Source organism: Oncorhynchus gorbuscha, linkage group LG21 (genome assembly GCF_021184085.1).
Source record: "Oncorhynchus gorbuscha isolate QuinsamMale2020 ecotype Even-year linkage group LG21, OgorEven_v1.0, whole genome shotgun sequence".
Lineage (NCBI taxonomy): Eukaryota > Metazoa > Chordata > Actinopteri > Salmoniformes > Salmonidae > Oncorhynchus > Oncorhynchus gorbuscha.
Genome location: NC_060193.1, coordinates 60405200 through 60527699, shown reverse-complemented (window position 1 = coordinate 60527699; position 122500 = coordinate 60405200). Strand labels below are relative to the sequence as shown.

The window sequence follows — 122500 nt, the reverse complement described above, 5'->3', positions numbered from 1 at the left end:
CAGTAGGAAGGAGTATTTAGGGGAGTTAGAGGTATTACTGTAGAAAGGCAGTAGGAAGGAGTATTTAGGGGAGTTAGAGGTATTACTGTAGAAAGGCAGTAGGAAGGAGTATTTAGGGGAGTTAGAGGTATTACTGTAGAAAGGCAGTACGGAGGAGTATTTAGGGGAGTTAGAGGTATTACTGTAGAAAGGCAGTAGGAAGGAGTATTTAGGGGAGTTAGAGGTATTACTGTAGAAAGGCAGTAGGAAGGAGTATTTAGGGGAGTTAGAGGTATTACTGTAGAAAGGCAGTACGGAGGAGTATTTAGGGAGTTAGAGGTATTACTGTAGAAAGGCAGTAGGAAGGAGTATTTAGGGGAGTTAGAGGTATTACTGTAGAAAGGCAGTAGGAAGCAGCTCTGAGAAGACAACAGATACATCTGAATTGTACAGATCCGAGGCAAAACCCATTTGCGAGTATTTTTTAATGTATTTTTTTATTTATTTAACCAGGTAGGCCAGTTGAGAACAAGTTGTCCTTTACAACTAAGACATAGTCACATACATGTCCCCTTACCTTTGTTATGTAAATACAAAGACAAGCTATATATTATGAGATTTACACATACAGGGCCTTCAGAAAGTATTCAGACCCCTTGACTTATTCCACATTTTGTTACGTTACAGCCTTATTCTAAAATATATTAAATGGATATGTTACTCCTTCAGTCTACACACAATACCCCATAATGACAAAGCAAAAAACTGTTTTAAGAAATTTATTAAAAACAGAAATATCACATTTTCACAAGTATTCAGACCCTTTACTCTGTACTTTGCTGAAGCACCTTTGGCAGCGATTACAGCATCGAGTCTTCTTGGGTATGAAGCTACAAGCTTGGCCCATCTGTATTTGGGGAGTTTCTCCCATTCTTCTCGGCAGATCCTGTCAAGCTCTGTCAGGCTGGATGGGGAGCGTCGCTGTACAGCTATTTTCAGGTCTCTTTAGAGATGTTCGATTGGGTTCAAATCCGGGCTCTGGCTGGGCCACTGAGGAACATTCAGAGACTTGTCCTGAAGCCACTCCTGCGTTGTCTTGGCTGTGTGCTTAGGGTCGTTGTCCTGTTGGAAGGTGAACCTTCACCCCAGTCTGAGGACCTGAGCACTTTCCACCGTTCATCTTCCCCTCGATCCGGACTAGTCTCCCAGTCCATGCCGCTGAAAAACATCCCCACAGCATGATGCTGCCACCGCTGTGCTTCATCGTATAGGGATGGTGCCAAGTTTCCTCCAGACTTGACACTTGGCATTCAGGCCAAAGATTCCATCCTGGTTTTCATCAGACCAGAGAATCTGGCCACTCTACCATAAAGCCTTGATTGGTGGAGTGCTGCAGAGATGGTTGTCCTTCTGGAAGGTTTTCCAATCTCCACAGAGGAACTCTAGAGCTCTGTCAGAGTGACTATCGAGTTCTTGGTCACCTCCCTAACCAAGGCCCTTCTCCAGATCTGTGCTTCGACACAATCCTGTCTGGGAGCTCTATGGACAACTCCTGTGCCTCTGATATGCACTGTCAACATTGGGACCTTATATAGACAGGTGCGTGCCTTTCCAAATCATTGCCAATCAATTGAATTTACCACAGGTGGACTCCAATCAAGTTGAAGAAACGTCTCAAGGATGATCAATGGAAACAGGATGCAGCTGAGCCTCATAGCAAAGGGTCTGAATATGTATGTATATGTATGTAAATAAAGTATTTGTTTTTAATACTTTTGCAAACATTTCTAAAAAACAGTTTTTGCTTTGTCATTATGGGGTATTCTGTGTAGATTGCTGAGGATAAAAATAAAAAATGTCATCGATTTTAGAATAAGGCTGTAACGTAACAAAATGTGGAAAAAGTCAGGGGGTCTGAATACTTTCTGAATGCACCATACATGCATAAATTAATTATTTCATTCACACTGACTGCATACATACAGTCCTTAAATTAGCCAGCCAGTGGAGAGCGTAGGCTGAGGAGAGTGTGTGTGTTGACAGCATGTGATTTGAGTGCAGCAGCAGGTGAGGTCTCTTTGTACTGCGAGAGAGAGAGAAAGAAAGAGAATCAGAGAGAGCGAGAGACAGAAAGAATCAGAGAGAGAGAGATCACAGCGAGAGAGATCCCAGAGCGAGAGAGAGATCATAGAGAAAGAGAGATCAGAGTGAATCAGAGAGAGAGAGAGAGAGAGAGAGATCAGAGTGAATCAGAGAGAGAGAGAGAGAGAGATCAGAGTGAATCAGAGAGAGAGAGAGAGATCACAGAGAGAGAGAGATCATAGAGAGAGAGAAGAGGGAATGTGCGGGCCATGCATTCCTCTGGCTGTCAGAGGTAACAGAGGATGAGTTCTACCTCATTACTTCAGCCTTATACAGAGAGGAGAGGAGCGTAGCGCACAGAGTTTAGAGCTCACCGAGTAAAGTTTACACTACTAGAGAGCTCACACAGAGGCTAGCGGAGAGTGAAGCTTACGGAGTAGTTTACACACTACTAGAGAGCTCACAGTGGCTAATTAAGAGCTTATGGAGTTCACACAGAGTTTAGAGTTCACAGGGTATAGAGCTCACAGAGTTTACACACTAGACTAGAGAGCTAGTTCAGAGATTATGGAGTTCACACTTAGTTTATAGAGCACACAGAGTTTAGAGCTCACAGGGCAGAGAGCTATAGAGCTCACAGAGTATAGAGATCACAGAGTTTAGAGCTCACAAGATATAGAGCTCACAGGGTACAGAGCTATAGAGCTCACAGAGTATAGAGATCACAGAGTTTAGAGCTCACAAGATATAGAGCTCACAGAGTACAGAGCTATAGAGCTCACAGGGTACAGAGGTATATGGGATGCGGCCACAGTGTCTACCGACCCCTCCCGTCTCAGCCTCCAGTATTTATGCTGCAGTAGTTTGTGTCAGGAGGCTAGGGTCAGTTTGTTATATCTGAAGTACTTCTCCTGTCTTATCCGGTGTCCTGTGTGAATTTAAGTATGCTCTCTCTAATTCTCTCTCTTTCTTTCTCTCTTTCGGAGGACCTGAGCCCTAGGACCATGCCTCAGGACTACCTGGCCTGATGACTCCTTGCTGTCCCCAGTCCACCTGGTCGTGCTGCTGCTCCAGTTTCAACTGTTCTGCCTGCGGCTATGGAACCCTGACCTGTTCACCGGACGTGCTACCTGTCCCAGACATGCTGTTTTCAACTCTCTAGAGACAGCAGGAGTGGTAGAGATACTCTTAATGATCGGCTATGAAAAGCCAACTGACATTTACTCCTGAGGTGCTGACCTGTTGCACCATCGACAACTACTGTGATCATTATTATTTGACCCTGCTGGTCATCTATAAACATTTGAACATCTTGGCCATGTTCTGTTATAATCTCCACCCGGCACAGCCAGAAGAGGACTGGCCACCCCTCATAGCCTGGTTCCTCTCTAGGTTTCTTCCTAGATTCTGGCCTTTCTAGGGAGTTTTTCCTAGCCACCGTGCTTCTACACCTGCATTGCTTGCTGTTTGGGGTTTTAGGCTGAGTTTCTGTACAGCACTTTGAGATATCAGCTGATGTAAGAAGGGCTTTATAAATCAATTTGATTTGAGGTATAGAGCTCACAGGGTAGAGAGCTCACAGGGTAGAGAGGTATAGAGCTCACAGGGTAGAGAGCTCACAGGGTAGAGAGGTATAGAGCTCACAGGGTAGAGAGCTCACAGGGTAGAGCGGTATAGAGCTCACAGGGTAGAGAGCTCACAGGGTAGAGCGGTATAGAGCTCACAGGGTAGAGAGGTATAGAGCTCACAGGGTAGAGAGGTATAGAGCTCACAGGGTAGAGAGCTCACAGGGTAGAGAGGTATAGAGCTCACAGGGTAGAGAGGTATAGAGCTCACAGGGTAGAGAGCTCACAGGGTAGAGCGGTATAGAGCTCACAGGGTAGAGAGGTATAGAGCTCACAGGGTAGAGAGGTATAGAGCTCACAGGGTAGAGAGCTCACAGGGTAGAGAGGTATAGAGCTCACAGGGTAGAGAGGTATAGAGCTCACAGGGTAGAGAGCTCACAGGGTAGAGCGGTATAGAGCTCACAGGGTAGAGAGCTCACAGGGTAGAGCGGTAGAGAGGTATAGAGCTCACAGGGTAGAGAGGTATAGAGCTCACAGGGTAGAGAGCTCACAGGGTAGAGCGGTATAGAGCTCACAGGGTAGAGAGCTCACAGGATAGAGCGGTATAGAGCTCACAGGGTAGAGAGCTCACAAGGTAGAGCGGTATAGAGCTCACAGGGTAGAGAGCTCACAAGGTAGAGCGGTATAGAGCTCACAGGGTAGAGCGGTATAGAGCGGTATAGAGCTCACAGGGTAGAGAGCTCACAGGGTAGAGCGGTATAGAGCTCACAGGGTATAGAGCTCAGGGTAGAGCGGTATAGAGCTCACAGGGTATAGAGCTCACAGGGTAGAGCGGTATAGAGCTCACAGGGTAGAGAGCTCACAGGGTAGAGCGGTATAGAGCTCACAGGGTAGAGAGCTCACAGGGTAGAGAGCTCACAGGGTAGAGCGGTATAGAGCTCACAGGGTAGAGAGCTCACAGGGTAGAGCGGTATAGAGCTCACAGGGTAGAGAGCTCACAGGGTAGAGCGGTATAGAGCTCACAGGGTAGAGAGCTCACAGGGTAGAGCGGTATAGAGCTCACAGGGTAGAGAGCTCACAGGGTAGAGCGGTATAGAGCTCACAGGGTAGAGAGCTCACAGGGTAGAGCGGTATAGAGCTCACAGGGTAGAGAGCTCACAGGGTAGAGCGGTATAGAGCTCACAGGGTAGAGCGGTATAGAGCTCACAGGGTAGAGAGCTCACAGGGTAGAGCGGTATAGAGCTCACAGGGTAGAGAGCTCACAGGGTAGAGAGCTCACAGGGTAGAGCGGTATAGAGCTCACAGGGTAGAGAGCTCACAGGGTAGAGAGCTCACAGGGTAGAGAGCTCACAGGGTAGAGAGCTGAGTATACTGCCCACAGAGCTCATCGTGGTTAAAAGAGCCCACAAAATGCAGATATGATGGAAATAAAGTTCAATGAAATAGAAATGAAGTGGCTAATGTTTGAATATGCATTCAGTTTTATAGAACAGACAGCGAGTGCTGATCAGTATGAAAGGCTACTTTACTTATGAACGGAAAAGGGCAAGACTGAAATAAAAACCATATGGCAATGGGAGATAAAATGATAACTAGTGTAAATTAGATACTATTGCCGAGCAACAGGATGGGAGAGCGAGAGGGAGGGTGGGGAGTGTGAGAGAGATGATAATGAGGGGATATTTTCAGAATATTTAGCCCTCTGCCTAGAGGGGTGTGTCCAGCCGTTTGTCAGCGTGAATGTGAATGTCTGCCCGTCTGTCTGTCCGTTACCTTGGCAGCGTCTTTGGGCAGGTCGAAGGGGATGCGCTGGCGTATTTTGGGGGGTAGCTGGGGGAGGACCTGGACCTTCAGCCTCCGGATCATGATCTCACTGAGACGCTGGTGGAGTTCCTCAAGATGAGAGGCACCACGACGGTCCCACTGTCTCCTGTTACCAAAGAACCTGAGAGGGACAGACAATAACAGTCCCACTGTCTCCTGTTACCAAAGACCCTGAGAGGGACAGACAATAACAGTCCCACTGTCTCCTGTTACCAAAGAACCTGAGAGGGACAGACAATAACAGTCCCACTGTCTCCTGTTACCAAAGACCCTGAGAGGGACAGACAATAACAGTCCCACTGTCTCCTGTTACCAAAGACCCTGAGAGGGACAGACAATAACAGTCCCACTGTCTCCTGTTACCAAAGACCCTGAGAGGGACAGACAATAACAGTCCCACTGTCTCCTGTTACCAAAGACCCTGAGAGGGACAGACAATAACAGTCCCACTGTCTCCTGTTACCAAACAACCTGAGAGGGACAGACAATAACAGTCCCACTGTCTCCTGTTACCAAAGACCCTGAGAGGGACAGACAATAACAGTCCCACTGTCTCCTGTTACCAAAGACCCTGAGAGGGACAGACAATAACAGTCCCACTGTCTCCTGTTACCAAAGACCCTGAGAGGGACAGACAATAACAGTCCCACTGTCTCCTGTTACCAAAGACCCTGAGAGGGACAGACAATAACAGTCCCACTGTCTCCTGTTACCAAAGACCCTGAGAGGGACAGACAATAACAGTCCCACTGTCTCCTGTTACCAGAGACCCTGAGAGGGACAGACAATAACAGTCCCACTGTCTCCTGTTACCAAAGACCCTGAGAGGGACAGACAATAACAGTCCCACTGTCTCCTGTTACCAAAGAACCTGAGAGGGACAGACAATAACAGTCCCACTGTCTCCTGTTACCAGAGACCCTGAGAGGGACAGACAATAACAGTCCCACTGTCTCCTGTTACCAGAGACCCTGAGAGGGACAGACAATAACAGTCCCACTGTCTCCTGTTACCAAAGACCCTGAGAGGGACAGACAATAACAGTCCCACTGTCTCCTGTTACCAAAGACCCTGAGAGGGACAGACAATAACAGTCCCACTGTCTCCTGTTACCAAAGAACCTGAGAGGGACAGACAATAACAGTCCCACTGTCTCCTGTTACCAGAGACCCTGAGAGGGACAGACAATAACAGTCCCACTGTCTCCTGTTACCAGAGACCCTGAGAGGGACAGACAATAACAGTCCCACTGTCTCCTGTTACCAAAGACCCTGAGAGGGACAGACAATAACAGTCCCACTGTCTCCTGTTACCAGAGACCCTGAGAGGGACAGACAATAACAGTCCCACTGTCTCCTGTTACCAAAGACCCTGAGAGGGACAGACAATAACAGTCCCACTGTCTCCTGTTACCAAAGACCCTGAGAGGGACAGACAATAACAGTCCCACTGTCTCCTGTTACCAAAGACCCTGAGAGGGACAGACAATAACAGTCCCACTGTCTCCTGTTACCAAAGACCCTGAGAGGGACAGACAATAACAGTCCCACTGTCTCCTGTTACCAAACAACCTGAGAGGGACAGACAATAACAGTCCCACTGTCTCCTGTTACCAAAGACCCTGAGAGGGACAGACAATAACAGTCCCACTGTCTCCTGTTACCAAAGACCCTGAGAGGGACAGACAATAACAGTCCCACTGTCTCCTGTTACCAAAGACCCTGAGAGGGACAGACAATAACAGTCCCACTGTCTCCTGTTACCAAAGACCCTGAGAGGGACAGACACCAGGGTTTGGTCAGTGTGTCTGTCTGCTGCAGTGTCATTATGCGACTGCCCAGTATGTACACACAGCTGTTTGTCATGTTGGAAGGAAAGTGGGAGATGTAGCATTTTCACAATGCCAATGGTCATTATTACTGTGTGTGTGTGTGTAAGGCATTACCTGTAGTGGGCGTTACAGTATTGTTTGGCGTAGTCACTCCACGTTCCAAACATCCTCGGATAGAGAGCCTCTATCTGCATAAAGAGCTGTGGAAACATAATAAATGTAATGTGTGTGTGTGTGTGTGTGTGTGTGTGTGTGTGAGAGAGAGAGGTGTGTGTGTGTGAGAGAGAGAGGTGTGTGTGTGAGTGTGTGTGAGAGGTGTGTGTGTGTGAGAGAGGTGTGTGTGAGTGTGTGTGAGAGGTGTGGCAGATGTGTTCTGCCCCCTCCATTCTAACCATCATCACTCTTCAAGGCACTAAACGGAACATTTCTACCATGATGATAATAATGGACAATTATTCAAATGGATCTTTTCAGGCAGCAGCCATGTGAATAACTACAGCCACTGTGAATGTCCTCATCAAAGCACTGCAGCAGCACAGTGGAGCCAAGAATACTCTGTTACACAGGGAAATGGAAGGTTTGGTGTCGTGAACAATAGTAACGTGTGGGTGGAAGGAAGGGAGGGATGCTGGTTCTCTGGCACGGGCTCTGTGGCTGGTGTGTGTGTGTGTGTGTGTGTGTGTGTGTGTGTGTGTGTGTGTGTGTGTGTGTGTGTGTGTGTGTGTGTGTGTGTGTGTGTGTGTGTGTGTGTGTGTGTGTGTGTGTGTGTGTGTGTGTGTGTGTGTGTGTGTGTGTGTGTGTGTCATTTTAAAGTTATAAATACTACAGAAAGAACAGAGCTGCAATGGTTTCTAGAGCCTTTAAATCCCAGACCATCTGTACTCAACCAGCCCTTCATGCTTCCTCTAGGTACAGACAGGTTCAATGCAGATCTGTGAAGTACTGAAGGAATGATAGGATCCCAGCGGGCCAAGCTGGTTCAAATGTCAGAATGGGACAGAAATGTGTGATCGGGGGATGGCGTGTGTTCGGACGTTTGGACGTTCGGGGGTACCGTACCTCCTCTGGCCGTCCCAGGGCCGGGGTGCCCGTCAGTAGGATGGCCCGCTTGGCGTTCTGGATGAGTGGTACCAGTATCTTAGACCTGGCTGCGTTCCTGGACTTGAGGTAGTGGGATTCATCCACCACCACCACATTAAACCTCTGTCTGGTCAGAGCCTCCACCAGGGGGCGTGCATCTGTGGTGAGCAGCCCATAACCCAACACTGTTACCTTACTGCTACTGATCCCCCTATATAAACACACAGAGAGGGTTATAATGGGTTATAGAGTGTTATAATGGGTCTGTAGTGAGCAGCCCGTAACCCAACACTGTTACCTTACTGCTACTGATCCCCCTATATAACACACAGAGAGGGTTATAGAGTGTTATAATGGGTTATAGAGTGTTATAATGTGTTATGTATGGGTTATAGAGTGTTATAATGGGTTATAGTGTGTTATAATGTGTTATGTATGGGTTATAGAGTGTTATAATGTGTTATGTATGGGTTATAGAGTGTTATAATGTGTTATGTATGGGTTATAGAGTGTTATAATGGGTTATGTATGGGTTATAGAGTGTTATAATGGGTTATAGAGTGTTATAATGGGTCTGTGGTGAGCAGCCCATAACCCAACACTGTTACCTTACTGCTACTGATCCCCCTATATAACACAGAGGGTTATAATGTGTTATAATGGGTTATAGAGTGTTATGTTATGTATGGTTTATAGTGTGTTATAATGTGTTATAATGGGTTATAGAAATGTTATAATGGGTTATAGAGTTATAATGTTTATAATGGGTTATAGAGTGTTATAATGGGTCTGTGGTGAGCAGCCCGTAACCTAACACTGTTACTGTACTGCCTCTGTAGAGTGGACAGAGACACACCGATTATCAATAATCTCTAACAGTGAAAACATTGACTGCTGCTGTACTGATACTGTCAACTTGAACTAAATTGATTGAGAAAATAGACGTTCATTTAGCAGGAATGAAAATATCAATTTCCACATTTACAATTTTAGTAGCTCAGTTGGTAGAGCATGGCGCTTGTAACGCCAGGGTAGTGGGTTCGATCCCCGGGACCACCCATACGTAGAATGTATGCACACATGACTGTAAGTCGCTTTGGATAAAAGCGTCTGCTAAATGGCATATATTATATATTATAAACTGCAGGTTAATATTTATTGTCATGAGTCTTGTCCAGGAGGCAGAACTGAAAGATCTCCCTTAGATAGACCAGCTGCAAAGTCAACATGTACTATGTTGTAAAAATCATGAAAACAAAAATGAGCTTTTTGGTCTTAATTGAAGGCTATAGTTAGACATTAGGGTTAGCAGTGTGGTTAAGGTTAGACATTGGGGTTAGCAGTGTGGTTAAGGTTAGACATTGGGGTTAGCAGTGTGGTTAAGGTTAGACATTAGGGTTAGCAGTGTGGTTAAGGTTAGACATTAGGGTTAGCAGTGTGGTTAAGGTTAGGGTTAACATTACGGTTAAGGTTAGGGTTAGACATTGGGGTTAGCAGTGTGGTTAAGGTTAGACATTGGGGTTAGCAGTGTGGTTAGGGTTAGACATTAGGGTTAGCAGTGTGGTTAGGGTTAGCCATTGGAGTTAGCAGTGTGGTTAGGGTTAGACATTAGGGTTAGCAGTGTGGTTAGGGTTAGTGTTAGAGGAAATTATAGTTGAAATGATTAATTATGTATACATTATTGATTAGAACCATTAATTCTAATACTATTATGTTATAATATGAAAAGTATGAGTTTTTGGTTGAGCTGTTACTGAAAATGTAAGCAGAACGAATTAATTGTCTGTGCCTCTTGGGCGGTTTAAGGAGGAGAGATAAGATAGCTTTTCAGACAGATAAGAATGTTTTGGTTGGATTCCATTAGTGGAGAGAAGTATATCTTTTAGACAGGTTGGAATGTAGTTTTATGAGGGGAGTAAAAAATCTCTAGGACTGAATACTACGCTATTGTAAGGATGGGAGAGGGTGTGAAACTGATGACGTCATTTTATGTTCTCTTTCTTTAAAATGTAATGTTCTTTGTATTTTGGGTCAGTACTCATCAAGAACAAATGCTGAACTTGTTTTTAAGACTGGTTTCTTGCTAATTCATGCAAATGATAAACTTACAACTTATCATGAATTAGAAATGAGTGCGAATTGAATTGTTTTTGGCAATAAAACATAAAGGAATTTAGAATTCCTCTATCAGTTAGACATTAGGGTTAGCTGTGTGGTTAGTGTGGTTAAGGTTAGGGTTAACATTAGGGTTAGCAGTGTTAAGGTTAAACATTAGGGTTAAGGTTAGGGTTAACATTAGGGTTAGCAGTGTTAAGGTTAAGGTTAGGGTTAACATTAGGGTTAAGGTTAGGGTTAAAGGTTAGGGTTAACATTAGGGTTAAGGTTAGGGTTAACATTAGGGTTAGCAGTGTGGTTAAGGTTAGGGTTAAGGTTAGGGTTAACGTTAGGGTTAAGGTTAGGGTTAACATTAGGGTTAAGGTTAGGGTTAACATTAGGGTTAGCAGTGTGGTTAAGGTTAGGGTTAACATTAGGGTTAGCAGTGTGGTTAAGGTTAGGGTTAACATTAGGGTTAGCAGTGTGGTTAAGGTTAGGGTTAACATTAGGGTTAGCAGTGTGGTTAAGGTTAGGGTTAACATTAGGGTTAAGGTTAGGGTTAAGGTTAGGGTTAACATTAGGGTTAACATTAGGGTTAAGGTTAGGGTTAACATTAGGGTTAGCAGTGTGGTTAAATGGGGTTAGGTGTTAACATTAGGGTTAGCAGTGTGGTTAAGGTTAGGGTTAACATTAGGGTTAAGGTTAGGGTTAAGGTTAGGGTTAACATTAGGGTTAACATTAGGGTTAAGGTTAGGGTTAACATTAGGGTTAAGGTTAGGGTTAACATTAGGGTTAGCAGTGTGGTTAGGGTTAACATTAGGGTTAGCAGTGTGGTTAAGGTTAGGGTTAGCAGTGTGGTTAAGGTTAGGTTTAAGAGTTGACTTTGTGGCTGTGCTAGTTCGTGACCACTCCGCAGAGGTGCCTCTAGAACAAACTAAAAACATGAACCTGCATTTGAACAGGTGGAGAACTTCAGTAGGGAAACCAGGACCACAACCAAGCAGCGCAGGAAAAGCAGACCTGAGTCCAGGTGAAGTTAACATGGGGTAACGTACAGCGTGTCACTCTTGGTCTCCACCAGGTTGATATCTCCAGGGTTGAGCTCAGGGATCCACCTCTCCATCTCCTCGATCCAGGGGTACTTTAGAGAGGAGGGCACCACGATGAGCAGAGGCCACTCCTGTCTGTAGGCGTAGGCCACAGAGATAGCCTGCACCGTCTTCCCTAGACCCATCTGGAGGAGAGGATTAACAGTACAATGTGGAGGATGAAAACAATGATGTATGTATATAATCCAGGAAAACTCATTTCAAAAACAAAACAACCAGAACCCAATCATTGCCTGGCTCAAAGTAAGCATGTGATGGAGTGTTCCTGACATTCTGAGACACCAATACATTCTAGAATGACTTTATGTCAAAAATGATTACATGGCTAGGAAGGTTTCTTAAACTTGACGAATTAATTCAGAGGGAAGCATAGCATATATTATTAGAGGAAAATAGATTTGATAGGACTGGGGAGTTGGGTTGTGTGTGTGTGCCTCAGGGCTTACCTCATCTGCAATCATACACCTGAAACAGAGAAGAGAACGACGGGGGTTGATAGTGGAGGACATAGAATACAGGGGTGGAGGACATAGAATACAGGGGTGGAGGACATAGAATACAGGGGTGGAGGACATAGAATACAGGGGTGGAGGACATAGAATACTTCATGTATTCACACAATATTGCACTAGCAACCAAATTAAAATGGATTGGTCACATGCACCGAATACAACAGGTGGAGACTTTACCGTGTGCTGCTCGTTTACCAGCCCCTTTCTCAACAACGCAGTTTAAAAATAATAATACTAATTTAAAATTGTAACAAGAGAAATACAATTAAATACAGAAGAATGGAGTTATACAGGAAGTACCAGATCAATGTGCAGCTATATACAGGAAGTACCAGATCAATGTGCAGCTATATACAGGAAGTACCAGATCAATGTGCAGCTATATACAGGAAGTACCAGATCAATGTGCAGCTATATACAGGAAGTACCAGATCAATGTGCAGCTATATACAGGAAGTACCAGATCAATGTGCAGCTATATACAGGAAGTACCAGATCAATGTGCAGCTATATACAGGAAGTACCAGATCAATGTGCAGCTATATACAGGAAGTACCAGTACCAGATCAATGTGCAGAGGTATGAGGTAATTGAGGTAGATATGTACATGAAGGCAGGGTAAAGTGACTAGGCATCAGGATAGATAATAATAAGGTATTTGAGGTAGATATGTACATGAAGGCAGGAAGTAAAGTGTGCATGAAGGCAGGATGAGATAATAATAAGGTATTTGAGGTAGATATGTACATGAAGACAGGGTAAAGTGACTAGGCATCAGGATAGATAATAAGGTATTTGAGGTAGATATGTACATGAAGGCAGGGTAAAGTGACTAGACATCAGGATAGATAATAATAAGGTATTTGAGGTAGATATGTACATGAAGGCAGGGTAAAGTGACTAGGCATCAGGATTTATTTACTTTTCTGCTCTTTTGCACACCAATATCTCTACCTGTACATGATCATCTGATCATTTATCACTCCAGTGTTAATCTGCAATATTGTAATTATTCGCCTACCTCCTCATGCCTTTTGCACACATTGTATATAGACTCCCCTTTTTTCTCTGTGTTATTGACTTGTTAGAAACTCCCCAAATACAGATGTGCCAAGCTTGTAGCGTCATACCCAAGAAGACTCGATGTTGTAATCGCTGCCAAAGGTGCTTCAACAAAGTACTGAATGCTTATGTACATTTGATATTTCCGTTTTTAAAATATTTTTAATACATTTGCAAACATTTCAAAAAATCTGTTTTTGCTTTGTCATTAGGGGGTATTGTGATGTCATTATGGGGTATTGTGGGTAGATTGATGAGGGGGGGAAAACTATGTAATCAATTTGAGAATTAGTCAAGGGGTCTGAATACTTCCAGAATGCACTGTATATTGAAATAGGTTTTAGGCTTCTACTAATTATCATGGCTGTTCGTGGTCGTTTGGGCTTCTTTAGTATAATGGACTGATTGTAAGTCTCTGTGGATAAGAGAGTCTGTTAAATTACTTGAATGTCAAATTTAACACAGGTAGGCAACACCAGTCTGCAATGATCGTGACATGTTGTATTCAAAATGTAGCCCAGGTAGGTAGAGCTAGTCTGCAATGATCGTGACATGTTGTATTCAAAATGTAGCCCAGGTAGGTAGAGCTAGTCTGCAATGATCGTGAGATGTTGTATTCAAAATGTAGCCCAGGTAGGTAGACCTAGTCTGCAATGATCGTGACATGTTGTATTCAAAATGTAGCCCAGGTAGGTAGACCTAGTCTGCAATGATCGTGACATGTTGTATTCAAAATGTAGCCCAGGTAGGTAGAGCTAGTCTGCAATGATCGTGACATGTTGTATTCAAAATGTAGCCCAGGTAGGTAGAGCTAGTCTGCAATGATCGTGACATGTTTTATTCAAAATGTAGCCCAGGTAGGTAGAGCTAGTCTGCAATGATCGTGAGATGTTGTATTCAAAATGTAGCCCAGGTAGGTAGAGCTAGTCTGCAATGATCGTGACATGTTTTATTCAAAATGTAGCCTAGGTAGGTAGAGCTAGTCTGCAGTGATCGTGACATGTTTTATTCAAAATGTAGCCTAGGTAGGTAGAGCTAGTGAGATGTTTGTATTGAAAATGTAGCCTAGGTAGGTAGAGCTAGTCTGCAATGATCGTGAGATGTTGTATTCAAAATGTAGCCCAGGTAGGTAGAGCTAGTCTGCAATGATCGTGACATGTTTTATTCAAAATGTAGCCCAGGTAGGTAGAGCTAGTCTGCAATGATCTGACATGTTTTATTCAAAATGCAGGTATGAGCTAGTCTGCAATGATCGACATGTTTTATTCAAAATGTAGCCCAGGTAGGTAGAGCTAGTCTGCAATGATCGTGACATGTTTTATTCAAAATGTAGCCCAGGTAGGTAGAGCTAGTCTGCAATGATTGTGAGATGTTGTATTCAAAATGTAGCCCAGGTAGGTAGAGCTAGTCTGCAATGATCGTGACATGTTTTATTCAAAATGTAGCCCAGGTAGGTAGAGCTAGTCTGCAATGATCGTGACATGTTTTATTCAAAATGTAGCCCAGGTAGGTTGAGCTAGTCTGCAATGATCGTGACATGTTTTATTCAAAATGTAGCCCAGGTAGGTTGAGCTAGTCTACCCATGAGAAAAGCAGTTGTGATCCCCCTCCCTCCCCTTCAGTTGAACCGCATGATTAATGAGCACCTTCCACTGGTGTTTCTTCTAATTGCCAGCCCACTCTGCTCAACCAGCATAATGCACACACACAATGGGAGTAGAGAGATGGAGAGAAGGAGGGAGGGAGAGATCGAGAGAGAGATCGAGAGAAAACAGAGGGAGAAAGACAGCGAGAGAGGCTCCTTTCAGCCAGGTGCTTTCCATTTCTCCACGCATTAATCATTCTTCTTTCAATAACCTGGGTGCATCCCAAAAGCCACCCTGTTCCCTATGTAGTGCACTCCTTTTTATCCCAGGCTGTTGTGAAAAGTAATGCACTATACAGGGAATAGGAGGCCCGTTCAGCAGCTGGTTTCATGGAGGATGCTCTGACTGCCACCGTTGCTTGACAACAGCACGTTGAACAACGTTTTCATGTTATCTGTGAAACCCACCAGCACCAAGATGTCTGTAAACGTAGCTCCTCCTCCCGGGATGGAGGCGGGGTCTTTGACCTTCCACACAATCATTTAAGTCTTTTGTCTTGTCTTCAATGAATGGAGCATAGACTAGACTACTTACACTGAGGCTCATACATTACCATACATTCATATTATTCATGCTTTCTTATCAACGGGCAGGTAAGCTATTTAAGCAGCGGGATGATTTTTCTGGGACCTGTACCCATCTTTTAATATCAACAACCTATGTTATTTTTAGTATTACACAGTTATTGATGACTGTATTGTTGGCTTTAGAGTTAGCAAAACATTCATTTCACTGTACTTGTGCATGTGAAAACAATAAAACTTAAACGTTTTTAAAATGGGAACACACCTCACTAATCCTATCAGATCTACAAGATCTAGGATCATGAAGCGAAGTCATTCACCAGGCCTCTGTCAGCATGAAAATAAAGCTATTTTACATACTTGTCACATTTTCCTCATCACTGCATCGTGATGAATCAGCATTTTCTAATGAATTCAATGATAAGCCTTTATAATTGATGTAGAGCTGTTTCTGCTTAGTCTGGCTCAGCAAAGCAAACGCCTGGCTGACAATTACACCCCCCATCTCAAATGAAACACTGTTCATATCATACAATAAGGAGGGGGGTAGTTTAAACTTATTTTAAAGTCATATCTTTAAATCTATTGGCTAAGGATGTGACGAATCACACATGACATCCAAACTGAGAATATCATCGGGGACCAGTTGTGTGTTGGGGATCTGTGTTGGGGTCCGGTGATTTGATGCACACATCAATATCGGCTGTGGTATTGAATTTCACAGTGATTTTGAAGCTCAGGCAAGAGAAGCAACAACACAGTCTGTCTGTCTATTGATCTGTTGTAACACCAGCGTCGGCGTGGCAACCCTTACAAGTGGCCCCGGCAGACACTTACAATAACGCTTTAGTTCGATGGCATGTGATGTACTTCGCACAACCTCATTCAAATAGAATGTTTAAGCCAACTGACATTATGCCAAAGTGGAATGCAATGGAACTGACATTATGCCTAAGTGGAATGCAATGGAACGGACATTATGCCCAAGTGGAATGCAATGGAACGGACATTATGCCCAAGTGGAATGCAATGGAACTGACATTATGCCCAAGTGGAATGCAATGTAACTGACATTATGCCCAAGTGGAATGCAATGGAACGGACATTATGCCCAAGTGGAATGCAATGGAACTGACATTATGCCCAAGTGGAATGCAATGGAACTGACATTATGCCCAAGTGGAATGCAATGGAACTGACATTATGCCCAAGTGGAATGCAATGGAACTGACATTATGTCCAAGTGGAATGCAATGGAACTGACATTATGCCCAAGTGGAATGCAATGGAACTGACATTATGCCCAAGTGGAATGCAATGGAACTGACATTATGCCCAAGTGGAATGCAATGGAACTGACATTATGCCCAAGTGGAATGCAACGGAACTGACATTATGTCCAAGTGGAATGCAACGGAACTGACATTATGTCCAAGTGGAATGCAATGGAACTGACATTATGTCCAAGTGGAATGCAATGGAACTGACATTATGCCCAAGTGGAATGCAATGGAACTGACATTATGTCCAAGTGGAATGCAATGGAACTGACATTATGCCCAAGTGGAATGCAATGGAACTGACATTATGCCCAAGTGGAATGCAATGGAACTGACATTATGCCCAAGTGGAATGCAATGGAACTGACATTATGCCCAAGTGGAATGCAATGGAACTGACATTATGCCCAAGTGGAATGCAACGGAACTGACATTATGCCCAAGTGGAATGCAACGGAACTGACATTATGCCCAAGTGGAATGCAACGGAACTGACATTATGTCCAAGTGGAATGCAACGGAACTGACATTATGTCCAAGTGGAATGCAATGGAACTGACATTATGTCCAAGTGGAATGCAATGGAACTGACATTATGCCCAAGTGGAATGCAATGGAACTGACATTATGTCCAAGTGGAATGCAACGGAACTGACATTATGCCCAAGTGGAATGCAATGGAACTGACATTATGCCCAAGTGGAATGCAATGTAACTGACATTATGTCCAAGTGGAATGCAATGGAACTGACATTATGCCCAAGTGGAATGCAATGGAACTGACATTATGCCCAAGTGGAATGCAACGGAACTGACACTACATTACCATAAGAAGATTAGTGTCAGGCTCCCAGATACTATCAGGCTCCCAGATACTATCAGGCTCCCAGATACTATCAGGCTCCCAGATACTATCAGGCTCCCAGATACTATCAGGCTCCCAGATACTATCAGGCTCCCAGATACTATCAGGCTCCCAGCCCTTCTAAATTGCATTACAAATAATAAAATAAATAAATACAAATAATAAATCAAATCAATTGGCATCAACTTCATTCCAAACCAGGCTACATATTGATGCGAGGTGGGCAGTCAAACAACCTGATTCTCTATTAGAAGAGTCTGTATAATTTATAACTATTAGCTAGAGTTCTTCAATACAAACATGTCAAACTCTGTCCACGGAGGGTGTCCTAAAAGATTAACCAAACTCTGTCCACGGAGGGTGTCCTAAAAGATTAACCAAACTCTGTCCACGGAGGGTGTCCTAAAAGATTAACCAAACTCTGTCCACGGAGGGTGTCCTAAAAGATTAACCAAACTCTGTCCACGGAGGGTGTCCTAAAAGATTAACCAAACTCTGTCCACCGAGGGTGTCCTAAAAGATTAACCAAACTCTGTCCACGGAGGGTGTCCTAAAAGATTAACCAAACTTGGCAGTCAATGTGTGTGTTGCTCTGATCCGCCTCAGCCTCTGGTCCCACTACAATAACGCCAACACAGGACCTGGCTCTCCTGATCGCTAACAGCTTGCATCACTCGTCTCCATGGAGAGGCCGTACACAGAACCCTACAAAGCCCAGATAGTGTTTACGGTCACATTGATGTCTCCAACATATTGACTGGATGACTCATCCTCACAGTACAGCACTTCTACTATCCCTGTATTGATCTACTGCTCAGGCTGACTACTCTGACCGGACTGTCCCTGACTGCCTGTCTCCTGGGATTCTTACATCCACTGATCGACTGACTGGCTGACTGACTGGGACGGACTGACGAGTAGTCTGGCTCTGGCTGACTGACTGGGACGGACTGACGAGTAGTCTGGCTCTGGCTGACTGACTGACTGGGACAGACTGACGAGTAGTCTGGCTCTGGCTGACTGACTGACTGGGACAGACTGACGAGTAGTCTGGCTCTGACTGACTGGGACAGACTGACGACAGTCTGGCTCTGACTGACTGGGACAGACTGACGAGTAGTCTGGCTCTGGCTGACTGACTGACTGGGACAGACTGACGAGTAGTCTGGCTCTGGCTGACTGACTGACTGGGACAGACTGACGAGTAGTCTGGCTCTGGCTGACTGACTGACTGGGACAGACTGACGAGTAGTCTGGCTCTGGCTGACTGACTGACTGGGACAGACTGACGAGTAGTCTGGCTCTGGCTGACTGACTGACTGGGACAGACTGACGAGTAGTCTGGCTCTGGCTGACTGACTGACTGGGACAGACTGACGAGTAGTCTGGCTCTGGCTGACTGACTGACTGGGACAGACTGACGAGTAGTCTGGCTCTGGCTGACTGACTGACTGGGACAGACTGACGAGTAGTCTGGCTCTGGCTGACTGACTGACTGGGACAGACTGACGAGTAGTCTGGCTCTGGCTGACTGACTGACTGGGACAGACTGACGAGTAGTCTGGCTCTGGCTGACTGACTGACTGGGACAGACTGACGAGTAGTCTGGCTCTGGCTGACTGACTGACTGGGACAGACTGACGAGTAGTCTGGCTCTGGCTGACTGACTGACTGACTGACTGGGACAGACTGACGAGTAGTCTGGCTCTGGCTGACTGACTGGGACAGACTGACGAGTAGTCTGGCTCTGGCTGACTGACTGACTGACTGGGACAGACTGACGAGTAGTCTGGCTCTGGCTGACTAACTGACTGACGAGTAGTCTGGCTCTGGCTGACTGACTGACTGACGAGTAGTCTGGCTCTGGCTGGCTTTTTCTTCTGCTGCTCACATAGTGTGAGGCTGAGGTGATTCAGGCTACAGGCTTAATACACATTTTAACTAATGTTTTGCTTTTAAAGTAACAATGACTTGGTGAATAAAGTGAGCACAAACTGTGCTCCTGCTTACTATTTGGAGCCTTGCCTAGGTTACTGTAAAGTACTTTGTGACAAAGCTGTTTCTGTAAAAAGGCTTGATTCACTAACAACCACCTACCTTCCATTCTTTGATAGGGCAAATTTGACTCCCTCCTTTTGGAATGGCATCAGTCTCTGTTGTAGCTTGTCTGGGAGGACTGACAACTGACTGTCCCATCTCCTGTCAACATGGGAGTTCTGGGGATCACAATCCCTATCATTTACCTCACTCATGGCCCGTCTTGACATTTAGATGCCTTTGCAGAGAATGAAGAGAGAGAGAGCAAAAAAACAACAGTAAGAAGAAAGACCAACCAATGGCTGACAATTAATCAATTATTAAAATGCTTTGGCATTTTGCAAAAAAATTGAGGCACTACTCAAATTTGGCTCCATGTTGGTTCGATTCCCACGGGAGCCAGTATGAAAATGTATGCACCAACTAATGTAAGATGCTATGGATAAGAGCGTCTGCTAAATGACTAAAATGCCTATTTAAAATTCCTTCATGGTGATGCACCATGTCTCAGCTCAACTGTCATCTCAAGGCATGGATTTACCTGCGACAATATCAGGAACAGGCAGCTGAACTGCCACGAGATGACCGCTCCTCTGCTCTTATTGGTAAGCTGCTAAGAGACTGCTGGGTTACCCAGTGCAGGGATATCTGTTAAGGTAAGACAAAGAACGAGAAGACTATTGATGCTAGTAAGAATAGGGATACAGGAGGATGGTTACAAAGATACGCTGACAAATACGGTTACATTAACTTCCACGGTAACGTTAGCTAACTAGCTAGCTATGCACAGCAAATTCCCATCCACGTTTTTAGCTACAGCTCAACCCACTTCAAATGTACAAGAAAGTATACACGCTAAGGCTTTGCACTTGTTAGTTTGAAAAAAAAAATACATTAGTAAGAGGATACAGACCACCAGTGTAGAACTGTTTTGATATAGATTTGCATGTGCAGTAGTTTCGCGGGAAACTTTGACAGCAACTACGTAGTTTGCGTAGCGGATTCCATAGGAGTTGCGTTCAAGATAAGAAGCCTGCAACTTTCTAGAATCTTGACTAAAAAGCTGTTAAAAATAATAATAATAATTCCAACGATACTTTTCTAAGTGATTTCAAATTCATATAAACTTTTCTATCAGACTCAAAAGCATGCTCAATACATCTAATTTTAGTCGTACATGACCCCTACAGTAGAACTGGACGCTCATCCGGATTTGCTGGGCAGACTGTCAGTCCCGGTGCTTCCTGCTGTACTCTCCAATTTCCCGGATTTGCTGGGCAGACTGTCAGTCCCGGTGCTTCCTGCTGTACTCTCCAATTTCCCGGATTTGCTGGGCAGACTGTCAGTCCCGGTGCTTCCTGCTGTACTCTCCAATTTCCTGGATTTGCTGGGCAGACTGTCAGTCCCGGTGCTTCCTGCTGTACTCTCCAATTTCCCGGGCAGACTGTCAGTCCCGGTGCTTCCTGCTGTACTCTCCAATTTCCCGGATTTGCAGGGCAGACTGTCAGTCCCGGTGCTTCCTGCTGTACTCTCCAATTTCCCGGGCAGACTGTCAGTCCCGGTGCTTCCTGCTGTACTCTCCAATTTCCCGGATTTCCCGTTTCGTCTTGTGCCTCGGTCTGTTGCCGCTACACACTGATCTTTTCCGTGGCCACACGCAGCTGTTTTTATAAATCATTCTGTTTTTGTCAACGTTTCTGGTAAGACAACATGTGTTTGTTTCTTCGCACACGTTCTTTGTGGGGATTAACGGTGAATTTGTGTAGTTAGGTTATCAAATGACCATTTTAGTGGCACATTTAGCTAGCTTAGTTAGCTAACTAGCTACGGTCGGAGTAATTTGTCGAGCTGAAGGGCTACGTTAGCTAATTAGCTTGTTGGCTAGCTAGCTAAACTCAAACGAATTCAAATATCAACTTGGCACAGGTAAGAGTTGCGTTTAGATGGCTTGATTTTAATACAAACAAGTCATTGGTAACGAGCTAGTTAGCTAAAATAGTTATAATTTATCGTGGTTGGCTAACGTACCTAGCTTCCCCCGAAGCAAGGCCTGCTCGTTTGCCTCATCAACAACTAGCTAGCTTTGCAAACTCGCTGTTGGCTAGTTAACAATAGTAACTAGCTAGTTAGCTATGCATTTTTAGACATGCAGGAATGATACCTCTGTACAAACTAAATATACATGTTTGAAATAACACTGTTCTAGTTGGTAGAACTAAGGAACACTAATGTTATGCCCTGCAGTTCGTGCCTTTTGAAGTAACTTTGTTTTCGTGTTAACTGTCCGCTAATGGCAATGGTTCACGTTCACCAGCCTGTATATGTCAGTGTGAGAATAAATAACATGCTAAAATGGTGGAGAGAACAACGTTGCTCCCCAGTCCGAGGTACCTGTTGAGAAAATCCACAAGAGGTGTCCGTTCACAATACACAAACAAGACACTCCTTCACATAGTCCTCGAGCTCTGGTGCAGTTCATAATTGGAGCGTGGACAACATCTTATTTCAAGGCATGTCATGACGCTAAAGCCCCACTAACTAGTTGGGCTAATTGTGTTTGACATATTCTGCATGACACTTCTCATCATGTTCAGCTGTTTTCATATCGCTTGCTATTCCTCTTGACAGAGGGATGGAGTGCTGAAAGAACGGTCACTGACAGGGCTTGTCTTCAGACTTTCATTCTAAACTAGGGAATGTATTAATGTTCAATCACTATCGTGCCACCAATAACGTGTAATTTGATTGCCAATTTGCTGGGATCTCTCTATGCAGGTATACCTGGGCTCCCGAGTGGTGCAGCAGTCTAAGGCACTGCATCTCAGTGCTTTAGGCGTCACTACAGACACCCTGGGTCGAATCCAGGCTGTATCACAACTGGCTGGAGTCCCATAGGGCGGCGCACAATTGGCCTAGCTTCATACGGGTTTTGCTGGTGGAGGCCATCATTGTAAAAAATAATTAGCTCTTAACTGACTTTCCTAGTTAAATAAAGGTAAAAACATAAAAGTACCTACAGTAATTATGGTGCCTACCATTGGCTTGGCTGGTGTGATGAAGTGTTTTATTCTACTAAAGTAAATGGGTGACATGTCAGCTCAGTGTCCTTCCTACCGCTTCTATAATGAGGATGCAGAGTCTACTACAGGAGTGTTTCCCTGCTGTCTGTTCAACCCAAGGGAGGCTCATTAGGATAGTATTATGCTATTGCCATAAATGGAGAACTCGGTGAAGAAATATAGCCTAACTAAGCACATCCGTCACTTCTCGCAGCAAATTAAAACGCAACGCCTAATAGGCCAATGTATGAAGCGTTGCCGAGACACCGCAGTTTTGTTGAAATAGTGGTCCCTTTTTTGTCTGGCTTTGTAGTTGGCTAATCAAAGAGGAAAGGCTCCAGTTAGCTGATAGATGCAGAACCCCACTGTGGGCTTGTTTGATGAGTAGTTCTATTGTTTTGTAAACAGGACTATAGCTGGGTTTGACAGTGACTTCTGCTAGGCTACAGTTTTATACATTTCACTGCCGTATTGTATTTAATGTCTAGTTATAAAGTCAAGGAGGCACACTTCCTGTCTGAGTTATGAACTATCTATCCTGGTTGTCTAGTGCTGCCATTAGTCATTCTGAGACGAGGCTCACCGATTTGCCTTTCATTGCTGGAGGCTCTGCCGTTAGGACTGCAGTGACACAACTCTTGATTTATGTCCAAATTTAAATAGTAAATTCAGAATATTGAATAGACTGATGCTGTGTCATTTCTTCTTTAATTACTCAGGTGTGTGTGCTCATGTGCAAGCGTGGGGGGGGGGTGTCATGATGAAATTGTACACTAAATGCTTTATGTTCTTAGCCAACTTCCTCCTCGTGATATTGTCAGGCAGACCGTCAGTAACATAGGTAGGCCCATCCGGTTTCACAGCTTGACACAGTGAACATTGCAACGTGATTGATTCCTCTTTGTTTATCGATTGGCTGCCTCAAAGGAGACTACTGGCAGTTTGCGTGGCTATTGGGGTTTATGAGATTCAGTGACCGTGTTGGTGGCGTAGCTACTTCAGTTGGTGGACTTGTAACTGTAGTGAAAAATGTGATCAGATCAGTTGTCACCAGCGTCTGTTGCTAAGGGACAGGGAGAGCTTTCCTCCTACCCTGACAGCATCTATTATTTACTTCAGTTTTTAAGGGATTGGAACAAATAACACCTGATTTCCCCTATAACTACGTTTTATGATCACTCTGAACGTCTCCATTAATTAGTAGCGCTTTAACATAGTACAATTGACTTGAGCATATTTTCTGTGGTTAGTTGTAGAGATGTGTGGTATTATACGATATACTGGTATTGATGCAGGGACCGGTTTGGGTTTTTACTTTTCCTTCTATAACGGTAGTTTAATGTTTGGTTTGTTAAATGTGATACACCGTGTGTAAAGTCGTCCCCTCTCTGCTCTCAATCTATCCATGCTGCTTTCCACACAGACCAAGCCCCATCTAGCCCCATTTGTTGTTGCTTGACCACGAGACACTTGCGTTCAGTTTGCATGGTCAATGTAGCACATGCAAAAATGTTAATGACAACGATGCTCTTTTCATTTAGCTCCTTAATGTAAATCCCCTTAGCGTTCTATAATTACACTATTAGCTTGTGTTTCTTACATCTGCCAACCGCTAGTTTGTCTTGGCAAGTTTGGCCTAAATCTTGTTTGCCACTCATTGCTAGCTAGCTAACTAGTTCAAATCCAAATCAAAGTGTATTTGGTCACATACACATGGTTAGCGGATGTTAATGCGAGTGTAGCGAAATGCTTGTGCTTCTAGTTCTGACAGTGCAGGAGTGTCTAACAAGTAATCTAACAATTTCACAACTACCTTATACATACAAATGTGAAGGGATGGAGTAACAATATGTCCATATAAATATATGGATGATTGATGGCCGAGCGGTATAGGCGAGATGCAATAGATGGTATAAAATACAGTATATACATATGAGATGAGTAATGTAAGATATGTAAACATTATTTAAAGTGACTTGTGATCCATTTATTAAAGTGGACAATGTTTTGAGTCCGTATATAGTAGAGGTCGACCGATTATGATTTTTCAATACCGATTATTGGAGGGCCAAAAAAAAAGAAGCCGATACTGATTAATCGACCGATTTTCTTTAAAAAAAATGTTTTATATATATGTAATAATGACAATTACAACAATACTGAATGAACACTTATTTTAACTTAATTAATACGTCAATAAAATCAATTTATTCTCAAATAAATAATTAAACATGTTCAATTTGGTTTAAATAATGAAAAAACAAAGTGTTGGAGAAAGTAAAAGTGCAATATGTGCCGTGTGAAAAAGCTAACGTTTAAGTTCCTTGCTCAGAACAGGAGAACATATGAAAGCTGGTGGTTCCTTTTAACATGAGACTTCAATATTCCCAGGAAAGAAGTTTTAGGTTGTAGTTAATATAGTATTTATAGGACTATTTCTCTCTACCATTTGTATTTCATATACCTTTGACTATTGGATGTTCTAATGGGTACTTTAGTATTGCCAGCCTAATCTCGGGAGTTGAAAGGCTTGAAGTCATAAACAGCTCAATGCTTGAAGCAAAGCGAAGAGCTGCTATCAAATGCACGAAAGTGCTGTTTGAATGAACGCTTACGAGCCTGCTGCTGCCTACCACCACTCAGACTGCTCTATCAAATCATAGACTTATTTATAATATAACAACACACAGAAATACGAGCCTTAGGTCATTAATATGGTCAAATCCGGAAGCTATAATTTCGAAAACAAAATGTTTATTCTTTCAGTGAAATACAGAACCGTTCCGTTTGATCTAACGGGTGGCATCCATGAGTCTAAATATTCATGTTACGTTGCACAACCTTCAATGTTATGTCATAATTGCATAAAATACTGGCAAATTAGTTCGCAACGAGCCAGGCAGCCCAAACTGTTGCATATACCCTGACTCTGCGTGCAATGAACGCAAGAGAATTGACACAATTTCACCTGGTTAATATTGCCTGCTAACCTGGATTTATTTTAGCTAAGTATGCAGGTTTAAAAATATATACTTGTGTATTGATTTTAAGAAAGGCGTTGATGTTTATGGTTAAGTACACATTGGAGCAACGAGTCGTTGATTGTTTTTTATAAGATAGGTTTAATGCTAGCTAGCAACTTACCTTGGCTTACTGCATTCGCTTAACAGGCAGACTCCTCATGAGACAGGTGGTTAGAGCGTTGGACCAGTTAACTGTAATGGGATCCCCCGAGCTGACAAGGTAAAAATCTGTCATTCTGCCTCATTCCTAGGCCGTCATTGAAAATAAGAATGTTCTTAACTGACTTGCCTAATTAAATAAAGATTAAATAATGGTGTAAAAAATATATATATAAAAATCGGCGCCCAAAAATACGGATTTCCGATTGCTATGAAAACTTAAAATCGGCCATTCCGATTTAATCGGTCGACCTCTAGTTTAGACCTAAATCAGCATGTTTGTGCAACAGTGTCTTCTAACTCAAAGGGGAATACGCAAAGCATGAATATGTTCGCTACAGGAAGTAACTAAGAGAACATTCAATGTAGCCAAAGGTTATAGAGTCCCCTTGGAAACACTGAACACTTTTGGTTCCTACTTTGTCACAATAACTCCTCCCTGGCATTTTCACTCGTTGTCATGTATTCAAAGTGCCCACTATTATATTCTAACTATAGAATTAGAATAATCATTCTATTTTCAGGGTTCCAACAGGTCACAAGTGTTTTACTCTGAAGTCAAGTCAAATTCCAATTGCAACGTTTGGTTAAAAATAAGGCCTGTATTGTTTGTCCACATCATGCAGCCATATGTGGCAGTGTGGAAATGATTTGAACAGTATAAAACTATCAGAATGTAGAAAGACCCATTTTGAAATCACGTCGTATCAATGTGTTGCCACCCTAGGATCACTCACTACTCATAAAGAACATGTCAACTTTTATTATTCAAAAACCTCAAATAGTGGCAAATACCATCAATTTTTTGTTTTATTCAGTAATATGATATTTGGGGCATATTGCCCGGCGCTAGTTGGTTGGAGCAGTCTTGTGCTTTGTCTCAGTCTAGTTGAAATATACCCAACTGTATTGAGCAAGGTACACTTTGAACAGCTTGTCCTCTCATTGGACATCCATCCCCTCCCATGGTGTGTCCTGTTCTCTCATTGGACATCCATCCCCTCCCATGGTGTGTCCTGTTCTCTCATTGGACATCCATCCCCTCCCATGGTGTGTCCTGTTCTCTCATTGGACATCCATCCCCTCCCATGGTGTGTCCTGTTCTCTCATTGGACATCCATCCCATGGAGCGTGGTTTGTTCTTTTCTCTCATTGCTGTATATGGGGAGACTGATGCCCCTCCTGTCTCTCTCGTCTGTCGCTCTCCTCTCTGTCCCCCTACTCTCTCTCTCTCTCCTCTGTCCCCCTACTCTCTCTCTCTCTCCTCTGTCCCCCTACACTCTCTCTCTCCTCTCTGTCCCCCTACTCTCTCTCTCCTCCGTCCCCCTACTCTCTCTCTCTCTCTCTCTGTCCCCCTACACTCTCTCTCTCCTCTGTCCCCCTACTCTCTCTCTCTCTCTCCTCTGTCCCCCTACTCTCTCTCTCTCCTCTGTCCCCCTACTCTCTCTCTCCTCTCTGTCCCCCTACTCTCTCTCTCTCTCCTCTCTGTCTCCCTCCTGCTTTCCTTTGTCCCTCACCTCCCTCCTATGGTGTAAGCGCATGGCAGGGCAGCAGAATCGGTAATGAAGAAAGTGCCCAATTTAGCCTCCTCAGCCGCACGCTCCTCTGAGATGTGCTTCCTGCCTGCCTCTCTGCCTGGGTGCAGCGAGGCGGGATGCTGTGAGTGGCTGAGCTAGAGCTGACATCACAGGGGCCAGCTGTTGATTTGGTGCTGTCTCTGAGGCTGGGGCGAGTCACTGACTCTGTCAGGCGCCTACTGAGGGGCTCTGGCAGGTAGACACACACACACACACACACGAACCCACGACGATAGGAGGCTGTGTGAGACTGCTGCAGGGAGCGAGTCGCTCCGAGCAGCCACGTCCTCCTCAACCAATGCTGCCTTGCGTACTACGGACTCCTCCAACAGCTTGCAATGAACATAAGGAGGGCTACTATGTGGCAGGTAGGTCTTGGTTTCTGTCCTTACCAAAGAGTTTGTATTTGGTGAAGGAAGGAGCCCATTGGAGAATCAGGAGTAATGGTTTAAGTGCCAGATAATAGCTACTAAGGCTTTTGGTAGCCTTTTCAGACTTGAATCATTCAGACATTGTGCTGGGTTCTCAATCATCTGTCTGTTACTATCTTAGACATGGAGCTTCATTTTTGAAAGCCGTGATTTATTGTTGAGGTTCCGTTTTGGTGGCTATGTTTTCAATATGATCCTATTGAGACGCAGTTAAACATCACAGCAGTCTTCTACAATATGATCTAAGCTACAGTTGTGAATTTCTTTGACCATTTAAGCTGCAAGGTTTATCTGGTGGCCGATAAGGGCTCGGTTTCCAAAGGATGCACAGCAAAGCTGCATTCAGTGAACAGGGGATCTGTAGACTGTGTTGGGGAACGGGGATCCGTAGACTGTGTTGGGGAACGGGGATCTGTAGACTGTGTTGGGGAACGGGGGATCTGTAGACTGTGTTGGGGAACGGGGGATCTGTAGACTGTGTTGGGGAACGGGGGATCTGTAGACTGTGTTGGGGAACGGGGATCTGTAGACTGTGTTGGGGAACGGGGGATCTGTAGACTGTGTTGGGGAACGGGGGATCTGTAGACTGTGTTGGGGAACGGGGGATCTGTAGACTGTGTTGGGGAACGGGGGATCCGTAGACTGTGTTGGGGAACGGGGGATCCGTAGACTGTGTTGGGGAACGGGGGATCCGTAGACTGTGTTGGGGAACGGGGGATCTGTAGACTGTGTTGGGGAACGGGGGATCTGTAGACTGTGTTGGGGAACGGGGGATCTGTAGACTGTGTTGGGGGATCTGTAGACTGTGTTGGGGGATCTGTAGACTGTGTTGGGGGATCTGTAGACTGTGTTGGGGGATCTGTAGACTGTGTTGGGGGATCTGTAGACTGTGTTGGGGAACGGGGGATCTGTAGACTGTTGGTGATCTGTAGACTGTGTTCAGTGTGTTGGATCTGTAGACTGTTGGGGAACAGGGGATCTGTAGACTGTGTTCAGTGTGTTGGGGAACAGGGGATCTGTAGACTGTGTTCAGTGTGTTGGGGAACTCTGTAGACTGTGTTCAGTGTGTTGGGGAACTGGGGATCTGTAGACTGTGTTCAGTGTGTTGGGGAACTGGGGATCTGTAGACTGTGTTCAGTGTGTTGGGGAACTGGGGATCTGTAGACTGTGTTCAGTGTGTTGGGGAACTGGGGATCTGTAGACTGTGTTCAGTGTGTTGGGGAACTGGGGATCTGTAGACTGTGTTCAGTATGTTGGGGATCAGTAGACTGTGTTCAGTATGTTGGGGATCAGTAGACTGTGTTCAGTGTGTTGGGGAACAGGGGATCTGTAGACTGTGTTCAGTGTGTTGGGGATCTGTAGACTGTATTGGGGAACAGGGGATCTGTAGACTGTGTTCAGTGAATCCCCAATATGAATTTAGCAGCAACGCACCTACACTGCTAAATCGTGGCCTTCACTACAAAAAAATAAAATATATACACTTTTCGGGATAGGAAAACGTTTTCAGTTTAAACCTAAACAACTAAAACCAGATATAAAGTATGTAGAAAATATAATGGAGCAATAAATTATCGATAAGATCATATTTGAGAACTAACAATCAGGGAGAATCTAAAATTCCCAAAATGTCTTCACACTTTGCCACCGCTGCTGAAAAAAATCCTAGGGGAAACACTGCAATGTGTTGGTGAACAGGGGCTGTGTTCTGCTTACCGTTGTGTCTTGGCTTTCTTTCATCAGCGCACTAATGACCATAGATAAGCCATTAAGAGGCTTGTGTTGCGTTGTCTCTGCACAGCTTGCATTTCTGCTCCTCGGTATATTGTTTCTGCAGGTGTTTGTGTTATTCCAAATGGGTTTTTAATGACTGACTCCACTAGTGTGATGTACAGAGCCTTCAGAAAGTATTCATACCCCTTGACTTATTCCACATTTTGTTCCAGACGGAATTCAAAATGGATAAAATATTATTCTTTTTTTTTTTCACCCATCTACACTATACCCCCATAATGACAGTGAAAATGTTTTTAGGAATGTTAGCTAATTTATTTTAAATATAATACTGAAATATTTCATTTACGTAAGTATTCACACACCCTGAGGCATTACTTTGTAGAAGTACCTTTGGTAGCGATTACGGCTGTGTGTCTTTCTGGGTCTCCAAGAGCTTTCCACACCTGGATTGTGCAACATTTGCCCATTTTTAAATAAATAGATATATTTTCATAATTCTTCAAGCTCTGTCAAATGAGTTGTTCATCATTGCTAGACAACCATTTTCAGGTCTTGCCATAGATTTGAGTCAACTTGTTTTAGGTTATTGTCCTGCTGAAAGGTGAATTCATCTCCACTGAGAGAAACCAGACTAAACCAGGTTTTCCTCTAGGATTTTTCCTGTGCTTAGCTCTTTAAAAAAAATCCTAAATAACTCCTCAGTCCTTAACGATTACAAGCATACCCATGACATGATGCAGCCACCACTATTTGCCCTAAACATAACACTTTGTATTCAGGACAGATAATTGCTTTGTCAGTTTTTTGTTGCAGTGCTATTTTAGTGCGTTGTTGCAAATAGGATGCATGTTTAGTATTTGTTTTTTTGAAATAAGATTTTGCATGATTTTCTTTCACTTTATCATTTAGGTTAGTATTGTAGAGTAACTATAATGTTGTTGATTCATCCTCAGTCTTCTCCTGTCACAGCCATTAAACTCTGTACTTGTTTTAAAGTAGCCATTGTCCTCATGGTGAAATCCCAGAGCGGTGTCCTTCCTCTCCGGCAATTGGCTTATAGGGAAGGACGCCTGTGTCTTTGTCGTGACGGGGTGTGTTGATACATCATCCAAAGTGTAATTAATAACCTCAACGTGCTCAAAGGGATTTGCCATGTCTGCTTTTATTTGCCCTGGTTTGTGAGGCATTGGAAAATCTCCTTGGTTTTTGTGGTTGAATCTGTTTGAAATTCACTGTTCGACTGAGGGACCTTACAGTTATTGGTGTGTGTGGGGGTACAGAGATGAGACGGTCATTCAACAAATCATGTTAAACACTTATTTCACGCACAGTGAGTCCATGCAAGTTATGAGACTTCCGGCGCCGACTGAGATGGCCGCCTCGCTTCGCGTTCCTAGGAAACTATGCAGTTTTTTTTTTTTTTTTACGTGTTATTTCTTACATTAGTACCCCAGGTCATCTTAGGTTTCATTACATACAGTCGAGAAGAACTACTGAATATAAGATCAGCGTCAACTCACCATCAGTACGACCAAGAATATGTTTTCCGCGACGCGGATCCTGTGTTCTGCCTTACAAACAGGACAACGGAATGGATCGCATGCAGCGACCCAAGGAAACGACTCCGAAAAAGAGGGAAACGCGGCGGTGTTCTGGTCAGACTCCGAAAAAGGGCACATCGCGCACCACTTCCCAGTATTCTTCTTGCCAATGTCCAGTCTCTCGACAACAAGGTTGATGAAATCCGAGCAAGGGTGGCATTCCAGAGGGACATCAGAGACTGCAACGTTCTCTGCTTTACGGAGACATGGCTTACTAGGAAAACGCTATCCAGGCGGTACAGCCAACGGGTTTCTCCACGCATCGCGCCGACAGAAACAAACATCTCTCTGGTAAGAAGAGTGGAGGGGGCGTATGCCTCATGACTAACGGGACATGGTGTGATGAAGAAAACATACAGGAACTCAAATCCTTCTGTTCACCTGATTTAGAATTCCTCACAATCAAATGTAGACCGCATTATCTTCCAAGAGAATTCTCTTCGATTATAATCACAGCCGTATATATCCCCCCCAAGCAGACACATCGATGGCTCTGAACGAACTTTATTTAACTCTTTGCAAACTGGAAAACATTTATCCGGAGGCTGCATTCATTGTAGCTGGGGATTTTAACAAAGCCAATCTGAAAACAAGACTCCCTAAATTTTATCAGCATATCGATTGCGCAACCAGGGGTGGTAAAACCTTGGATCATTGTTACTCTAACTTCCGCGACGCATATAAGGCCCTGCCCCGCCCCCTTTCGGAAAAGCTGACCACGACTCCATTTTGCTGATCCCTGCCTACAGACAGAAATTAAAACAAGAGGCTCCCACGCTGAGGTCTGTCCAACGCTGGTCAGAACAAGCTGACTCTACACTCCAAGACTGCTTCCATCACGTGGACTGGGACATGTTTCGTATTGCGTCAGATGGGAATATTGACGAATACGCTGATTCGGTGTGCGAGTTCATTAGAACGTGCGTCGAAGATGTCGTTCCCATAGCAACGATAAAAACATTCCCTAACCAGAAACCGTGGATTGATGGCAGCATTCGCGTGAAACTGAAAGCGCGAACCACTGCTTTTAATCAGGGCAAGGTGTCTGGCAACATGACTGAATACAAACAGTGCAGCTATTCCCTCCGTAAGGCTATCAAACAAGCTAAGCGTCAGTACAGAGACAAAGTGGAATCTCAATTCAATGGCTCAGACACGAGAGGCATGTGGCAGGGTCTACAGTCAATCACGGACTACAAGATGAAATCCAGCCCAGTCACGGACCAGGATGTCTTGCTCCCAGGCAGACTAAATAACTTTTTGCCCGCTTTGAGGACAATACAGTGCCACTGACACGGCCTGCAACGGAAACATGCAGTCTCTCCTTCACTGCAGCCGAGGTGAGTAAGACATTTAAACGTGTTAACCCTCGCAAGGCTGCAGGCCCAGACGGCATCCCCAGCCGCGCCCTCCGAGCATGCGCAGACCAGCTGGCCGGTGTGTTTACGGACATATTCAATCAATCCCTATACCAGTCTGCTGTTCCCACATGCTTCAAGAGGGCCACCATTGTTCCTGTTCCCAAGAAAGCTAAGGTAACTGAGCTAAACGACTACCGCCCTGTAGCACTCACTTCTGTCATCATGAAGTGCTTTGAGAGACTAGTCAAGGACCATATCACCTCCACCCTACCTGACACCCTAGACCCACTCCAATTTGCTTACCGCCCAAATAGGTCCACAGACGATGCAATCTCAACCACACTGCACACTGCCCTAACCCACCTGGACAAGAGGAATACCTATGTGAGAATGCTGTTCATCGACTACAGCTCGGCATTCAACACCATAGTACCCTCCAAGCTCGTCATCAAGCTCGAGACCCTGGGTCTCGACCCCGCCCTGTGCAACTGGGTACTGGACTTCCTGACGGGCCGCCCCCAGGTGGTGAGGGTAGGCAACAACATCTCCTCCCCGCTGATCCTCAACACGGGGGCCCCACAAGGGTGCGTTCTGAGCCCTCTCCTGTACTCCCTGTTCACCCACGACTGCGTGGCCACGCACGCCTCCAACTCAATCATCAAGTTTGCGGACGACACAACAGTGGTAGGCTTGATTACCAACAACGACGAGACGGCCTACAGGGAGGAGGTGAGGGCCCTCGGAGTGTGGTGTCAGGAAAATAACCTCACACTCAACGTCAACAAAACTAAGGAGATGATTGTGGACTTCAGGAAACAGCAGAGGGAACACCCCCTATCCACATCGATGGAACAGTAGTGGAGAGGGTAGCTAGTTTTAAGTTCCTCGGCATACACATCACAGACAAACTGAATTGGTCCACTCACACTGACAGCGTCGTGAAGAAGCGCAGCAGCGCCTATTCAACCTCAGGAGGCTGAAGAAATTCGGCTTGTCACCAAAAGCACTCACAAACTTCTACAGATGCACAATCGAGAGCATCCTGGCGGGCTGTATCACCGCCTGGTACGGCAACTGCTCCGCCCTCAACCGTAAGGCACTCCAGAGGGTAGTGAGGACTGCACAACGCATCACCGGGGGCAAACTACCTGCCCTCCAGGACACCTACACCACCCGTTGTTACAGGAAGGCCATAAAGATCATCAAGGACATCAACCACCCGAACCACTGCCTGTTCACCCCGCTATCATCCAGAAGGCGAGGTCAGTACAGGTGCATCAAAGCTGGGACCGAGAGACTGAAAAACAGCTTCTATCTCAAGGCCATCAGACTGTTAAATAGCCACCACTAACATTGAGTGGCTGCTGCCAACACACTGTCATTGACACTGACCCAACTCCAGCCATTTTAATAATGGGAATTGATGGAAATGATGTAAATATATCACTAGCCACTTTAAACAATGCTACCTTATATAATGTTACTTACCCTACATTATTCATCTCATATGCATATGTATATACTGTACTCTACAACATCGACTGCATCCTTATGTAACACATGTATCACTAGCCACTTTAACTATGCCACTTTGTTTACTTTGTCTACACACTCATCTCATATGTATATACTGTACTCGATACCATCTACTGTATGCTGCTCTGTACCATCACTCATTCATATATCCTTATGTACATGTTCCTTATCCCCTTACACTGTGTATAAGACAGTAGTTTTTTTTGGAATTGTTAGTTAGATTACTTGTTGGTTATCACTGCATTGTCGGAACTAGAAGCACAAGCATTTCGCTACACTCGCATTAACATCTGCTAACCATGTGTATGTGATAAATAAAATTTGATTTGATTTGATTTTTGACTTGTTAAGCACATTTACCTGTAATTTGAGGCTGAGCGATGACATCTGCACTTTATACCCCCGAGGGCTTAAGTCTCAATTATCATCAGCTCTCTCTAATCAATAACTCTCCTTATTATGAGACGTGGCTCTGACCCGGGATATGGGCTTATTTACCCTGTTCAACACACTGATTATCAATGTCTTTTATTAGGCTTAAAGTCAACGGTATTACTATTCCTATTGATGGTTGGTTACCCAATGCATTAGATCTCTCTATGCTTTTCCACTGTTTTCTGTGTGACTGTGGAGCTGGAGAAGACCGTCTCATGGATGTGTCTGTCTGTCAGCTACACAGTATGTTGGATGGCTGGATGGATGGATGGTTGGTTGGATGGATGGATGGCTATGGCTGCTTTTCTCTGCTCTTGTATTGTTCCATCCTCCTACACACAGGCTGGGAGGAGAGAGCCTCTCCTCTCGCTTGCTCCCCCAGCACTTGGGCGGCGGGGGGGTGTACCGCCCAAGCCTAGTGTGTACCGCTCTGTCTGTGCGTGCAATCAGAATGGCCTCTTGTGCATTCCACAGGAGCAATTTCCTATTCGCTGTGCTAACATAATTGTCATTGAGTGGCCCATTTATAGCCGGCATATGATTAGTTAGCTCCCCTTCCCCTGTCTGGCAGAGTGGCTGTGCCCTTTTGACCTCATTGTAGGTTTTTGAGAATACATTTTCATGGGCAGAAAAGTGTAGCGTGGAAAAAGGCTTAGGCACTTATTCACCACTTCTACAGGCAGGCAGTAGGGGTGTGTTTGTACCGTGGGGAAGGGAGTTAAAGGGACTGTGGAGAGGCTCTTTACGGTTCAACCACTCAGATCAACTCAGAGCTTCAGATTCTGTTGTCAAATACAGAGCTGCTCGGCAACAGGAGACCCAGAGGATTCTACTGGGCTGTGTGTGTTTCCCTGGGTACGTGAAGACTTCTGGTCTGTTTGTGCCTGCCAGTGTTTATTCATGTGTGTGTCACACTGCGTTCCATCTGCATGCATTAAGCCCCCTGTCCCTGACACCCCCTCCCCCGTGTGTCACACAGACTGTCCCTGACACCCCCTCCCCCGTGTGTCACACAGACTGTCCCTGACACCCCCTCCCCCGTGTGTCACACAGACTGTCCCTGACACAGCTCTGACACTGGCGTAGTGATCTCCTGAACTCAGCGGCTAGCTCAGCCCTGCTGTTCCTCCCTGTCCGTGCAGCACAGCTCTGACTCCTAATGCAGCTTGTGTCTGAGGCCAGAATCTCTCTTGCTGTCTGTCTGGTTGGTTGAGTTCTACTGGTGTCACCAGCTAGTAGGGCTGCCTGTAGTCTGTAGTCATGTGAGTTCCACACCTCTCTTTGTGTTGCTGCTGACTGCCAGACTGGAGGTTACCTTTGGTCTAGTAGTGCCTATAGTTTACTGTCAAACCAGGATCTGCATACACAGCAGGGTATGGTGAGGGTAGGGTATAGTATGGTGAGGGTAGGGTATAGTATGGTGAGGGTAGGGTATAGTATGGTGAGGGTAGGGTATAGTATGGTGAGGGTAGGGTATAGTATGGTGAGGGTAGGGTATAGTATGGTGAGGGTAGGGTATAGTATGGTGAGGGTAGGGTATAGTATGGTGAGGGTAGGTTAGGGTATGGTGAGGGTATGGTGAGGGTAGGGTATGGTGAGGGTAGGGTATGGTGAGGGTAGGCTGTGGTGAGGGTAGGGTAGGCTGTGGTGAGGGTAGGGTAGGCTGTGGTGAGGGTAGTGTATAGTATGGTGAGGGTAGGGTATGGTGAGGGTAGGGTATAGTATGGTTAGGGTAGGTTAGGGTATGGTGAGGGTAGGGTATAGTAGGGTGAGGGTATAGTAGGGTATGGGTAGGGTATGGTGAGGGTAGGCTGTGGTGAGGGTAGGCTGTGGTGAGGTGAAAAGGGATTATAAAGTGAGCAGGAATCCACCACTTGACCTTTTATCTGGCAGCATGCATGAGTCTGCTTCCCACTGGCCCGGCGGGACTGTGTGTGGTGGGATCAGGAGGCGGGACTGTGTGGGATCAGGAGGCGGGACTGTGTGGGATCAGGAGGCGGGACTGTGTGGGATCAGGAGGCGGGACTGTGTGGGATCAGGAGGCGGGACTGTGTGGGATCAGGAGGCGGGACTGTGTGGGATCAGGAGGCGGGACTGTGTGGGATCAGGAGGCGGGACTGCGTAGTTGGTAATGGGCTCTGGGACCAGGAGTAGGTGTGCCAGAGAGAGCTTACTGTGGCGGGCGCTCTGCCCGGTAGATGGCACTGGGCTCTGGGTCCAGGAGGAAGGTTGGAGTAGAAGAACATGGGGGAAGATGTAGAGCCCTTCTGACTGAAGATGGAGAATCTGTTACAGCCCTTCTGACTGAAGATGGAGAATCTGTCACAGCCCTTCTGACTGAAGATGGAGAATCTGTCACAGCCCTTCTGACTGAAGATGGAGAATCTGTTACAGCCCTTCTGACTGAAGATGGAGAATCTGTCACAGCCCTTCTGACTGAAGATGGAGAATCTGACTGAAGATGGGGTATCTGTTACAGCCCTTCTGACTGAAGATGGGGAATCTGTCACAGCCCTTCTGACTGAAGATGGAGAATCTGTTACAGCCCCTCTGACTGAAGATGGAGAATCTGACTGAAGATGGAGAATCTGTTACAGCCCCTCTGACTGAAGATGGGGAATCTGTTACAGCCCTTCTGACTGAAGATGGAGAATCTGACTGAAGATGGAGAATCTGTTACAGCCCCTCTGACTGAAGATGGGAATCTGTTACAGCCCCTCTGACTGAAGATGGGGTATCTGTTACAGCCCGTCTGTTACCTTCCATGTGAAGCGTCCATGTGGGAAATGACATGTCTGTCAGTGTCCACTCCAACATTGGTATTCTAAATATCATAGCGTTTTGATAGTGTTATCTTCTGTTTTTTCACGGCTGTTATTCCTGAATATGTAACGCTGCTCTGTTTTACATAACTGGCACGACAGAGTGGGTTTAACACGACCCTCCATGCACCCAATGGCTCTGATGGATGAAGGGTTTTATACATAGGCATGCACAGCCACAATATCGCTTTCTGTCTCTTTCCCTGTCTCTCTCTCTCTCTCCCCCATTTCTCTCTCCCACTCACACATGTGATATCCCCTGGACTCTGTCTGTCCATGTCAGCCCTGTCACTGTCAGCGACCTATAACCCCATTCCATCAGTGTTCTCTAAGGGTCCTGACCCCTGACCTCTTTCTTCTCTCCCTGTGACAGGTCTGTGATGGCCATGAGCAGCTTGGAGGGCAGTGCCACCGAGGCCGTTCAGATCTGGACACCAGAGACTCTGAGCTGGTGCTAAGGACATGGGACTCTCCCTCAGAGTTAGAGACAGGCTCAGCAGCACGAGACGTTACAGTGACAAACCAGCAGTGGTGCAGGACTGCTGCCCTCAGTCTCCTCACCCCCTGCAGGACGTCCCCCACCACAGGCCCAGCAGCTCCCAGTAAGTAGCTACCCGTAAGGTGCATTGGCCACAAAGTACATTGGGGGGCCGGGGGGGAATTAAAAACAGCGTTGACATCACTCCAGTCGAGAGACTGACAGATATTACAAATCAGCAATGCTGCACTTGAGTAGAAAAGATTCCATTTGTGTTCTGGAATAACTTAATAGATGTAGACCAAATCAAATTTTATTTGTCACATACACATGGTTAGCAGATGTTAATGCGAGTGTAGCGAAATGCTTGTGCTTCTAGTTCTGACAATGCAGTAATAACCAACGAGTAATCTAGCTAACAATTCCAAAACTACTACCTTATACACACAAGTGTAAAGGGATAAAGAATATGTACATAAATATATATGAATGAGTGATGGTACAGAACGGCATAGGCAAGATGCAGTAGATGGTATAGAGTACAGTATATACATATGAGATGAGTAATGTAGGGTATATAAACATAAAGTGGCATAGTTTAAAGTGGCTAGTGATACATGTGTTACATAAAGATGCAGTAGATGATATAGAGTACAGTATATACCTTACATTATTTATCTCATATGTATACGTATGTAAACATTATATTAAGTAGCATTGTTTAAAGTGGCTAGTGATATATTTTCCATCAATTTCCATTATTAAAGTGGCTGGAGTTGAGTCAGTGTGTTGGCAGCAGCCACGCAATGTTAGTGGTGGCTGTTTAACAGTCTGATGGCCTTGAGATAGAAGCTGTTTTTCAGTCGAATTTCTTCAGCCTCCTGAGGTTGAAGAGGCGCTGCTGCGCCTTCTTCACGATGCTGTCTGTGTGGGTGGACCAATTCAGTTTGTCTGTACTACCCTCTCCACTACTGTTCCATTGATGTGGTCCACAATCATCTCCTTAGTTTTGTTGACGTTGAGTGTGAGGTTATTTTCCTGACACCACACTCCGAGGACCCTCACCTCCTCCCTGTAGGCCGTCTCGTCGTTGTTGGTAATCAAGTCTACCACTGTTGTGTCGTCCGCAAACTTGATGATTGAGTTGGAGGCGTGCGTGGCCACGCAGTCGTGGGTGAACAGGGAGTACAGGAGAGGGCTCAGAACGCACCCTTGTGGGGCCCCCGTGTTGAGGATCAGCGGACCAGCCTGGTGTTTTTAGTTATATCTTCAAGATGAACATTTTTAATCTGCCTCTCAGACAGTTTCCACTCAGTATTCAGTAAAATAACTAAAATAGCACTGCAGAACAAAAGAACAACACATTTTGTTATTGAAGTGCGAGTTTAAAGATGGGTGTGAGAGGAGCAGGTTTTGGGGAGTAACTGAGTACATGTAATCTGATTTTTTTTAAATTAATCAATTACAATACCAGCTAAAATATTGTAATCAGATTACATACTTTTGAAAAACTAGATTACTTTAAAATTCAGAAAGGATGTTTGTGAGAGAAAGAAATGCATTTTGACACCTTTCGGTTTCTCAGTGACATTCAATTCACCATTGAAAAAAGGTGTTTCAATTTGTTTCACCTGAGAGCGTCTGATCACCAGTCAGAGACCACGATGATGACACAACAGATAATGACCACCAATCAGAGACCACTATGATGACACAACAGATAATGACCACCAATCAGAGACCACTAATGATGACACAACAGATAATGACCACCAATCAGAGACCACTATGATGACACACCAGATAATGACCACCAATCAGAGACCACTATGATGACACACCAGATAATGACCACCAATCAGAGACCACTATGATGACACAACAGATAATGACCACCAATCAGAGACCACTATGATGACACAACAGATAATGACCACCAATCAGAGACCACTATGATGACAACAGATAATGACCACCAATCAGAGACCACTATGATGACACACCAGATGTGTTTGATGGATCCTTTTCTAAAAGTCGGTGTGACGCGATTTACATCATTCCTGCTATATTTCTGTATTTTGGAACTTCGGTATCTTGAAAATTGTAATGCTTATATACAAAACATTTAGTCAACAATGGACAAATGAAACAAATGAAGGAGAAGTAATCCAAAAATAACAGCAAATTATCAGATGACGTTACGGAGTTTGTCCAAAACCTACGTTACTGATTACAATTGTGGACAGGTAAGTTGCCGTTTTCAAGGGATTGTTAAATATATGAACTATTTGGTTGTCTGTACTACAAAACCTATGTTACTGATTACGATTGTTAAATATATGAACTATTTGGTTGTCTGTACTACAAAACCTATGTTACTGATTACAATTGTGGACAGGTAAGTTGCCGTTTTCAAGGGATTGTTAAATATATGAACTATATGGTTGTAATATCAGCACCTCTTAAAGAGCAGAGTCAGAACAGCACATCCCATTATTCCATGTTTATCTCTATCAGAGTTCTACAGCAAGGAACGGCATGCTTTTCATCAGTAAACATCAACTGGTCATTTAACTCACAATATCGCTCAATATTGGCCACCATTAATTGGATTTGAGTGATCTAAAATAAGTTTAATATACTTGTCTAGTATGGGTGGTTTTAGGTTCATTTCCCATCCTTTGTGGGTTCTGCCTGTCAAGCAGCAGGAGGACCAATTCGCCGATGTACTGTTATCTGATATTTACTTTGCTAGCTACCTGATGATAGCGTTTACTTTGCTAGCTACCTGATGATAGCGTTTACTTTGCTAGCTACCTGATGATAGCGTTTACTTTGCTAGCTACCTGATGATAGCGTTTACTTTGCTAGCTACCTGATGATAATGTTTACTTTGCTGGCTACCTGATGATAATGTTTACTTTGCTGGCTACCTGATGATAATGTTTACTTTGCTGGCTACCTGATGATAATGTTTACTTTGCTAGCTACCTGATGATAGTGTTTACTTTGCTAGCTACCTGATGATAGCGTTTACTTTGCTAGCTACCTGATGATAGCGTTTACTTTGCTAGCTACCTGATGATAGCGTTTACTTTGCTAGCTACCTGATGATAGTGTTTACTTTGCTAGCTACCTGATGATAATGTTTACTTTGCTGGCTACCTGATGATAATGTTTACTTTGCTGGCTACCTGATGATAATGTTTACTTTGCTAGCTACCTGATGATAGCGTTTACTTTGCTAGCTACCTGATGATAGCGTTTACTTTGCTAGCTACCTGATGATAGCGTTTACTTTGCTAGCCACCTGATGATAATGTTTACTTTGCTGGCCACCTGATGATAATGTTTACTTTGCTGGCTACCTGATGATAATGTTTACTTTGCTAGCCACCTGATGATAATGTTTACTTTGCTGGCCACCTGATGATAATGTTTACTTTGCTGGCCACCTGACGATAATGTTTACTTTGCTGGCCACCTGATGATAATGTTTACTTTGCTGGCTACCTGATGATAATGTTTACTTTGCTGGCTACCTGATGATAATGTTTACTTTGCTGGCTACCTGATGATAATGTTTACTTTGCTGGCTACCCGATGATAATGTTTACTTTGCTGGCTACCTGATGATAATGTTTACTTTGCTGGCTACCTGATGATAACGTTTACTTTGCTAGCTACCTGATGATAACGTTTACTTTGCTGGCCACCTGATGATAATGTTTACTTTGCTGGCCACCTGACGATAATGTTTACTTTGCTGGCCACCTGACGATAATGTTTACTTTGCTGGCCACCTGATGATAATGTTTACTTTGCTGGCTACCTGATGATAATGTTTACTTTGCTGGCCACCTGACGATAATGTTTACTTTGCTGGCCACCTGATGATAATGTTTACTTTGCTGGCTACCTGACGATAATGTTTACTTTGCTGGCCACCTGATGATAATGTTTACTTTGCTGGCCACCTGATGATAATGTTTACTTTGCTGGCTACCTGATGATAATGTTTACTTTGCTGGCTACCTGATGATAACGTTTACTTTGCTGGCTACCTGATGATAATGTTTACTTTGCTGGCTACCTGATGATAATGTTTACTTTGCTAGCTACCTGATGATAATGTTTACTTTGCTAGCTACCTGATGATAATGTTTACTTTGCTAGCTACCGGTAGACCTAATGTATTTTTTCTCCCACCAACCCAGGCCTCTCTAGTGAAGTTGGCTAACATTATCCCCTTTCAACAGTGTTAATAAGGGTTTAATCAGGATTGCTGCTGATAGACGACATTGACTGAGGGACCACGTCAATATGGCGAGTTAACAAGTTACCATTCAGGGGATTATCTAGATGGCTGTATTGGAATATCTATACTAGGGTTGGGCGGTTTCCAGATTGTCATCCTCATACCGTCCTTCTCTAACTCCGGGATTTAGGGTACTACTGGCTTAGTACACAAAAATGCCAAGAAGCCCATTGGGCGTCTATTTGCAGAATGACAACAAAATTAGCACAAGTAACAGCAAAATATGCTAACGAGTGCAAACGAAAATAAACAAATTGCGAAGGCAGGCAATGCAGCTCATAAAGTTATAGGTAGGAGCTACCGAAATGATATGAGTTTAGACATTTTACAAACGAATATGAGCGAGAGACATTATTCATTTGCACAAAGTTTTGACGCCATGTTTGTCTGAAGGACACGGTCTGTTTGGCGTCGCTAAGGCAACGGGCTCGCGCTGTTCTGGGGAGATGCAGACGGCCCGGAACGGAGAGGAAATCAAGCTGCAGCGGCAGCTGTACAGATAACTCATTCAACGGGCTTTGACACCTCAAACACAGCAGAAAGCTCACGCAATATGATGCACCGTGACGTTATTCATTCAGTCACGTACTTAGATAACGAGCAAGTTAATCTTCGGTGTCGCCCTAATGCAGAAAGATAAAACTTTCTGTGTTGTGTAATGTCTGCTCGGCATCAGACTAATTTCGTTCTTCAGTTGCACTTCTTCACTCAGAATTGCCCTTTGTGAATTCTCATCTATCAGCAGATCAGCCTACTGTTCTCCAGTACTTTTCTCTGGGTAGCCAGCCTACTGCTCTCCAGTACTTTTCTCTGGGTAGCCAGCCTACTGCTCTCCAGTACTTTTCTCTGGGTAGCCAGCCTACTGCTCTCCAGTACTTTTCTCTGGGTAGCCAGCCTACTGTTCTCCAGTACTTTTCTCTGGGTAGCCAGCCTACTGTTCTCCAGTACTTTTCTCTGGGTAGCCAGCCTACTGTTCTCCAGTACTTTTCTCTGGGTAGCCAGCCTACTGCTCTCCAGTACTTTTCTCTGGGTAGCCAGCCTACTGCTCTCCAGTACTTTTCTCTGGGTAGCCAGCCTACTGTTCTCCAGTACTTTTCTCTGGGTAGCCAGCCTACTGTTCTCCAGTACTTTTCTCTGGGTAGCCAGCCTACTGCTCTCCAGTACTTTTCTCTGGGTAGCCAGCCTACTGTTCTCCAGTACTTTTCTCTGGGTAGCCAGCCTACTGCTCTCCAGTACTTTTCTCTGGGTAGCCAGCCTACTGCTCTCCAGTACTTTTCTCTGGGTAGCCAGCCTACTGCTCTCCAGTACTTTTCTCTGGGTAGCCAGCCTACTGTTCTCCAGTACTTTTCTCTGGGTAGCCAGCCTACTGTTCTCCAGTACTTTTCTCTGGGTAGCCAGCCTACTGTTCTCCAGTACTTTTCTCTGGGTAGCCAGCCTACTGTTCTCCAGTACTTTTCTCTGGGTAGCCAGCCTACTGCTCTCCAGTACTTTTCTCTGGGTAGCCAGCCTACTGCTCTCCAGTACTTTTCTGTGGGTAGCCAGCCTACTGCTCTCCAGTACTTTTCTCTGGGTAGCCAGCCTACTGTTCTCCAGTACTTTTCTCTGGGTAGCCAGCCTACTGCTCTCCAGTACTTTTCTCTGGGTAGCCAGCCTACTGCTCTCCAGTACTTTTCTCTGGGTAGCCAGCCTACTGCTCTCCAGTACTTTTCTCTGGGTAGCCAGCCTACTGTTCTCCAGTACTTTTCTCTGGGTAGCCAGCCTACTGTTCTCCAGTACTTTTCTCTGGGTAGCCAGCCTACTGCTCTCCAGTACTTTTCTCTGGGTAGCCAGCCTACTGCTCTCCAGTACTTTTCTCTGGGTAGCCAGCCTACTGTTCTCTGGTAAAATGCTACCTTCACCTATCTGAAATTACATGATCAATTGCTAAACTTACGGATAATGAAAAGCATGCAGTTCCTTGCTGTGTAACTCTGAAGCTAAATGTGGAATTTTGGGAGATGTGTAGTCCTGACTGCTCTTCAAGAGGTGATGATATTCAAACCAAATCGTTAGATTTATTTAACAAGCCCTTAAAGGCACATAGTTGTCAATGGTTTAGAGGAGCTGGTGGTCTCCTTGCCCATCAGCAGTCAAATGGAACGTTGTACACTGCATTGGGGCGTTGTATTGATAACTGCCTATAGAGAGGGCCGTAGAGTCACGGAGGCACTCTGAACATTCTGGGATCCACGGTGTCAGTGGTATTTTTCTATAGCCACAAGCTCTGTCCTCCAATAGTACTGGCTGTCTCACAGGCTCTTTCTCAATGTGTCTTTCTGGGATTCTTCTATCCTCAAAATGAGTTGGTCACTCCCCTCTGACCTTCTCCGTCATGGGGTTTGAGAAGGAATCAAGGAAAGTTCAATTGAGACAGAGGCACAGAGCCACAGTGTTAATGTCAGGGACTGAATCAGATGGGGCCTCTCAACCTCTTAATTAAAATCATTAATCACAGCTCTCATAAACCAGATGTCTCCTTCCCTAACCCTCTTCTCTCTATGATGTCTCCTTCCCTCTTCTCCTCTCTATGATGTCTCCTTCCCTAACCCTCCCCATCCCTCTTCTCTATGCTACTGCTACTGCAAGAGACACTTGCTGCATAATTAGGCCACATTATTACCAAAAACCACTGCCCTGTGACTGTCCCTGCATTAGCCCCATTACAGTAGTCATTAGATTTCAGATGTTCTAACTAATAGAGACGTTTACAATATGTCTCTTTAGCCCGTGTTTTCTGTCTGTTCTCTGTAAATGCATGATATTTCACTGCCCATGTTTTCTCTCTGTAAATGCATGGTATTTCAATGCCCATGTTTTCTCTCTGTAAATGCATGGTATTTCAATGCCCATGTTTTCTCTCTGTAAATGCATGGTATTTCAATGCCCATATTTTCTCTGACTGTAGGTGTAAGATGTCTTTTGATGTAGCTCTAATGGAAATGATTAGCATTTTGATGAGTAAAATCCCAGTGTCTCTCTGTCGTCTGTCTCTTTCTCCATCTCCAGGACCCCAGTAACAGCAGTGTGGTATAGAGACTCTCTGTAAGCTGTGCGTCTGATGAGGATGTCTGATCCTGCTACTGTGAAGGACATCAGTAGGACTGAGAGCATGAAGGTTTGTGAGGCTGGAGTGGAGCTGCAGGCAGCAGACTGGACCGACACCACAACATTAGGAGCAGACAGCAGACGGAACGGTGTGAAGGACAAACCCAAACAGGCTGGGAGCCTGGTGCCGGAACACAATGCCACCGGTCACCAAGACGGAAGCTGCTGTGACAACGAGAGGGAAACGTCACAGGTAAACACGCCGGTGTAAACATAAACAGCCTTTTAGTGTGGACCAATGAGAAGATCAGTTTTCCATTATATCACAGCCACGATTTGAACATGTTTTACCAGTACCAGCAATGTAAATATGGTCATATTATTTAACTATGGTAATGTGATTGAGCTCAGGATCAGTCATTAAAACACTTTAATGTAACAGCTAAAACAAGTTGGTGGAAGATGTGCTGATGCAGTGCAGCAAAACATTCCTTTGTCTCTGGGTTGGAGGTAATGTTGACAGGCAGCAACACATTCCTTTGTCTCTGGGTTGGAGGTAATGTTGACAGGCAGCAGAGGGTATTGTCTCTGGGTTGGAGGTAATGTTGACAGGCAGCAGAGAGGGTATTGTGTCTGGGTTGGAGGTAATGTTGACAGGCAGCAGAGAGGGTATTGTCTCTGGGTTGGAGGTAATGTTGACAGGCAGCCGAGAGGGTATTGTCTCTGGGTTGGAGGTAATGTTGACGGGCAGCAGAGAGGGTATTGTCTCTGGGTTGGAGGTAATGTTGACAGGCAGAAGTATAAATGGGAAGTAAAAGTGGTCGGTGGCTGGCGCCCCAGCCAGACTGAAGAAGACAGATAATCTGGATCTCAAATCCTGGCTTATCTACAAACTTCCTGTGTGTCACCCTGAGAGAGAGACTGAATGGGTGCCGGATGGGGGGAGAGAGGGAGGGGTGTGCACTTCTCTGTGTGTCACCCTGAGAGAGAGACTGAATGGGTGCCGGATGGGGGGGAGAGAGGGAGGGGTGTGCACTTCTCTGTGTGTCACCCTGAGAGAGAGACTGAATGGGTGCCGGATGGGGGGAGAGAGGGAGGGGTGTGCACTTACATTTTACATTTACATTTAAGTCATTTAGGTGGTGATTGACTCCGCTGTCCTGGCTTCGTGAGGGAGTTTGTTCCACCATTGGGGGGCCAGAGCAGCGAACAGTTTTGACTGGGCTTGAGCGGGAACTGTACTTCCTCAGTGGTAGGGAGGCGAGCAGGCCAGAGGTGGATGAACGCAGTGCCCTTGTTTGGGTGTAGGGCCTGATCAGAGCCTGGAGGTACTGAGGTGCCGTTCCCCTCACAGCTCCGTAGGCAAGCACCATGGTTTTGTAGCGGATGCGAGCTTCAACTGGAAGCCAGTGGAGAGAGCGGAGGAGCGGGGTGACGTGAGAGAACTTGGGAAGGTTGAACACCAGACGGGCTGCGGCGTTCTGGATGAGTTGTAGGGGTTTAATGGCACAGGCAGGGAGCCCAGCCAACAGCGAGTTGCAGTAATCCAGACGGGAGATGACAAGTGCCTGGATTAGGACCTGCGCCGCTTCCTGTGTGAGGCAGGGTCGTACTCTGCGGATGTTGTAGAGCATGAACCTACAGGAACGGGCCACCGCCTTGATGTTAGTTGAGAACGACAGGGTGTTGTCCAGGATCACGCCAAGGTTCTTAGCGCTCTGGGAGGAGGACACAATGGAGTTGTCAACCGTGATGGCGAGATCATGGAACGGGCAGTCCTTCCCCGGGAGGAAGAGCAGCTCTGTCTTGCCGAGGTTCAGCTTGAGGTGGTGATCCGTCATCCACACTGATATGTCTGCCAGACATGCAGAGATGCGATTCGCCACCTGGTCATCAGAAGGGGGAAAGGAGAAGATTAATTGTGTGTCGTCTGCATAGCAATGATAGGAGAGACCATGTGAGGTTATGACAGAGCCAAGTGACTTGGTGTATAGCGAGAATAGGAGAGGGCCTAGAACAGAGCCCTGGGGGACACCAGTGGTGAGAGCGCGTGGTGAGGAGACAGATTCTCGCCACGCCACCTGGTAGGAGCGACCTGTCAGGTAGGACGCAATCCAAGCGTGGGCCGCGCCGGAGATGCCCAACTCTGAGAGGGTGGAGAGGAGGATCTGATGGTTCACAGTATCGAAGGCAGCCGATAGGTCTAGAAGGATGAGAGCAGAGGAGAGAGAGTTAGCTTTAGCGGTGCGGAGCGCCTCCGTGATACAGAGAAGAGCAGTCTCAGTTGAATGACTAGTCTTGAAACCTGACTGATTTGGATCAAGGAGGTCATTCTGAGAGAGATAGCGGGAGAGCTGGCCAAGGACGGCACGTTCAAGAGTTTTGGAGAGAAAAGAAAGAAGTGATACTGGTCTGTAGTTGTTGACATCGGAGGGATCGAGTGTAGGTTTTTTCAGAAGGGGTGCAACTCTCGCTCTCTTGAAGACGGAAGGGACGTAGCCAGCGGTCAGGGATGAGTTGATGACGGTGAGGTAAGGGAGAAGGTCTCCGGAAATGGTCTGGAGAAGAGAGGAGGGGATAGGGTCAAGCGGGCAGGTTGTTGGGCGGCCGGCCGTCACAAGACGCGAGATTTCATCTGGAGAGAGGGGAGAAAGAGGTCAGAGCACAGGGTAGGGCAGTGTGAGCAGAACCAGCGGTGTTGTTTGACTTAGCAAACGAGGATCGGATGTCCTCGACAAAAGTCCTCAACTTTTCAAAATGGTTGACGAAGTCATCTGCAGAGCGGGAGGAGGAGGGGGGGGAGGAGGATTCAGGAGGGAGGAGAAGGTGGCAAAGAGCTTCCTAGGGTTAGAGGCAGAAGCTTGGAATTTAGTGGTAGAAAATGGCTTTAGCAGCAGAGACAGAGGAGGAAAATGTAGAGAGGAGGGAGTGAAAGGATGCCAGGTCCGCAGGGAGGCGAGTTTTCCTCCATTTCCGCTCGGCTGCCCGGAGCCCTGTTCTGTGAGCTCGCAATGAGTCGTCGAGCCACGGAGCGGGAGGGGAGGACCGAGCCGGCCTGGAGGATAGGGGGCATAGAGAGTCAAAGGATGCAGAAAGGGAGGAGAGGAGGGTTGAGGAGGCAGAATCAGGACATAGGTTGGAGAAGGTTTGAGCAGAGGGAAGAGATGATAGGATGGAAGAGGAGAGAGTAGCGGGGGAGAGAGAGCGAAGGTTGGGACGGCGCGATACCATCCGAGTAGGGGCAGTGTGGGAAGTGTTGGATGAGAGCGAGAGGGAAAAGGATACAAGGTAGTGGTCACACTTCTCTGTGTGTCACCCTGAGAGAGAGACTGAATGGGTGCCGGATGGCGGGAGAGAGGGAGGGGTGTGCACTTCTGTGTGTCACCCTGAGAGAGAGACAGAATGGGTGCCGGGTGGGGGGAGAGAGGGAGGGGTGTGCACTTCTCTGTGTGTCACCCTGAGAGAGAGACCGAATGGGTGCCGGATGGGGGAGAGAGGGAGGGGTGTGCACTTCTCTGTGTCACCCTGAGAGAGAGACCGAATGGGTGCCGGATGGGGGGTGAGAGGGAGGGGTGTGCACTTCTCTGTGTGTCACCCTGAGAGAGAGACCGAATGGGTGCCGGATGGGGGGAGAGAGGGAGGGGTGTGCACTTCTCTGTGTGTCACCCTGAGAGAGAGACTGAATGGGTGCCGGATGGCGGGAGAGAGGGAGGGGTGTGCACTTCTCTGTGTGTCACCCTGAGAGAGAGACCGAATGGGTGCCGGATGGGGGGAGAGAGGGAGGGGTGTGCACTTCTCTGTGTCTCTCCTCTGTGACTTTGCCACCATCTGCCCCTGCCACGTTCTCTCTCTCAGGCCAGGTACCTTGTAGTGCAGACGTCAGCGTTTCCTTCTCTCCTCTCTCTTTGTCCCTTTCTGCCCTGTTCAATTATCTGATCTACTGGTGCGTTCACACCTACTGTCTCACACACTCACTGTCTCTAAGGGTCATACACATGCCTGGAAATGGTCCATTTCCATCTTTATTTCATTAATGTTATCTGACCCTCCAGCGCAGCGGGGAAATGAACTGTCCTCTGGTTGGTTTTAGAGGACGGGGCCAGGAGAAGAGGGAGAGTCTGTGTGTGTGTGTGTGTGTGTGTACAGACGGTGTCTCAGCAGCAGCCCGAGTGGAGCATGGAGCCTGCCAGCCGTTCTGTCTAAATCAGACTCCGCTTTCGTCTCTGACTCTCTAGGACCTCTCCCTGTACACGCACGCACACGCACACGCACGCGAAGAGCAGAGGCATTGAGATGTCATCCCCCACTGCTTCCTGCTCCTCTTCAAACTCAGAACACTTCTCTTTGCTCTAGTCTACATGACAGGAAAATGGTCTGAGAGAGAGATGTGAAACTGGGTCTGAGAGAGAGCTGTGAAACTGGGTCTGAGAGAGAGCTGTGAAACTGGGTCTGAGAGAGAGCTGTGAAACTGGGTCTGAGGGACAGCTGTGAAACTGGGTCTGAGAGAGAGATGTGAAACTGGGTCTGAGAGAGAGATGTGAAACTGGGTCTGAGAGAGAGATGTGAAACTGGGTCTGAGAGAGAGATGTGAAACTGGGTCTGAGAGAGAGATGTGAAACTGGGTCTGAGAGAGAGATGTGAAACTGGGTCTGAGAGAGAGATGTGAAACTGGGTCTGAGAGAGAGATGTGAAACTGGGTCTGAGAGAGAGATGTGAAACTGGGTCTGAGAGAGAGGTGTGAAACTGGGTCTGAGAGCGCGATGTGAAACTGGGTCTGAGAGAGATGTGTGGCACTGGGATGAGAGAGATGTGACACTGGGATGAGAGAGATGTGAAACTAGGTCTGAGAGAGAGAGAGATGTGAAAATGAGCTGAGAGAAAATACATTTTAATGTACATAGTAGTTTAGACACAACTCTGGGTCTAATTTCTCAGACAGGGAGATGTTTGAATCACGAGGGTGAGAATTCATCTTGGCCCAAAAAGGGCTGCTCCTCGTGTTTTGTCAATAGCTTTTATTGATTGTCTGAGCTCTTTAGTAGGATGCACGTTGACATCCAACATGTGTGACGTATGTATTCATCCTTCCTGTTGTTCTGGACCACAATATTCATTAACCTTGTAGTCTTGTTAGCTAAACTCCTCCTTTTTGTGGTCCGTTTGGGCCAGCAGCAGTCTCCTGTATCAGCTGGCCAGTTGGTGAGGGGCTCTAAGGTACAGTCGGTGGATTAGCATGATGCCTGGCATGTCTGCCTGGCAACTACCACGTACATTATCATTTTATCTCCGGTGTTTCTGCTGAGAAGATGGATTATTATATATTTGCCTGCTGTTGACTTGGTTCTTGTGATGTAGTGAACAGGGGGGTTCATACTCATTCCGTGGAGGCCATAGTGGCAGAGGGTTTGGGGGTTGTCCTTTCAGTTAAGACTTAGACAACCAGGTGAGTGCAGTTATTAATTAGTAACCTTCATTTATCAATCGAGTACAAGGGACCTGCAGAGACACTGCCCTCCGTGGAATGAGTCTGACATGTGATTTAAGTCATCCCTTTAAAAACATCCAGTGGAATGAGTTTGACATGTGATTTAAGTCATCCCTTTAAAAACATCCAGTGGAATGAGTCTGACACGTGATTTAAGTCATCCCTTTAAAAACATCCAGTGGAATGAGTCTGACACGTGATTTAAGTCATCCCTTTAAAAACATCCCGTGGAATGAGTTTGACATGTGATTTAAGTCATCCCTTTAAAAACATCCAGTGGAATGAGTCTGACACGTGATTTAAGTCATCCCTTTAAAAACATCCAGTGGAATGAGTCTGACACGTGATTTAAGTCATCCCTTTAAACACATCTGGTGGAATGAGTCTGACACGTGATTTAAGTCATCCCTTTAAAAACATCCAGTGGAATGAGTCTGACACGTGATTTAAGTCATCCCTTTAAACACATCTGGTGGAATGAGTCTGACATGTGATTTAAGTCATCCCTTTAAAAACATCCAGTGGAATGAGTCTGACATGTGATTTAAGTCATCCCTTTAAAAACATCCAGTGGAATGAGTCTGACACGTGATTTAAGTCATCCCTTTAAACACATCCGGTGGAATGAGTCTGACACGTGATTTAAGTCATCCCTTTAAAAACATCCGGTGGAATGAGTCTGACACGTGATTTAAGTCATCCCTTTAAAAACATCTGGTGGAATGAGTCTGACACGTGATTTAAGTCATCCCTTTAAAAACATCCGGTGGAATGAGTCTGACACGTGATTTAAGTCATCCCTTTAAAAACATCTGGTGGAATGAGTCTGACATGTAGACTTGTGGTGGTGCGTTAGTATTATTTATCTTCATTTGCATGATGTTCAGATGTTTAAACTGACTTATTTACGTGTTTGCTAACCACCATCGTTACATGCATGGATTGGATTTGATTCACCCAACTCATTTTGAGGTCTGAACATATTCTGTTGGTCGTGATTGGTGATTGGTGCCCTTTACGTCTTGGTTTGTATTTTTACTTGGTCGGTTCGCGTTTTGAAATGATCAACGCACGTCATCTACAGGAATATATTTTTAACCGTTGTCAATACACTGTACTCTCCCTCAGTCCAGGGTAAAGTTAGTACGGAGCCTGGCTGTCTGTGAAGAGTCCTCTCCTCCCTTTCTAACTGCACACCAGCTGACACCAGATCCTCAGGTAAACCTTTAGACACACACACACACACACACACACACACACACACACACACACACACACACACACACACACACACACACACACACACACACACACACACACACACACACACACACACACACACACACACACACACACACACACACACACACACACACACACACACACACACACACACACCTCTGAATAAACCCCCAGACGACTCCTTCTACCCCATTAGTTTGGCTCATTTCACAAATGTCACTCTGCCTTCTCACCGGACACACACACGAGCCAGAAGCTAGAGGGCCATGCGTTTCATCCAGTCAGCACTAACTTCATCAAAACCACGAGGGTGTTCTCCACCACCAGCCGGTGTGTGTGTGTGTGTGTGTGTGTGTGTGTGTGTGTGTGTGTGTGTGTGTGTGTGTGTGTGTGTGTGTGTGTGTGTGTGTGTGTGTGTGTGTGTGTGTGTGTGTGTGTGTGTGTGTGTCCTGTATTACTCACATCCATTCTAGAGAAGATTGTATTTTCATGTGTCAGAACATGGAGCCCTGTGGATTGATATAATTGAATAGTACGGTTGTCACTATGATGTTAGGCTTCCTCCAACCCATTCCTTTGTCTGTCAGCACCACTCAAACATGTCCTTGGCTAATGGTGTTTGAAGTGATACAGGTTATTTCTGGGGGGTGTCTTTCTATGTTAAGTTGCAATTTTTTATGCCAATTATTTCTCCTTGAGTGGAAATGTTTCCTTATTGAATAGACGAGAACTAAAGGATTCTACTTCTCTGTAAAGATGCATTGTCCTTGCTGTGAAACCGGTTACTAGGAAACCCTGACTGTGTGTTTAAATGGATAGACTTCCTTGAACTAGTGTGTGAGATGTAACCCTCTCCTTCTCCGACTTCTATTCAGTCCTCTTTCACTCTTATCTATCTCTTCTTCCTCACATCTCTTTTTCTCCTCTTTCTGTCTTCTGCTTCTCTCATTCGTCCTCTCTCCTCTTACGCTCCCTTCCTCCCTCTCCCTTTTTTTTTCTCCTCTTTCTGTCTTCTGCTCTCTCATTCACCCTTCCTCTCCTCTTACGCTCCCTTCCTCCCTCTCTTTTTCTCCTCTTTCTGTCTTCTGCTCTCTCATTCGTCCTCTCTCCTCTTACGCTCCCTTCCTCCCTCTCTTTTTCTCCTCTTTCTGTCTTCTGCTCTCTCATTCGTCCTCTCTCCTCTTACTCTCCCTTCCTCCCTCTCTTTTCTCTCCTCTTTCTGTCTTCTGCTCTCTCATTCGTCCCTCTCTCTCCTCTTACGCTCCCTTCCTCCCTCTCTTTTTCTCCTCTTTCTGTCTTCTGCTCTCTCATTCGTCCTCTCTCCTCTTACGCTCCCTTCCTCCCTCTCTTTTTCTCCTCTTTCTGTCTTCTGCTCTCTCATTCGTCCTCTCTCCTCTTACGCTCCCCTTCCTCCCCTCCCTCTCTTTTTCTCCTCTTTCTGTCTTCTGCTCTCTCATTCGCCCTTCCTCTCCTCCCTTCCTCCCTCTCTTTTTCTCCTCTTTCTGTCTTCTGCTCTCTCACGTCCCTTGTCTTTTTTTCTCCTCTTTCTGTCTTCTGCTCTCTCATTCACCCTTTCTCCTCTTCTTTCTGTCTTCTGCTCTCTCATTCGCTCCCTTTACCTCCCTTCTCCCTTTTTTTCCTCTTTCTGTCTTCTGCTCTCTCATTCGTCCTCTCTCCTCTTACGCTCCCTTCCTCCCTCTCTTTTTCTCCTCTTTCTGTCTTCTGCTCTCTCATTCGTCCTCCCTCCTCTTACGTTCCCTTCCTCCCTCTCTTTTTTCTCCTCTTTCTGTCTTCTGCTCTCTCATTCGTCGCTCCCTTCCTCCCTCTCTTTTCTCCTCTTTCTGTCTTCTGCTCTCTCATTCGTCCTTTCTCCTCTTACGCTCCCTTCCTCCCTCTCTTTTTCTCCTCTTTCTGTCTTCTGCTCTCTCATTCGTCCTCTCTCCTCTTACGCTTCCTCCCTCTCCCTTTCTTTCTTCTCCATTCTCTTTCTGTCTTCTGCTCTCTCATTCGTCCTCTCTCCTCTTACGCTCCCTTCCTCCCTCTCTTTTTCTCCTCTTTCTGTCTTCTGCTCTCTCATTCTGCTCCCTTCCTCCCTCTCTTTTTCTCCTCTTTCTGTCTTCTGCTCTCTCATTCGCCTCCCTCTTACGCTCCCTCCTCTCTCTTTTTCTCCTCTTTCTGTCTTCTGCTCTCTCATTCACCCTTTCTCCTTACGCTCCCTTCCTCCCTCTCTTTTTCTCCTCTTTCTGTCTTCTGCTCTCTCATTCGCCCTCTCTCCTCTTACCTCCCTTCCCTCTCTTTTTCTCCTCTTTCTGTCTTCTGCTCTCTCATTCACCTCCCTTTCCCTCCTTTTTCTCCTCTTTCTGTCTTCTGCTCTCTCATTCGCCCTCCTCCTCTTACCTCCCTTCCTCTTTTTCTCCTCTTTCTGTCTTCTGCTCTCTCATTCGTCCTCTCTCCTCTTACGCTCCCTTCCTCCCTCTCTTTTTTCTCCTCTTTCTGTCTTCTGCTCTCTCATTCGTCCTCTCTCCTCTTACGCTCCCTTCCTCCCTCTCTTTTTCTCCTCTTTCTGTCTTCTGCTCTCTCATTCGTCCTCTCTCCTCTTACGTCTCCTTCCTCCCTCATTTTCTCTCCATCTTACTCCCTTCCTCCCTCTCTTTTTCTCCTTTTCTGTCTTCTGCTCTTTAACCTCTCTCCTCTTATCCCTTCCCTCTTTCTCCTCTTTCTCTTCTTTCTGTCTTCTTACGCTCCCTTCCTCATTCGTCCTCTCTCCTCTTACGCTCCCTTCCTCCCTCTCTTTTTCCTCTTTCTCTGCTCTTTCTGTCTTCTGCTGCTCTCATTCGTCCTCTCTCCTCTTACGCTCCTGTTCCTCCCTCTCTTTTTCTCCTCTTTCTGTCTTCTGCTCTCTCATTCGTCCTCTCTCCTCTTACGCTCCCTTCCTCCCTCTCTTTTTCTCCTCTTTCTGTCTTCTGCTCTTCATTCCCTCTCTTCTTACGCTCTTCCTCTCTCTTTTTCTCCTCTTTCTGTCTTCTGCTCTCTCATTCGTCCTCTCTCCTCTTACGCTCCCTTCCTCCCTCTCTTTTTCTCCTCTTTCTGTCTTCTGCTCTCTCATTCACCCTTTCTCCTCTTACGCTCCCTTCCTCCCTCTCTTTTTCTCCTCTTTCTGTCTTCTGCTCTCTCATTCACCCTTTCTCTCCCTTCCTCCCTCTCTTTTTTCTCCTCTTTCTGTCTTCTGCTCTCTCACGCTCCCTTCCTCCCTCTCTTTTTTCTCCTCTTTCTGTCTTCTGCTGTCTCATTCACCCTTTCTCCTCTTACGCTCCCTTCCTCCCTTCTCTTTTTTCTCCTCTTTCTGTCTTCTGCTCTCTCATTCGTCCTCTCTCCTCTTATTCGCTCCCTTCCTCCCTTCCTCCCTCTTTTTTCTCCTTTTCTGTCTCTGCTCTCATTCGTCCTGTCTTCCTGCTCTCTCATTCGTCCTCTCTCCTCTTACGCTCCCTTCCTCCCTCTCTTTTTCTCCTCTTTCTGTCTTCTGCTCTCTCATTCGTCCTCTCTCCTCTTACGCTCCCTTCCTCCCTCTCTTTTTCTCCTCTTTCTGTCTTCTGCTCTCTCATTCACCCTTTCTCTCCCTTACGCTCCCTTCCTCCTCTCTTTTTCTCCTCTTTCTGTCTTCTGCTCTCTCATTCGCCCTTTCTCCTCTTACGCTCCCTTCCTCCCTCTCTTTTTCTCCTCTTTCTGTCTTCTGCTCTCTCATTCGCCCTTTCTCCTCTTACGCTCCTTCCTCCCTCCCTCTTTTTTCTCCTCTGCTTCTGTCTTCTGCTCTCTCATTCGGCCCTTTCTCCTCTTACGCTCCCTTCCTCCCTCTCTTTTTCTCCTCTTTCTGTCTTCTGCTCTCTCATTCGTCCTCTCTCCTCTTACGTCCCTTCCTCCCTCTCTTTTTTCTCCTCTTTCTGTCTTCTGCTCTCTCATTCGTCCTCTCTCCTCTTACGCTCCCTTCCTCCCTCTCTTTTTCTCCTCTTTCTGTCTTCTGCTCTCTCATTCGTCCTCTCTCCTCTTACGCTCCCTTCCTCCCTCTCTTTTTTTCTCCTCTTTCTGTCTTCTGCTCTCTCATTCGTCCTCTCTCCTCTTACGCTCCCTTCCTCTCCTCTTGGATGTCCTCCCTCTTTTTCTCCTCTTTCTGTCTTCTGCTCTCTCATTCGTCCTCTCTCCTCTTAGGTGAGACTCCCCTCCCCCTCTCTTTTTCTCCTCTTTCTGTCTTCTGCTCTCTCATTCGTCCTCTCTCCTCTTACGCTCCCTTCCTCCCTCTCTTTTTCTCCTCTTTCTGTCTTCTGCTCTCTCATTGATGGTCCTCTCTCCTCTTACGCTCCCTTCCTCCCTCTCTTTTTCTCCTCTTTCTGTCTTCTGCTCTCTCATTCGTCCTCTCTCCTCTTACGCTCCCTTCCTCCCTCTCTTTTTCTCCTCTTTCTGTCTTCTGCTCTCTCATTCGTCCTCTCTCCTCTTACGCTCCCTTCCTCCCTCTCTTTTTCTCCTCTTTCTGTCTTCTGCTCTCTCATTCGTCCTCTCTCCTCTTACGCTCCCTTCCTCCCTCTCTTTTTCTCCTCTTTCTGTCTTCTGCTCTCTCATTCGTCCTCTCTCCTCTTACGCTCCCTTCCTCCCTCTCTTTTTCTCCTCTTTCTGTCTTCTGCTCTCTCATTCGTCCTCTCTCCTCTTACGCTCCCTTCCTCACATCTCTTTCTTTGTTTCTTTCCTGTAGTAATATTAGTTATTTTGTTAACCAGTTGTGCTGAATAACTACAGCAAAGCCTCCCTGAGAGGCAGAGGATATCTTCTTTTTCTTAACTTTTTATTTAACTAGGTAAGTCAGTTGAGAACAAATTCTTATTTTCAATGACGGCCTAGAAACAGCGGGTTAACTGCCTTGTTCAGGGGCAGGACAGATTAGTACCTTGTCAGCTGGGGGATTTGATCTACCAACCTTTTGGTTACTGGCCCAATGCTCTAACCGCTAGGCTACCATTATATCACTAATGTAAACATCTACCTTCCAGAAACCACTGGCTCCTAACTTCTTTACCCAGTTGCCTCTATCCTGAAGTGGTATTTAATTTAAGCTTCTTGCAGCCAGCACTCTGAATCTGTGTTCCAAATGGCACCCTATTCCCTATGGGCCCTGGTCAAAAGTAGTGCCCTATATAGGGTATCATTTAGGTCGCAGGCTGAGTTTCAGTGTGCTGTTCAGCTTTTAGCTCCTCTCTGCCTTTTGTACCAGTGTTGAATAGTGAATCAGAGCAGGAGATGAAGCACAGCAGAGATTAAGATGAGTAGTGGGGTTAAACCAAGGTCAAGGCTGGGATGCTGAGAAGGCCTTGAAACACACAACTGGAATGATAGGAATGTACATTATCATTCAAGTCAGTACTGTCAAATGGTGAGCAAGGCTTTCTATTGGATGGATGTGAAGGTGTGGAAGGTGAGACAGGCTTTCTATTGGATTTATTCTCTTCCCCCAACATAAAGCAGATCTATATTTGACTCAGTATTCACTCCTCTGTAGGTCCATGTACTGTTAGTGTTTGTTTAGTCACATCATTGTAATGTCAAAATGATGTATGATTTTCGGGTGTTTAAAGATGAAATAAAACCATGTTAATCGTTGTGATGTAATTGACGAGGTTGTGATTATCGTACGTAGAGGTGGAAGGTCTATCACTCTGTGCAGCACAGGGTTTTAGCTGAGCTGTTATTTGAAATGAAAACGCTGCTCTCGTAGTAAATAAGATGTTTTTTTTAAATGAGGTCGGTCGGCATGTACTTGTTTTCACAAGCTAAACATGTAAAACCCTTAAATATGTTTTCATTAACTTCCAACCAAGTGTGCGATTGTGTGGATAATTAGATGCAAATTCTTAATGTGACATGCTAATTAATTCTGTCTATTTTAATTTTAGTGTAGTTCTGATATGGCACCCTATTCCCTACAGCGAGGGGGGAAAGTATTTGATCCCCTGCTGATTTTGTACGTGTGCCCACTGACAAAGAAATGATCTGTCTATAATTATAATGGTAGGTTTATTTGAACAGTGAGAGACAGACTAACAACAAAAAATCCAGAAAAACGCATGTCAAAAAAGTTAGAAATTGATTTGCAATTTAATGAGGGAAATAAGTATTTGTAATCTGAAATCTGATTGATTGATTGCTTCTGTGGACAGGTGTCTTTCATACAGGTAAAGAGCTGAGATTAGGAGCACACTCTCTTAAAGGGAGTATAAACTCTTAAAGGGGATGCTCCTAATCTTATTTTGTTACCTGTATAAAAGACACCTGTCCACAGAAGCAATCAATCAATCAGATTCCAAACTCTCCACCATGGCCAAGACCAAAGAGCTCTCCAAGGATGTCAGGGACAAGATTGTAGACGTACACAAGGCTGGAATGGGCTACAAGACCATTGCCAAGCAGCTTGGTGAGAAGGTGACAACAGTTGGTGCGATTATTCGCAAATGGAAGAAACACAAAAGAACTGTCAATCTCCCTCCGGCCTGGGGCTCCATGCAAGATCTCACCTCGTGGAGTTGCAATGATCATGAGAACAGTGAGGAATCAGCCCAGAACTACACAGGAGGATCTTGTCAATGATCTCCAGGCAGCTGGAACCAGTCACCAAGAAAACAATTGGTAACACACTACGCTGTGAAGGACTGAAATCCTGCATCCCCCTGCTCAAGAAAGCACATATACATGCCCGTCTGAAGTTTGCCAATGAACATCTGAATGATTCAGAGGACAACTGGGGGAAAGTGTTGTGGTCAGATGAGACTAAAATGGAGCTCTTTGGCATCAACTCAACTCGCCGTGTTTGGAGGAGGAGGAATGCTGCCTGTGACCCCAAGATCACCATCCCCACCGTCAAACATGGAGGTGGAAAAATTATGCTTTGAGGGTGTTTTTCTGCTAAGGGGACAGGACAACTTCACCGCATCAAAGGGACGATGGACGGGGCCATGTACAGTCAAATCTTGGGTGAGAACCTCCTTCCCTCAGCCAGGGCATTGAAAGTGGGTCGTGGATGGGTATTCCAGCATGACAATAACCCAAAACACACGGCCATGGCAACAAAGGAGTGGCTCAAGAAGAAGCACATTAAGGCCCTGGAGTGGCCTAGCCAGTCTCCAGACCCTAATCCCATAGAAAATCTGTGGAGGGGGCTGAAGGTTCGAGTTGCCAAACGTCAGCCTCGAAACCTTAATGACTTGGAAAAGATCTGCAAAGAGGAGTGGGACAAAATCCCTCCTGAGATGTGTGCAAACCTGGTGGCCAACTACAAGAAACATCTGACCTCTGTGATTGCCAACAAGGGTTTTGCCACAAGTACTAAGTCATGTTTTGCAGAGGGGTCAAATACTTATTTCCCTCATTAAAATGCAAATCATTTTATAACATTTTTGACATGCGTTTTTCTGGATTTTTGTTGTTGTTATTCTCTCTCACTGTTCAAATAAACCTTCCATTAAAATTATAGACTGATCATTTCTTTGTCAGTGGGCAAACGTACAAAATCAGCAGGGGATCAAATACTTTTTTCCCCCTCACTGTATGTAGTGCACTACTTTTGACCAGTGCCCATAGGGAATAGGCTGTCATTTAGGATACAGACTTAATCATTGGGGATATTGCTAGTAGCTACCACTGAAGCTTTTATTTTTTTACCCTTCAAATTCACATCCAGATATCCCAGTCCTTTGATAAGGAGGAGCTGTCTGCCAAGGAGGAGAAAGAGAAGGTGGAGAAACCAGAGAAGATGTCCCGGAAAATGCTGTCAAGAGGTGTGTGGGAGAGTTGGCGGAGAGGTTGATTATCTTTGTGTTGAAAATAGTGAGAGAAAATATAATGGCCATCGCTGCCTTCAGACAGACAGGGTTGTGTGTTACAATACAGGACCTTGGAGACGTGAGCTTTAGTCTAGAGAATTAAATGAACTGATTCCGGAACATGGAGCTCTCTGAGAAATCTAATATAGAATCCTAGGAGACTATGCGTGCGTTCGTAAATTCACTCTAACCATTTTTTTTATTTTTACTAATGCACAACACCCGTTGAATATGAATATATTATATGTGACCAGTGTAAACGTAAGTCCAGTTACAGTGCATTCGGAAAGTATTCAGACCCCTTGACTTTTTCCCACTTTTGTTACAACCTTATTCTAAAATGAATTAAATTGTTTTTTTCCCCTCATCAATCTCACACTATCTGGTCCTCTTGTGTCTAGATTCCAGCCAGGACTACACAGACTCTACTGGAATAGACCTGCATGAGTTCCTGGTCAACACTCTAAAGAACAACCCCAGAGACAGAATGATGCTGTTGAAGTTGGAGCAGGACATTCTGGATTTTATCAGTAATAATGAGTAAGTTATTTAATAAATACAACTTATTGATTGATTTGATGTATTTTATTAATTTATAGTTAATGCAATTTTAATCGAATTCAATTCTATAGTTGTATTATTTTAGCCTTTCAGTAAAGCTCATTCAGCTCTTGTGTTTCCTAGAAGCCAGAAGAGGAAATTCCCTCCCATGACTTCGTACCATAGAATGCTGCTACATCGAGTGGCTGCCTACTTCGGCATGGATCACAATGTTGACCCCACTGGGAAGTCTGTCATCATCAACAAAACTAGCAATACAAGAATGTATGTTTTTCATTTGATACCAGTCAGTTTTAAAACATTTTAAAATACACTATTACTAAACCACAATAATACATTCTATGACGCTTAAATACATCAAATTTCTTTGAAAGTAGAAAGTATGTATTTGGTGTAGGTTTGTTATTCCCACTCCTTTTTTTTTTCTCCACAGACCAGATCAAAAATTCTCCGAACACATAAAAGACGACAAAACGGATGATTTCCAAAAACGCTACATTCTCAAAAGAGACAACGCCAGCTTCGACCGGGAAGACGGCATGGTAGGCCGTTTCTGTGTTCCAATCAAATGTCACCCTGTGTCCCAAATGACACCCTATTCTCTATATAGTGCCCTATGGGCCCTGGTCAACAGAAGTAAAGTATGTAGGGAATAGTGTGCCATTTGGGATGCATCCTCAGCGATATGTCTTTGAGAGGGTGACAATCTGGTGCTGCTGTTCCAGCTGCTGGCTAGGCTAAGCTGTGCGGAAGCTGCTGGCTAGGCTAAGCTGTGCGGAAGCTGCTGGCTAGGCTAAGCTGTGCGGAAGCTGCTGGCTAGGCTAAGCTGTGCCGAAGCTGCTGGCTAGGCTAAGTTGTGCATGTGCTTGCAGATACGAATGCGCCTGAAAGACGACAGGAGAAGCAAATCTATCGAGGAGAGGGAGGAAGACTATCAGAGAGCCAGGGACAGGATATTTGCACCAGATGTGAGATTTTGGCTAATCAATTTAGATTAATGATGCATTTGTGTTTATTATGAAGTAAAATATGGATAGGCTTTATGGACTGCAAATGACATGTAAGTAAGACATTCAAATAGATGTATTTTTTCCCACAGGGAGATAATTTCCACCTAGATGGAAGGTAAATATCATTCACATATCAGTCTAATTTGACACTTACAACATTTGACTGGGTGGTCCAACGTGGACGGCTCGTCTGGTTGGTCCAACGTGGACGGCTCGTCTGGTTGGTCCAACGTGGATTTGATACCCTTTGATAATGTTGCATGGTCATCTCCCCATGCAGGAGCCCTGATGAAGAGGCTTGTATCAGCACTCAACAGAGGCGGCAACTCTTCAGGTACTTCCTTTCTGTCACAGATCTCTCTCTCACTCACACACACACACACATATCCATCCATTCCTTGTTTCCTCAGACTAGGGGACGGGCGGTCAGCCAGCAGTAGACAGAGCAGCTCTGAGAATGACCCCAAGAACTGTGATGCCCGGCCGTGGAGCAGCACTGATTCAGACAGCTCCAACCGTAACCTGAGGCCGACCATGACCAAGGCCAGCAGCTTCAGCAGCATCTCTGTCCTCATCAGAGGAGACAGCTCAGCCAGCAGCAAGAGCACCGGACGCCTCTCCAAAACAGGCAAGTCATGGGGGGAGGGACACTGGCTCATGCACACTGGCTCATGCACACATAGTCAAATGCACGTGCGACGTATGGTGTCCAGTCTGCTCTGTTCCACAGCATAGTGAAGCACCTGTTTTAATAACAGATAAAATGCTCTGTTTCCATGACTACTGATTGACCCCAAGTGTGGTCAGTCACCCTTAGACAATGTGATACAGTAGTTTCTGACTGACATGAGTTGGAATTGGTCCTTCACTGTGTGTCTGTGTGCACCATCCCTGTTTAATACAGGCAGACTGGGGGAATGGAGACCCTGTTTTCTTTGTTTATGCTGTTTTGGTTCTTCCTCGTTCCTTGCCTTTTTTGTTGTTGCTGCCTCTGTTCTGGAGGCTTTTCCTCTTGGTTTCGTGTGATTCCATTTCCACACTGACTGCGCCCGACAGACAGATTTTCCTCTTGGTTTCGTGTGATTCCATTTCCACACTGACTGCGCCCGACAGACAGATTTTCCTTTTGGTTTCGTGTGATTCCATTTCCACACTGACTGCGCCCGACAGACAGATTTTCCTCTTGGTTTCGTGTGATTCCATTTCCACACTGACTGCGCCCGACAGACAGATTTTCCTCTTGGTTTCGTGTGATTCCATTTCCACACTGACTGCGCCCGACAGACAGATTTTCCTTTTGGTTTCGTGTGATTCCATTTCCACACTGTTTCAGATTTTCCTCTTGGTTCCATTTCCACACTGACTGCGCCCGACAGACAGATTTTCCTCTTGGTTTCGTGTGATTCCATTTCCACACTGACTGCGCCCGACAGACAGATTTTCCTCTTGGTTTCGTGTGATTCCATTTCCACACTGACTGCGCCCGACAGACAGATTTTCCTTTTGGTTTCGTGTGATTCCATTTCCACACTGACTGCGCCCGACAGACAGATTTTCCTCTTGGTTTCGTGTGATTCCATTTCCACACTGACTGCGCCCGACAGACAGATTTTCCTCTTGGTTTCGTGTGATTCCATTTCCACACTGACTGCGCCCGACAGACAGATTTTCCTCTTGGTTTCGTGTGATTCCATTTCCACACTGACTGCGCCCGACAGACAGATTTTCCTCTTGGTTTCGTGTGATTCCATTTCCACACTGACTGCGCCCGACAGACAGATTTTCCTCTTGGTTTCGTGTGATTCCATTTCCACACTGACTGCGCCCGACAGACAGATTTTCCTCTTGGTTTCGTGTGATTCCATTTCCACACTGACTGCGCCCGACAGACAGATTTTCCTCTTGGTTTCGTGTAATTCCATTTCCACACTGACTGCGCCCGACAGACAGATTTTCCTCTTGGTTTCATGTGATTCCATTTCCACACTGACTGCGCCCGACAGACAGATTTTCCTCTTGGTTTCGTGTGATTCCATTTCCACACTGACTGCGCCCGACAGACAGATTTTCCTCTTGGTTTCGTGTGATTCCATTTCCACACTTTTTCCTCTTGGTTTCGTGTGATTCCATTTCCACACTGACTTGACAGATTTTCCTCTTGGTTTCGTGATTCCATTTCCACACTGACTGCGCCCGACAGACAGATTTTCCTCTTGGTTTCGTGTGATTCCATTTCCACACTGACTGCGCCCGACAGACAGATTTTCCTCTTGGTTTCGTGTGATTCCATTTCCACACTGACTGACTGCGCCCGACAGACAGATTTTCCTCTTGGTTTCGTGTGATTCCATTTCCACACTGACTGCGCCCGACAGACAGATTTTCCTCTTGGTTTCGTGTGATTCCATTTCCACACTGACTGCGCCCGACAGACAGATTTTCCTCTTGGTTTCGTGTGATTCCATTTCCACACTGACTGCGCCCGACAGACAGATTTTCCTCTTGGTTTCGTGTGATTCCATTTCCACACTGACTGCGCCCGACAGACAGATTTTCCTCTTGGTTTCGTGTGATTCCATTTCCACACTGACTGCGCCCGACAGACAGATTTTCCTCTTGGTTTCGTGTGATTCCATTTCCACACTGACTGCGCCCGACAGACAGATTTTCCTCTTGGTTTCGTGTGATTCCATTTCCACACTGACTGCGCCCGACAGACAGATTTTCCTCTTGGTTTTGACTGCGCCCGACAGACAGATTTTCCATTCCATTTCCACACTGACTGCGCCCGACAGACAGATTTTCCTCTTGGTTTCGTGTGATTCCATTTCCACACTGACTGCGCCCGACAGACAGATTTTCCTCTTGGTTTCGTGTGATTCCATTTCCACACTGACTGCGCCCGACAGACAGATTTTCCTCTTGGTTTCGTGTGATTCCATTTCCACACTGACTGCGCCCGACAGACAGATTTTCCTCTTGGTTTCGTGTGATTCCATTTCCACACTGACTGCGCCCGACAGACAGATTTTCCTCTTGGTTTCGTGTGATTCCATTTCCACACTGACTGCGCCCGACAGACAGATTTTCCTCTTGGTTTCGTGTGATTCCATTTCCACACTGACTGCGCCCGACAGACAGATTTTCCTCTTGGTTTCGTGTGATTCCATTTCCACACTGACTGCGCCCGACAGACAGATTTTCCTCTTGGTTTCGTGTGATTCCATTTCCACACTGACTGCGCCCGACAGACAGATTTTCCTCTTGGTTTCGTGTGATTCCATTTCCACACTGACTGCGCCCGACAGACAGATTTTCCTCTTGGTTTCGTGTGATTCCATTTCCACACTGACTGCGCCCGACAGACAGATTTTCCTCTTGGTCGTGTGATTCCATTTCCACACTGACTGCGCCCGACAGACAGATTTTCCTCTTGGTTTCGTGTGATTCCATTTCCACACTGACTGCGCCCGACAGACAGATTTTCCTCTTGGTTTCGTGTGATTCCATTTCCACACTGACTGCGCCCGACAGACAGATTTTCCTCTTGGTTTCGTGTGATTCCATTTCCACACTGACTGCGCCCGACAGACAGATTTTCCTCTTGGTTTCGTGTGATTCCATTTCCACACTGACTGCGCCCGACAGACAGATTTTCCTCTTGGTTTCGTGTGATTCCATTTCCACACTGACTGCGCCCGACAGACAGATTTTCCTCTTGGTTTCGTGTGATTCCATTTCCACACTGACTGCGCCCGACAGACAGATTTTCCTCTTGGTTTCGTGTGATTCCATTTCCACACTGACTGCGCCCGACAGACAGATTTTCCTCTTGGTTTCGTGTGATTCCATTTCCACACTGACTGCCCGACAGACAGATTTTCCTCTTGGTTTCGTGATTCCATTTCCACACTGACAGATTTTCCTCTTGGTTTCGTGTGATTCCATTTCCACACTGACTGCGCCCGACAGACAGATTTTCCTCTTGGTTTCTGTGATTCCATTTCCACACTGACTGCGCCCGACAGACAGATTTTCCTCTTGGTTTTCGTGTGATTCCATTTCCACACTGACTGCGCCCGACAGACAGATTTTCCTCTTGGTTTCGTGTGATTCCATTTCCACACTGACTGCGCCCGACAGACAGATTTTCCTCTTGGTTTCGTGTGATTCCATTTCCACACTGACTGCGCCCGACAGACAGATTTTCCTCTTGGTTTCGTGTGATTCCATTTCCACACTGACTGCGCCCGACAGACAGATTTTCCTCTTGGTTTCGTGTGATTCCATTTCCACACTGACTGCGCCCGACAGACAGATTTTCCTCTTGGTTTCGTGTGATTCCATTTCCACACTGACTGCGCCCGACAGACAGATTTGTTTGCTTGAGTTTTTTTTTTTTTAACGTTGTTTACGAAGACGGGGCTCACTTTGTGCAGCACAACATCAGCTCTGCTGCTACTGGGAGGCCATGTTGTGTTCCTGTTCGCTCTGTCCTGTGACTCATCTCCTCTGCATGCAGTGCATGGCATCTTTTTGGTTCTTTGGCATCATTTAGCATCTGTCGTTTTAGCATTTTTGATTTTTTAGCTTTCTCATTTTGTTACGGTATCCCCAATTTCTTTATGTGCTTGGTTGTTTTAGTTTGTGTAGAAAACATGAAGAATGATGGCTATCACAATTCTGAATTCATTGGCTTTTACTGTTGGCAAGACAGAGAGACATGTTTCTCTCCTCTCCAGTAATATGTCCAGAGACCAAACTGGAGCCCAGATTTCCTCTTTTGTCTGTCCAGATTTCAAAGCTCCTGGTGGCTTTTGCTTTTGACATCAACTATTAGAGGTTTGTGTACGTGCCAGAAGACCAACTTTGACGTTCTACACCAGGAAAAGTTGTCTGGTTGCATTACTGATAAACTAATAATAATATGTTTTGTGGTTATACTCTTTAAGATGTGGACCACTTAAAATTACACTTGATACGGGCTCATGCAAGATGCCCACAGAGGGACAAATATCACCTATAGCCAATGAATTCACTCACCGTGTGTCCCACTTTTGAATGGACCAATGGCTATGCTGCTTCTACCCCTGTTACCGCAGAAGTGACCAATAGCGGTCGTCCTTGTACCCCTGCCCAGAGGCTGGCTGTGCATGTGTTACAAGCCACTGCCTCTATTTTTACTTTTTATTTAACTAGGCAAGTCAGTTAAGAACTGATTGTAATTTACAATGAGGGTTACACCTATAGGACGCCTTTCTTGATCCTCTCTGTAGGACGTTTAGTGATCTTTTCATCCCTCCCTCCTCTAGGTTCTGAGTCTTCTAATAGTGTAGGGTCTTCTACGAGTTCCATCTCTCGCCCCCAAGTACTCCACCTGCCTCTCCCTGTCCCAGCTGCTCTAACCCAGGCAGCCGGCCCTGTCGGGGGCCCCAGCACGGTGCTACCTACACCCTCCTCCTCCTCTGCGTCCTCCGCTGCCATGGCCCCCAGCAGTAGTAGAGCTTCTGTACACTGTGATCGGGGCAGCAGGAACGGCCCGGCGCCTGCATCCGGCCCAGCGCCAACCCAGGCCACTGCTAATGCTACTAGTTACTATTTGCTTCCCCCGGAAGCCACAGGGATACCGCCTGGCAGTATACTGGTCAACCCACACACAGGTTGGTATCTTCTGATCAGGGTTAGTCCTCATCCTCAGTTCATATCGGCTGGATTGGCTCGTGTCTGTGTGCTGTTTTTATTTTGGGTTTGATGTAATGTTTTATTCCTGGTTGGTTTTGATCATAGTTCTTGTAAAACAAAACTTCTTATTCAGTCTATAAGTCTGTCTGCTCTTCTCTTAGACTGTTGCTGAAATTTTCACAAACTACATATTTTGTTTTGGGTCACATTTTTATCAAAGCCTTTCCAGATTGAATGGACTAAGGGAGTTGGTAAACTGTATATATTCATGGTTTAGTCATTATTCAGGATACATGTTACTATAGCATAACTCCTATTGACTAAATTATACTCAAATGTCCTATAGCCTCTACTGCAGGGCTGTCCAACCCTCTTCATGGGGATTTACTGTCCTGTAGGTTTTCAGTCCAACCCTCTTCCTGGAGATCTACTGAAAACCCACAGGACGGTAGATCTCCAGGAAGAGGGTTGGGCAGCCCTGGTCTACAGTGTATCTAAGTTTGTTGTTCCCCACCTGCAGGCCAACCCTTTGTGAACCCTGACGGCAGTGCTGTGGTCTACAACCCCTCGATGACCTCACAGCAAGGTGGGAGGAGCCAGCAGCCCTTGGCCCCTCCCCTACCACCCCCAGCCCCGCACCAGCCAGCCAATCACGTCCTCTCCCAGGTCAGTCAATGAGTCGACAGCTCATGTATCCCTTCTTTCTCCAGAAAGCCCATTCACTCCCCGCATGCAGTCATTTCTTTACTCTACCTGTTCTCAATTAATATGGTAGATTAGAATCCATCATTTTTAATTCATGCCTCCTAAATTTCCCAGAGAACATTCATCATCTACGAGCTAGGGCTGAGTGAATTATCCAGATATCAATCACGTTCAATTAATTGTGATATTAATCAGCCAGCTCTAGTTCCTCCTATTCAATCACCTCTGACTTCTTAACTTAATGGAGGTCATTCTCCTCTCTTTCCCTCTGTTCTGTCCTTTTCTCCTCCTTCAGCCGGTTCGGCATCTCCAGCCCTCTGCTCCACAGCCGATCCAGTACTCAACCATCTCTTACCCTCCTCCTCAGTTCCTGCCACTCTCCTCTAACCAACAATACACTTTGGTACCTATCAATCCTCTCTATCTCCCACCTGTCTGTTTCTGTCCAGTTCCCTCTTCAGCACCTTGTCACGTAATTAGCTGGTCTTTTATAAGACATGGTCGTTACGTGTGTTAATTCCAGACGTGTATATTTTTATGAGGAATCTTTGATAAGATGGAAAGCAATCTTTATCTGGGAAGACTTTGTGATTGAAGAAGTGTTCAGCAGGATCCTGGATCATGTTCATTAGGCAGAAGACATTTTAAACCTGGAGTTTGCCCAATGGGAACCCAGGACCTTGTTTTCTGTTGCAAAATGTCTTGCAACTGAGTGCTTGTTGAACATGACCCTGTTTGCCCTGTAACCCTGTTAGGTGTAACATGACCCTTTTAGGTGGAACATGACCCGGTTAGGTGGAACATGACCCGGTTAGGTGGAACATGACCCGGTTAGGTGGAACACGGACCCGGTTAGGTGGAACACGGACCCGGTTAGGTGGAACACGGACCCGGTTAGGTGGAACACGGACCCGTTACCCGGTTAGGTGGAACACGGACCCGTTACCCGGTTAGGTTGAACACGGACCCGTTACTCGGTTAGGTTGAACATGACCCAGTGAGTTTGAACATGGCCCCGTTACCCAGTTAGTCCTGTGACCCTGTTAGCCCTTTCATCCAGGTTAGGGGAGGGTTGGCCGTCATTGTAAAATAAGAATTTGTTCTTAACTGACATGCTTAGTAAAATAAAGGTTAGATAAAACAGCCCTATTACCCAGTTAGGTAGACTGGATCGGGCCGCGTTCTGTCAGGTGGACTGGATCGGGCCGCGTTCTGTCAGGTGGACTGGATCGGGCCGCGTTCTGTTAGGTGGACTGGATCGGGCCGCGTTCTGTTAGGTGGACTGGATCGGGCCGCGTTCTGTTAGGTGGACTGGATCGGGCCGCGTTCTGTCAGGTGGACTGGATCGGGCCGCGTTCTGTCAGGTGGACTGGATCGGGCCGCGTTCTGTCAGGTGGACTGGATCGGGCCGCTGTCAGGTGGACTGGATCAGGTGGGTGGACTGGATCGGGCCGTTCTGTCAGGTGGACTGGATCAGGTGGTGGACTGGATCGGGACGCGTTCTGTCAGGTGGACTGGATCGGGACGCGTTCTGTCAGGTGGACTGGATCGGGACGCGTTCTGTCAGGTGGACTGGATCGGGACGCGTTCTGTCACGTGACTGGATCGGGACGCGTGGTCACTGGGATCGGGACGCGTTCTGTCACGTGGACTGGATCGGGACGCGTTCTGTCACGTGGACTGGATCGGGACGCGTTCTGTCACGTGGACTGGATCGGGACGCGTTCTGTCACGTGGACTGGATCGGGACGCGTTCTGTCACGTGGACTGGATCGGGACGCGTTCTGTCACGCGTTCTGTCACGTAGACTGGATCGGGACGCGTTCTGTCACGTAGACTGGATCGGGACGCGTTCTGTCACGTAGACTGGATCGGGACGCGTTCTGTCAGGTAGACTGGATCGGGACGCGTTCTGTCACGTAGACTGGATCGGGACGCGTTCTGTTGTCCTCCTTTCCTGACCTGCTTTCACCCAACACATTCCTCTATGGCTGATTATTCAAACTAACGGTTTGTAATCATTAATTCAATACCAGATGTTGAATAATCCATGAGTAGATACGCTAAACTTCCAATTTCCTGCCACTGAACAGCTTGTCATAGATGACTTAGACTGAGGTAGCCGACTCTGGTGCTATAAATACCCAGTTTGGGTTCCCTGGGTGGTGTTCGGCATCAAACGGTAGAAAACTGACTGAAACGGGGAGAGACGACTAGAACTTGGCTCCAATAAGACACATTCATTTTCTGTATCAAAATGTTTTGCTACGGTGTGCCCTAATAAATATGACCCTAATGATTTGGTCCCTGGTCTTGATGCACGTTGCCTCTGGCCCGGTCTGTTGATTGGATCATTATAAAGGACATGTCCAGACAGTACACATGTTGTTTTCAGCATTGTTCTCTCCCCACAGCAAGAAGGGCTGGCTGCCCAGTTCAGCCACATGAGTGTGGTGCGCCAGGCGTCCAGCGACGTCACTAACGGCGGCCCCCACCCTGCCATGTACCCCTCGGGCCCTGTGGTGCTCCAGGCCCCCCTGCAGCACCAGCAGACTGGCTACATGGTGGCCCCTCCAGGGCCCCCTGTGGTGGGGCCAACCCAGGCCTACCCCGGCCCTGCACACCCTATGAGCCAGCCGGTCATGCAGCAGCAGCAGGGCTACATGCCACAGCAGGTACAACAGTTAGTCACTCACATGGTCAGTCAACACACCATCTCATGGCATTGTCTACTTCCTACCTACATGTTGGTCTCAGTCTCCTTCAGTAATATCAGTGATATTATCCAGAGATGATCACAATTTTAGATTTTTCTCAGAGCGGATCTGAGGTCAGTGTTTAGATTCCAAGGTGACCTCTTGTCTACTCGTTGTCCTTCCTCTCCTGTAGATGCACACATGTTACTGTGCTCCAGCCCAGGACCCCCACTCCCACTGCAACCAGCACTATCGCCCTGTCAGCCCCGTGCACTACACCAGCCCCCAGACCCAGCCTCTTCCCCAGCAGCCAGGTAAACACACACACTGCTCTCTCTCTCTGTGTTTGTCTTGATTAACTGAGCTGTCTCCCAGTGAGCTGCAGTATTCTGTTTCTCTGCACCCTGGGGGGGACACAGTTGTTATCTACAGCCTCCTGCCTCAACACAGCTCTGTTTTACTGGTTGTTAGCTACAGCCTCCTGCCTCAACACAGCTCTGTTTTACTGGTTGTTAGCTACAGCCTCCTGCCTCAACACAGCTCTGTTTTACTGGTTGTTAGCTACAGCCTCCTGCCTCAACACAGCTCTGTTTTACTGGTTGTTAGCTACAGCCTCCTGCCTCAACACAGCTGTTTTACTGGTTGTTAGCTACAGCCTTCTGCCTCAACACAGTTCTGTTTTACTGGTTGTTAGCTACAGCCTCCTGCCTCAACACAGCTATGTTTTACTGGTTGTTAGCTACAGCCTCCTGCCTCAACACAACTCTGTTTTACTGGTTGTTAGCTACAGCCTCCTGCCTCAACACAGCTATGTTTTACTGGTTGTTAGCTACAGCCTCCTGCCTCAACACAGCTTTGTTTTACTGGTCGTTAGCTACAGCCTCCTGCCTCAACACAGCTCTGTTTTACTGGTTGTTAGCTACAGCCTCCTGCCTCAACACAGCTCTGTTTTACTGGTTGTTAGCTACAGCCTCCTGCCTCAACACAGCTCTGTTTTACTGGTTGTTAGCTACAGCCTCCTGCCTCAACACACCACAGCTCCTTTTTACTGGTTGCCTCCTGCTGAACGCAGCACTGTGGCCATTTACTGGCTTTAATGTGGAGGAATGCTACGCTATCGTCTGTCGGGAATTAGGAGGAGTCTCTTGGGGCTGAGCAGAGGGACAAATTAGGCTATATACTGTTAGTCTACTAGTGCATAAACAGTGGAATATCCAGACACAGTGAAAATAATGACTGTTTACAAACCACTTGCATAAGGAAGTTGCTTCTGCAATTAAACAGTTTTGCTGAAGGCTTCAGTATAAATGATGCTTGTGGGAATTGAACCTACAACCTCACCACACTCTTAACTCAGCCACACTGGACCACAGGGGTGTTGGTGATGGGAAAGTCTGGAGTCTGGACTGGAACACAGAGGTGTTGATGATGAAGACCAGGAGTCTGGACTGGAACACAGAGGTGTTGGTGATGAAGACCAGGAGTCTGGACTGGAACACAGAGGTGTTGATGATGAAGACCAGGAGTCTGGACTGGAACACAGAGGTGTTGATGATGTCTGGACTGGAACACAGGGGTGTTGGTGATGAAGACCAGGAGTCTGGACTGGAACACAGGGGTGTTGGTGATGAAGACCAGGAGTCTGGACTGGAACACAGAGGTGTTGGTGATGAAGACCAGGAGTCTGGACTGGAACACAGAGGTGTTGGTGATGAAGACCAGGAGTCTGGACTGGAACACAGAGGTGTTGGTGATGAAGACCAGGAGTCTGGACTGGAACACAGAGGTGTTGATGATGAAGACCTGGAGTCTGGACTGGAACACAGAGGTGTTGGTGATGGAAGACAGAGGTGTTGGTGATGAAGACCAGGAGTCTGGACTGGAACACAGAGGTGTTGGTGATGAAGACCTGGAAAGCGGAGTGGTAGAATGCGGGGCCGGGATGCTGTCTGAGAGTTCTAAGATTCTCACAGTGAACCGGTCTCTTTTTCAGCCCCTCAATTCTCTTCAGTCTCTTCTCCTCTCCTCCAGCGGTCTCTATTCAGCCCCTCACTTTTCTTCAGTCTCTTCTCCTCTCCTCCAGCGGTCTCTATTCAGCCCCTCACTTCTCTTCAGTCTCTCTCTCCTCCAGCAGTCTCTATTCAGCCCCTCACTTCTCTTCAGTCTCTCTTTCCTCCAGCGGTCTCTATTCAGCCCCTCACTTCTCTTCAGTCTCTCTCTCCTCCAGCGGTCTCTATTCAGCCCCTCACTTCTCTTCAGTCTCTCTCTCCTCCAGCGGTCTCTATTCAGCCCCTCACTTCTCTTCAGTCTCTCTCTCCTCCAGCGGTCTCTATTCAGCCCCTCAACTCTTCTTCTCCAACGGCCATAATGATGATGACTTCCTGTTCCTTCAGGGTCGTCATCTGTGTTATTACAATGTGTCTTTTTGGAACCGTTCAGTCCTGCAGATTACAACATAAAGGCACACTGACAATAGACATAAAGCACCTGTTAGCAACTTCCTATTTCACCTGCTGTACCAAGGCAATCTGATCCCGTTCTCTGTGTGCTCAGGTGGAATGGTGTGTGGGGGGATATAATGGGAGAGTCATTTCATGCTTGGTTTGTGAGCAGAGGCTTGGAGAGAGACTGGAGGTCAAAATAGTGTCCCGCTCCTTCACATATGAAACCATTCATTGTCTATTGGCCTCGTCTTGTTCCACTTTTCCTCATTGGGGCTAAAGAATGTTCCAGTCACCTTTTTTTACAAAAGGACGACGACGACTAATGCGGTCCCTGGATTTCTCTGTGAGAAGCTCCAGTCTGTAACCTTGACATTCAGCTGTCCACTATGGAACAAACACTATTTCCAACACCGGTTTGGCGTTGCCAGGGAGGCCGCCCTTTTGGCGTTGCCAGGGAGGCCGCCCTTTTGGCGTTGCCAGGGAGGCCGCCCTTTTGGCGTTGCCAGGGAGGCCGCCCTTTTGGCGTTGCCAGGGAGGCCGCCCTTTTGGCGTTGCCAGAGAGACAACTGTTTTTCTATGTTGCACATTTTGCGTCTTTTTGTAATTTGCTTATGTATTAGTCTTTGTTTTCACTTTTTTTTCTCACTGCGCTCTTCCTTCCTAGGAATCAATATTGTATGATTTTCGCCATGTTTTAGATGTCTTCTACATTGTAATGGGTATCATAAACTGGGCGGTTCGAGCCCTGAATGCTGATTGGCTAACAGCCGTTGTATATCAGACAGTTTACCACAGGGATGACAAAACATGTATTTTTACTGCTCTAATTACGTTGGTAACCAGTTTATAACTTTATAGCAATAAGGTACCTGGGGGTTTGTGGTATATGGCCAATATACCACGGCTAAGGGCTGTATCCAGGCACTCCGCGTTGCATCGTGCGTAAGAACAGCCCTTAGCTGTGATATATTGGCCACATACCACAAATCCCCATGAGCCTTATTGCTTAATTCTAATACAAGTAAAGAGAGATCATCTCCCAAGACAACAGAGGCATATTAAATATGTTTCTCATTTCACTTGGGCTCATTCATTCATAGTCGTTTTGTTTAAAAACAATGAATTGAAATGTTCTACATCTCACTAGATTATTTCAATAGAAGTGAATTGTAACGTCCTAATGTTACTGAAGGTTACCACGCTGTGATGCCAAGTCAGCCCCAAGGCCCTCAGCATCAGAACCTGGTGAACAACCAGCAGCACAGCAATATGGGAAATCACATGACGGCCTTCATGGTCCAGTACCCTTCAATGCCGTCTTATCAGGTACGTTCTTATTGGCTTGTCATTATTAAACTTTTTTTTTTTTTTTTTGCAATTAAATAATCAAATTGATTTGTCCTTTGCTTTTGTTTTGACATGGTTTGATCTTCTATTGTGAACATCTTGCTCTTGTGAACATCTCGCTCTTGTGAACATCTCGCTCTTGTGAACATCTTTGCCTGACTGAAAATCTTATAATTAGATCAACCGAACTCTGAAATGTTAAATAGTTTGAGGATTGAATTGAAAAGAGATTTGAAAGGGATCTGACATCAGATGTCTGTATCAATTGTAAATGTAAAAAATAAATACTCCTGCTTAACCCTGTTTTTCCATATGGTCTTGTGTGCGTGGTGCAGGTATCAATGCCCCAGGGGTCTCAGAACATGCCTCCACATCAGCAGGCATGTCAACAGCCAATGATGATCCAGAGCCATCCAAGCCAAGCTCCCATGGCCATGTCAGGCATGCAGGTTTACTACAGTGTCATGCCCCCAAATCAACACAGCACCATGAGGTAGGAACTGAGCTGTTCTGTTGTTGACAGTAGGAAGATGGACTGTGTATTAAATAGTCTAAATGTTAGGTCTGTAATCTGGTACTGTTTCATATTCCAAAGTAGTTCAACGTTGATGAAAGTGGCGCAGATACCGATGTACCAACCAAACTGCCAACACCATTTACAATAGTCCATTATAGTAGCTAGACTCTATAGAGCCCCCCCCCACCCAGAGCCATAGTTCTCCTATAGTGTAGTTGATGAAGGGAGTTATTGCCGGTGTAGAAACTGGTCCTCATGGGAGCTGAGGTGTACTATTAAGACTGGGCTGCACTGCACCTGTATCATCAGCCTTATAAATCATCCTCCAGACTGCCCTACTAACAGACTCCTCTGAGCTGAAAGTGACCACCAGACTGCCCTACTAACAGACTCCTCTGAGCTGAAAGTGACCTCCAGACTGCCCTACTAACAGACTCCTCTGAGCTGAAAGTGACCTCCAGACTGCCCTACTAACAGACTCCTCTGAGCTGAAAGTGACCTCCAGTGACAGACTGACCCTACTAACAGACTCCTCTGAGCTGAAAGTGACCTCCAGACTGCCCTACTAACAGACTCCTCTGAGCTGAAAGTGACCTCCAGACTGCCCTACTAACAGACTCCTCTGAGCTGAAAGTGACCTCCAGACTGCCCTACTAACAGACTCCTCTGAGCTGAAAGTGACCTCCAGACTGCCCTACTAACAGAAACTCCACTGAGCTGAAAGTGAAGACTGTGACTCCTCCAGACTGCCCTGCTAACAGAAACTCCACTGAGCTGAGTGATCTCCAGACTCCCCTACTAACCCTACTAACAGACTCCACTCAGCTGAAAGTGACCTCCAGACTGCCCTACTAACAAACTCCACTCTGAGCTGAAAGTGACCTCCAGACTGCCCTGCTAACAGAAACTCCTCTGAGCTGAGTGATCTCCAGACTGCCCTACTAACAGACTCCACTGAGCTGAAAGTGACCTCCAGACTGCCCTACTAACAGACTCCTCTGAGCTGAGTGATCTCCAGACTGCCCTACTAACAAACTCCTCTGAGCTGAAAGTGACCTCCAGACTGCCCTACTAACAGACTCCTCTGAGCTGAAAGTGATCTCCAGACTGCCCTACTAACAGACTCCACTGAGCTGAAAGTGACCTCCAGACTGCCCTACTAACAGACTCCTCTGAGCTGAGTGATCTCCAGACTGCCCTACTAACAGACTCCACTGAGCTGAAAGTGACCTCCAGACTGCCCTACTAACAGACTCCTCTGAGCTGAGTGATCTCCAGACTGCCCTACTAACAAACTCCTCTGACTGTAATGTAACTCCACTGAGCTGAAAGTGACCTCCAGACTGCCCTACTAACAAACTCCACTGAGCTGAAAGTGACCTCCAGACTGCCCTACTAACAGACTCCACTGAGCTGAAAGTGACCTCCAGACTGCCCTACTAACAGAAGCTCCACTCAGCTGAAAGTGATCTCCAGACTGCCCTACTAACAGACTCCACTGAGCTGAAAGTGACCTCCAGACTGCCCTACTAACAGACTCCTCTGAACTGAAAGTGACCTCCAGACTGCCCTACTAACAGAAGCTCCACTCAGCTGAAAGTGACCTCCAGACTGCCCTACTAACAAACTCCTCTGAGCTGAAAGTTACTTCCCTCCCTGTTGTACTGGTTCCTATATTCCGCCCCACAGCATCAGTACTGTCAGTGTTAATATTAGGTGTCCCAAATAAAACCCTATTCTCTATATAGTGCACTACTTTTAACCAGAGCCCTATGGGTACAGTACCAGGCAGCTGTAATGTAATCCTTCAGTCTGATGACAGAGTGATTCAGGTCATAAAGAGGAAATGAATGACATGTTTGTTTGTTCTCATAGACTGTCACCGTTAATCAGAGATCATCAACCTACCATTTAATACAAGACTATTTCTGAAACATTGTGTTGGGGCTCTTTAAGGGAGACTTTAAGAGCAAATATAAAGTGGCTGGCTGCTGGTGCTATCCATGTCTTTTTAATTGATGCCTCATAGAGCTCCATATATTGACTAAGCAAGTGTCTCCACAGTCCATCGATGGGTTTCTTACCTCCTGCTGGGGCAGAGCAGATGCAGTTTCCCCGGGCTTCGTCTCCGTGTGGAACCCAGCAGCTACCAGGACAGCAGTGCTCAGGTAACCCCTCTCAGCAACACCAAGGTTGTGGGTTCAATTCCCCCCGGGAATCACACACATACTAAAATAGATACCGTTCGCTTTGAAAGACCCTTAAGTATGAGATTTTAAACCATTTAAATGGTTTTCCAGCCTTGTGTGTCCTGTCCATCCGAGGATGGAAACGTTCCTCTGACCATGAAGCTGTGATTTTTTACGTTGTTGTTGTAACTGTGTGTAGGTGTGCTCCCCAGTCCTCACAGTGGTGGTATGGTGATGATGCAGCTGACCCTGCCCCCTAACCACCAGCCCAGAGCCCACTCCCCTCCACAGTGGAAACACAACAGATACTACAGTCTGGATCACACACGCAGCCAGAGGTCCTCAGAACAACTAAACAACTCACAGGTAACTAGAACAACTAGTAAGGTAACTACTCAGAACAACTAGACCACTCACAGGTAACTACTCAGAACAACTAGACCACTCACAGGTAACTACTCAGAACAACTAGACAACTCACACACTCAGAACTCACAGGTAACTACTCAGAACAACTAGACCACTCACAGGTAACTACTCAGAACAACTAGACAACTCACAGGTAACTACTCAGAACAACTAGACCACTCACAGGTAACTACTCAGAACAACTAGACCACTCACAGGTAACTACTCAGAACAACTAGACACTCACAGGTAACTACTCAGAACAACTAAACAACTCACAGGTAACTACTCAGAACAACTAGACCACTCACAGGTAACTACTCAGAACAACTAGACCACTCACAGGTAACTACTCAGAACAACTAGACAACTCACAGGTAACTACTCAGAACAACTAAACCACTCACAGGTAACTACTCAGAACAACTAGACCACTCACAGGTAACTACTCAGAACAACTAGACCACTCACAGGTAACTACTCAGAACAACTAGACCACTCACAGGTAACTACTCAGAACAACTAGACCACTCACAGGTAACTACTCAGAACAACTAGACCACTCACAGGTAACTACTCAGAACAACTAAACCACTCACAGGTAACTACTCAGAACAACTAGACCACTCACAGGTAACTACTCAGAACAACTAGAACCACTCACAGGTAACTACTCAGAACAACTAAACCACTCACAGGTAACTACTCAGAACAACTAGACCACTCACAGGTAACTACTCAGAACAACTAGACCACTCACAGGTAACTACTCAGAACAACTAGACCACTCACAGGTAACTACTGAGCTGCTGATAATTAGACATAACCAGTCAGGAGTCTTTGTAATATTCTGCATGTTGGAGAGAGGGCAGGATCAGCCTGGGAGAGAGGGCAGGATCAGCCTGGGAGAGAGGGCAGGATCAGCCTGGGAGAGGGGGCAGGATCAGCCTGGGAGAGGGGGCAGGATCAGCCTGGGAGAGGGGGGCAGGATCAGCCTGGGAGAGGGGGCAGGATCAGCCTGGGAGAGGGGGCAGGATCAGCCTGGGAGAGGGGGCAGGATCAGCCTGGGAGAGGGGGCAGGATCAGCCTGGGAGAGGGGGCAGGATGACTGATCTACACATCTTGCATCCTCAAAGAATGCTCATTGCCTGGGAGCATCTTGCTCATCAATCCATTTGCCTCTGTCCTAGAGGGGGCAGTCCCCAGCTGGGCCCCAGAGCAGGATGAGCCCCAATCTCTCATTGTGCCTCCGAGCATCTTGCCTCAGGCCCGTCTGACCCCCCCACCTCCATTTGCCTCTGTCCTATAGAACAGTCCCCAGCTGGGCCCCAGCACGCCTCCAGCCAGCCCCAAGCTCCAACCCACCAACTCACCTCCATAGAACCTCCGCTCGGCCGGCCTCACCCCCATCCCCATAATGGCCCAGTTCCCCAGACCCTTCCCCAGGGCAGGCAGTGGACGGCAGATACCCATTGCTGGGTCAACCCCTCCAGTACAACCCTGCCATCAGGCCTCCGCTGATCCATGGCACACACCACATGATCCCCAACCACCACCACGTGAGTCCTCAGAACACACACACACCACATGATCCCCAACCACCACCACGTGAGTCCTCAGAACACACACACACCACATGATCCCCAACCACCACCACGTGAGTCCTCAGAACACACACACATGATCCCCACCACCACCACGTGAGTCCTCAGAACACATGAGTCCCAGAACACACCACCCCCACCACATGATCCCCAACCACCACCACGTGAGTCCTCAGAACACACACACATCCCCAACCACCACCACGTGAGTCCTCAGAACAACACACCAACCACCACCACGTGAACACACACACACCCCACACCACCACCCCCAACGTGAGTCCTCAGAACACACACCACATGATCCCCAACCACCACCACGTGAGTCCTCAGAACACACACACACACACCACATCCCCAACCAACACCACGTGAGTCCTCAGAACACACACACACCACATGATCCCAGACAACAACCACCCCCACCACGTGAGTCCTCAGAACACACACACACCCCAACCACCACCACGTGATCCTCAGAACACACACACCACCCCCAACCACCACCACGTGAGTCCTCAGAACACACACACCACATGATCCCCAACCACCACCACGTGAGTCCTCAGAACACACACACACACATGATCCCCAACCACCACCACGTGAGTCCTCAGAACACACACACACACTTGACAAAGGAGCTTGTTTCATATGACAAAATGTAAAGAAAATGTAAGATTAAAATATGAAAAAAGTAGACAAAATCTCAGTCCAGTCAACATGTCTGCCTCCTTTTCCTCTTCCCTCAGGGCCCAATGGGAATCCGGCATCATGGGGGGCGAGGGAGGAGACCACCACCTAGGAAGTCATTATCATCAGATCTTAGTGTAGGTGACCCAGGTAATAGAGAGGAGAGACCGTGACCCAGGGACGGGCGAGGAGAGACCTTAGGCAGGGAGAGAGCCTACCTGTTCATGGTGGTTTGATCAATAGGACTGTGACGTTCCCGGTTGTAAGAGGCCTCCCGTGGTATTTTTTACTATTTTACCTTTAGTTTACTAGGCAAGTCAGTTAAGAACAAATTCTTATTTTCAATGACGGCCTAGGAACAGTGGGTTTAACTGCCTGTTCAGGGGCAGAACGACAGATATTGTACCTTGTCAGCTCGGGGATTTGAACTTGCAACCTTTCTAGTCCAACACTCTAACCACTAGGCTACGCTGCCTCTACTAGTTATACCAACACTCTAACCACTAGGCTACGCTGCCTCTAGTTATACTAGTTATACTAACCAACTTGCAACCTTTCGGTTACTAGTCCAACACTCTAACCACTAGGCTACGCTGCCTCTAGTTATACTAGTTATACTAACCACTAGGCTACCCTGCCTCTAGTTATACTAGTTATACTAACCACTAGGCTACTAATACCACTAGGCTACCCTGCCTAGTTATACTAGTTAGTTATTATACTAGTTATACTAACCACTAGGCTACCCTGCCTCTAGTTATACTAACCACTAGTTATTATACTAATAATAACCACTAGGCTACCCTGCCTCTAGTTATACTAGTTATAATAACCACTAGGCCTACCCTGCCTCTAGTTATACTAGTTATACTAACCACTAGCCTACCCTGCCTCTAGTTATACTAGTTATACTAACCACTAGGCTACCCTGCCTCTAGTTATACTAGTTATACTAACCACTAGGCTACCCTGCCTCTAGTTATACTAGTTATAATAACCACTAGGCTACCCTGCCTCTAGTTATACTAGTTATAATAACCACTAGGCTACCCTGCCTCTAGTTATACTAGTTATAATAACCACTAGGCTACCCTGCCTCTAGTTATACTAGTTATAATAACCACTAGGCTACCCTGCCTCTAGTTATACTAGTTATAATAACCACTAGGCTACCCTGCCTCTAGTTATACTAGTTATAATAACCACTAGGCTACCCTGCCTCTAGTTATACTAGTTATAATAACCACTAGGCTACCCTGCCTCTAGTTATACTAGTTATAATAACCACTAGGCTACCCTGCCGCCCCATTTACATATTGGCATGTATCCATTCAGGTGTATTCTGTGGCTTTTGGCAAATGCTTTCTAATGGTCTGAAGTCACACTGTTGCTACTGCCTGTAAACACACAGTCCAGTTCATAGTGAATGATGACAGGTCCTACTGCCTGTAAACACAGTCCAGTTCATAGTGAATGATGACAGGCCCTACTGCCTGTAAACACACAGTCCAGTTCATAGTGAATGATTACAGGCCCATGTGGAAAATGGTTTATTTGCATAGATGCCTACTGTAGCTTTGATTGGCTATGATGCACCGGTCTGTGTAGAGTCTGGTTCTGGACAAGACAGACACGTTCTTATTGGGGTTTATTTGCTGCAGTGTCTATTAATTGTCCAAACGCACGGCCACTTTCCCACTATATATTGTTCTAGAATTTTAACAAATGCCTTACTCAATGTCAGTTCCCAAACATTCTGTGAAAATGACCATATCTAAGTGCTCATCAGAGAATGTACTTCTTTTTTCTTTTTTTATGAAAGAATGGCACTATCTACCTGGGGGGGTGTGATCAGATTTGTATAAGATTTCATGTTGCTAAAACGCTGTCAGCTTCACATCAAACTACTAAAACCGGATATTAGGCACATAGATGATATAATGGACCTATATATTTTAAAATAATATCGTCTTTGAGAACTAATAATCTAATTAAAAGCTAGACAAGGATAATTTTTTTTAAATAATGCATTCAGGAGTTTTGTCATGGCTTGAGGCCCCATGTTTTTCATTTTGTTTGTCACTCAGATAGCAGAAGCCTTGGCAAAATGTGTTGAATTGCAGGAAATTAGCTTTTAAACAACATTTTGTCACTCCGGCCAATAGGACAGCCTCAAATGTAAGTTGGTGACCGCACCGTTGGCCAAGTCCATAGCCACACCCACCACCTAAGCCCCGTTTTGATCCAGAAAAAACCCTGTATGTGTGATTAGATTATGTAACCCTGTTTAGTCCCGTTTATTTATTTTGGAGTATAAATAATAATGGTCTGTGTATGGATTCCTGTTGATCATCACACTTGAGTCTTAGAACAATATTTTTTCTAATATAATATTTATAAACAACCTAATTAAATATATATATATATATATAGTATATATATAGTACCTGTCAAAAGTTTTGGACACACCTACTCATTCAAGGGTTTTTCTTTATTTTTACTATTTTCTATATTTAAGCATAATAAAGACATCAACTGAAATAACACGTCGAATCATGTTGTAACCAAAAACGTGTTTAAACCAATCAAAATAGATTTGAGATTCTTCTAAGTAGCTAGCCTTTGCCTTGATGACAGCTTTGCACACTTTTGGCATGCTCTCAACCAGCTACACGAGGAATGCTTTTCCAACTGTCTAGAAGGAGTTCCCACATATGCTGAGCACTTGTTGGCTGCTTTTCCTTCACTCTGCGGTCCGACTCATCCCAAACCATCTCAATTGGGTTGAGGTTGGGTGATTGTGGAGGCCTCATCACTCTCCTTCTTGGTCAAATAGCTCTTACACAGCCTGGAGGTGTGTTGGGTTATTGTGCTGTAGAAAAACTAATTGTAGTCCCACTTATCACAAACCCAGATGGGATGGCGTATCGCTGTATAATGCTGTCGTAGCCATGCTGGTTAAGTGTACATTGAATTCTAAATCAATCACAGACAGTGTCACCAGCAAAGCACCATCACACTACCTTCTTCATGGTGGGAACCACACATGTGGAGATCATCCGTTCACCTACTCTACGTCTCAAAGACCAAAAATCTCAAGTTTGGATAATGTTCATAGCTCATGTTTCTTGGACCAAGCAAATATTTTCTTGATTGACTGACCTTCATGTCTTAACGTAATGATGGACTGTTGTTGCTCTTTGCTTATTTGAGCTGTTCTTGCCATAATATGAACTTGGTATTTTACCAAATAGGGCTATCTTCTGTACACCACCCCTACCATGTCACAACGAATCTGATTGGCTCAAACCCATTAAGAAGGAAAGAAATTCCACAAATGAACTTTCAACAAGGCACACCTGTTTATTGAAATGCATTCCAGGTGTCGACCTCATGAAGCTGGTTGAGAGAATGCCAAGAGTGTGCAAAGCTGTCATCAAGGCAAAGGGTGACTACTTTGAAGTATCTCAAATATAACATGTATTTAGATTTGTTTAACACTTTTTTTTGTTAACTACATGATTCTATATGCGTTTCATAGTTTTGATGTCTTCACTATTATTCTACAATGTAGAAAATATAGTTTTGAAAAATAAAGAAAAACCCTTGAATGAGTAGGTGTGTTAGAAACTTTTGACTGGTACTGAATGTGTGTATATATTCTCATTATAAACCACTTGCTGTGCACTGAAGGACCATACTGGAGTGTGTTTGTTCATGTAGGAAGAAGAATTTATAGACTAGGCAGAATTAATAATAATAATAATAATATATGCCATTTAGCAGACGCTTTTATCCAAAGCGACTTACAGTCATGTGTGCATACATTCTACGTATGGGTGGTCCCGGGGATCGAACCCACTACCCTGGCGTTACAAGCGCCATGCTCTACCAACTGAGCTACAGAAGGACCAATTCACACCTGGCTAAATAAATGAGCTGGTGTACCTAGGTGATGGGAATATAATGACTCTCTCACATACTGGATTGGATTCCACACAGCAAGATTGTATTTTAGAAGGAAAAATTATCCGTATTGAAATCACTCTAGTAGTGTTTATTGGTCCACAATTACTCCCCAAAAACAGCTAAACTAAATGTCATCCCTGTTGCCACTAGAGATGAACAGCTTCCATTGGTCTCCATGCAGTAAGTGGTAAAATATCATGTTGTCAATAATTGACCTGGTGAATCAATCAATTCTCTCTCTGTGCAGTGAACGGTGGAGTCCTGGAGGTGCTGGAGCTACCAGAGGGCATCAGTCGTACGGAGGCAGACTCTCTCCTGGGGGAACTGTACAGAGGAGGGGCCATGATCAAGTGGTTATCTGAGACCCAACAGCACCAGTCTGGTGAAACCCTGCTGAAACACTGTGGGGCTGGGGGGGACGGTAACAACGGTGACACAAACACTGACACTACTTCCTGTTCCAAACCCCCCAGTAGTAACCATAACGACCTGGCGTCCACCTACACCATCCTGGCTGTGTTTCCCTCCAGGTACGCAGCTCAGAACGCCTTGCTGAGACACAGTGGCCCTGCCGGCCCTGGGCCCCTTCTTACCACCACGTTCAAACTCAGAACTAGCAAGAGACACTCTGATGAGTTTCACAACCAGGAGAGGACCACCTCTCAATAGCAGGGTGGGGTGCTGTAGCCAGCCAACCAGGAGAGGACCACCTCTCAATAGCAGGGTGGGGTGCTGTAGCCAGCCAACCAGGAGAGGAACACCTCTCAATAGCAGGGTGGGGTGCTGTAGCCAGCCAACCAGGAGAGGACCACCTCTCAATAGCAGGGTGGGGTGCTGTAGCCAGCCAACCTGGAGAGGACTTGCTCTCAATAGCAGGGTGGGGTGATATGTTACTAGGGCCCCTGAGAGGTTGTTCTAGGGGCTCCCACGGGCTACTATGAGGGGCTGCCGGTCACGGGCCCTCGCCATGGCCCCTCCACCCCACCACCACCTCCACTGCTACCATCGGCCAACCAATCAGACACCCCTCTTCTGCAAGCATCACTCACTAGTCTCCACTCCCCACCGGACTGACAGACAGACTGATGGAGTATCACTCGGTTGGCATTATCTAACAGCTTTTTCACTTGAGTTGTAGAGGCTTTCTGGGAATGTGTTAATGCCTTTGGAACGTTCTCTACTTTTTGAGATGAAAATGTGTAAAAAAAAAATGGATCTGACAACACATCAATGTTGAAAAACAGGAATGAAGTTCCAAAAGTGTCATTTTATTTGCAGCCCGAACATGGTAAAGGACGCAGCATGTTTTTATTTTGTTTTGTTTTATGTTTGTTAAAAGCTGCAGTCAGAACACCCAAAGCAGGAAGGTACTCATTCATTACAAGAGGATAATATACCAAGTGTCTCTCATTGGACAAGAGTGTCTCTCTGGGCCGGATTTTGATTTGAGATCTGCAACGGATAACTCCAGATTTCAGTTTAAAATGTCTCGTTGATTTAGACGAAAGCCTGAGTTGTGTCGGCGTATAATATCAAGTTAGGATTCGGACCGTAGAGTCAGTCTCCCGTTGGCCAGTCGGTGTGCTACTACAACAGAAGATTAGTCTTCTAGAACAAGGTTGTGTCCCAAATGGCACCCTATTTCCCTATATAGTGCACTACTTAGGTCCCATAGGGCTGTGGTCTTATGAGCCCTATGGGACCTGGTCTAAAGTAGTGCACTATCTCGAGAATAGGGTTCTATTTGGGACTTAGCCCAACAGAATGGTGCCTTCTAACTGGGCTCGGGTGCCACTCCATCCCCTCCCCAACACCCCTAAAGACACCCCATCCAATTCCATTTGTATAAACTCTGACCCACCAATTTCTTTCACAATGAATCATCACTGATATGGTAGCTAAATTATTCTCACTTTTCTACACAGTAAATGGTATGTTTGCACTGGCACAAGGGAGAAATGTTTGTTTTTAAGGAAAAGATGAGAAGAACCTTGGTGCATCTCATTGATGGTTTATTCTATTTGAGCTATTCTAAAATGAATGTCCTTCTCACCAACCTCCTCCAACCCTCTCTGTTCAGTCCACCCATTCCCTGGTTATGTATCAAATGGCACCCTATTCCCTATGGGCCCTGGTCAAAAGTAGTGCACTATATAGGGTGGCCAGGCCAAATTCCTTTCGTGTTTAGTTCGTTTTACCGTTCGTATCCTATCAGAAGGGTCACTGGAAAAGTGTGCATTATTCAGAACACACCCCCAACCCCATCACACCCAAACAAATGTCTATTTAAGATGGTTGTTGGTGGTGGATTCAGGAGAGATGTCCAGTCTGCTGGTGCAAGATGTTTTTATTTCTGTTTGAAACCAATAAATGTTTACACCAAAACGATGTGCTTGGTCATTTCAACAACACTCCTGTCGTTTGATCAAATATGAGATTCTTTCTGCTTGCTTCATTACCACCATACAGGTAAGTGCCAACATAGTGTCTCCATAGGGTGTTGAGCCACCGTGAGCCAGAACTGCTTCACTGCACCTCGGCATAGATTATACAAGTGTCAAAACTGTCGGAGGGATGCAACGCCCTTATTCCAAAATGTGGTGTTTTGTTTGATGGTGGAAAATGCTGTTTCATTCACTTCTCCAGAATCTCCCATAAGTGTTAAATTTGGTCGCTATCTGGTGACAGACGGCCATGGCATATGGTTTGGATAGTTTTTCATGCTCATCAAACCATTCCGTGACCATTTGTGTTGTCATCCTAAGGAGGCATAGCCATGGTTACCAACATAATGACCTAACTAGCATTTTTATCCACTTTAGCATGATGGGATGTTAATTGAACCACACACACCTGTGTGGAAGCACCAGCTTTCAATGTACTTTGTATCCCTCATTTACTTTAAAGTGTTTTAATTATTTCGGCAGTTACCTGTATAATGTATCATATTAGCTACAGTAATCGTGTTCTGGTATAAACATTGAATTTAACATGGTTTGTTCTCCGTATGATATCATTATCCAACGTAACATATAAAAGCCCCAGAGAAACGCTACCTTCAATATTGTGGTTGTCATCCTACAAGGAGAATCTGTGATATATTTTTGTTTCTTGTGCCGCCAGTATGAACCAAATTTCAAGATTGGAGCGACAGTGCCCACTGGTGGACTTGTTGTTATTGCTTTTTCACGACCCCAGATGCTCAACTCGGCGGAAAATCTGTCTTCCTCCAGTAGGTGGCGTATGTTCATTGTTTCGCCGCGCATCAAGCAAATATAATTTGTATGGAGATGTGAGCTTGCACATGTTGACCATACGATAAAGTTACAGAACGCTAAACCAACAACTACACAAACTGAAATTGGATACATTGTAAACGCAGGTTCAACGAGAAAAAAAACAGCTGTCTAAAGAAGAGCCATTATTTTGAAGCATCTGATTGATGATGGTCTACATGTGTAAGCGCACAGAGTGATGAACATTAACTTCACTGGTCACTGTTCTGGCAAATCCTCCCACATGTTTCTAGTATGACCAGCGGTTTTCAGTAACTAAGTATTTATTTATTTGTTCAGTTGTCATATTGGCAGGTTTGATACCTTCTAGAGTAGTGTTTTATATGCAATGCGATCTCGTAACAGTCAGTGTTCATGAGTGTCCTGACGAAAAGGAACACTTTTATAACTGTGTGTCAGGCAAAGTCGGGCATTATCAGCTCATTGTTATGGATGTATCTTAATGAGTTGAGAACAGCTAACAAGTTACTTTGGTGTTATTCTGTCTGCAGACTAGGTCGAGATTGTGTTCGTCGTAGCTGGTTGGCAAACAACCGGTAGTAACGTTATGGCAACGGAGCATAAGGACGAACGACTGGGTCGCGTCTCTAGCAACCAACATATGAGAAAGTATGAATTCGCTTATATAAATGAAAATATAAATGAAACCAATTTGATTTCTAGCGGTAAATATGTGCTTAGTATTGTTTTCTTTGAAAACGGTGGTATAAGCGGGATAAACAGCTTAAACAAACGCAACGGAATAAACGTTATTCTTGGTTGCGGAGGTGATGACTGCGTGTTGCTGTAGTTGGCTCGGAGGCGTTTACGTAATCCTTACGTATCCTTACGTAAATCCTTACGTATCCTTACGTAATCCTTACGTATCCACCAATCCACAGAACGGATAGGCGGGAGCTAGACAGCCCGCGGTGGCGCGTTGGGTGGAGAGACCTGTAATTATCTTGTCATGCAGCGATCAAAACAACTGGGAACTGGGACTTCAGTGCGTTTAAAACAAGATCACCGACCTCATGATTTGACCTCGTATTTTTCAGAGATCCCAGTTGTTTTGAACTCTGCATCAGTATGTCTATAATTATTGAGTAGACGCAGGTCGAGCATCCGCGTATCCACCTGAAGTCCATAAAGCAGAAATGCTAAACTGACCTTAGATCAGGCATTCTACTCCGATTCACACACCGAAACCGAAACAAGGTAAATCCGTTTGGTTTTCATATTTTCAATGGCAGTCGACATATACTACATCTCGCTCTGAGTTGAAATTGGTGTTGTTTAAACTGAGACGGGTAAGTTCTACTTCATGCATGATAGATCCAGTTTTCTGCTAAGTTATGGCATGATTTAGGGTGCGTTCGTAAATTCACTCTGGCTATCTACTCCGATTTCAGAGCACTCTCGTCCGAGTGCCAGAACGAACTCTCAACACTGGTTAAATATGACCGGTGTCAGTCAACGTCGGCTAAAAAAAAATGTTGCCAGCAGCACAGTTACAGTCACCAATGCTCTAGATAACATGACAACCACATAACCAGCTCTTCTAAGGTGAGTAAAATGGTCAGAGTGAGGCGTTCCCTAATTCTTGTCTGGAAGTAGCTAGCAAGCTAGCTAACTTTAGCCAGTTAGCTTGGGTGCGTGACAGCCATTGTGAGGTCAGAACGCTCAGATCAACCCCACTCCTCGACCAGAGCCTCCAGTGTGGCTCTAAATGGGCAGAGAGCGAAACACTCTGGATTTACGAACGCCGAGAGGCCACTCAGACACTCCAGAGTGAATTTATGAACACCCAATCAGACACTCCAGTGTGAATTTATGAACACCCAATCAGACACTCCAGAGTGAATTTATGAACATCCAATCAGACACTCCAGAGTGAATTTATGAACATCCAATCAGACACTCCAGAGTGAATTTATGAACATCCAATCAGACACTCCAGAGTGAATTTATGAACACCCAATCAGACACTCCAGAGTGAATTTATGAACACCCAATCAGACACTCCAGAGTGAATTTATGAACACCCAATCAGACACTCCAGAGTGAATTTATGAACACCCAATCAGACATTCCAGAGTGAATTTATGAACACCCAATCAGACACTCCAGAGTGAATTTATGAACACCCAATCAGACACTCCAGTGTGAATTTATGAACATCCAATCAGACACTCCAGAGTGAATTTATGAACACCCAATCAGACACTCCAGTGTGAATTTATGAACACCCAATCAGACACTCCAGAGTGAATTTATGAACACCCAATCAGACACTCCAGTGTGAATTTACGAACATCCAATCAGACACTCCAGAGTGAATTTATGAACATCCAATCAGACACTCCAGAGTGAATTTATGAACACCCAATCAGACACTCCAGAGTGAATTTATGAACACCCAATCAGACACTCCAGAGTGAATTTATGAACATCCAATCAGACACTCCAGAGTGAATTTATGAACATCCAATCAGACACTCCAGAGTGAATTTATGAACATCCAATCAGACACTCCAGAGTGAATTTACAAACATCCAATCAGACACTCCAGAGTGAATTTATGAACACCCAATCAGACACTCCAGAGTGAATTTATGAACACCCAATCAGACACTCCAGAGTGAATTTATGAACACACCCTTAAAATCATTCAATAGTCGTTGGTTATTTGTTTTAACATCCACAGCATTATAAGAGATCAGTTCAGAGATAATACATTTTAACAAGAGATACGTTTTACAATCTGAATTATTGCTATCTTTTAGATAGGCTAAACCTCCACATGACCATGGTTGATTTGCATACCATTCATTCTAGGTGATGAACCTCTCAGAGGAGAACAGGACAGTCGTGGTCTCTGGTGTACCAGACACACTGTCCAGCAGCCGCATGGCAGACAAACTGGTTATTCACTTCCAGAGCTCCAGAAGCCGCGGAGGAGATGTAGAAAACATCAAGTACCCGACCAGCTTCAAGGGGGTGGCTTTTGTTACATTTGAAAACACCAGAGGTAACAGAAATACTGTACCAAAAGTGTTCTTAGCTAGGATGTAGTTTTGTTACAAATATGCCTATAGACCATAACAAAAAAATGTATTGTAACAGATGCTGAGATGGTCATCAGAAAGAAGCAGATAATGTCTGACAAGGAGTTCCCTCAAGACTACCCTATCACTGTTCAGATTCACCCAAGACTACCCTATCACTGTTCAGATTCACCCAAGACTACCCTATCACTGTTCAGATTCACCCAAGACTACCCTATCACTGTTCAGATTCACCCAAGACTACCCTATCACTGTTCAGATTCACCCAAGACTACCCTATCACTGTGTTCAGATTCACCCAAGACTACCCTATCACTGTTCAGATTCACCCAAGACTACCCTATCACTGTTCAGATTCACCCAAGACTACCCTATCACTGTTCAGATTCACCCAAGACTACCCTATCACTGTTCAGATTCACCCAAGACTACCCTATCACTGTTCAGATTCACCCAAGACTACCCTATCACTGTTTCAGATTCACCCAAGACTACCCTATCACTGTTTCAGATTCACCCAAGACTACCCTATCACTGTTCAGATTCACCCAAGACTACCCTATCACTGTTTCAGATTCACCCAAGACTACCCTATCACTGTTCAGATTCACCCAAGACTACCCTATCACTGTTCAGATTCACCCAAGACAATCAATCACTGTTCAATTCACCCAAGACTACCCTATCACTGTTCAGATTCACCCAAGAACTACCCTATCACTGTTCAGATTCACCCAAGACTACCCTATCACTGTTCAGATTCATGCCATAGGTACCCTATCACTGTTCAGATTCACCCAAGACTGGACCTGTCAGTCTGTTCAGGAACAGCCAAGACTACCCTATCCAAAGCTTGCAGTCTGCTCACAGATCAGTGAGGATCTCACTTCTACCCAACCAGGAGGGTAAAGATTCAGTGGAGGGACCCTTCTCTGCCATCAGGGACCTGAGAGACTACCTGCTCACAGTTCAGGCCACTGCCAAGACAGCCGTCACTGGGGAGGATTCACCCAAGGGCTCCATCACTGTTCTGGTTCACCCCTGACCTCAGTGGCAGATTCAGGGAATGGGGTACCCAGGTCAGCAGCAGTCACCCAGGGGAGGAGCACTGTATTCAGGGCTCCATCACTGTTCAGATTCACCCAAGACTCCCTGACCTCAGTTCACCAGGGAACCGTGGGGAGGTCAGATTCACCCAGGGGAGGACACAGGGCTCCATCACTGTTCTGGTTCACTCCCTGACCTCAGTGGCAGCAGGGAATGGGGTATCCCAGGTCAGCAGCAGTCATGCCTGGGAAAAGCACAGAGCTCCATCTCCATCAAGCCATGATCATTCCATGAGCTCTGTGGTAGCAGAGAGTAGGTAAAGTCCAGGGTCAGATCTGGGGATGGTGCTGAGGTGGATTTCCGGGTCAGCTGTTACACCTGGGAGAAGAAGAACAGGGCAAATCCACCAAGCGCTGATCATTCTCTGAGCTCCATGGCATCAGGGAGAGGGGAATCCAAGGTCATCAGCAGCAGTCACACATTAGAGAAGTACATCGCTCCATCAAGCTCTGATCATTCTCTGTCAAGCCCAGTGGCAGCAGGGAATGGGCTTCCCAGGTCAGCAGCAGTCATGTTGACATGGAAGAGGACCTGCTCCAGTGGGCTCTGACCATGGCAGCAGGGAACCGTCAGCAGCCGTCGTGGGGCTCCATGGAAGCTCTGGTCCACTCCCTGGACCTCAGTGGCAGCAGGAATGGGGTCCCAGGTCAGCAGCAGGAAGAGGAGTGTGGGTGGACACATGGAAGAGGAGCTCCACGTCTGGACACATGGAAGAGAGTCACGTGGGTGGACACATGGAAGAGGAGTGGGTTTTCCCACGTGGGTGGACACATGGAAGAGGAGTCCACGTCATGGACACATGGAAGAAAAGAGTCACGTGGGTGGACACATGGAAGAGGAGTCCACGTGGGTGGACACATGGAAGAGGAGTCCACGTGGGTGGACACATGGAAGAGGAGTCACATGGAAGAGGAGTCCACGTGGGTGGACACATGGAAGATCAGTCCACGTGGGTGGACACATGGAAGAGGAGTCCACGTGGGTGGACAATGGAAGAAGCAGTCACACATTAGGAAGTACATCGGAGTCCACGTGGGTGGACACATGGATCACTCTGGACACATGGAAGGGAGTCCAGTGGGTGGACACATGGAAGAGGGTCCACAGTGGGTGGACACATGGAAGAGGAGTCCACGTGGGTGGACACATGGAAGAGGAGTCCACGTGGGTGGACACATGGAAGAGGAGTCCACGTGGGTGGACACATGGAAGAGGAGTCCACGTGGGTGGACACATGGAAGAGGAGTCCACGTGGGTGGACACATGGAAGAGGAGTCCACGTGGGTGGACACATGGAAGAGGAGTCCACGTGGGTGGACACATGGAAGAGGAGTCCACGTGGGTGGACACATGGAAGAGGAGTCCACGTGGGTGGACACATGGAAGAGGAGTCCACGTGGGTGGACACATGGAAGAGGAGTCCACGTGGGTGGACACATGGAAGAGGAGTCCACGTGGGTGGACACATGGAAGAGGAGTCCACGTGGGTGGACACATGGAAGAGGAGTCCACGTGGGTGGACACATGGAAGAGGAGTCCACGTGGGTGGACACATGGAAGAGGAGTCCACGTGGGTGGACACATGGAAGAGGAGTCCACGTGGGTGGACACATGGAAGAGGAGTCCACGTGGGTGGACACATGGAAGAGGAGTCCACGTGGGTGGACACATGGAAGAGGAGTCCACGTGGGTGGACACATGGAAGAGGAGTCCACGTGGGTGGACACATGGAAGAGGAGTCCACGTGGGTGGACACATGGAAGAGGAGTCCACGTGGGTGGACACATGGAAGAGGAGTCCACGTGGGTGGACACATGGAAGAGGAGTCCACGTGGGTGGACACATGGAAGAGGAGTCCACGTGGGTGGACACAAACATATTTCTTTACATTCAGAGATTTTCTAAAGACCAGTTTGACCAATGTTTTAGGAACCACTGTGTGTCAGCTGTGTTCGATGACAGTGATGCGGCCGACCTGACTCTGATATCACTGAGAGGGCGTTGCGTCGCGACAGCAAGGGTCTCTCTGAAGTCCAACTGGCCATATCAGAGCTGACTGATTTGGTCGCTGTGTGGCAGTCAACCCTGAGAATCCACACGATAGACTACAGAAGGCAGGACCTGCGTGAGAGAAAGAGGCTGCTGCAACTCTGTGCCGAGGTGAACAACCTCTATGAAGACGTTCTGTACGTGCAGAAGGAGCTCAGTGTCCGGGTCATCGGTCCCTCTCTTTCCAGTCATCTCTTTACTGAGTGGGTGAAGGATCGAATGGATCAACCGCATAAAGAGGACTTCTTGTAGTGGGGGTCAGAATGTGAATCATTTTACCATTCTGCAATAGCAGCTAGTGCACAAAGAGCTTTTTTTTGCGCGGTATATATTGATAGCACTGTGAGACGTTTTCAAGAGATTTCTGTGACAACTAAATAGAATTGAGTTTGTGTTATTTGCTGTGTCTCAACAAGGATGCTGTTTTGTGTCAAGCTAGCCACGAGGGCATAACTAGATAATAGACTAGAAACGACATGTTAATGAGTCAACACTAGAGGGTGCTGTTTTGTGTCAAGCTAGCCACGAGGGCATAACTAGATAATAGACTAGAAACGACATGTTAATGAGTCAACACTAGAGGGTGCTGTTGTACCGAATATATACACAATTTGTTCCATTAAATCAATTATTTCTGTGTGTCCTGACTGTCGATCCGCCTGTGTATTTATTTGGGGCTGTAAGCCTCCACCTCAGCTGAGATCATGCATTGGACAAATTACCTGTGTCATCGAGGCCAATATGTCCTGTCCCAACCATGATTAACTAAGTACAGTACCAGTCAGACGTTTGGACACGCCTATGTTCTACATTGTAGAATAATAGTGAAGACATCAAAACTATGAAATAATATGGAATCATGTAGTAACCAAAAAAGTGTTAAATCAAAATATATTTTCTTCAAAGTACCCACCCGCCAGGTCGCTGTTGTAAATGAGAACTTGTTCTCAAATAGTCTACCTGGTTAAATAAAGGTGAAATAAAACATGTTTTTTTAATGTTTATTACCTTGACGACAACTTTGCACACTCTTGGCATTCTCTCAACCAGCTTCATGAGGTAATCGTCTAGAATGCATTTCAATTAACAGGTGTGCCTTGTTAAAAGTTCATTTGTGGAATTTCTGTCCTTCGTAATGTGTTTGAGCCAGTCAATTGTGCTGTGACATGGTAGTGGTGGTATACAGAAGATAGCCCTATTTGGTAAAATACCAAGTCCATATTATGGCAAGAACAGCTCAAATAAGCAAATAGGAACGACAGTGCATCATTACTTTAAGACATGAAGATCAGTCAATCTGGAAAATGTAAGAACTTTGAAAGTTCAGCTGCAAAAACCATCAAGCACTATGATGAAACTGGCTCTCATGAGGACCGCCACAGGAAAGGAAGACCCAGAGTTCCCTCTACTGTAGAGGTTAAGGTCATTAGTTACAGTAACTGCACCTCAGATTGCAGCTCAAGTAAATGCTTCACAGACTTCAAGTAAGAAACACATCTCAACATCAACTGTTCAGAGGAGACTGCGTGAATCAGGCCTTCATGGTCGAATTGCTGCAAAGAAACCACTACTAATGGACACCAATAAGAAGAGACTTGCTTGGGCCAAGAAATATGAGCAATGGACATTAGACCTTGGAAATCTGTCGTTTGGTCAGATGAGTCCAAATTTGAGATTTTTGGCTCCAACCACCGTGTCTTTCTGAGACGCAGAGTAGGTGAACGGATGATCTCCGCATGTGTGGTTCCCACTGTGAAGTGGGGAGGTGTGACAGATGGGGGTGCTTTCGCTGGTGACACTGTCTGATGTATTTAGAATTCATAGCACACTTAACCAGCATGGCTACCTCAGCATTCTGCAGCGATACGCCATCCCATCTGGTTTTCACTTATTGGGACTATCATTTATTTTTCAGTAGGACAATAGCCCAACACATCTCCAGGCTGTGTAAGGGCTATTTGAACAAGAAGGAGAGTGATGGAGTGCTGCATCAGATGACCTTGGCCTCCACAATCACCCGATCTCAATGGAGTTTAATTAGTTTGGGATGAATGGGACCGCAGAGTGAAGGAAAAGCAGCCAACAAGTGCTCAGCATATGTGGGAACTCCTTCAAGACTGTTGGACAAGCATTCCAGGTGAAGCTGGTTGAGAGAATGCCAAGAATGTGCCAAGCTGTCATCAAGGAAAGGGTGGCTACTTTAAAGAATATAAAATATATGTTGATTTGTTTTACACTTTTTTTTGGTTACTACATGATTCCATATGTGTTTTTTCATAGTGTTGATGTCTTCACTATTATTCTACAATGTAGAAAATAGTAAAAATACTTGAATGAGTAGGTGTGTCCAAACTTTTACATTTAAGTCATTTAGCAGACGCTCTTATCCAGAGCGACTTACAAATTGGTGCATTCACCTTATGAGATCCAGTGGAACAGTCACTTTACAATAGTGCATCTAAATCTTAAAGGGGGGGGGGTGAGACTGAGACATCAAGGCTAATATCTTTCATTTATCTTTTTTTTTTTTTCATTTAAGTATTTAGCATCATCAGAGGCTAATATCTTTTGTCCCAATATCATAACTATGCACAGTGCATTCGGAAAGTATTCAGACCCCTTGACTTTTTCCAAATTTTGTTACGTTACAGCCTTATTCTAAAATTGATTCATAATTTTTTTTTCTATCGTCAATCTACACACAATACCCCATAATGACAAAGCAAAAACTAGTTTGTAGAAATACCCATTTAAATAAGTATTCAGACCCTTTACTCAGTACTTTGTTGAAACACCTTTGGCAGCGATTATAGCCTTTTTGGGTATGACACTACAAGCTTGGCACACACATTCAGTGACTTGTCCCGAAGCAACTCCTGCGTTGTCTTGTCTGTTTGCTTAGGGTCGTTGTCCTGTTGGAAGGTGAACTTTTGCCCCAGTCTGAGATCCTGAAGCTTTCTAGAGCTAGAGCAGGTTTTCATAAATGATCTCTCTGTACTTTGCTCCGTTCATCTTTCCTTGGTTCCTGACTAGTCTCCCAGTCCCTGCCGCTGAAAAGCATCCCCACAGCATGATGCTGCCACCACCATGCTTCACAGTAGGAATGGTGCCAGGTTTCCTCCAGACATGACACTTGGCATTCAGGCCAAAGTGTTCAATCTTGTTTCTCATGGTCTGAGAGTCCTTTAGGTGCCTTTTGGCAAACTCCAAGCGGGCTGCGATGTGCCTTTTACTGAGGAGAGGCCACTCTACAGAGATGCTTGTCCTTCTGGAAGGTTCTCTCATCTCCACAGAGGAACTCAGGAGCACTTTCAGGGTGACCATTTTTTTTGGTCACCTCCCTGACCAAGGCCTTTCTCCCCCAATTGCTCCATTTGACCGGGAGACCAGCTCTAGATGGAGGCCACTGTGTTCTTGGGGACATTCAATGCTGCAGAAATGTTTTGGTACCCTTCCCCAGATCTGTGCCTCGACACAATCCTGTCTCGGAGCTCTACGGATAATTCCTTCGACCTCAAGGCTTGTTTTCTTCTCTGACATGCACTGCCAACTGTGGGACCTTATATAGACAGGTGTGTGACTTTCCAAATCATGTCCAATCAATTGAATTTACCACAGGTGGACTCCAGTCAAGTTGTAAAAACATCTCAAGGATGATCAGTGGAAACAGGATGAACCTGAGCTCAATTTCAAGTCTCATAGCAAAGGGTCTGAATACTTATGTAAATCAAATATGTATATTTTTTTATATAGAAATGTGAGAACATTTCTAAAAACCTGTTTTTGCAGTGTCATTATGGGTTGTTGTGTGTAGATTGATGATGAAAATGTTGTATTTCATAAATTTTATAAACCTGTAATGTAGCAAAATGTGGAAAAAGTCAAGGGGTCTGAATACTTTCCGAATGCACTGTACAGTATGTCATCATGGCCAATATATCCCATCCCAACCTCATGATTAACTATGTCATCAAGGCCAATATATCTCCCATCCCAACCTCATGATTAACTATGTCATCAAGGCCAATATATCCCATCCCAACCTCATGATTAACTATGTCATCAAGGCCAATATCTCCCATCCCAACCTCATGATTAACTATGTCATCAAGGCCAATATCTCCCACCCCAACCTCATGATTAACTATGTCATCAAGGCCAATATCTCCCACCCCAACCTCATGATTAACTATGTCATCAAGGCCAATATCTCCCACCCCAACCTCATGATTAACTATGTCATCAAGGCCAATATCTCCCACCCCAACCTCATGATTAACTATGTCATCAAGGCCAATATCTCCCACCCCAACCTCATGATTAACTATGTCATCAAGGCCAATATCTCCCACCCCAACCTCATGATTAACTATGTCATCAAGGCCAATATCTCCCATCCCAACCTCGTGATTAACTATGTCATCAAGGCCAATATCTCCCACCCCAACCTCATGATTAACTATGTCATCAAGGCCAATATCTCCCACCCCAACCTCATGATTAACTATGTCATCACGGCCAATATCTCCCATCCCAACCTCTTGATTAACTATGTCATCAAGGCCAATATCTCCCACCCCAACCTCATGATTAACTATGTCATCACGGCCAATATCTCCCATCCCAACCTCATGATTAACTATGTCATCAAGGCCAATATCTCCCACCCCAACCTCATGATTAACTATGTCATCAAGGCCAATATCTCCCACCCCAACCTCATGATTAACCACGTCATCAAGGCCAATATCTCCCACCCCAACCTCATGATTAACCACGTCATCAAGGCCAATATCTCCCACCCCAACCTCATGATTAACCACGTCATCAAGGCCAATATCTCCCACCCCAACCTCATGATTAACCACGTCATCAAGGCCAATATCTCCCATCCCAACCCCATGATTAACTATGTCATCAAGGCCAATATCTCCCATCCCAACCTCATGATTAACTATGTCATCAAGGCCAATATATCCCATCCCAACCCCATGATTAACTATGTCATCAAGGCCTATATCTCCCATCCCAACCTCGTGATTTTGTGTGGTTCTCCTCTCATGCAACAGGCCGGATCTCTGTCCCTTTTGACATTTCTTTCATGCTTGTTTTCATTTTGTGGCCATCTGGTATCAGAGCACGTTATGGAACGGGTCAACACAAGGCGGACAAAATGTTCATTATTTCCATGTACAACCTCTTTTTGGGCTTAGTTGTAGTCAATTAGCAGTGTGCAAATGATTTTAATTATGTTCCGACCATCCGCTCCGACAGAAATGGTCCCGCTGCTGAATCTAGTTGCCTACCCCTGTCATATAAGATCAACTATGATTTGCTTTCATACACAAATGGCATCTTCTTCCACACAGGGGTTCACCCAATTATGATTTAATGGGCAGGCTAGCCAGCCAGGCTAAAGTCTAGAAACACCAAGCTTTGTTCTTGATACAATGTTTTTCCCTTACACAGCAGTTTAATTACTTTTTGGCAACTGTTCTTTAAACATGTTGCTAGTGGTGATTTTAATACATTTCCAATTGAACCCGTCCCTTAATTAAGAAGACAAGCTATAGCCTACACCATCACAATAAATCCATGTAATATAGCCTACACCATCACAATAAATCCATGTAATATAGCCTACACCATCACAATAAATCCATGTAATATAGCCTACACCATCACAATAAATCCATGTAATATAGCCTACACCATCACAATAAATCCATGTAATATAGCCTACACCATCACAATAAATCCATGTAATATAGCCTACACCATCACAATAAATCCATGTAATATAGCCTACACCATCACAATAAATCCATGTAATATAGCTACACCATCACAATAAATCCATGTAATATAGCCTACACCATCACAATAAATCCATGTAATATAGCCTACACCATCACAATAAATCCATGTAATATAGCCTACACCATCACAATAAATCCATGTAATATAGCCTACACCATCACAATAAATACATGTAATCTAAATCTTAAAGGGGGGGGGGTGAGAGGGATTACTTATCCTATCCTAGGTATTCCTTAAAGAGGTGGGGTTTCATGGTCTGGTGCCCATGCAGAGCAGTAGAGTCTTGATGGCACATTGCTGTGAGTTATCATGGTCTGGTGCCCATGCAGAGCAGTAGAGTCTCATGGCACATTGCTGTGAGTTATCATGGTCTGGTGCCCATGCAGAGCAGTAGAGTCTTGCATGCAGAGCTGTAGAGTCTTTGATGAGCCGGCCATGTCAAAAAGCACACTGAGCAGCATATGATGGTGCCTGTACTGTCATTCCCCTGGTTTTGTCCCCAGTTTTGGTCCTGTCTCTGGTCTGGTTCTGGTCCTGGTTTTGGTCCTTGTTCAGTCCTTGATTCTTGTCTGATCCTGGTGGTGGTGGAGGACTGTATAATATCTCCAGACAGTCTGTCCCTGTATAGAGGTGTGGTGGAGGAGGACTGTATAATATCTCCAGACAGTCTGTCCCTGTATAGAGGTGTGGAGGAGGAGGACTGTAGAATATCTCCAGACAGTCTGTCCCTGTATAGAGGTGTGGTGGTGGTGGAGGACTGTATAATATCTCCAGACAGTCTGTCCCTGTATAGAGGTGTGGTGGAGGAGGACTGTATAATATCTCCAGACAGTCTGTCCCTGTATAGAGGTGTGGAGGAGGAGGACTGTATAATATCTCCAGACAGTCTGTCCCTGTATAGAGGTGTGGTGGAGGAGGACTGTATAATATCTCCAGACAGTCTGTCCCTGTATAGAGGTGTGGTGGTGGAGGAGGACTGTATAATATCTCCAGACAGTCTGTCCCTGTATGGAGGTGTGGTGGAGGAGGACTGTAGAATATCTCCAGACAGTCTGTCCCTGTATAGAGGTGTGGAGGAGGAGGACTGTAGAATATCTCCAGACAGTCTGTCCCTGTATGGAGGTGTGGTGGAGGAGGACTGTATAATATCTCCAGACAGTCTGTCCCTGTATGGAGGTGTGGTGGAGGAGGACTGTAGAATATCTCCAGACAGTCTGTCCCTGTATAGAGGTGTGGTGGAGGAGGACTTTATAATATCTCCAGACAGTCAGTCCCTGTATAGAGGTGTGGTGGAGGAGGACTGTAGAATATCTCCAGACAGTCTGTCCCTGTATAGAGGTGTGGTGGTGGAGGAGGACTGTATAATATCTCCAGACAGTCTGTCCTTGTATAGAGGTGTGGTGGAGGAGGACTGTATAATATCTCCAGACAGTCTGTCCCTGTATAGAGGTGTGGTGGAGGAGGACTGTAGAATATCTCCAGACAGTCTGTCCCTGTATAGAGGTGTGGTGGTGGAGGAGGACTGTATAATATCTCCAGACAGTCTGTCCCTGTATAGAGGTGTGGTGGAGGAGGACTGTAGAATATCTCCAGACAGTCTGTCCCTGTATAGAGGTGTGGTGGTGGAGGAGGACTGTATAATATCTCCAGACAGTCTGTCCCTGTATAGAGGTGTGGTGGAGGAGGACTGTATAATATCTCCAGACAGTCTGTCCCTGTATAGAGGTGTGGTGGAGGAGGACTTTATAATATCTCCAGACAGTCTGTCCCTGTATAGAGGTGTGGTGGAGGAGGACTGTATAATATCTCCAGACAGTCTGTCCCTGTATAGAGGTGTGGTGGAGGAGGACTGTATAATATCTCCAGACAGTCTGTCCCTGTATAGAGGTGTGGAGGAGGAGGACTGTATAATATCTCCAGACAGTCTGTCCCTGTATAGAGGTGTGGTGGTGGAGGAGGACTGTATAATATCTCCAGACAGTCTGTCCCTGTATGGAGGTGTTTGTGGTGGAGGAGGACTGTATAATATCTCCAGACAGTCTGTCCCTGTATAGAGGTGTGGTGGAGGAGGACTGTATAATATCTCCAGACAGTCTGTCCCTGTATAGAGGTGTGGAGGAGGAGGACTGTATAATATCTCCAGACAGTCTGTCCCTGTATAGAGGTGTGGTGGAGGAGGACTGTATAATATCTCCAGACAGTCTGTCCCTGTATAGAGGTGTGGTGGAGGAGGACTTTATAATATCTCCAGACAGTCTGTCCCTGTATAGAGGTGGGTGGAGGAGGACTGTATAATATCTCCAGACAGTCTGTCCCTGTATAGAGGTGTGGTGGAGGAGGACTGTATAATATCTCCAGACAGTCTGTCCCTGTATAGAGGTGTGGTGGAGGAGGACTTTATAATATCTCCAGACAGTCTGTCCCTGTATAGAGGTGTGGTGGAGGAGGACTGTATAATATCTCCAGACAGTCTGTCCCTGTATAGAGGTGTGGAGGAGGAGGACTGTAGAATATCTCCAGACAGTCTGTCCCTGTATAGAGGTGTGGAGGAGGAGGACTGTATAATATCTCCAGACAGTCTGTCCCTGTATAGAGGTGTGGTGGTGGAGGAGGACTGTAGAATATCTCCAGACAGTCTGTCCCTGTATAGAGGTGTGGAGGAGGAGGACTGTATAATATCTCCAGACAGTCTGTCCCTGTATAGAGGTGTGGTGGAGGAGGACTTTATAATATCTCCAGACAGTCTGTCCCTGTATAGAGGTGTGGTGGTGGAGGACTGTATAATATCTCCAGACAGTCTGTCCCTGTATAGAGGTGTGGTGGAGGAGGACTGTATAATATCTCCAGACAGTCTGTCCCTGTATAGAGGTGTGGTGGAGGAGGAGGAGGTCCCTGTACTGTATAATATCTCCAGACAGTCTGTCCCTGTATAGAGGTGTGGTGGTGGTGGAGGACTGTATAATATCTCCAGACAGTCTGTCCCTGTATAGAGGTGTGGTGGTGGAGGACTGTATAATATCTCCAGACAGTCTGTCCCTGTATAGAGGTGTGGTGGAGGAGGACTGTATAATATCTCCAGACAGTCTGTCCCTGTATAGAGGTGTGGTGGTGGTGGAGGACTGTATAATATCTCCAGACAGTCTGTCCCTGTATAGAGGTGTGGTGGTGGAGGACTGTATAATATCTCCAGACAGTCTGTCCCTGTATAGAGGTGTGGTGGAGGAGGACTGTATAATATCTCCAGACAGTCTGTCCCTGTATAGAGGTGTGGTGGTGGAGGAGGACTGTAGAATATCTCCAGACAGTCTGTCCCTGTATAGAGGTGTGGAGGAGGAGGACTGTATAATATCTCCAGACAGTCTGTCCCTGTATAGAGGTGTGGTGGAGGAGGACTGTAGAATATCTCTAGACAGTCAGTGGTGGAGCTGCATGCTGGTGATGGATTGCTTCCTCTGGGCCAGACAGTGGTAGGCAGGGAAGCCTTCTGCCTCTGAGTGATAGTTTAGACTTGTTTGTGTGTGAAGCATTCTGTGTGTGATCGTGTGGAAACCTCTGACAGATAGCTCCATTACCAAGCTCTGTTCAGAGCATCAATCCAAAGAAAGGGGGAGAAATATGACTGAAATATGATGCTTTCGCCTGCTGTGAATGTTGAAAGGAATTGGGACCAAGTGGGGTTGCGGCAGGGGAGGACTGGCCATTTGGCATTTCGGGCAAATGCCAGCTGGGCTGGTCCATTTTTAGCCCAGTGGGTTCTCATTATCTGGCTAGTAATGGGTCCTCAAGGGAGAAAATAGGCGTTAGAAATGCCAGGGCCAATTTCTGGTCCCAGATCGCCCCTGGGTTACGGGAGCGTGGAGCCTTGTTAGGGCCCTTACCCAGAGGTATGTTAGGGCCCTTACCCAGAGGTATGTTAGGGCCCTTACCCAGAGGTATGTTAGGGCCCTTACCCAGAGGTATGTTAGGGCCCTTACCCAGAGGTATGTTAGGGCCCTTACCCAGAGGTATGTTAGGGCCCTTACCCAGAGGTATATTAGGGCCCTTACCCAGAGGTATGTTAGGGCCCTTACCCAGAGGTATGTTAGGGCCCTTACCCAGAGGTATGTTAGGGCCCTTACCCAGAGGTATGTTAGGGCCCTTACCCAGAGGTATGTTAGGGCCCTTACCCAGAGGTATGTTAGGGCCCTTACCCAGAGGTATGTTAGGGCCCTTACCCAGAGGTATGTTAGGGCCCTTACCCAGAGGTATGTTAGGGCCCTTACCCAGAGGTATATTAGGGCCCTTACCCAGAGGTATGTTAGGGCCCTTACCCAGAGGTATGTTAGGGCCCTTACCCAGAGGTATGTTAGGGCCCTTACCCAGAGGTATGTTAGGGCCCTTACCCAGAGGTATGTTAGGGCCCTTACCCAGAGGTATGTTAGGGCCCTTACCCAGGGTAGCAGCAGTGTGTTTGGGGGGAAACCAGAGGCGGTAAATAATGGATGGAGACTATTTTATCCATTTACTTAGGCTGGGTGAAGATTCATTAATGTTTGTTTGACCCTGTTTTCTTACATCGATGCACTGGACTGATTTTAAATGAGCAGTTGATTAAAGGTAATTGGCATTTTAACCCCAAAAATGTAAATGAACTAAAATCTGTACTAAGTTTCAGAATTTCCTAATTGTCTTATTCATCGATGTGGCAGTAATACTGTATAGTCATATTATAAATCATGCCTGTGATGTGGTCTGAAAACATGTTGTCATGGTGATTTAGGCATAATTGAGTGTAAAATGCATTATTTCTTCCCAAACAACTCATAATAACTAGAAAGGTTTTCAGACAGTTTCTGCACAGTCCAGTGTGTGCTGAGAGGCATCTTACAAACATGACTACTGGTATAAGGGGTCATGCAGCACACAGGACTCCAGTCCACTGTTTGCAGAGCAAAGAAAGCAATCTCCATTTAAGTGCTGCTTTAAATGGACCTGACCCGGAGTCAGAGTGATGCTTTAAATGGACCTGACCCGGAGTCAGAGTGATGATTTAAATGGACCTGGAGTCAGAGTGATGATTCAACTGGACCTGTCCTGGAGTCAGAGTGATGCTTCAAATGGACCTGACCCGGAGTCAGAGTGATGCTTCAAATGGACCTGACCCGGAGTCAGAGTGATGATTCAAATGGACCTGACCTGGAGTCAGAGTGATGATTCAAATGGACCTGACCCGGAGTCAGAGTGATGCTTCAAATGGACCTGACCCGGAGTCAGAGTGATGCATTTAAAGGGAGTCAGAGTGATGCATTTAAATGGAGTCAGAGCATCAGAGTGACGCAAGCAGGGACTCCAAGACGAGGAAAAAAGGTCTGTGTTTAACTTGTCTTCTCCTGAAACAAACCCTTCTGTTTGACTTCATCACCAAGACAAGGAAACAGGAAACAGACCTCACTGTAAATGTGGCCAGATCTCACTGTAAATGTGGCCAAATCTCACTGTAAATGTGGCCAGTCCTCACTGTAAATGTGGCCAGTCCTCACCACTGTAAATGTGGCCAGTCCTCACTGTAAATGTGGCCAGTCCTCACTGTAAATGTGGCCAGTCCTCACTGTAAATGTGGCCAGTCCTCACTGTAAATGTGGCCAGTCCTCACTGTAAACGTGGCCAAATCTCACTGTAAATGTGGCCAGTCCTCACTGTAAATGTGGCCAAATCTCACTGTAAATGTGGCCAGTCCTCACTGTAAACGTGGCCAAATCTCACTGTAAATGTGGCCAGTCCTCACTGTAAATGTGGCCAAATCTCACTGTAAATGTGGCCAGTCCTCACTGTAAATGGGGCCAGTCCTCACTGTAAATGTGGCCAGTCCTCACCACTGTAAATGTGGCCAGTCCTCACTGTAAATGTGGCCAGTCCTCACTGTAAACGTGGCCAGATCTCACTGTAAATTTGGCCAGATCTCACTGTAAATGTGGCCAGTCCTCACTGTAAATGTGGCCAGTCCTCACTGTAAATGTGGCCAGACCTCACTGTAAATGTGGCCAGTCCTCACTGTAAATGTGGTCAGACTTCACTGTAAATGTGGCCAGACCTCACTGTAAATGTGGCCAGTCCTCACTGTAAATGTGGCCAGTCCTCACTGTAAATGTGGTCAGACAAGAATGTGACTCCCACTGCTAGGGATTCACAGCCAGAGGCAGCAGAAGCTCCAGCATAGGGAGAGCGCATGGTAAAACAACAGGTACATTACCAGGACCAGAACACAACACAGTGGATATGGGTTCAGAACACAACACAGTGGATATGGGGTCAGTACACAACACAGTGGATATAGGGTCAGAACACAACACAGTGGATATGGGGTCAGAACACAACACAGTGGATATGGGGTCAGAACACAACACAGTGGATATGGGTTCAGAACACAACACAGTGGATATGGGTTCACAACACAACACAGTGGATATGGGGTCAGTACACAACACAGTGGATATAGGGTCAGAACACAACACAGTGGATATGGGATGAGAACACAACACAGTGGATATGGGTTCAGAACACAACACAGTGGATATGGGTTCAGAACACAACACAGTGGATATGGGGTCAGTACACAACACAGTGGATATGGGGTCAGTACACAACACAGTGGATATAGGGTCAGAACACAACACAGTGGATATGGGATGAGAACACAACACAGTGGATATGGGATCAGAACACAACACAGTGGATATGGAGTCAGAACACAACACAGTGGATATGGGGTCAGAGCACAACACAGTGGATATGGGGTCAGAACACAACACAGTGGATATGGGGTGAGAACACAACACAGTGGATATGGGGTCAGAACACAACACAGTGGATATGGGATGAGAACACAACACAGTGGATATGGGGTGAGAACACAACGCAGTGGATATGGGATTGCATAAATAACTATTAGAACCTCTACGCAGAATGTTTACAGTGCAGAGGAAGGAGGGGAGCATTTCATCAGAGAATCTGAAACAGAGACAAGTCATTGACCTGTTCAACCTCCAGTAGTCAATACACTTCAGTACACGTGTTACATACACCTCTTTGTAAAATGACATTAATTACCTTTAAATTCTATATTCAGCCACTTGTATAAGGATGAGGATAAGAGGTATTATAAACCTGGTAGTTTGGGTCCTGGATGCTGATTGGCTAAAACAGCCATTCAGCTGTGTGTACATCAGACAATATACTGCTGGTATGACGCAGAAATACTTGTTTACTGTTCTACTTATGTTGGTGACCAGTTTATAATAGCAATGAGGTACTTTGGGGGTTTGTGGTATATGGTATATTCGCATCGTGCATAAGAACAGCCCTTTGGCCAATACACCACACCCCTTCGTGCCTTAATACAGACAGTGTAGGGTTAATACAGACAGTGTAGGGTTAATACAGACAGTGTAGGGTTAATACAGACAGTGTGGGGTTAATACAGACAGTGTAGGGTTAATACAGACAGTGTAGGGTTAATACAGACAGTGTAGGGTTAATACAGACAGTGTGGGGTTAATACAGACAGTGTGGGGTTAATACAGACAGTGTGGGGTTAATACAGACAGTGTAGGGTTAATACAGACAGTGTAGGGTTAATACAGACAGTGTGGGGTTAATACAGACAGTGTGGGGTTAATACAGACAGTGTAGGGTTAATACAGACAGTGTAGGGTTAATACAGACAGTGTAGGGTTAATACAGACAGTGTGTACAGTAACTATAACGTCATGCTCATTGACCTCATGATGAGTCACTCAGTGTGGACTACCTCTCCAAGCTCTTTGTTAGTCATGCTACCATGTTATTTAGGGAGGAACAGCCGACTGACAGGACTACTGTATGTACTGTAGGTTGTTAGACGAATACAAGGGTTTTTTACCTTCATTCTTGATTCACTATGTTTCTCTAACAGATGGTCAGCAGAGTGGAACTGGGATATTAAATAAGTTCATTCTAGAAATAGTGTCTGGGTTCTAGATGGCTTGTATATATCTTATTATATCGGTCTTTATGAGGTCTTTTCACAAAGGTCACTCACAGTCTGCTCCATGAATTGTATTCTCAATAATCTTTGTGAAAACCTTTCTGACCTGAAGTTGAAAACACAGAAATATCCTGCTATTATTTAAACCATAAATAAAGTGGTATTGAGATCATCAGTTTTGGTCGTGGAGCCAGATCTGATTTATATAAGAATGTGAAAACATCTGTAAAAGGACTTTGTAATAGAGGGTTGGGTTAGGGGAGGGAATGATGGGAGGATGGGCGAGTCCATCACTCACATGGCATGGGACTGGCAACTAGTGATTTCTGACAGCATCTGAAATGAATATTTTCATGATGAATGGCATAGGTTTTTAAAGATGTTATCACACTGAGGAGAGAGAGAGAGAGAGAGAGAGAGAGAGAGAGAGAGAGAGAGACTGAGAGAGAGAGAGAGAGAGAGAGAGAGAGAGAGAGAGAGAGAGAGAGAGAGAGAGAGAGAGTGACAGGACAGACAGACAGACAGACAGACAGACAGACAGAGAGAGAGAGAGAGCGGGAGCGGGAGGGAGAGGGGGAGAGAGGGGAGGGAGATGGAGGAAAACTAATTTAGAAGCTCATGTCCCAGGGAATCACAAGGAATCTCAATTTCCCATCCTACACAATTTTTAGGGGAACAGTTCAGTGCCCCATAAATATTATAAATATACAGTGTGCATAAACTGATCAAACAAAGGCATTAATGTACCTGCAATTGCAGTGTGCAAAGTGTCAGGAAAAACCCATTGTTTTGATTAAAACTCCTGACTTTTAAAAGTCCTCAACATGTTAGCAGAAATCATCAAAGGCCTTCTTCATAAAGCCGGAATCAAAGACATTCCTGCCATACTGCTGCTGTTATATAGCTGGCTGACAGGCTGGATGTCTGCATCTGTACAGCATGATTGGTTTTATGGAGGCTCAGACTCCTGTAGACAGAGAGGAAGGAGAGAGAGAGGAGAGAGCAGAGGGAGAGAGAGACAGATAGGAAGGAGAGAGTGAGAGAGGAGAGAGCAGAGGGAGAGAGAGACAGATAGGAAGGAGAGAGAGAGGAGAGAGCAGAGGGAGAGAGAGACAGATAGGAAGGAGAGAGAGAGAGAGGAGAGAGCAGAGGGAGAGAGAGACAGATAGGAAGGAGAGAGAGAGGAGAGAGCAGAGGGAGAGAGAGACAGATAGGAAGGAGAGAGTGAGAGAGGAGAGAGCAGAGGGAGAGAGAGACAGATAGGAAGGAGAGAGAGAGGAGAGAGCAGAGGGAGAGAGAGACAGATAGGAAGGAGAGAGAGAGAGAGGAGAGAGCAGAGGGAGAGAGAGAGAGGAGAGAGCAGAGGGAGAGAGAGACAGATAGGAAGGAGAGAGAGAGAGAGGAGAGAGCAGAGGGAGAGAGAGACAGATAGGAAGGAGAGAGAGAGAGAGGAGAGAGCAGAGGGAGAGAGAGACAGATAGGAAGGAGAGAGAGAGAGGAGAGAGCAGAGGGAGAGAGAGACAGATAGGAAGGAGAGAGAGAGGAGAGAGCAGAGGGAGAGAGAGACAGATAGGAAGGAGAGAGAGAGAGAGGAGAGAGCAGAGGGAGAGAGAGAGAGGAGAGAGCAGAGGGAGAGAGAGACAGATAGGAAGGAGAGAGAGAGGAGAGAGCAGAGGGAGAGAGAGAGTGAGAGGAAGGAGAGAGTGAGAGAGAGAAAAGAGCAGAGGGAGAGAGCGAGAGAGAGTGGAGGGAGAGAGAGAGAGAGGGAGAGAGGGAGAGAGAGGAAGGAGAGAGTGGAGGGAGAGAGAGAGAGGAAGGAAGGAGAGATTGAGAGAGAGTGGAGGGAGAGAGAGAGAAGGAGGGAGAGAGAGAGAGAAGAGAGAGAGAGAGAGCGAGAGAGAGGAAGGAAGGGGAGAGTGAGAGAGAGTGGAGGGAGAGAGAGAGAGTGAAGTGACATGTCCTTTGCTCAGAGCTCAGTCCCTACCTAGCTGCCAGACAGATGTAATAGCTTTATCTCTGACTCTATGAATAGTTAAGTAGTTTGGGGTTGGGAATGCTGAGAATTATTTTGTCGATTTTTTTATTTATTGGGGGGTGCTTCAGCACCCTCAGTACTCCTACTTCCCTCTGCTATATCTCCATGTCTCCATGTCTATAAGGGTTTTCCTCCTCTTCGTCTGAAGAGGAGGTGAAGCAGGGATCGGACCAAAACGCAGCGTGGTAAGTGTCCATATCGTTTTTAATAACAAAAACACTGAACACTATGAAATACAAAAACAATAAACGAATACGTGAAATGACAAAACCGAAACAGTAACGTGTGGTGAAAAACACAGACATGGAAACAAACACCCACAAACAAACAGTGAAACCCAGGCTACCTAAGTATGATTCTCAATCAGAGACAACTAACGACACCTGCCTCTGATTGAGAACCATACTAGGCCGAAACATAGAAATCCCAAAATCATAGAAAAAAAACCATAGACTGCCCACCCCAACTCACGCCCTGACCATACTAAATAACGACAAAACAAAGGAAATAAAGGTCAGAACGTGACAATGTCTCTATGGCTCCATGGCTCTATGGCTCCATGGCTCCATGGCTCTATGGCTCCATGTCTCTAGGACTCCATGTCTCTATGGCTCCATGGCTCTATGGCTTCATGTCTCCATGTCTCCATGGCTCCATGGCTCCATGTCTATGGCTCCATGTCTCTATGGCTCCATGGCTCTATGGCTCCATGGCTCTATGACTCTATGTCTCTATGGCTCCATGTCTCTATGGCTCCATGTCTCTATGGCTCTATTATGTCTCTATGGCTCTATGGCTTCATGTCTCTATGGCTCCATGTCTCTATGGCTCCATGTCTCTATGGCTCCATGTCTCTATGTCTCCATGTCTCCATGTCTATATGGCTCCATGTCTCTATGGCTCCATGTCTTTATGGCTCTATGGCTCTATGGCTCTATGGCTCCATGGCTCTATGGCTCCATGTCTCCATGTCGCTATGGCTCCATGTCTTTATGGCTCTATGGCTCCATGGCTCTATGGCTCCATGTCTCTATGTCTCTATGGCTCTATGGCTCCATGTCTCCATGTCTCTATGGCTCCATGGCTCCATGGCTCCATGGCTCTATGGCTCTATGTCTCTATGGCTCTATGGCTCCATGGCTCTATGGCTCCATGTCTCTGGCTCTATGGCTCCATGTCTCTATGGCTCTATGGCTCCATGGCTCTATGGCTCCATGTCTCTATGTCTCTATGTCTCAATGGCTCCATGGCTCTATGGCTCCATGTCTCTATGGCACCATGGCTCTATGTCTCCATGGCTGTATGTCTCTATGGCTCCATGTCTCTATGGCTCTATGGCTCCATGGCTCTATGGCTCCATGTCTCTATGTCTCAATGGCTCTATGGCTCCATGTCTCTATGGCTCTATGGCACCATGGCTCTATGTCTCCATGTCTCTATGTCTCAATGGCTCCATGGCTCTATGGCTCTATGGCTCTATGTCTCTATGTCTCCATGGCTCTATGGCTCTATGGCTCCATGGCTCTATGGCTCCATGGCTCCATGGCTCCATGACTCTATGTCTCTATGGCTCCATGGCTCTATGGCTCCATGTCTCTATGGCTCTATGGCTCCATGTCTCTATGTCTCCATGTCTCTATGGCTCCATGGCTCTATGGCTCCATGTCTCTATGGCTTCATGTCTCTATGGCTCCATGTCTCTATGGCTCCATGTCTCTATGGCTCCATGGCTCCATGTCTCTATGGCTCCTTGGCTCCATGTCTCTATGTCTCTATGGCTCCATGTCTCTATGTCTCTATGGCTCCATGTCTCTATGGCTCCATGTCTCTATGGCTCCATGTCTCTATGGCTCCATGACTCTATGGCTCCATGTCTCTATGGCTCCATGTCTCTATGGCACTATGGCTCCATGCCTCTATGGCTCCATGTCTCTATGTCTCTATGGCTCCATGGCTCTATGGCTCTATGGCTCCATGGCTCCATGTCTCTGGCTCTATGTCTCTATGGCTCCATGGCTCTATGGCTCCATGTCTCTGTCTCCATGTCTCTATGGCTCCATGTCTCTGTCTCCATGTCTCTATGGCTCCATGGCTCCATGTCTCTATGGCTCCATGGCTCCATGGCTCTATGGCTCTATGTCTCTATGGCTCCATGGCTCTATGGCTCCATGGCTCTATGGCTCCATGTCTCTGGCTCTATGGCTCCATGGCTGTATGTCTCCATGTCTCTATGGCTCCATGTCTCTATGGCTCCATGGCTCTATGGCTCCATGTCTCTATGTCTCAATGGCTCCATGGCTCTATGGCTCCATGTCTCTATGGCTCTATGGCACCATGGCTCTATGTCTCCATGTCTCTATGTCTCAATGGCTCCATGGCTCTATGTCTCTATGTCTCTATGTCTCCATGGCTCTATGGCTCCATGGCTCTATGGCTCTATGGCTCCATGGCTCTATGGCTCCATGTCTCTATGTCTCTATGGCTCCATGGCTCTATGGCTCCATGTCTCTATGGCTCCATGTCTCTATGTCTCTATGGCTCCATGGCTCTATGGCTCCATGTCTCTATGGCTCCATGTCTCCATGTCTCTATGTCTCCATGTCTCTATGGCTCCATGGCTCTATGGCTCCATGTCTCTATGGCTCCATGTCTCTATGGCTTCATGTCTCTATGGCTCCATGTCTCCATGTCTCTATGGCTCCATGTCTCTATGGCTCCATGGCTCCATGTCTCTATGGCTCCTTGGCTCCATGTCTCTATGTCTCTATGGCTCCATGTCTCTATGGCTCCATGTCTCTATGGCTCCATGTCTCTATGGCTCCATGTCTCTATGGCACTATGGCTCCATGCCTCTATGGCTCCATGTCTCTATGTCTCTATGGCTCCATGTCTCTATGTCTCCTTGTCTCCATGTCTCCATGTCTCTGTCTCCATGTCTCTATGGCTCTATGGCTCCATGTCTCTATGGCTCCATGTCTCTATGGCTCCATGTCCCTATGGCTCTATGGCTCCATGTCTCTGTCTCCATGTCTCTATGGCTCCATGTCTCTATGGCTCTATGGCTCCATGTCTCTATGGCTCCATGGCTCCATGTCTCTATGGCTCCATGTCTCTATGTCTCTATGGCTCCATGTCTCTATGGCTTCATGTCTCTATGGCTCCATGTCTCTATGGCTCTATGTCTCCATGCCTCTATGGCTCTATGGCTCTATGTCTCCATGCCTCTATGGCTCCATGTCTCTATGGCTCCATGTGTCCATGCCTCTATGGCTCCATGTCTCCATGGCTCTATGGCTGCTGCTGTTGCCTGGTACAAATGTATGGATGTCAAGTGTTACTACACCCTTAGAAAAAGGGTTCTGCGGCTGTCCCCATAGGAGAACACTTTTAGGCTCCTGTCATGCCCTGACCATAGAGAGCCTTTTATTCTCTATGTTGGTTAGGTCAGGGTGTGACTAGGTGGGTTATCTAGGTTGTTTTAAGTCTATGTTGGCCTGGTATGGTTCCCAATCAGAGGCAGCTGTGTATCGTTGTCTCTGATTGGGGATCATATTTAGGCAGCCATTTCCCCACTGGGTTTTTGTGGGCTCTTGTTTTGACTTAGTGCATGTGCACCTCGTTGCTGTTTCCTTTTGTTTTGTAAGTTTCATAAGAAAAGAAAGATGTGGAACTCAGAGCACGCTGCACCTTGGTCCGTCTCTACACACAACCATGACAGTTCCAGCCAGTTAGAACCCTTTTTTTCTACATGGAACCAAATGGGTTCTACCTGGAACCAAAAGGTGTTGTTCAAAGGGTTCTCCCATGGGGACAGCCTAATACTCAGTACACACTGAGTGTACAAAACATTAAGAACACCTTCTCTTTCCATGACACAGACTGACCATGTGAATCCAGGTGAAAGCTATGATCCCTTATTGATATCAGTCATTAAATCCACATCAATCAGTGTAAATGAAGGGGAGGACACAGGTTAAATAAGGATTTTTAGCTCTGAGAGGAGACATGTAGCTCTGAGAAGAGACCTGTAGCTCTGAGAGGACACCTGTAGCTGTGAGCGGACACCTGTATCTCTGAGAGGACACCTGTATCTCTGAGAGGACACCTGTAGCTCTGAGAGGAGACTTACAGCTTTGAGAGGAGACTTACAGCTCTGAGAGGAGACCTGTAGCTCTGAGAGGAGACCTGTAGCTCTGAGAGGACACCTGTATCTCTGAGAGGAGACTTACAGCTCTGAGAGAACACCTGTAGCTCTGAGAGGACACCTGTAGCTGTGAGAGGACACCTGTATCTCTGAGAGGACACCTGTATCTCTGAGAGGACACCTGTAGCTCTGAGAGGACACCTGTAGCTCTGAGAGGAGACCTGTAGCTCTGAGAGGAGACTTACAGCTTTGAGAGGAGACTTACAGCTCTGAGAGGAGACCTGTAGCTCTGAGAGGAGACCTGTAGCTCTGAGAGGACACCTGTATCTCTGAGAGGAGACTTACAGCTCTGAGAGAACACCTGTAGCTCTGAGAGGAGACCTGTTGCTCTGAGAGGAGACTTACAGCTCTGAGAGGAGACCTGTAACTCTGAGACCACTTATGAGGATCAAAAGGACAGGATCCTGGGTTGAACCCACGCCCTGGATCATTGCAGACAGACACAGGCGCCACTTCCTCCACTTCTCCCCTGCCCCGACCTCCCTGTGTGCTAGGTGTCGACTGGGGTATCTGCCCCGACCTCCCTGTGTGCTAGGTGTCGACTGGGGTATCTGCTCCGACCTCCCTGTGTGCTAGGTGTCGACTGGGGTATCTGCTCCGACCTCCCTGTGTGCTAGGTGTCGACTGGGGTATCTGCTCCGACCTCCCTGTGTGCTAGGTGTCGACTGGGGTATCTGCCCCGACCTCCCTGTGTGCTAGGTGTCGACTGGGGTATCTGCCCCGACCTCCCTGTGTGCTAGGTGTCGACTGGGGTATCTGCCCCGACCTCCCTGTGTGCTAGGTGTCGACTGGGGTATCTGCTCCGACCTCCTGTGTGCTAGGTGTCGACTGGGGTATCTGCCCCGACCTCCCTGTGTGCTAGGTGTCGACTGATTAAAGTTTCTAATTGCATTATTAACTGAATCAAGCCCTTATTAACTCATTAACCTGGGGCACCATGGGAAAACTGGTTTTTATTGAGTTTCTATTTCCCAAATTAACTCAAAGAATATCAGAATATCGATTTTACAACAGCCGCTATTAACCAGTTACCGCTACCAATCTCGTTCTGAACGTCATATAGCCCGTGAATCTGCACGGACCCGGGTCTCACCAATGAGACTATGGCGCATGTTACCCAAAATGGGGATTTCAAAGAGGGAGAGAAAAAAGAAAGTACACGAGAGATATATACATTTGGGTGAATTTGTCAGCTATGCTATTCTAACCCTAGCCTTGCCCCAAACTGCCGCTCTTATGGGTCAGAATATAATGATGTAATTACGTGGGGATGATCTCCGAGGATTCTCTGCGTGGACCGTCCGGGCTGCTCGATGACGCACTACTCCGGCACACCTCTCTGATCGTCCTCCCGATGTCAGTGTCCTTTTTTGCTTAGGAGTCTGTTCCCTCACCCTTTGCTCTGGAAGGGGTCTTCTGAGGACCGACAGCTCTGTAGCTCAGAGCTCACATCATAGGAGTGAAACCCTTTAGATACCACGATTCGCTGGGATTGGATGCTAAAGGGGGTCCGGCATGAATTCACCCGCTTAGACACAGCTACTCATCCTTAGCTTGGGTAGAAAATAATTTATTTGTCTTCAAACTTGTTTAGCGTTCTGGGTTCGTTGAGTTTTTAGACCTTGGCTGCAGCTTGGGTCACGTAGTCTTTTCTGTTAATTCTTTACTCACAGGTTTTATACCCTTGGGTCAGAAGTGGGCGTAACCGTCTTTAGGGCAATTCTCTGGGCATACCAAGTTAATGAGGCCAAGGTCTAGATTTCACTCAAATCCAATTTTAGACAACTAACTTAACATTTCATCTTCCCCAAAACATTCCCCTTGATTTGGACATTTTCCAGACAACGTACGATGTATAAACATCAAACTTTTACTATTTACTAGGAAAACTTCACGTTACAATGTTTTCAATAACGTCATCTATTAACCTTTAATAACAAAACAAAAATGACATACATTTTCATATTCCATCTATCGTCATGACCACCATTGTGGCTTGATGGAAACCATTGTTCCAAAGTCCATTTATTTCATGTTTAATGTTCTGAGGCTGGGTCTCCATAGTAACAGGACAAAGGAATTTGTCTGTGGCCTAACATTTACCAGGGGTGTGAGGGGTCATAAAACCCCCACATCTTCAGACCCCTAGATCTCTCCTCCTCTGTTGGGGTTGAGAGATAATCTGTAGGGTTGTGGTCTCCTGTAACCTGACCTGGTCAGGACAGTCATGACAGGCTAGCTAGGCTGGCTGGGTTGGAGGGAGGCTGGGTTGGATTGGAGGAAGCTGACATGCTGTTTCCATGTACCGTCATCTGGTGGTGGTTTCCAGGCTGCTGCTCTGTGCTGTGCTGGGCCATCCCATCCCAGTCGGGGCTGTGGAAGACATCCAGGCTGCTGCTCTGTGCTGGGCCATCCCATCCCAGCCGGGGCTGTGGAAGACATCCAGACTAGGAGAGAGAGAGAACAGTCCTAGAGAACAGTCCTAGTCCCAGAGCCTGTTACTTCTCCCTCTCATCTGACAGAGAGAACAGTCCCAGAACCTGTTACTTCTCCCTCTCATCTGACAGAGAGAACAGTCCCAGAGCCTGTTACTTCTCCCTCTCATCTGACAGAGAGAACAGTTCCAGAGCCTGTTACTTCTCCCTCTCATCTGACAGAGAGAACAGTCCCAGAACCTGTTACTTCTCCCTCTCATCTGACAGAGAGAACAGTCCCAGAGCCTGTTACTTCTCCCTCTCATCTGACAGAGAGAACAGTCCCAGAGCCTGTTACTTCTCCCTCTCATCTGACAGAGAGAACAGTCCCAGAGCCTGTTACTTCTCCCTCTCATCTGACAGAGAGAACAGCCCCAGAGCCTGTTACTTCTCCCTCTCATCTGACAGAGAGAACAGTCCCAGAGCCTGTTACTTCTCATCTGACAGGCAACTAGTGCTCTCCTCGGCACAGAATTCTTCTCCTTTTCTCTCCTCTCTCCGTTCATGGTACAGTAGATCCACGGTGACTTTTGAAGTGAAGGAGACATTAGGAAAGTGATTAAAGGTCTACCATGTCTGATCTACCATGTCTGATCTGATGTTAATTCTGACAAGCGTCTGCCGAGAGAGAGAGTACAATAAATCACGGTGTTGTTGTGCAACATGCTTCATGAAGTCAGCATGGAGCTCATCTGGGTTAAGCAGTGAATAGCTGGGACATGGAACAGATGGGCTGGAAGCCATTAGATCATTAGGGTCTGTGGTGTACAGTCTGACTGCATGGTTAACAGCAGACACATGGACCACGGCTCCTCTTGTTAACAACTTAAAGGGCATTTTTCACTGTGACTCTCATCTATGCCTCACAAATCATCCACACACACACATTCTGCTCCTAATGCTGAAGGCCCCAGTTTCACGTGTGTGTGTGTGTGTGTGTGTGTGTGTGTGTGTGTGTGTGTGTGTGTGTGTGTGTGTGTGTGTGTGTGTGTGTGTGTGTGTGCGTGTGCGTGTGTGCGCGTGTGTGCGTGTGTGCTTCTGAGACTGTGGTGGGTCCGATCTTAGTCACAGTCGTAAACCCCACATCCTCACTTCACACAACAGCCCTTTCAGAGGATGGGAGTGAGTTCTGGGTTCTGGGTTCTGGCAGGATGAACTGTGTGCAAGATATATTTAGCTCATTACAGGTTGTTGTGTTATTATTTAAAATCAGCATTTTTCTATATTAGATCAACAACATTTGTTATGAATCTGAATTACAATACTTTAGTAATACAATTACATTGTAATGTAAACCGTGTATAGACATGCAAAACAAGTACAGTAACTGAAGGTTGTATCATGAAATGCACCACACGCATCCTGTCACATTGTGTTAATCTGACCCTAGTTATGACAATATATCAGATTAACAATATCCTGTCACATTGTGTTAATCTGACTCTAGTTATGACAGTATATCAGATTAACAATATCCTGTCATATTGTGTTAATCTGACTCTAGTTATGACAATATATCAGATTAATAATATCCTGTCACATTGTGTTAATCTGACTCTAGTTATGACAGTATATCAGATTAACAATATCCTGTCATATTGTGTTAATCTGACTCTAGTTATGACAGTATATTAGATTAACAATATCCTGTCACATTGTTTATCTGACCCTAGTTATGACAGTATATTAGATTAATAATATCCTGTCACATTGTTTATCTGACCCTAGTTATGACAGTATATCATATTAACAATATGCTGTCACATTGTGTTAATCTGACTCTAGTTATGACAGTATATCAGATTAACAATATCCTGTCACATTGTGTTAATCTGACCCTAGTTATGACAGTATATCAGATTAACAATATGCTGTCACATTGTGTTAATCTGACTCTAGTTATGACAGTATATCATATTAACAATATGCTGTCACATTGTGTTAATCTGACTCTAGTTATGACAGTATATCAGATTAACAATATCCTGTCACATTGTGTTAATCTGACCCTAGTTATGACAGTATATCAGATTAACAATATGCTGTCACATTGTGTTAATCTGACTCTAGTTATGACAGTATATCATATTAACAATATGCTGTCACATTGTGTTAATCTGACTCTAGTTATGACAGTATATCAGATTAACAATATCCTGTCACATTGTGTTAATCTGACCCTAGTTATGACAGTATATCAGATTAACAATAGCAGTATGGTCTGGTCTGTAATCTGTGTCATATCCTGACAGTGTTTAAATGACATTTTAATTAACATGCTCACTTGGTATAAGTGACAGATAAAACAATTATTCTATCATGTGGATTGACTTGGGGAGATGCTAACGGCCCCAAAAACAAATTTAATCCGTAATTAAACTGACCCCTTAAACTAAGCATTAAGTAGGTAAACCCCCAATGTATTCGCAACCCCCAATTCCCAATTATTCAAAATAAACAAGGACATTTTATATTCAATGAACAATGTGTGTGTTCATGCTAGAGGAACGGATGGATTGTGGTGTTTTAAGCTTAGTAGTTCTGCAGATGTTTATTGTTGTAGCTTTAATCTTCTCCTCTGGCCTGTCTGTGTGATAGGAACAATACCAAGCTAATGGTGTGGCAGAGCCAAATCTCACCTGCTATAGGCCCTGCTTCTGCTGCTGAGGCTTTAGGGAGAGGAGGAGAGAGGAGAGGAGGAGGATTACAGGGGAAGGAAGAGTGAGGGAAGGAGAGGGGAAGGGAGGAGAGGGAGGAGGGATTACAGAGGGAAGGAGGAGAGAGGGAAGGAGGAGAGGGGAAGGGAGGAGAGGGAGGGAGGGAGGAGAGAGGGAGGAGAGGGAGGGAGGAGAGGGAAGGGAGGAGAGGGAGGGAGGGAGGGAGGAGAGGAGGTGGGAGGAGAGGGAAGGAGGGAAGAGGGGGAGGGAGAGGGGGAAGGAGGAGAGGGATTGAGGAGAGGAGGAAGGAAGAGAGGAGGAGGGAGGGAAGAGGTAGGGAGGGGGAGATAGGGAAGGAAGAGAGGGAGGAGAGGGGGAGGGAGGAAAAGAGGAAGGGGAAGGAGGAAGGAAGAGAGGAGGAGGGAGGGAAGAGGTAGGGAGGGAGGAGATAGGGAAAGAAGAGAGGGAGGAGAGGGGGAGGGAGGAAAAGAGGAAGAGGAAGGAGGAGGGAATAGATGGGGAAGGGGAGAGAGGGAAGAAGGAGAAGAGGAAAGAGGAGAGGGAAGGAGGAGGAATATATGGGGAAGGAGGAGAGGGGGAAGGAGGAGAAGAGGGAGAGGGGGAAGGAGGACGGATAGATGTGGAAGGAGGAGAGGGGTAGGAGGAGAAGGGGAGGGAGGAGAGGGGGAAGGAGGAGAAGGGGAGGAGAGGGAGGAATGGGGAAGGAGAAGGGAATAGATGGGGAAGGAGGAGAAGGGGAAGGAGGAGAAGGGGAGGAGAGTAGGGAATAGATGGGGAAGGAGGAGAAGGGGAAGGAGGAGAAGGGGAGGAGAGTAGGGAATAGATGGGGAAGGAGGAGAGGGGGAAGGATGGAAGGCCGTGATCTGGATGATTTGAGGGGAGGGCAGGGATGACAGTCTGTGCATGTAGAGGGAAGTCCTGGTCAGATTTGGCCTGATGACATGATGTCTACTATGTCCCACTTTACTGCTTAATTATTATTATTTATTGCCCCTGGGCTGTCATTTACTTTATGTTCATATTCTTATCTTTTATTATGTCTTATTGTTGTTGCCTTGTCCAGAAGGAACCTGAAAGTAAGCATTTAGTTGGATGGCGTTTACCATGTGTATCCCTTACATACGACTAATATAACGTGAAACTTGAAACTTGCTGGTCTTCTACACCAAAGCACTGGCCAACCCAGCTGGTTTGCAATAACATCTCCTTCATCCTGCAACATGAGACCTCTTAACCAGCGCCCCTTCCGCTATCAGCCCTTAGATCAGGATGGGAATGAGCACCAGGGGCATCGTGGGGGGGTCGGGAAGGGAATGGAGGTCACAAACATTCTGCTACGACTCCTTCTGTGTGTGGTGGGTGTTAGGTTCCATACTGTGTATGTTCTATTCTATTATTTCTATTCTATTATTTTGTATTCTATTATTTTCTATTCTATTATTTTTCTATTCATTTCTATTCTATTATTTTGTATTCTATTATTTATATTATTTTATTTAAATTATTTTCTATGCTATTCTATTTTCTATTCTATTATTTTATATTATATTATTTTCTATTATATTTATTTTATATTCTATTCTATTATATTGTTTTATATTCTATTCTATTATTTTCTATTCTATTTCTTTTATATTCTATTATATTCTATTCTATTGTTTTATATTCTATTCTATTATTTTATTTATTTTATTTTATATCCTATTATTTTCTATTCTATTTATTTTCTATTCTATTCTATTCTATTCTATTCTATTGTTTTATATTCTATTCTATTATTTTATTTATTTTATTTTCTATCCTATTATTTTCTATTCTATTTCTTTTCTATTCTATTCTATTCTATTCTATTCTATTGTTTTATATTCTATTCTGTTATTTTATTTATTTTATTTTCTATTCTATTATTTTCTATTCTAATATTTAAAAAATAATATTCTATTATTTCCTGTTCTATTCTTTTCTATTCTATTATGTTTCTATGCTTTTGTTTCATTGTTACATACCTGAGATGGAAAACATCTAAAGATGTCAGCCTTGTCTCTCTTTCGCTAAGCTTTCAAATCTGGTCGGCCCTCAAGTCACCTTTAACCACGGAAGAGAAAATCCCCAAATTGAACCAAATGTGTGTTGTGTTAGTGCCAGAGGTAAATGTCAATGCTTCCCTGATTGGATGCATCTAGACAGAGAGGAAAGTGCCCCTAGCATCAGAGCCGGGCTGAGCTGTGTTAGGCCCCAGGGTTAGGGCATAGGGGAGCTGTGTTAGGGCCCCGGGGTTAGGGCATAGGGGATCTGTGGTAGGAAGTGAGAGGTAGGAGGGTTGTCTGAGGGCATGTAGAGCATCATCAATCCTCTGACCTAGTCTGTAGTCTCCTAGTCATCCACCACCCCAGGAGAACTGTCTGATTCAACACTTCAGGACGTACAACAGGATTAAACAAACAAACACAACTCAGAATCATTCCATTTGGTGCCAGATGTTGAGTAAAATGTTGACTTCATAGTCTTATTGTAGAGAGCATAGAGAGGGTTACTAATATTGTATTGTGGTAGATTCACCATTTCATAATGCAGAATATAAACCATTAGTAGTGTATTAAACATGTAATATTATAAATCATATGGGAATATTTACATTTACATTTAAGTCATTTAGCAGACGCTCTTATCCAGAGCGACTTACAAATTGGTGCATTCACCTTATGACATCCAGAATACATTTATGTCAGTAATTGTTTCCCAGAAAGACAATTAGGAAGAGGGTTTTATCTATCAGAAATGTCATTTTTAGATGCAACATCTGGTCTGATGATCCATGGCTCCAACCAATCAGACAGAGAGGATATCAGGATCCAACAAGAATCAGACTACAGCATTAGTACTGCTTCATGTTATATACACCCAATGTACTGGCCATGTACTGGGCTCCCTAAGCGGTGCAGCGGTCTAAGGCACTGAGACCTGGGACACCAGGTGGTTATTTTTTATTTAACTGAATTATCTAATTATGAATGAATTATCAGGTAGAACAGAAAACCAACATTAATCTGGACCTCGTAGGGTCAGACTTGAATAACCCTGTCGTAGTGTGTCTATCCTGGGTTCTGTTGGTCAGTCAGTCAGTGAGTGACATGTTCCTCCTGCCCAGCCAAGCCTGTCTTTCCACTCTGACTATAGTCTCTATCACTGTCTGTATCTGTAGCTGTTGTGTTCTGCTCCCCAGAGCCTGGTTCCACTCATCTGACTGTGTAACACTGTGCATTTCTCCTCTCCTCTCCTCTCCTCTCCTCTCCTCTCCTCTCCTCTCCCTCTCCTCTCCTCTCCTCTCCTCTCCTCTCCTCTCCTCTCCTCTCCTCTCCTCTCCTCTCCTCAACTCTCCTCAACTCTCCTCAACTCTCCTCAACTCTCCTCTCCTCTCCTCTCCTCTCCTCTCCTCTCCTCTCCTCTCCTCTCCTCTCCTCTCCTCTCCTCTCCTCTCCTCTCCTCTCCTCTCCTCTCCTGTCCTGCCCTCTCTTCTCTTCTCCTGTCCTGTACCTGTACCTGTATCTGTATCTGTATCTGTATCTGTATCTGTATCTGTATCTGTATCTGTATCTGTATCTGTAGCTGTAACTCAGTCTGGACCGGAGGGCAGAACACCACCCTCCCACCCAACAGAAGGGGCTTCACCTGCAAGATAGAGCTTTAGAAACTAATACATTCAGCTCACTTCACAATGCTATTCCATTCCGTTCTTATCTACTCTGTTCTAGAGAAAACTGGGGCAGGTTATTGCAGTGGGTATTTGATACAGGGATGTTTGTATTCCCCGTAAGTCAATAAAGGTTCAACCAGGCTGTCAAAGCTGATAACCCACATTAACCACACAGTTAGTACATCATTAAGAGTGAGTATTACCGTAGATGCTGACGCATATCCTGTCTGGTTTTGGGGCGGCAGGTAGTCTAGTGGTTGGAGCGTTGTGCCAGTAACTGAAAGGTTGCTGGATCGAATCCCTGAGCTGACAAGGTAAAAATCTGTCGTTCTGCCCCTGAACAAGGCAGTTAACCCACTGTTCCCCAGTAGGCCGTCATTGGAAAAGACAAATTTGTTCGTAGGCTACAGTTAGTAGGATACAGTTAGTAGGATACAGTTAGTAGGATACAGTTAGTAGGCTACAGTTAGTAGGATACAGTTAGTAGGATACAGTTAGTAGGCTACAGTTAGTAGGCTACAATTAGTAGGATACAGTTAGTAGGATACAGTTAGTAGGATACAGTTAGTAGA

At 45.8% G+C, this 122500-nt stretch overlaps 3 protein-coding genes and 1 long non-coding RNA gene across 4 annotated transcripts in view; 3 read left to right on the top strand and 1 right to left on the bottom strand.

Annotated features, from left to right (window-relative positions):
• LOC124008085 (DNA annealing helicase and endonuclease ZRANB3-like) overlaps positions 1-20661 on the bottom strand; it is a gene marked incomplete at its 3' end in the record, with an annotated part of 44419 nt that extends 23758 nt beyond the window's left edge. Inside the window, 8 exon segments of the mRNA XM_046319019.1 lie at positions 5400-5571; positions 7396-7481; positions 8341-8572; positions 11511-11689; positions 12011-12029; positions 19551-19728; positions 20032-20138; positions 20404-20661. Of these exon segments, the coding sequence (XP_046174975.1) occupies positions 5400-5571; positions 7396-7481; positions 8341-8572; positions 11511-11689; positions 12011-12029; positions 19551-19720 (858 nt within the window).
• Positions 20662-37807: 17146 nt separating this feature from the next.
• LOC124008064 (R3H domain-containing protein 1-like) lies at positions 37808-85907 on the top strand. Its single transcript, XM_046318967.1, has 25 exons — positions 37808-37833; positions 45073-45364; positions 50284-50325; positions 51725-51814; positions 59556-59652; positions 60099-60237; positions 60382-60522; positions 60692-60800; positions 61131-61226; positions 61358-61383; positions 61549-61602; positions 61679-61896; positions 66581-66928; positions 67471-67616; positions 67951-68058; positions 70070-70330; positions 70545-70665; positions 73988-74121; positions 74478-74635; positions 76724-76827; positions 77048-77214; positions 78566-78636; positions 78683-78815; positions 79613-79703; positions 83770-85907. The coding sequence occupies exons 2-25, from the start codon at positions 45125-45127 to the stop codon at positions 84189-84191; spliced, it is 3516 nt and encodes a 1171-aa protein (XP_046174923.1). The 5' UTR covers positions 37808-37833; positions 45073-45124; the 3' UTR covers positions 84192-85907.
• Positions 85908-87707: 1800 nt separating this feature from the next.
• LOC124008648 lies at positions 87708-90359 on the top strand. Its single transcript, XR_006834129.1, has 3 exons — positions 87708-88015; positions 89636-89828; positions 89924-90359. It is a non-coding gene; the product is annotated as an uncharacterized LOC124008648 (long non-coding RNA).
• A 1432-nt stretch (positions 90360-91791) lies between these two features.
• Positions 91792-93669, top strand: LOC124008429. The gene is made up of 2 exons (XM_046319700.1): positions 91792-91859; positions 92091-93669. The coding sequence occupies exons 1-2, from the start codon at positions 91802-91804 to the stop codon at positions 93026-93028; spliced, it is 996 nt and encodes a 331-aa protein (XP_046175656.1). The 5' UTR covers positions 91792-91801; the 3' UTR covers positions 93029-93669.
• Positions 93670-122500: the final 28831 nt, after the last annotated feature.

Coding starts and splice junctions, on each gene's coding strand:
- LOC124008064 (XM_046318967.1), top strand. CDS start 45,125: ATGAGGATGTCTGATCCTGCTACTGTGAAGGACATCAGTAGGACTGAG. Junction 66,929..67,470: donor ACTGGTCAACCCACACACAG/GTTGGTATCTTC, acceptor CCCCACCTGCAG/GCCAACCCTTTGTGAACCCT. Junction 74,122..74,477: donor CTTCAATGCCGTCTTATCAG/GTACGTTCTTAT, acceptor TGCGTGGTGCAG/GTATCAATGCCCCAGGGGTC.
- LOC124008429 (XM_046319700.1), top strand. CDS start 91,802: ATGGAAGAGGAGTCCACGTGGGTGGACACATGGAAGAGGAGTCCACGT. Junction 91,860..92,090: donor GAGTCCACGTGGGTGGACAC/ATGGAAGAGGAG, acceptor GTGGGTGGACAC/ATGGAAGAGGAGTCCACGTG.